Genomic DNA, 109,142 nt, shown 5'->3' on the forward strand with positions numbered 1-109,142 from the left:
AGTGAACCTCCCTTGTCCACTCAGCCTCCCGACCGGACTTTGCCTTGAAAAGCGCTTGCGCGCAGGCCTGGGCGCCACCGCCAGCCCAACTCCCTGACTCTCCTTATTCTTCAGGGTCTGGAGAGAGGTGCACCCTAGCTGACTCTAGGGAAGTTGCTTAGGGACTCACTAAGTTGCTAAGCTGGCTTTGAACTCACAATCCATGATCCTCCTGCCTCAGCCTGCCTGGAATTACAGGCGTTTTTTCACTGCCACCAGCTGACCTATGTTTCAATTGGAGGAGTAGGGACCAGAAGAAAACTGTGACTGTGCAAAGTTTGTCTTGTCTCATCTGAGGCAGGGACCACCAGAAGACACCTGTTAGCTGCAGAATGAACTAAGCCCTCCCTGGGGACAGGAGGTACTTTTGTAATGCAAACCATGCCTCATATTTCTCCTATAGTATAACTCCCAAATCTTTCTGTAGCCTTGACCTCCCTGGGAACCTCAGCCCTCCCAATTCCAGTGTCTTCTGGACATGGCCTTGAGACCTGTGCCTCAATCCCCCAGCAGGTGAAGCCCTAACTTGTTAGCTGGGCATGGGGGCTGGCCAGGTTCTGGGCTCCCTACATTTCTGGCTTAGTTGCCCTCCCTCCCCATACAGCCATTTACCAGCCTGGGTGGTGGACGTGTTCTACCACCCAGACACCTTGAAAGAGCTCTCTGGAATAAACTCTGACAGGGAACGCTGTCTGGCAAAGTTCACACACATACACTCCTGGGGTAAATACGCCTGCCAGGCAAAAACTAAGATGCCTTTAGGGAGCAAGACTCCCTCTTTCAGTCCAGTTGTGTGCAGTAGAAAAAAATGGCCATTAGATGGTGAATGGGTGGCTTGCATTTTATTTATGATTCAGTTTTCAATAGCTCTGTGTAGACTCAGTTCTCTGAGCTTTACTTATCTATAAAAAGAATGGGTTATTTTGGGGGACCACTAGGAGCCTGGCAGACTTTCAAATGCCAGGGTTCTCTGGCACCTGCAGTCGAATGTGCATCCACCAAAGACTCCCAGAGTTCTATCACTTCAGGTCAGGATACTTCCTATCGAATCACTCTCCCCGTCCCCAAGCCAGGTGGAAACAACCGCAAGGAGGAAGCAGTGGTCTGTCATTCCAACCAGCGGTTTCTTTTCAATTCATGAAAACTTGGGGGAAATCCTGCTGTGTGTATGTTTGAAAGGGGGTGGAGGACTTAGAATTGCTTTTTCTTGTGGAGTTTTTCAATGTTTCTGAACCTGGGATTTGCTGTCTTACCATGGGTTTCTGCTCTGACCCCAGTGCTGATCTCTGCCTGGTCCTGGGCCCAGTCAGTGTCTCTTCTCACACCTGTACTCCCAGGGAAACAGGTAAGAGGCCTCAGCTTTGCCTCCCCTTCACACTGGGCTGAGATGGCCCAGGGCCCTCCTCTGACTGTTCAGACCCTTATTTAGGCTGTTTGTTGCTTTGCTGATATAATTACTGACTCCAAGTAAATGCTACCTTTCCTTGTCTGGCTGAAGCTGCGTCTGGTGGGGAAGGCGTCACGTTGAAGGACTGTGTGGTCCGGAAGGGCCTTTCCCTCAGCCTGGACCACTCACTCCTTGGGGACAGAGCCATCAGCAGAGTAAAGGACAGTGTCCACTCAGTAGTAAATTGAGAGAACTGCCTTTTCAATGCTGGTTCTTTGGCTGGAATTTGAGTCTACAGGGCTGGGAAGGGGGTGTCGGTATAGCTTTGGGACCTCTGCTATAACCTGGATTCAAGGGAACACGCTGACTCACTTGGATTTCTGAAGGCCACTGCTTGTTGGTGGACCTTTGCCAAAAACAGGGTAGGGAGGTAATAGGGGCTCTTTGCTGGGTGCTGTCATTCAGAACTTAGAGAATCCTGACCCTTCAAGACAGGGCTCTTGCAGATGAGAGAGCTGGGGCTCAGGTTAGAACCTATAATCTTCCTGACAAGCAGGGCTGAAAGGATCTCATCCAGGCCCGAGGCCTGCCCCTAGTTGCTAAGAGCCGTAGCCAAGTAATATGATGCATGGCATTTTTGGTTGAAAGGTGACGCCAGCTAGCCATTGAGATGATATGATTATGTTAAGATTTACATTTATATGGATATTGGACTCCTGCTGTCCACCTCGGCCTGCTACGGGACTCCTGGAGAGTTCCCATTGGTTGGGGAAGTGCAGTAGGAGGGATTTCCAGGGGAGGAACTTCCTCTGGGAAGAGGGAGAATGCCGCATGTGTCGATTGGCGAGCTTCCCAGGAACGTACGGGGCATTGGCGGCAGTTTCAAAAAATAAAGTTTGTTCTTACTTGAGTGGCTCGTGATTTTGTGCCCAGCCAGACTGCAGCAATTGGTGGCCCGTACGGGGAATGCCTGAAGCTTGGAGGTGAGTAAAATTGCTCGGCCCTGAGGGAAGGCGAGAAAATGGGTGACCATTTCAAAAAACAATGTGTTCTTGTTTTGATTTATTTTGTTTTTGTTTCAAGCTGCCTATCCCTAGAATTTTCTCAGGCAAACTGGGAAAAATGGTTGGCTCAAGGTTTGAAGTTGTTCAGCCCTAAGAAAGAGAAAATTGATACAATTATTTTTTGTTCCGTTTTTGTTTCATTCTGTTTCGGTTTTGTTTTATGCTATCTTATTGGGTTGCGTTACTTTTATAGTAATTAGAAACTAATAAAAAACAAACCGAAAAACTGTTAAGTAAATTGTTAGAAGTCCAGACTATGGTAGAAAACATGTTAGGTCAAGCAAAAGAGAAGGTCTCTCGAGCTAGTCAGACAGAGATGAGGCAAAGAACCTCACCCCCCCACCGGCACCAAGGCCAAATTTAAGGGCCAACAGAGGTGAGGCAAAGAACCTCACCCCCCTCTGATACATAGGCCCATCCACAAGTAAGGCTATATGCTAGACCGGTAGTCAGTGACGGGTATGATCCAATTGCAGTGGTATCAACCTAAGACAGGAGGCTGACGCCTAGAGGTCAGTTTTCCGATGACGGGTAAGAACCATATGTTAAATTGGACAAACCTAACAGGCATGGTCCCTAGCCACATTGCTTGTTGCTTAATTAAACAGAAGGGGGTAGATGCTAAGAGCCACAGCCAAGTAATATGATGCATGGCACTTTTGGTTGAAAGGTGACGCCAGCTAACCATTGAGATGATATGATTATGTTAAGATTTACATTCATATGGATATTGGACTCCTGCTGTTCACCTCGGCCTGCTGCAGGACCCCTGGAGAGTTCCCATTGGTTGGGGAAGTGCGGTAGGAGGTATTTCCGGGGGAGGAACTTCCTCTTGGAAGAGGGAGAATGCCGCCTGTGTCGATCGGCAAGCTTCCCGGGAATGTATGGGGCATTGGCGGCAGTTTCAAAAAATAAAGTTTGTTCCTACTTGAGTGGCTCGTGATTTTGTGCCCAGTCAGACTGCGGCACCTAGTACTGAGGGGACTAGAGTAGGAATGCATATAAGGAAGTCCAGAAGGCCAGCTATCTAAGTGTGTCCATGTCATGAGACAAGCTTGCTAAGAGTCCTCAGGAGTCCTTCTACATCCTGTGCACGCGCGCGTGCGCGCGCGCACACAAACACACACACACACATGCAACCTTTGTAGCTAGAAAGCCAGTCTCCAGTTTAGGACTCAAACTCCTTGTGAAAAACCAGCCTCTACCTCAGAGCAAATCCTGTCCAAGAGAGGGACATCACCTTTGTCCTTGGAAAGACCCACAGAGCACTCCTAGGCACATTCCCACCCTGCTAAGTTGTTTATCTACAAATAACAGGAGAGATCTGCTGCCCCAGGTGTCCCTGACTCAGTCAGGCTAGGTGGGAATCCACAGCAGCCCCCTAGCAGCCACCAATCAGCATGAGACAGGGAAATACCTGGGATGCCAGATGACCCTCCCAGTAGTTTATGGTGTTGGGAAACCATGTAGTTCAGCAGGAACACCCCTTTGGGCTTAAACCAATCAGTTCAAACGAATCCCCCTCTTATAGTAACCAATCACCCCTACCCAACTTGTTCCCGCCAGTGAATGTGCTAATCATGTTTTAGAGTTGTTATTTGATTTTCTCGCAGTGTGTGATGATTTGCTAAGAGATGCTATGATGTATGTGGGGGTCCCTGCCTTCTCCAAAGAGTGTATAGAACTGCTGCAAACCCTGGGCTCAGGGCCTCTCAGCGTCACCAGTTGCTGTGTGTGCGCGCGTGCGGAGGACTGAGCTAGCTCGCAATAAGCACCTCTTTGCTGTTTACATCGATCTTGGTCTCTGGTGGTCTTTTGGGTGTTCCGAATTCAAGCATAACACTTGGGGATTTGCCTTAAGGAGTGGCGGTGGGGCAGACACAGTGTCTAGCTAGACTCCAGTCCCAATTCTCCACTCACCTCCTCTTCCTCCCCTTCCAACTCCAGCCCAAGCTGGGAAGTGTCTCCCCACTCAGTCTGCTCATGTCCCCCTACCCACAGCCATCCTCAGGGACCCTATGAAAAGAACAGGCCCTGGAAGCAGGTTCAGGGAGTCCAGAGGTCTGGGTGCTGAGGTGCAGCCTATGAGCAGTCGTCTGAGCCAGGCATGGTGGCCCACACCTGTCATGCCAGCTACTCAAGAGGCAAAGCAGGAGGATCCCAAGCATGAGGCCTGCCTCAAAATAGAGCAGGACTCTGTCTCAAAGAAAAAAGGCGGGGAAGGGGCTAGCAAGGATGGTGGAATGTGATGGACATCATTATCTAAAGTACATGTATGAAGATACGAACTGCTGAACATACTTTATATACAACCAGAGAAACGAAAAATTGTGCTCCATATGTGTAATAAGAATTGCAATGCATTCCGCTGTCATTTATTTTTAAAAATCAATAAAAAATAAATTAAAAAAAAGAAAAAAGGTGTAGTAGTATGGACTTGAATGGACAGGTTCTGCTGGCCCTGTAAGGAAAGGGCAGCACCAGGGAGTGGCCTTCAGAAACCCTCTTTCTTCCTGTGTCTAAAGCAGCAATGCAGCTCTGACTAAGGCCATGGCCTTGGTGCCCTCTGTCTTTGAGTTTCCCCTCCCAGTGCCCCCTTCCCGTCCTGCTGTCTCTTCTGTGCTTTAGGTCCATGCTTACTTCTCCAATGCCCACATATGTTCCAAGCAGTCACTTGTATTGGAAGGATTCTAGGCTAATGGCCCAGGTTCAAATCCTGATCTGCCACACCCAGAACATAAGGGACAGGTAGTCAGTATCCTCCTCTCCGGCTTCTTCTGAACTGCACCCAGGCAAAGCCTGCTGAAGTCTGGCTGGGCACAAATCACAAGCCACTGAAGCAGAAACAAACTTTATTTCCGAACTCCCGTGAATGCCACGCACGTGGCCTTCTCCCGGGACACACCACACACCAACCGGAAATCCCTCCTCTCGCACTTCCCCAACCAATGGGAACTCTCCAGGAATCCCCACGAGAACTCCAAAGTAGCCAATTCCAAAGTAGCAGGCCTAGGCGGACAGCAGGGGTCTAATATACAATTGAATACACAGCTTAACATAACCATTATCATCTCAATGGCTTGCTGGCGTCACCTCTCAACCACTCCGTTCTGGCAAAAATGCCATGCATCATTCTGATTTGGCTATGGCTCTCAGCAAAAGCCATGAGAGCCCACCCTTCCCCTCTCCATTACTGGGGAGACCAGGGCAGACCTTTTGAGCTGGGTGGTGATGGCTGGGGGAATGTTATTTTCAACTAAAACCTTAGACTGAAAAATGAATATCAGACCATTCTATTGCTATGTGAGTTTACTGCTGATGGATAGAGCCTGTAATCCCAGCAACTCAGGAGGCTGAGACAGGAGAATCACAAGTTCAAGGTCAGCCTGGGCAACTTAGTGAGACTCTGTCTCAAAATAAAAAACAATAAGGGCTGGGGCTATAATTCAGTGGTAGAGCACCCCTGGGTCTAATCCATGATACTGCAATCAAACAGTAATTGTACATATTTGTGGGAAACAGTGTAAAATTTCAGTAATTGTATGCAATGGGCAATGCTCAGATCACGGTAACACAGCTATCATTTCTTTGCATTGGGAATGTTCAAAGTTCTCTCTATTGGCTATTTTGAAATATTCAAGTGTTGTCACTGTAGTTATCACACTGTGCTATGGAGCATGACAAGACATTCCTGTCTGTCTGCACTGGCATAATCTTTGCTCTACTGTGATTCGAGGTAAAAGAGAGAGAGGCTCAGGACTCAGCTATGCCCCCATAATTCCATAACTGGGTGTCGGGGACACAGCTTCTCAGCCTCTAACTCAGTCCCACCCACAGAAACTGGGCAGCACATTTGCAGGTCTGAGCTGGTCCAGGAGGCTGACAGCTTGCTGCCGACCACTGCAAGCTGGCGAATGATAACCAGACCTCGGGCTGCACTCTCCAGGGAGGACATGGGGGCCAGAACACAGCTGGAGATGAGAAGCACGTGTGCCCTCACCCTGTGCCCACCAGTTCCCATGCTTGGGTTCATCTAGATGGTGACCATGCTCAGGGGATGAGGGCACATGGACCCACACCCCTCTCAGCTGCTTCCATGGAGAGTTGGAAATAAACCATTCACACACACACACACACACACACATACATGGATATATGTATATGTATATATAAACACAAGGATTTATAAAGATATATATATAAAGGATTTATTTAAAGTATAGATACATATAAATTAATGTATTTGTCCTAGAAAAGAGAGCAGGGGTCCAGACAGGTTTAGGATATCTGATTGAAAAATATTTCTGTTGTTACCAGATGAGGTGGCGCACACCTGTAATCCCAGCTATTTGAGAGGCCGAGGCAGGAGGATGGCAATTTTGAGGTCCATCTCAGCATCTTGGCAAGATCATGTCTCAAAATAAAAAATTAAAAGGCCTGGAATAGGGGCTGGGGATGTGGCTCAAGTGGTAGCGTGCTCGCCTGGCATGTGTGAGGCACTGGGTTCAATCCTCAGCCCCACATAAAATAAAGATAAAAAAAAAAAAAGGCCTGGGATGTAGAGCACCTTGGGTTCAGTCCCTACCTATTCCTGCGAGTGATGGTATTAGGCCCTGCCCTGATCAAGGGGACGGGACCCAGAAAAGTGGAGGTGTCCCCAGGAGACCCCAGATGCCACTGAGGAGAGAGAGCAGGGGAGAGGTGGGAACCACCAGCTCTGTGGGGTCCTGCCCTGTGTAACGGCCCAGATGTGACAGAAATTGGGTACAAATGTGGCTCTAGTTGCTACAGGCCATGTGCCACACAGGTTCATTTGCAAAGTGAGTTCTGTGACCTTCCATATGACTTCTGCCATGTCTTCTCCTCCAAGTGCAATAGCCCGTGGCCCTTGTGCTAAGGAAGGGGGAGGCTGAGGCAGCAGAGCTAGGCTATGCCTGGAAGAGAGACCTGACCTTGGGAGGTCAATTCTGCTGTGTATGAGGTACTGTGTGTTGTGTGTCTGGAGGCTGTTCTGCGACCTTGGGAGGTAGGCTCCCCTCTGTGCCCTGTGTGTTACAGCAGCACTCCACACAATGGCTCAGAGTGGTGCCACGTTATGGTTATGTGCACCCTCAGTTCTGAAAGTGGAGGTGACAACACTATTTTGTGGACAGCTGCTAGGTTTTTAGAGGTCAAGGCTTTAGGTAGAACATAAATTAATCTAAGTGATTATTTGATTAGTGAGGTAATGGGTTTATGGTTTTTGCTTTTGTTAGCATTTGTTGAGAGCCACAGCCTAATCCAAATGGCCCCTGGCATTTTGCCAGACATAATGGTTGAGAGGTGATGCCAGCGAGCCATTAAGATGATGATAATTAAGTTAAGCTGTGTATAATTGCTGTGACTGGATGATGCTAGATTGAAACAGGCTGTGTATTCAGTTGTATATTAGACCCCTACTGTCCGGCAATATGGCGGCTCCTGCTGCCTCGGGTGCCTGCTACTTTTGAGTTCTTGTGGAGTTCCCATTGAGTTTCGGTTGAGCTCTTGCGGGATTCCTGGAGAGTTCGTGTTGGTTGGTGAAGTGCAGGTGGAGGGAATTCCGGTTGGTGTGTGGTGTTCCTGGAAGGGCCGCGTGGGTGGCGTTCACGGGAGTTCGGAAATAAAGTTTGTTTCTGCTTGAGTGGCTCGTATTTTGTGCCCAGCCAGACTGCGGCAAGCATTTAAAGGAGTTTTTTCCCCATGGCTTCAAGTCACCAAGACACAGCCCCTTAATGTCCTAAACTCTTCTGCTGAAGGATTTGGGTTCTGTATGTCATGCTGCTTCCGAAACTTTCCTTCTTAGCAATTTACAGAAGCCCTAGAAACAGAAAAGGGTTTATAGTCACTATGGCAAGGGGTCACAGCCTCCTGATACATGGCACACAGGGGAGCCCATCTCCACAGGTACGAGGAAAGATGCCACCAACCCACACTCTATAGGACCCAGGAAGAATGTGTTTCTGGTCTGGGCACTCAGAGGGGATCTGTCTGTCCCCACCAGGAATCTCAAGCAGCCCTGATGACAGAGCTCTGTGGGTGCTCTGTGTGAGACAGAGAAACATCTCCTCAATCCCAATCTCTTTTTACTTAAAATCAAACAAGTAGCTACCAAGCTGATAGAACGAATAGTAAATGTTCCATTCTATATTTTGTTAGGAAAGTGAAAAATTAGGGCAGAGAAAGGGAGAGGGCAGACACCCGAGAAGAACAAGGCTTGAACAGAATGAGACCTGGAGGAAAAGGCCAAGCTGTCCCCAAGGGACCCACATCCAGGCACTTTGCTGATGGTCCTCCAGATCTTCCCTCTACCTGGATGCTAGCATACACAGGCCCAGGACTGCAAAGTTCCTCCAGGAAGAAGGCCCAGGGATATTGCGACATTGGTAGGTGCCATTGATTCTGTTGCAGGAACCTATCTTGAAGTTGATTTGATGATTTGTTCACTCTTTCTCTAATGAGGAAAATGTGTCAAGGCACCCTGCTAGGTGATAATGGTGATCCTATTGACCTGTTGGTGATGTGAGAGGTTAGTAAGGAGGTGGAGTGCTAGGTGATAATGGTGATCTTGGTGACATGTTGGTGATGTCAGGGGTTAGTAAGGGGGTGGAATGCTAGGTGATAATGGTGATCTTGGTGACCTGTTGGTGATATTAGTGGTTAGTAAGGAGGTGGAGTGCTAGGTGCTGAAGGTGATCCTGGGGACATGTTGGTGATATGAGGGGTTAGTAAGGGGGTAGAGTGCTAGGTGCTGATGGTGATCCTGGGGACATGTTGGTGATATGAGGGGTTAGTAAGGGGGTAGAGTGCTAGGTGATAATGGTGATCCTATTGACCTGTTGGTGATATTAGTGGTTAGTAAGGAGGTGGAGTGCTAGGTGCTGAAGGTGATCCTGGGGACATGTTGGTGATATGAGGGGTTAGTAAGGGGGTGGAGTGCAAGGTGCTGATGGTGATCCTGGGGACCTGTTGGTGATATGAGGGATTAGTAAGGGGGTGGAGTGCTAGGTGCTGATGGTGATCCTGGGGACCTGTTGGTGATGTGAGGGGTTAGTAAGGGGGTGGAGTGATAGTGCTGATGGTGATCCTGGGGACCTGTTGGTGATGTTAGTTGATCAGTAAGGTGGTGTAATGCAACTCCATAATACAGCAGTGTCACAGGTTTTCTTCAAATTACTTTTAAGCCAAATGAACAATTGAGTAATTTATAGGAAACCACTATGTGCATTAACCCTGAGGATAAGCAGGTACAAGCAAAGGTAGTCACTTAATAAATATGACAGGAAGTACATTTGATGGACTAACTCCTCCTAGAGTTACTGAGGTTCCTGTGCAGGTAAGATTTGTGACCTGGGAACCTCAATGTGTTTCAGAAGAGAGATCTCTCTGGTAGCACAGGCACACTCAGACCGCCACTGACCACCACTGACCCCAACACCCATGTTAACACAGATGACTTGCGGATGGAGGCCCTGAATAGGATGGCCACCAGGACAGTCCCCGTGGGGGCCAACTAGTGTCACAAACTCCCCCACCTGATGTGGAGAAGGAGTTGAACATGTGACTGGCCTTGAGTGCAGAAGGTGGTCCCCAGCTTCCAGGCACACATGGAAGTAGCCCTGTTTCCTTGGAGGGTGTTTTTGGCTGGAGCCTTATGTCACTGACAGCCCTGTTAGGTAACAGGCAGGCACTGGTAGGGCTTTTAAAGCTGTGTGGCATGTTCATGTTCACAACTGAAAGCACAGGAGCCAGGCATGGTGCCCCAAGCCGAAAAATCTCAGGAGAATGAGGCATGGGGGTTTCAAGTTTGAGACTTGATAGGCAAGTTAGTGAGACCCTGTCTCAAACAAAAAGGAATAAGGGCTGGGGATTAGCTCAGCAGTCAAGCGCTCCTGGGTTCAATCCCTAGTGCCCACATATAAATAAATAAAGTTTACAACACAATAGGAATGCTCATCCTTAAGGTACTTACCCCTGTGGATTGAATTGAATCAAGGTCACCAGTGTCCCCTCACCTCCAGACTAGCATGATCCCATATGCCCTTTTCCTGGTCCCAGGGTCCAGTTCCATGTGACATCTCTAAACATCACCATACACCTGTCAGATTTGAACTCATTGTCCCCCCATGTCTGCATCAACCACACTCTCATGCCCTCACTGAGTGTTTCCCTATAAGAATAGCCAAACAGTTCATATCTAAGAGTCTTACGTCTGCAGTTAAAGATGAGAATTTTCTCTTTTCTTTCTTTCTTTCTTTCTTTTTTTTTTTTTTTTTTTTTGTGTGTGTGTGTGTGTGTGGTTCTGGGGATGGAACCAGGGTCTCACATGGGCCAGGCAAGACCTCTATAACCAAGCGAGGCCCCTAGCCCAAGACTGGACTTTCTGTATACTGACCACAATTCCCATTCTTACCTATTATGAAAATGCACCTAATAAATGTTTGCGAATGAAGAAAAGAAAACAGCAGGACATTTGCAGCACAGGACTTTTTTTTTTTTTTTCTGATGTAAAGAAAGATTTAATGATGTCAGTGAACAAAGACAGTGCTTTAAAAATGTCAGAATGGTTCGCAGCTGATCATGACCAGCTGTGTGTTTGCTTGAATTCTGCCCCCAGCCAATACCCACGGGCCAAGTTAGGAACCCATTTTACACCCTCAAGGGGCTGGTGAGGAGGCAGCGGGCCTACCCTGCCTTTCCCTTTGAAGTGCTACCTGTAGCTTCTCTCTGCTCTCAGGTAGGTGGGCATCCTCTCCATCTGACAGATTTGCTGGGAAAGCGTCTGAGATAACACTTGCAAACAGCCAAGCATCATGCAATTCCCATTACTTCCTCTCTTCTCTGAGGCAAAGCTGGCTCTCTGGAGAGTGGCTCAGCTGAGCTGAAGCTGCCCCCTCCCCAGCTGCCTCAGCTGTCTTCAGGAGTTCTGCGGCTGTCCCTCCCTTGCCCTCAGCTGGTCCAGTGACTCAGAAATCTCCTTCCTTTCCCACCTTGCAACTCTCCTCTCTCAATTCTGCAGCCTTTTGTGACTAACTCCCAGGTGTCGGGTGCAGGCCCATTGGCTGAAGCAAGGGAGAAACAAAGTTGAGGGGTCGGAGTCCATCACAACTGGTGATCATTCTGCTAGGCAGGTCCATTCATGTATTCACAACTGAGGGAGCCAGACTCCAAGAGAAGCCTGTCCAGGGCCATGCATTTGGGCCCCAGGTTGCTCCTTCTCTTTGTTGAGAACAGAACCCAGGGCCTCATGCCTGCTATTCTAGCTCTGTACTCTGCCATTGAGCTCCACTCCAGGGCTGGACCCCAGCTTCTTAGCCAAGAAACAGTACCCCCAGCACTATGTGTTCATCCTGTGTTCATCAGGACACTTCAGTACAATGGAATTGGTTAGGAATGGATTAGACAGGACAAGTGTTCTGTCCATTGTTCCTTCCAGGGAGGGGGGTTCTCCCAGGGAACACTGGGGGTCACCAAGTGTTCTTTGTCAGCTGAGATCTTTTCCCTGGCCCTGCCCTTCCCAGGCACCCTGCCTGGGTCAGAGCCTCTGCTGGTCCATGGTGCCAAGGCCTGCAGCAGCTGGGGCCCCACCCTAGGCCTGACTCGGGACATTCCTCCTCTACTCTCTCATCTGGCTTCTGCTCAAAAGAACAGCTGAAGAATTGGTCCTTCCAGGGCTCCCTGACTATTTTTACGTGACCATCTGCTATGGAGACCAGGCCTGGCAGGCAGCAACAAGCCCAAGGAATGCTAGAGCAGGTGCCATGCCTGGACAGCTGTGGACGCCCAGACCTGCCTTGGACCATGGATCCGGGACCTGGAAATGGGGATGTGAGAAGGGTCCTTCTACCCAGCCCATCCTGGGGTGGTGTGGGGGCCTTGCTTCTGCTCCAGGTCGAGAACATGCTGGGGTCTGGGTGTGGGGTGCATGGAGCACACTGTGGCCAGCTTGTCTGGGAAACCAGCCTGCTGCTGACCTCACTGCCACTACAAGGAAGAGCCTTGCAAGGAAAGTCCAGGCACAGAAATCCTCAGCTTGGGTCCGGTGACAAGATGCAGTGAACCAAGCCTGGTGCAGGCAGGGCAGTGTGTCACGGGGAGGTAGGAGTCGCAGAGTGGAAGAAAGGGATGTGCTCCAACCTTTCTGGGAGAAAGAAGCACTAAGGAAAATACAATTAATTCTAGAAAATTAAAACAGACAAATTAGAACCTCGAATAATGCAGCTCCAGTATCCAGCACCCAACTATACGGAGAAGCTTTTTCTCAAGTGGATCTTAGCACTGTACCCTTTTCCTAAAAAAGAAAACAGCTGGGCATGGCTGGGCATGCCTGTAATCCTAGCTACTTCAAGGGAGAGGCAGGAGGGTTATAAATTCAAAGCCAGCTCCAGCAACTTAGAGAGACCCTGTCTCAAAATAAAAAATAAAAAGGGCTGAGGGTGTGACTCAGTGGTGGAACATCACTGGCTTCAATCCTCAGTACCAAAATAGCAACAAAGACAGAACAAAGGAACAAAGGGTGTGTTTGAGTCAGATTTATAATAAATATTTTTGTTTGCCATTTTCCAGGAAGAAATGGGAAAATAAGCTGGTCAGATATTCTGAAGATAGTATATTGAATGGCTTTTCCTTTTTTTTCTCCTTAGCATAAGAACTGAAACCTGTTTATTTCCCCAAATCGGCACCACACTCCCTTCCATGCTCCTTCCTGCTCCACTAGGGCATCGAGCTCTGGATCTCAGTGTCCAGAGGAAGAGTGGCCCTGGGGGCTGGAACCCTGGTTTGGCCCCAGAAATTTCCAGGCCTCTAGGCTTTCTTGAATGTTGATCTTAAGTGTATTGTTTTCAACCTATGATTGCATTTTATAATTTAAATTTTTTTTTTTAAATTTCAAGGAGGACTTTTTGATTTGCTTTTGAAATGGTGTTTCCCTGTGCTGTCCAGGCCTCCCACCTCAGCCTCTGAGTGGTGAGGACCGAGATGCAGATCACCAACCCAGCTTAGAGGAGTTATCTTGAATATATGTGATCCAACAGGGCTCACAAACTCTCTCTGGGTCCCCAGAATCACCCTCCCCCAAGAAGGAGGAGTTGAAAACATATTCTAAGCCTTTGTGTGCAGGTGACACAGCCCTGAAGACCTGCTCTGGAAGGGCCACCAGGCACCCCACACAGTTGCCACAGCAAAACCACTGCAGCCCCAGGGGCGAGCTGAGGGCGGTGAGCAGCAGGAGTCAGTCCTGGTCCCCCGGTCCTGACTCCTGACTTCGGCTCCTCCAGTGGGGACTCCATGAGCACCTGACACCCTGTGTCACCGCCTCTCCTCTAGAGCTATCCAGAGTGGCTGCTTTGCCTGCCTGGAGCCTGTCTAGAGCTGGTGCTTGGAGAAAGGAAAAGGGCTGCAGCCCTGGACTGCTCAGGAGCAGATGCAGAGGGCCCTGCGCCTTGGTCCTCCTCTCAGTCTCTCCGCTTCTGTTGGTTTTGGTCCACAAGTTTGTCATGTCTGTTAGGCTCTAGTGGCCAGGGCGTGGGTACTGCCTGGATCTGCCGAGTTAAGTGGCACGTGGCAGAGTGCAATAGGGTATCAGCAGGTCCTCAGAGAAGGGCACTTGTCTAACTTGAAGAAATAGAGAGGTGCTTTTCAGGGACTAGTGACTCTGGGGTGAGTTGGCTATTGCCAAACGACTCTACAGAACTCCCACCCCAAACACAGTGACCTGGACGATGTGGGCGGGCTTCTAGTTCTTGCTGCTGCTCTGCTGATGGCTGAAAGGGGACGATGTTGGGCAAGTAGTTTGGAGTCCCTCTTTAAAAATCGGGTCTATCGAGTGGTCCATGATAGAAGTCCGATTGAGAAGAAATAGGCCGGAGGGCCATTTGAGTGATGGGTGGTCTCGGTGTAGAATCTTGGTGGGACCTCCAATATGTTACCACTGTTGACCGGTGAGGAGTCCTTGCTTCCCCAAGGTTGAAGAATAACACCAGAGAAGCACGCCGAGGCAAGGTCAGAGCGGAAAGTAGAGGCAGAAAAGGACAGCAGAAAAGACTTCTCCTGGAGGAAGAAGGGGACCCAAGAGATGGAATCCGACCAGTGGCAATTTAAATAAGGCAATTGAGACCGTGACCCTCCACAGGCCTGGCTGAGGGCCCAGGGACAGCCACAGCCAGGTCTGCAGAGAATGGTTCTTGAAGTCCAGGAAAGAGGGTGTTCTTCTCCACTGCTGCCAGGCTGTGGCAGATCCCAGGGCCTGTCCTGATGGCCCTCAGGGCTGCCTCAGGGCCTGCTCAGTCTGCTTCCTTAGTGATCCAGGGTGGGCAGGACCTGGCAGCCTGTGGGTGTGTGCCCTTCGCTCCTGTGGAGAGCTCATCTTCAGCACCCACCCCCACAGTGCCGGTGGGCTGCAAGGAGATAAAAAACATGTCTCGCAAGGAGCATTCCATTGGGGGGGGGGTCTGTTCAGGGTGCTGTAGAGGAGAGCCCGTGCTCAGTCCCATGAGAGGATTCTGCACACTGGCCCATGTGGCCAAGAAGACCAAGGCTGCAGCCCCGTGGTGGTGAGAGGCCGCAGCCAGTGCGACCCCGCATTAAAGGTGCCACCTGGGGAATAGAGAGGATTTCTTCCTATTACTCAAATGAATGGAAGTTTCAGGAATCTAGACATTTGACTTTAAAAAAAAAAAAAACTAGCAAATCTGTGCTCACTCCTGCGTGTGCAGGCCGACAGTTGCAGACCACCAGGGTCCTGACCACTCAGTGTCTCTGCTGAGCACACCTTAGCCTCTGACTCTGCTGAGGTGACATCCCAGTGCCCCCACTTGCCACATTTTATTCTTTGAGGAGAGAGGTGTTTTTTTTTTTTTTTCTAAAGCAAATTACAATTTGGAGTGAATCCTGGTGAATTAGGTAAAGAAATAAGTTGAAGCAACTTGTGGACTTTTATTTTGTTTGTAGATCTTACTATAATCCTGAGACCAGTGGTGGTATGTGGCTCGAAGGACAGCCCACCTTAATGGTCTTGCCATGTCGCCTTCTGAGGGATCATGACCATGACGAGAAGTGGTATTAGTTAGCTTTCAGTCATTATGACAAAAAAACCTGAGAAAATCCACTTAAAGGGGGGAGATTTACCTTGGCTTATGGTTTTGGAGGCTTTGGTCTGTGGTTGCTTGGCCCTGTTGCTCTGGGCCTGTGGTGAGTCAGTCAGACAGTTTCCACTCCTCCCTGTCCCCCTCCACAAGCCCACCTCTGAGCTTCTTCAAGACTCTTCAAGACTCCTGCCTTTTGAGGACAGTCCAGAGCCAATCTACAGCATAGCCCAGGGCTGGCACTGCGAGGCCACCAGCCTCTGTGTGGTGTGCACAGGCTCCCTGCTGCCAGCCCAGGCTTCCTGGTGTCCTGGTTCCCGTCAGCTCCCCTGGCTGGGTGCTAAGCTGGGAAGGGCTTCTGGAGGAGGGAGTGCCTGAGTCCCCTCAGCAAAGATGGAGTGGCTTTGGAAGAGTCAGCTCCTGGTCCTGAGCCGGGGTTGGGTGCAGAGTCCCAGAACCACCCCTTGAAGACTGGGGAGCTGAGGTGCAGCTGGCAGTGGAGGTGTCTCGATGTCCATGCCTGGCACAGCATGGCTCAGACGGGTTCTCCGCCCAGCAGAACCCAGGGGTGCACACGGAGGGTACATGAAGAAATCGTCTGTAACATGGGAGCTGCAGTCTGAAGTCTGCAGGGCTGGCCAGCAGGTCGGGGACCAGGGAAGTGCTGAGGCTGCAGCTCAGGCCTGCAGCCTGTCTTCTGGTGGGACTTCTCTGTGGGGAGGTGAGTATTCTCTCTTAAGACCTTCAGCTGATTGGATGAGACCCAGCCGTACCCTGGAGAGCCACCTACTTCACTCAGAGTCCACTGACTAGGTGTTAATCACATCCAAAGGACACCTTCTCAGCAACACTGATGCTGATGTTTGATGAAATATTGAGCCGCTGGGCATGGTGGCACAGGCCTGTGATCCCAGTGGCTCTAGAGACTGAGGCAGGGGGATCATAAGTTCAAAGCCAGCCTCAGCAAATTAGTGAGGCTCTAAGCAACTCAGTGAGGTCGTGTCTCTAAATAAAATACAAAAAGGGCTGGGGATGTGGCTCAGTGGTGAAGCACCCCTGGGTTCAATCCCCAGTGGCCAAAAACACAAAACAAAACCAAAACCTGAATACTGTGCCTAGGCATGTGTGACGGGGACTCTTGATTGCTGACTCGTTGGACTGAGAGCTGCCCAGAAAGTTAGTGCTGCACACTTCTGGGGTGTCCGTAGGGTGTTTCCAGAGGCGACAGGCGTGTGGGACAGAAAACTGAGCGGGGAGACCTGCTCTGGATGTGGGTGGTACTGTCTAGTAGGCTGGGGCAGGAGAGGACAAACGTGGAAGGAAGAGGACGCAGCCAGCCTGTGCTGCTCTGTTTTATCCTGAAGAGTTAAAGTCGCTGTGCTACAGGGACTCAGCCATGCCCACATCCAGGGCAGCACAGCTCACAAAGGCCAAGCTAGGAGCCAGCCTAGGTGCCACCAGGCCCTGTGCTTCTGGGGTTTGGGGGGCTTCTCTACTTAGGCCTGGTTTATCCCTCACTGGCCAGAGGGGTGAACTCACCCTTCAGCCCCCTCCTCTTCCTGGGGCTGGGGGCAGGGCTGAGCACCCCAACCCTCTCATCAGATGGTGGGCTGAGCCCCACCCTGAGGCTGTCACGGAGCCACTTAGCGTCCCCTCTAGAACAGAAGATGCTCCTATCACCCAGGGAAACCCAAGCTGTGTCAGGAGCCTAGGCCAAAGCCAAACACCAGTGCAAAAGATTCTCCTAGAGCCACTGCACATAAGGGTCAGGAGCCCTGGGTCAGGACAGGGCAGAGATCAAATATGCATTTCTTATCATCTCAATAGCACAGGGCCTTGTGCTTGGATGTGTCCCTCTGGCAGAACAGGGAGGACCTGACTCTGACCCCGTGGGGTGAGGAGGATGTGGCAGGGACCCTCACAGACTGGCTTCCAAAGCACATGGTCAGGGGTACAAAGGGGAGTCCTGAGGGTCAGTGTCCCCCAGAGCCTCTGTACTTGAGCCCCCAGAATGCTGGCCTGAGAAGTCCCAGGGTGTGAGGCAGGGAGACCACTCAGCGCAGAGAACCTGGCAGGTAAAGCTGTGCCCTGCCAATCAGACCTGCAGCTGGACTGTCACGCACACATTACCACAGCGCAAGGACAGGCTCCACTTGGCTGCACAAGCTGGAGGGCCTTAGGAGGGAGGGACACTGAGCAGTGTCTTCCTGGTCCCAGGGTGTGTGCATGTGTGCATCTGAGGGTGGTTCCAAAGACAGAACCAGTGCAAAGAGCTGAAGGGAACTGGCAGGCAAGGAGGGCCCCACAGTGGGTGACAGAAAGGAGAGGGATGCTGCCAGTTTTCTCTCCGTGCGGTTTAGTGACACAAGATGAGCAGAGCCACATGGGAGGCCCCTGCGTTGGTACAGCCCCCACAGTGCAAGCAGATCCCAGGTGTGCTGGACCCTGTGGGAGCTCACATGGAAGACCAGTGTCCCCTGGGCCAGGCCGGACCCCTACAGCGACAGCTCTGGAGGGAAGAGAGGACAGGTCTGGCTGCATGAGGAGGAAGAACTTACAGGAAATAGAATCCCAGTTCTGGGATCTTGGGTCTGGAAAGGCCATAGGGTGTCCCTGAGGTGGCCTGGTGGGGACAGACACCTCCTGCAGGGCCAGTAAAGCACAGAACCGGGTTGACCAAGAGGGCTCCGCTGGCCAGGGGCCACACTCATACTCTACCGTTCTGTATCCAGCACTCTGGGCCCCCTGGTCTCACCCTAGTTGTACAGACCTGAGGGAGACTTGGGCAGGGACCACACTCTGCAGCGGGGCCATTTGCTCCAGAGCCTGGCTTTGACCAGGTGACAGCTTCTAGACCAGTTCACTCTGCCTCCCTGGTGTGCTCTGCTGGGGCAGAAAGCTCCTTGAATCTGTCCTGCTGATCACATGGTGGGGACATGCCTGGAGCCCCTCAGCTTCCCCTCCGGTCAGCAGCCTCTGCAGCCAGAGGAAGGCAGGCTGTGGCTCCTCAGAAGCCCCAGCAGCACAAGGGTCCCGAGATCCCCCAGCCTTCTCTCCCGCCTTCGCCCAGCCCCTGGCTTCCCCGCTGTGGGGACTCAGGGAGGAACAGGGGGGCTGACTCAGGATCAGGCACTGGAGGAAAGCTCCTTTTTTGGAAAGCAGGCAGTCACTTCTCAGGAGGGCGGAATCTTTGGGAAGTGACGCCAGCGAGAGCCGGGAGGGGCAGGGCGAGGGAGCCCTCCTCCTCAACTCCCCGTCACACGCAGGCAGGGGCTCCTGTCCCTGCTCAGGGACGTCACAGGGCCACCTAGGGAGGCTCATAGGTTTGAAAGGGGACAGCACAGGGATTGCATCTGCAACACCTGCCCTCCCACTGCCTCCAGCAGGACACAGGAAGTGGGGGCTGGGCTGCCCCTCCAGGAGGATGAGGAGGAAGCCCCCTGGACCCCCCTGTGGGTTCCTGGCTGCTTCTCTGAGGACACGGTGCAGGTGCAGGGCGGGGAGGCAGGAAGTCTGGGCAGCAGGGACGTGGGGAGGGGGCTCTTTGCTTCTTGGGTTTCAGGCACCTTTGGTGGTGTTCATTGTGCCAGAGCTGGCAGCCAGGAAAGGAAAATGGCCTTGGACTTTTCTTTATAGGAAAGTCACAGATCTCCCCCTCACAAATCTAACCTAGAGGTGCTCTGCACTGAGCTATACCCCAGCCCTTTTTAGTTTTTATTTTGAGACAAGGGTTCACTAAGTGGCCCAGGAAGCTTTGAACTTGCAATCCTTCTGCTTCTGTCTCCCAAGCACCTGGGAGTACAGGCATAGATTTGTCTCCAGGGATCTGCACCCCTTTATTTCCCCCAAGAATAGCACCCCATTTCCTTCTGCTAGGATTGCTAGGTGGGGTGAGGTGCAGCCTGGAGCTTCCTGGACGGGGGGCCCCATCGACACCCAGCTTCCACGGAGGAAGGTGCACCAGAAGATGGAGCCAACCGGAAGGAAAGAGGGACCAGGGGAGGGACAGCTGATCCCCACAAGGTCCTCGGGTGCCTGTGTCCAGCTGTGCTGCTCCCTGGCCCTGGGCAGCACGAGGCAGAGCGTTGCCTGGCCACCAAGTGTCCTGCCCTGGAACAGCGCAGCACCAGGCACCCAGGGTAGGTGTCCAGCAGTTTCGTTCGTTTCTGAGTTTCCTTTGTTTCTGGAAGTGCTGCTTAAAGGCCTCTAGTCAGAGGCTCAAGCTTTGAACCCCCTCCCACAACTGCCAGGACTCACTGAAGACCCCCTTCTAAGGAAAAAGACAAACCCCAACCCCAACATCTGACAGCTCCTAGCACCTCGTATCCAGAGACTAAGAGCAGCCCCTCTGCCGGAGGCCCTGGCCTTCACTCCCCTGGGGACCTTTAGTAACCACTCCACATGCTGAATGTCCCTGTGTGATGGGTTTACTGCAGCAGGTGAGGCCCCAGGGGTCTGCTGCACACACGTGCTCCCAGACACCCCCCTGGTCCCTTCCTGGGCCACGGGGCCCCTCCTGCCTCCTCCATCCGGGGTGTCCTGCTGCACACCCCAGACCAGGTGTGTTGAGCTTGCCCTTTCCCTGTGTCACTCCCAAGCAGCAGTGGCCAGCAGCACAGGCACATGTGGCAAATAACACAAGAGCGTCTTGGAGAGTTTGTCACTGGAAGGGCATGTTGGGGTGCAGAGGCTGGCCGGGCCCCAGCGGCGGTGTCTATCTGTTCATGAACCAGCCCCTGGTGGGTGACTTAGGAGAAGGCTGCTCTTCTGTGTCTCCCAGGACTCGGAGCATGTACGTGCCTGTGTAGATGAGGAACCGTCCCATCACCTGGGCGGTGTAGGACAGGAACCGCAGAAGACTCCTGCAACAGAGCAAGATGCAATGCGTCGGGCGTGGGGCCTCCCCTGAGGAGCTGACAGCACTGCCGGCCAGTGGCCACTTCCAGGCTCCCGGGCTGGCCCAGCAGCCGTGGAGGAGGTGGGGCCTTGCTGAACTCCCTCGGGTCAGGTGTAGGGGAAGGAGGACAAGAGGGAGTCTCAGGACACGGGATTTGTGGCCCTGCCACTGGTATCTTGAGTGGGCTGGGACCTGCCATAACTCATCTATACAGGCTGTCCCTTAGCTACTGGGAGGACAGACATGGCCTGCCCTGGCTTCTAAGGGAGGGAGGGAGGGAGGGAGGGAGGAAGGAAAGAAGGAAGGAAGGAAGGAAGGAAGGAGAAGGAAGGAAGGGGAAGGAAGGAAGGAAAGAAGGAAGGAGAGAAAGAGATAGAGAGAAAGAGAGACAGAGAAAGAGAAAGAAAGAGAAAAAGAGAGAAAGAGAAAAAAGAGAAAGAGAGAGAGAAAGAGAAAGAAAGAGAAAAAGAGAAAGAGAGAAAGAGAGGAGACAGTGATAAAGAGAAAGAGAGAAAGAGGAAGAAAGAGAGAGAAAAAGAGAAAGAAAGAGAAAGAAAAAGAAAGGGCTGCGGATGTGGCTCAAGCGGTAGCTTGCTCGCCTGGCATGCATGCGGCCCAGGTTCGATCCTCAGCACCACATACCAACAAAGATGTTGTGTCCGCCGAGAACTAAAAAATAAATATTAAAAATTCTCTCTCTTTCTCTCTCTCTCCTCTCTCACTCTCTCTTAAAAAAAAGAGAGAGAGAAGGAGAAAGAGAGAGAGAGAGAGAAAGAGAGAGAGAAAGAAGGAAAGAAAAAACATAAGTGGAGTTCCTATTCTCTGCCTGGTCCCAAACTAGAAAGGACTTTATCCAGTTTTTAAAATTCTATCACCTCACAAAATGGCAGCAGGTTGGCCATGGCTGAATCTGTCCCCTGGGAATGGGTCCCCCAAACCTGAGCCAGGAGGGCCCACCACCCCTGGGAGGTGACGCCTCTGACATGAAGGCTTTGGTGAGCTGTGGCTGCTTGTGGTGCCCTAAGAGTTATCAGAAGACAAGAATCACCACAGAGGAGAACGTGGTGGCCACGCCGGTGATCCCAGTGACTCGGGAGGCTGAGGACGAGGATGGCAAGTTCAAGGCCAGCCTCAGCAAATTTGTGAGACTGTCTCAAAATAAAAAGGGCTGGGAGTGTCACTCAATGGTAGAGTGCCCCAGTTATAAAAGGAAAAAAAAAGCAACAAGGAGATGAATTTGCCACTCAAGGTGGGGTCTGGGTGAGGCTCATTTTCTCCATCATGTTTTCCGAGTTGTAATTCTCCCACCTTAAAAATCCAAACACCCTCTTGCTCCCATCTCTCCTGGGAGCCAAGATCTCACCACTACTGAGGGACACAGCCTGGGGGTCGGCCGCTGATGGTTCACAGGGAACCTCGTGCAGGGGCCAGGGTGAGGGGAGCAGGTGGAGTCTCCAGCCCCTCTCCTGGCCCAGTGCTCAAGGCAGATCAGAGCCGTCCTGCAGCGACAGGACAGAAAGGGAACCTGGGTCCTCAGAGGGCCACAGCAGGCCTGCCCGGGGAGTGCAGAGAGCAGGGAAGGCCCAGCAGAGACTCCAACCCCCCAGACCTTCAGCCACTGCTCAGCCTCCCCCGGCTCGCCCTCCACAGGCTGCGCTGTGATGGAGGTTTCTGTTTTCTTTCTTCCTTTGTTCTTTTTCTTCTGTGGTACTGGGGTTGAGCTTAGAGGTGCTCCACCACTGAGCCACATCCCCAGCCCTTTTAATATTTTATGTTTTTTAGACAGGGCCTCACTAAGTTGCAAAGGCTGGCCTTGAACGCATGGTCCTCCTGCCTCAGCCTCCCCAGTCACTGGGATGACAGGCTTCAGCACCTGGCCAGGACTCAGTTTTCACGAGATCATAGTGTAGTTCTACAAGAGCACAGGTGGCTGCACTTGAGCCTGCGTGATCCTAAAGAACTTCTCATTTTAAAGATGATGAGGTGGAAGCTCAGAGAAGTTAAGTAACCTGTGAAAGGTCACAAAGCTGCTTACTCAGAGGTATTGTAGATGTCCCTCTTGTTCGAGGACCCACTCTGAGGCTCCCTCTGAACACACACTGTATTCAGTTTGGATGAGGGTCCCCTGAAGCCCACCTGCTAAAGGCATGATTTCCCCACGATGCTACTGAGGAACCCATGGGAGGCAGGGTGGAGGAGGTGAGGTCGCTGGAGTGCCCCTCAGGGCACCTCTCCCCGTCCTGACTCCCCAGTCACCGGGCAGTGAGCAGCCTCCTCGCAGGGGCTCCCTGAGGAGGAGCCGCCTTGTCTCAGGTGCAAAAGCAACAGGAACAGTGGCATTGTGGGTGCTCTACAAAGTTCTATAGATTTCCAGGTGCCCCTATATAGGATGATGGGGCATGTGGGTCTTTGGAGGGAGAAAAATCTGTTCTGGGTTGATTTTGTGTTTTGTGAAGCAAGTCTGGCTTGGATGTAACTGTGCTCCAAATGGACCGAGGGCAGGGGAGCACCTAGGACAGCAGAGGGACAGCAGGACAGAGCACAGAGAGGCAGGCTGGGGACAGCTGGGACAGCAGGCAGAGCACAGAGGAGCAGGCTGGGGACACCTGGGACAGCAGAGGGACAGCAGGACAGAGCACAGAGAGGCAGGCTGGGGACAGCTGGGACAGCAGGCAGAGCACAGAGGAGCAGGCTGGGGACACCTGGGACAGCAGAGGGACAGCAGGACAGAGCACAGAGGAGCAGGCAGGGGACACCTGGGACAGCAGAGGGACAGCAGGACAGAGCACAGAGGAGCAGGCAGGGGACACCTGGGATAGCAGGACAGAGCACAGAGGAGCAGGCAGGGGACACCTGGGACAGCAGAAGGACAGCAGGACAGAGCACAGAGAAGCAGGCAGGGGACACCTGGGACAGCAGAAGGACAGCAGGACAGAGCACAGAGGAGCAGGCTGGGGACACCTGGGACAGCAGAGGGACAGCAGGACAGAGCACAGAGGAGCAGGCTGGGGATACCTGGGACAGCAGAAGGACAGCAGGACAGAGCACAGAGAGGCAGGCTGGGGAGCACCTGGGACAGCAGAGGGACAGCAGGACAGAGCACAGAGGAGCAGGCCGGGGACATCTGGGACAGCAGGTCAGAGCACAGAGGAGCAGGCTGGGGAACACCTGGGACAGCAGAGGGACAACAGGACAGAGCACAGAGGAGCAGGCTGGGGACATCTGGGACAGCACAGGGACAGGAAGAAAGAGCACAGAGGAGCAGGCTAGGGACACCTGGGACAGCAGAGGGACAGCAGGACAGAGCACAGAGGAGCAGGCTGGGGACATCTGGGACAGCAGAGGGACAGGAAGAAAGAGCACAGAGGAGCAGGCTGGGGACACCTGGGACAGCAGAAGGACAGCAGGACAGAGCACAGAGGAGCAGGCTGGGGACACCTGGGACAGCAGAGGGACAGCAGGACAGAGCACAGAGGAGCAGGCTGGGGACATCTGGGACAGCAGAGGAACAGGAAGAAAGAGCACAGAGGAGCAGGCTGGGGACACCTGGGACAGCAGAGGGACAGCAGGACAGAGCACAGAGGAGCAGGCTGGGGACACCTGGGACAGCAGAGGGATAGCAGGACAGAGCACAGAGGAGCAGGCTGGGGACACCTGGGACAGCAGAAGGACAGCAGGACAGAGCACAGAGAAGCAGGCAGGGGACACCTGGGACAGCAGAGGGACAGGAAGAAAGAGCACAGAGGAGCAGGCTGGGGACACCTGGGACAGCAGAGGGACAGCAGGACAGAGCACAGAGAGGCAGGCTGGGGAGCACCTGGGACAGCAGAGGGACAGCAGGACAGAGCACAGAGGAGCAGGCTGGGGACATCTGGGACAGCAGAGGGACAGCAGGACAGAGCACAGAGGAGCAGGCTGGGGACATCTGGGACAGCAGGTCAGAGCATAGAGGAGCAGGCTGGGGAACACCTGGGACAGCAGAGGGACAACAGGACAGAGCACAGAGAAGCAGGCTGGGGACATCTGGGACAGCAGAGGGACAGCAGGACAGAGCACAGAGGAGCAGGCAGGGGACACCTGGGACAGCAGAGGGACAACAGGACGGAGCACAGAGGAGCAGGCTGGGGACATCTGGGACAGCAGAGGGATAGCAGGACAGAGCACAGAGGAGCAGGCAGGGGACACCTGGGACAGCAGAGGGACAGCAGGACAGAGCACAGAGGAGCAGGCTGGGGACACCTGGAACAGCAGAGGGACAGCAGGACAGAGCACAGAGGAGCAGGCTGGGGACACCTGGGGCAGGAGAGGGACAGCAGGACGGAGCACAGAGGAGCAGGCTGGGGACATCTGGGACAGGAGAGGGACAGCAGGCAGAGCACAGAGGGGCAGGCAAGGATGGGCCCCCAGGGAGCCCAGCATGTGCAGACTCCCGAGGTCGGCCCTGTCCTACCTCAGCATGGCTTTGAGCCCTGTGCAGCGGATGTCGTAGGACACTGAGTACATCTCGTACATGGTGGCCTTCACGTTGAGGCAGCCCAGGAAGTCCTTGGGGTTCAGCTTGTACAGGTCCAAGGTGACTCTGGCGATTCCTGACTTCTTCGGCTGCCTGCCGACTGGGCCGTACTTAGCACCCTGCAGGGCAAAGAGGGGTGTGAGGGGCCTTCCCCCCGTGACGCTCCAACTCCAGGGGTCCGGTCTGTGTTCCCTTCTGTGCTCTTCGTGGACTCTCCTGAAGGTCACTCAAACCCGTCGCCACCTGAGCTAACCAAGTCTCTCAGCAGCCCGCAGCCCGACTGCAACTGCGCTCACACGCGCGTAACCACGGACTTTCCCTTCACTCTCAGGGCAGGGCCTTGGGAGGACCTGGCTGGCCTCGACCTGGACGGCCAGACCTGCTGAACCATGTGCAGAGCTGCTGTGGCTACAGGGCTGGTGAAAACAAATCCCACTAAAAGCTTCCAGAATGTTCTTGCTGCAGTCATTCATCTTGTTCCCTTCACCCTGTCCCACACCTAAGGGATGAGATTCTGGTTGACGTCTATGTTCAAAGCACAAGAGGCCCAGCTGCCCTTTGGGGGTAGAACGAATTACTCCTCATCTGGGAGTAGTGTTATTACTATTGTTATTATGGTTATTTTTTGGTACTGTAAATTGAACCCAGGTGTGCTTAACCAACTGAGCCACATCCCCAACCCTTTTTATTTTTTGAGACCGTATCTTGCTAAGTTGCTTAGGGCCTGGCTGAGTTGCCGAGGCTAGCCTCAAACCCTCGATCCTCCTGCCTGGGCCTCCCGATTTCCTGGGTTACAGGTGTGTGCCCCTGTGCCCACTCAGTGAATACTGTTTTAAACTGGTGCTAACCTTTCCTCCTGCCACAGCTGATGGCCTCGGATTCCTTTCTGACTTCTGGAAGCTGTCATCAACTCCCCAAATGTCTTCCTCTCGTGTTGGTCTTAAGCCGAAAGGTCGACACAGAACTGACTCACACGGCCCAACTTGGGCACGTGGTTTCTAGGACCCACTGATGGTCAAGGCAGAAAGAAACAATTTGAGCCTTCCTCTTCCTTCAGGGTCCTGAGGCCCAGAGGCCAAGGAGGGGACACCTGGCAGCCACTGCTTGTTGGAGGTCCTCATCTGGTTCACCAAACCCTGACAGGCAGGTAGGAGGGGTGAGGGCATCCACCCTGCAGGCCGGAGAGGAGGCTCTGGGGGGGGGGGTGTCCTGGTGCCACCCCCAGAGGGCTCCACAGGCCCTCAGCTGCCCTTGATGGGACACGCCCACATCCCCAGGGACTGTGCCTGGGAACGCAGTGGCTTCCTGGGCCACCACTGCAGGACCTTTCCCAGCCCTGCGCAGGCACCCCATGTGTGTCTCCTTTACAAACACACACACCTTCCCATTGTCAAGGTCAGCCACCAGAGAAGCAGGGATTAAGCTGCACACTCAAGGCCTGTGGCTCTGGAGGACGGAAGCCCCTGTGAGGGAGCAGGGCCTGCTCATCCTGGAGGCTGTGGGGAGGCAGGAAGGCTGCCAGAGGCCGGGTTCCCCGCCTGTACAGCCTCCTCAGCTGAATTGAGGCAAACTGTGTATTCAGTTGTGTATATAAACCTCTGCTGTCCAGCAATAAGGCGGCTCCTGCTACCTCGGGTGCCCGCTACTTTTGAGTTCTCGCGGAGTTTCCGTTGAGTTCTAGAGAGTTCCCATAGGGTTTGGGCAATAAAGTAGTTCCTGTTTGAACCTACAAGTGGCTCGTGAGCTCCCAGTGATTTGTGCCCAGCCAGACTGCGGCACTTTAACAACAACAAAAATATATATTTTTTAAAATTTTGAGACAGGGTCTCACTGAATTGCCCAGGCTGGCCTCAAACTCGTGATCCTCCTGCCACAGCCTCCCGAGTAGCTGGGATTATCGGTGTGCACCATTGTGCCCAGCCCAAATCAATGTTTTCTAAATGACCAATGCATGGTGTTACAAAATAATCCCTGGGAGAAAGCGCTTCTCAAAGTGCAGGGAAGACGGACGGACTCAGTGCCACAGAGGAGACTCCACACTGTAACTAACCTGGCTGAAACCACCACTTGGTGAGTTCTGGTGCAGTGTCAGAGAATATCCTAGATGATATGAAAAATCTGTTAAAAACCTGCTCCCTCTTCCAACTACATATCAGTGTCAGGCCAGACTTCCATCCAAACCATACATTGCAACAAACTGAATACAAAAGTGGATTCCAGTATTTAGCTGTCTTCTATTAAGCCAGGCATTAAAGAGATTTATAAAACAAAAAGTTTCACTTCTCATTTTGTTTGGAAAATAGTCAACTTTTCATAAAAACACGTGACTAGCCAAGCTCAGTGGGACATGCCTGTAATCCCAGAAGCTAGGGAGAATGAGGCAGGAAGACTGCAAATTCAAGGCCAGCCTCAGCAATTTAACAAGACTCTAAACAACTTAATGAGAATCTGTCACAAAATAAAAAATAAAAAGAGTTGGAGATGTGGCTAAGGGGTTGAATACGCTTGAGTTCTGTTTCCAGTACCAAAAAAAAAAAAAAAAAGGCTTAAGTTAACCTATATTGGGTTATTTTTTTAATGAATTAATATATATTTTTAATTTCTTTAATTTTTACTCCTTCCTTTTAAAATTTTTTATTACCAGGGATTGAACCCAGAGGCACTTAACCACTAAGCTGCAGGTCTAGCCCTTTTTTTTTTTAAGAGAGAATTTTTAATATTTATTTTTTAGTTTTCAGCGGACACAACATCTTTGTTGGTATGTGGTGCTGAGGATCGAACCCGGGCCGCACGCATGCCAGGCGAGCGCGCTACCGCTTGAGCCACATCCCCAGCCCAGGCCTAGCCCTTTTTAATATTTTATTTAGAGACAAAGTCTCACTAAGTTGCTTGCGGGGGTGGGGGGGTGGGGGTGGGGTGTCTCACTAAATTGTCTCACTAAAGGCTGGCTTTGAACTTGCAATCCTCCTGCCTCAGCCTCCCTAGCTGCTGTGATTACTGGTGTGTGTGCCCCTGGGTTCAATTCCCAGTCCTGGGGGGGAGGGGGACAAAAAAAATCAAGTGAAAACCGCTAATTGACAGATGTCTATTTACTGTACTGACATAAGCCAACTAAAGCTATTTGGGATCCTCATTGATTTTTAAGAACACAGAGGACCCTGAGGTCAAAAGAGGTTTGAGGGTGACTTTTCCTTGGGTCTTCACTCAGAATTGTTGAGGGATATTCTAGGATGCCTACAGCTGTACTGAACACATTTTCTTTTTTTTTAATATTTATCTTTTAGTTTTCAGTGGACACAACATCTTTATTTGTATGTGGTGCTGAGGATCCAACCCGGGGCCGTACGCATGCCAGGCGAGCGCACTACTGCTTGAGCCACATCCCCAGCCCCCATTTTCAGTTTTTGTTTTGTGCCCTGGGCCTGGTGCATGCTAGGCAGGTGCTCTGAGTGACTCCTAGCCCCATGGCATGGCTGAAGACCATTTCTTTCAATAAACGTGTAACAGCTTATTTATGTGTATTTACCCAGGGATACACTGCTAGGTGTGTGTGTGTGTGTGTGCATGTGCACGCATCTCCATTCTCCTGTGATAGACAGGTGACCTGCTTCCAATGCTTACTGTCATCCACTGGTGACATGGGTGCACTTATGCATGGGTCTACTGATGTGTGGGACCAGTCTTGGGGCACACGTCTAGGGATGGAGTTCCTGTGTCCTGGACGGAGCCTCCCCTCTATGGGATCAAGTCAAATTCTTTGTAACACCGCTGGGTGGCAGTATAGGAGCACTTGCTGCCCATATCTTAAAAAACAGGGGAAAAAAATTTAACAGTCTAATACCAAAGTTGGCAGTATGACCTTACAGTGGTGCAACTGGATGGTTGGTTGTTTGCACAATTGTTTTACGTGAGTTCCTCACATTTGCTGAATCATCGTCCTCTGTTGGGTCTTGTTAACAACACCTCCACCTCCTCCTCTCTTTGTGGCCTGTTGTTTTATTTCCTTTATAGTGGCTCTAAAACAATGTGTTTCTTTCTGTTTTTTGCAGTACTGGGGACTGAACCTGGGGTGCTTAACCACTGAGCCACATCCCAGCCCTTTTTATTTTTTATTTTGAGGCAGGGTCTCTCTAAGTTGCTGAGGCTGGCCTTGAACTTATGATTCTCCTGCCTCAGCCTCCCAGGTAGCTAGAATCATAGGGATGCACCATTGTGCCTGGTCTTTTCTGATTACCTTTTATTCTTTGTTACTTTGGGTTATCTTTTAACTATTTTGGAAAGTTTTACTTTTATTTCTTTTTTGTGTGTGTGTTACTGGGGATTGAACTCAAGGAAGTTTTACCAACCACTGAGCTACATCCCTAGTTCTTTTTGAGACAGGGTCTTGCTGAGTTGTCCAATGTGGCCTCTAACTTGTGATCCTCCTCCTTCTGCCTCCCAAGTCACTGAGATTACAGATGTGCACCACTGGGTCTGGTGGAAAGTTTTATTTTATTTTTTAAATTCTGTTTTTAGTTGTAATTGGACACAATACCTTTATTTTATTTATTTGTTTTTATGTGGTGCTGAGGATTGAGCCCAGCATCTTGAACATGCTAGGCGAGCACTCTACCGTTGAGCCACAGCCCCAGCACCTGGTGGAGAGTTTTAAATACACAATGTTATCCTTTGTATGTTAGGAATGCAGCTTCGAGGACTTGATAGTTCTGACTTCATCATTTCTGCTCATTTTTTCCCTGCGGTGCTGGGGAAGGGGCCCACTGCCTAGCATGCTAGAGAAGCCTCGCCCATGTGGACGCACAGTGCCCTGTCCTGTGCTTTGTGCTTGAGTGGTGAGCGCCCCTTGCTAGGACTTCAGGAATGGAGGCTCCTTCAGCCTGGGTCAACCTTCCTTCCATTTGTTCCCGCTGGTTACCTTGGGAACCAGCACGGGGGCTCAGGAGGGTCTCGCTGCATAAAGACGATCCAGTGACTAAGCTCTGGCCATCTGGGCCTCCTCCCAGCTCTTGGCTGGAGTGGTCAGGACCAGCAGGGCCTAAACACTTAGGAGGGCAACATGAGGCCACAGATGGTCAGGAGAGACCCTCATGACGCCCGGCTTCAAGTGGCCATCCACACCTCACCTCTCTTTGGGTCAGTCCCAGTCTTTCTCTCCTGTCCTCCCAGCATCTGTTGAAACTAAAGCGCCTGGTCCCCGAGGTCAACGGACCCCCAGTGGGGAGGCCCATGGGGGGAGGGGGTGTCCTGGGGGGACCAGGTGCAGTGGTTTCTGTCTTCTCTGGACTCTGGCTCCCACAAACATGTTGGCCTCTGAGTTTTTTTGTTTTTGTTTTTTGTTTTGAGACAGGGTTTGCTCTGTTGCCCAAGCTGGCCTTGAACTCCTGGGCTCAAGTGAGCCCCCTGCTCAGCTTTCCAAGTGCTGGGACCATGGGTGCCGGTGACTATGCCCAGCTTTATTTCTCTCTCTCTCTTTTTTTTTTAATATATTTTTTAGTTGTAGGTGGACACAATAGCTTCATTTGTTTTTATGTGCTGAGGATGGAACCCAGTGCCTCAACACACAAGCAAGACAAGTGCTCTACCGCTGAGCTACAGCCCCAGCCCCTTTATTTCTCCTTTTGAAGGTCAGTGAGATGTTTTAATATTTTGAAGATGTTTTAATATATTGCTTTCTATTTTATTGTTCTTGAGATATATGATTTATGATGCTTCCAGAAATAAAAGGCTTCCTTTGTGGCTCACTTTGCCGAATCTCTCTATCCGTGCTGCTACAGTTTGGACCTTGATCGTCTCCCAAAGGCCCTTATGTTAAATATTTGGTCCTCAAGGTGGCGCTATTGAGGTGGTGGGGCCTTGGGAGAGGCCCTTAGGTCACCGAGGGTGTGCTCTTGAGGGGGACTTGAGACCTGCTCCTCTCTGCTCTCTTTGCCCTCTGGCTGGTGACGGAAGCAGATATGCCCCTCCATTTGTCCAGAGGAATGAGGCTAATAAGTCATGAACTCGGCCTCCCAGTCAAACCTCCCTTTTTAAAAAGCAATCATCATGGATACGGTGACTTTTAGTTGGCTGTGTCAGTGTGTCTTGCTTCCTGGGGACTAGGCCATCCACAGTCACCAGGTCACATCTGTTGCTTTAGAAGGGTCTGTGGCTATTCACTGGCCAAAGCCTGTTCCTTGGAATTACATTTTAAAATTAAATACCGAACCCAAGTTTCCCGGGGGCACACAGGAACCCTTCGAGGGCAGTGGATTCACTTAGCAGACAGAACCCAGCACATGAAAAGGAGTGCAAGTTAGTGCCAGGGCAGGGGCAAGCCCACTGGAGCTGTCCAGACGACAGGGTCACGGCTTACCTGCGTCCACTTCTGTCCTTTCTCCAAGATCATGAAGTGTGTGTTGTCTCCCAGGCTCTGGAAGAACTCCTCCGAGTCCACCACCGTGCCGTCCTCCTCCAGCACCAGCGTGACCAGCCCAGCCGTGATGACCAGGGCATCCAGAGTCTAGGTGGCAGCGAGGTAGAGAAACGGCATGAAGTGGACATTTCCGTTGGACCACCCAATGACATTTGTGATGTCATAGTTTTCAGAAGAGTTGGCTGATTTGAATACAGTGATTTTTCTTGAGATGGGAACACAGGGCTGGCTGTGTTCCCAGGTTGGCCCCAAACTCCTTGGCTCAGACAATCCCCCTACTTCAGCCTCCTGAGTAGCTCGCACCATAGTCACATGCCCCTGTCCACAGGCCTGGCTTAGATAAAATTGTAATGGCAAAGAGATGCATTGACTGAGGTCCATAGTCAGTCTTTGTTTTGAGAAAGAGATTAAGATTTAAATGGTACCCTCTTCCTAAGAGACACAGGATAAGCGATCACACTGAAAGTGCATGACCAATGGCCACCTGGTGATATTCGGAGGGACAGGCAGAGCATGTGTGAAGTCGTGAGAGCTGTAGCCCCAGGTGGCCCGAGGTCTAAACCTTTCTTTGGAAGCTGCTCCTTTAACATCTCACGGACATCTTAGAGGTACACTTGCTGGGAGTCTGGGATTCTTCCTTACTTGGAGCTCTAGGTCAGTGTTTTAACTAAGGACTATTCTATCCTGGCTTTTATACCTAAACCCAGACTCCCCGAGTCCCTGGATTCTCCCTAGTCAAAGAAACAAGGCCGCTTTGTCAACGCAGCAGCTGCTGAGTTTCTGTGTCCTCACCTTTCCTGGTGCAGAGACAGTAATCACCCGTCTGACGACCTGGACCTGCCCTACCCACTTAGAAACAGCTCCCCCAGACTCTCGAGGCTGAGAGGGACTGCCAAGCTGGACAGGAGGTCTTTCTCAACCTTTCTGCCTTGGCATTGTGTGGCACCATGTCCTTGGCCCCAAGCTGGTCGAGGGCACCTCTCTGGACTGGCATGAGTGGCTGTGGCGCATGATACCTTGCTGATGAGCTCCTTTAGGCTGCTGGCCATCACCCCACGCCGGCTGCTTCGGTCATGGTTGGAGACCCGGAAAGGGCGAGCTGGGTGCATGAGGGGCGTTAGCAGGACCTTCTTGGTCTGTGATCCCATAAATGTCAGGGGCCTGAAAGTGGAGACGAAAAGAAAACAATTTTGATATTGCTTTGTGTGTATGTGTGTGCGCTGGGGATTGAACCCAGTGGTACTCTACCACGGAGCTGCATCCTCAGTCCTTTGTATCTTGAGATAAGCCCTCACTAAGCTGCTCAGGCTGGCCTCCAATTTGTGATCCTCCTGCCTCAGCCTCCTGAGTAGCTGGGGATACAGACATGTACCACTACAACTGGCTTTAGTAGAGGTTTGAAGTACATATAGAAAATGCACTTGTAGTATTTGCAACTAAAAGAAAGAAATTTGGGCTGGGGCTGGGGCTCAGTAGTAGAGAGCTCGCCTAGCACAGGTGAGGCCCTGGGTTCAATCCCCAACACCACAAAATAATAATAATAATAAAAAGATATTGTGTCCAACTACAACTAAAAAATAAATGTTAAAAAAAAGAAAGAAATTCAATGGTTGCAAATTACTAAAACTTACACATACATCTCCAAGGAAGAAACAAGTCATATGTCAAATTAAAAAATTTTCATCTTTATTCCTATTTTTCCAGAATGTTGAAAGTCTATGAGGTAATGGCTTAAGAAGCATGTTAAGGCCATCAAATTAAAAAGAAAATTACATTTAACAAATATGAATGGATTTCAGAGCTAAAAAAAAAAATCCAACAAAACAATTCCTAGCAGCCACAAAGTAATTAAGCAGAGTTAGAGGATTAAGTGCACGCATGTGCAGCATGCGCGCGCGCGCGCGCACACACACACACACACACAGAGTCATGTTTGCATATTAAGACTATACCAGAAATGTTTAAGATACAGATACCAGTCACTGTAGCAATCGACCAAGTTTTTGAAGTTAACTTAGTTAAACCAAGAACAGCACAGCCACAATCATAACTTTCTTTGGAAGAACAAGAAGGAAAGATCTTCAGGCCCTGTGTCACATGACACTCTGGAGTAAGCACCACATTTTCCAAAGAATTAAAACTATGTGCCCAACACTAAGCTAGGCTAAAGCTCTTCCATGCCACACATGCAGCGTGATTCTTCTCTGTCACTGGCTTTAGGTGGCTGGGGGCTGCTGAGCTGGGATGCAGCCCAGGGTCCTGCACGTGGCCAATATGTCTGCACTGAGTCACAGCCCTGGGCTCCAGCATCAGTGTCCATCAGTGTCCCAGCTGTGCCCACCCATTTTTTTTTTGAGAGAGGAGAGGGAGGGAGAGAGAGAGAATTTTTAAAATATTTATTTTTTTAGTTTTTCGGCGGATACAACATCTTTGTACGTAGTGCTGAGAATCGAACCTGGGCCGCACGCATGCCAGGCGAGCACGCTACCGCTTGAGCCACATCCCTAGCCCTGCCCACCCACTTTGGGTGATCAAATAGTGGCTAGATATTTGGACAAACACTCTTCCGGGTACATCTGGAAAAACAAAATACAGGCTTTATTTTTAGGACAATATTGTAGATGATATAAAGTGACCACTTTGCTGCTTCCTAAACCTTACAAATTTGCCTAGATAAACTCTCTGGGCTAGATTGGCATTGCTCATGGACAAAGGCTTCTTTTTCATATTTCCTATGATGCCTAACTTAGTGCTAAGAACACACGCTTTAAATCACAGGTTGTCTGACTTGAAGCTCTGCTGATGACCTACCGAGGACTTTGTGGGTGAAAACCCAGCGTATGGTAATAAACCGACTCTCAGAAACTGCCAGGTTGAGTTCCTGCACGGAGCCCCATCAGCCCCTTCAGGAGGTTCTCCATAACAGTGTGAGTTTGTCCTTATCTCTGTGTCTTGCCAACAGATTGGCCTTCTGGAGTCAGGAGGGTAGTGTTTGTTCTGAGCGTACTCAGCCAGTGCCACAGTCCTCGTAACTACTTGCCCCCGTGTACTTGCTATGGCCAGCAACACCCTAGTGATCACCATGCCCATAGAAGGAAAGGGTCATCCCATCTCACAGATGAGAAAACTGAGGGTCAGAGTAGCTTCCAGGGCACCTGGGTAATAAGGGAGAGGGACAGACAGGACAGGGTGCCTCCTCTGTCCACAGCCAAGCTTCTTTCCTCTTTGGTGGGGGCAGGGGGGGGTAGGTCTTGTCACAGCACATCCCGAGCTCCAGCTCCCGGCCAGTCCAGGGAGCTGCTGGCAGACCTGCTCTAGGGTACACCAGTGTTTCCGCTTTGCACCCGAAACTCCCTTTCCTTCCAGGTAAAGTGGCTGTACAATGTGTCCAGAAAGCAAAGCCAACAGGAAAGTGCCCCTCAGGGCTCCTGGACCGGGGCCCTCATCAGGATGACCCATGAGCAGGTGCCCACACCGGGGCAGCAGGGCCTGGCCCTCGGCCTCTCACCTCTCACCTCGATTTGGAGGAGCTGCACGGGTGTCTGTTACGCAATGCAATGCAGGAGACACAGCTGTTGATCCAACAGGACACTTCCTCGTCTCGGGTGACCTAGGGAGCAGGCCAAGGGGATGACCCCCTCACCCTTCCCTCAGAACCTGGCTTAGTCCTCAACCTAACCACGACTCGGAGGCTCGGGCTACCAGGTAAGGAGGTCGAGGCCAGAGCAACAAACACAGAATGGAGCTCTAGGTCCAGCCCCGACTCTGCTAAAGTACTGCTGCCCACCGGGTGAAGCCCTTCCAGAGTAGGGGACCCTGGACTCCACCTGCAGGGCCCGCCTTCTCTCCCAGAGCCAAAAGTCACTGTTGCCACCCCTGGGCTTCCAGGGTCTGTCCTCAGAGGCCAGGCCTGCCTGCCAGGCCATTTCCTACCTTCCTACAGCACCTAGCCCAGATAGGGACAAAGTCAGAGACAGGCAGGCCCCACCCCCTGGTGGCCAAGGGCACACCTGTGGCCTAGTTAGCTGGGGCCCAGTATTGCCTCCTTGTGACACTCACACTCCAGGGACAGCACAGCTGAGGAACTCATGTCCCTATTGTCTTTGCCCATCTGACAAGTGCTGGCCACCACATGTGGTCCTCCCTGCCTTCCCTGCCCTGGGGATGACCATGCTGATGAAGTAAAAGGACACACAATCCTCGCTCTTCTTCCCTGTAATCCTTCCTACCCAAGAACTGGCTCACTGCTGGAGAACAGGCCCCAGGAGAACAGACAATGCCACTGAGGACATGAAAATGAAATCCCGCATTCTTGCCAAGGCTGGCGGAGTGGTTTAAGGGTCAGATTAGACGAGACCAGGACTCTACTGTGTGTGACGCACAAAGGGGTTAAATGAGCTTCACGCACACCAAACCCGCCTAACAGGCACCCACGGGCACTGACGCTATTCCAGCTAAAGATCCACCGTGCCACACCACCAGACAAACAGGCAACACACTGGCCCAGCTGCCTTCTGGCTACTGAAAATACAGGGCAGTCGATATCACTGGCCATTATTACAACGCCTAACAGAGCCGCTTATTTCCACCACAGCCCTGTGTTTTAGTTTGTCAAAATGAAAATAGAACCACCGAGACTCGAACGCAGCTCAGTGGTGGAGCATGTGCAGGGCCAGAGGCTCAATCCCAGTGCCACCAAAACCAACACCCAGGACAATGGGAATCCTGCGTCTGCCCAACACCATGAGAACAGCCACTCCCTGGTTCCTGGGAGAGCGGCTCCTGACAGTCCCAGGAACCAGGGGGGGAAACAGCTCACACAAGGGAAAATAAGTAACAGGTCATCTCAAGGGAAAAGGAAAAATAATAAGGAAACCATTTCAGGAAATAGGTTGTTTCGGGGAAATCAAGAGGGTAACAGAAGCCAGGCTTCGTGGAAAGCTCTTCAAAACCGTGTGAAGGCCCATCTCCTGGGTGAGGGGCAGAAGGAAGCCTGCATTTTCCCTGAGGGAAGCAGGGAGTCGCCAATTTATTAAAATGTGACATTCAGTGACGAGACACAGAGTGACAGAAGATGTGAGTGGACTCCAGCAAGGCAGGCCTGCCCCTGGTCTAAGCTTTTTTTCATGTGCCACGCTGTGTGCTGGCCTCCCTCTGAAGGTGCCGGGGAAGGAGGGCCCAGGTCAAGGTGTGCATAGGAGAAAAATACAGTTATCCCACAGTATCCTCATGGGTTGGTCTAGGTCCCCAGAGACCAAAATCCAAGGACACCCAAGTCCTTTGTATGAAAGGACACCATAGCTGTCCATCCTTTGATTACACCTTAAATCATCTCTAGATCACTTACCATGCCTAATACACTGTGAATTCTATGTTGATATTTGTTATCCTGCAACGTTTAAGGGATGATTACAAGGAAATCTGTGCATGTTCAGTCCAGATGCAATTTTAAATACCGTTTTTAGTTGTAGTTGGACACAATATCTTTATTTTAAGTATTTTTATGTGATGCTGAGGATCGATCCCAGGGCCTCATAAGTGTGAGACAAGCGCTCCACCACTGAGCTACAGCCCCAGCTCCCAGATGCAATTATTAAAATACTTTTTTCTGTCATTAGACCTTAGGATGTGGCACCCACTGGTGGGTGTGGAGGGCTGCCTGTATTTGGTGTCCCTTGTGATAAGGGAGCAGCCCAAGCTGGGTAAGATGTCACCCAGGATCACTTGGGATGCAATGTGGCTGGGGCAACACCACATCTCAGGGTTATGTGGAGAGGAAGGACCCACATGGGAGAACAGACCAGACAGAGCCAACAGGGCTGCAGGGGTGAGCAGGGATGCCAACCAAGGAGGGAAGCGGTGAGGGCCAGTGCACTCACATAGGGAAGACAGGGCTCAGACAGCTCCTGGGAGGTGTCTGTGTGCCCTGGGGACAGTGTCCAAGGCGCTAGTGGCAGTGGAGCAAGTGTCGGGATGGTGAGCTGCCACCAGGCTCGCCAGGCTCGGATCACGCACAGATCGGAACACGCCTGCCCAGCTCCTTCCCATGGACTCACCCTGGCTCAAGGCCATGTTCTTACCAAACTACCCCAATCCTTGGCGTCACAGGGGTATTTATGACAGGGCAATGGAGGCCTGAGCACCTTGAAATATTACTAAATAAGAATTTAGGTGCCAGCTCTCTGCTGTGAGATTTGCTTGGAGAAAACTTAATTCTTTATTAACGACACTGGGAAGACTGGGTAACGTGCTTACTGAACTAGCAGCGGCTGTATGAATTCTAGAGTTCCTTGCAGAAGGCAAGAGGTCTAACTTTCTTGTTTTTTCTTTTTGCAGTTCTGGGGGTGGAACCCAGGGCCTGTGGACACTGAAGATGTTCTAAATAGTCACAGTAGCAGCTGTTCTGAGCAAAGTATGGTATGTGTCAGCTTCATAACAAGCTCAGGATCTGGTGAAGACCTCTGTTGTCCAAAGCTTGGCTCAGAGACCTCAGCCCCTTTCCGCACAGTGAGGCCTGCAACAACTACAGCTGATCAGCAGACTAATGACAGCCAGGGACCTTGCAATTACTGAGAAGTATCTTTTTTTCTTTTTGCAGTCCTGGGGATCCAACCCAGGGCCTTCTACTTGCTAGGCCAGTGCTCTATCACTGAGCTACATCCCCAGCTCTATAAGTACCTTATTTGTAAAAAAAAAAAAAAAAAAAAAAGTGTGCATTGATTAAGTTACTTCCCTAGAAAAAGCAGTTATTTACTAATAAATGACAGTTACAGCATGCTGCACCAGGCAGTTTAAATCAAGGATCACTGGCAGGAGGCAGAAATCTAGGAAGACCATAATTAACAAATACAACCTTGGTTTTGGCTGTTTAGCCTAGGCAGAATTTTAAAGAAGGGTGGGGAAATAGAAGTTATCTGCTCTTCAACAAGTGTTACAGATTGCTTTCTTCCAGTTTAGCTTGAATCAGATAGATTCCAAAGAATTTCAAGCCTATACCTCCCCCCCCCCCAAAAAAAAAGCAAAAACAAGCCAGGTGCGGTATTGCATGCCTGTAATCCCAGAAGCTGGGGAGGCTGAGGCAGGAGGATCACCAGTTCAAAGCCAGCCTCAGCAACTGTGAGGCACCAAGCAATTCAGTGAGACCCTGTCTCTAAATAAAATACAAAGTAGCATTGGGGGGGCTGGGGATGTGGCTCAAGCGGTAGTGCGCTCGCCTGGCATGCGTGCGGCCCGGGTTTGATCCTCAGCACCACATACAAAGATGTTGTGTCCGCCCAAAACTAAAAAATAAATATTGAAATTCTCTCTCTCTCTCTCTCTCTCTCTCTCTCTCTCTCTCTCTCTCTCTCCTCTATCTTAAAAAAAAATTCTCTTTAAAAAAAAAAAAAACAACAAAGTAGCATTGGGGATGTGGCTTGGTGTTCGAGTACCCCTGAATTTAATCCCTGGTGCCAAAAAACCCTACAAAAACAGTTTATACTCACCCTATAACTCACTGAGCCACATCCCAGCCCTTTTTATTTTGAAACAGGGTTTTACTAAATTGTTGAGGCTGTCCTTGAACCCGCTATCCTCCTGCCTGAGCTTCCCAAGTCACTGGGATTACAGATGTGCACCACCTTGCCTGGCTCATTGTGTTTTGATTACCAATATGTCTTCAGCAAGCCTCACACTTGACCCCACAGAGACCTTCCACAGGTACATCCTGGATTTCCTTAAATGTTGTAATATTCAGATGCAGGTTTAACCTAATTCTTAATTCCTCCCTCCCACTCTGAGGCAAACCCGGATAGATCGGTGCACTCTGGCCACCTTGAACCCTCAGCCACCTACTCATTCCTCAGTGCTCCTGAGGAGGCTGAAGAGATGTTTGTGCTTCAAACTATTCAGTCCTTTCCTCCTAGGGATGGGACTGTAGGGTGGGCAGAGCTTGAAGAAAATCGGGAAAGATCCAAGGCCTTATCTTTGTGCTTAAAAGTGTTTTATCAAGCCACGTGCCTTGGCCCACCCTTCTAATCCCAGGGAGTGGGAGGTTGAGACCAGCCTCAACAAATTAGGGGGATCCTGTCTCAAAATTAAAAATAGAGCTCAGTGGTAGAGTGTCCCTGAGTTCAATACCCAGTAACAACAACAAAAAAGTGTCATGGTGAAGGCAGGTTCTAGGTCCCACTGTGAAGGTGAAAAGAAGTCCTGACACTGCCCAAGAAGCGGGCCAAGGAGATGGGCGAGGAAGGTCAAGCCTTCAAGCAGAAACAAAAGTAAGAAACTCCGGGAGCTAAAATACAAGGTGTCTGGGGAGGGCCACAGGTGTCAAAATCTGGCAAAGGTGAGCTGTGTGCCCAAGACCTGGGTGACCCTGATTCCACTCCCAGACCCTGGGATTCCCTACAGCTGGAAATGAAGAGCTTGCTGCACATTAAAGAATAAACTTGTTTCTTAAAAAAAAAAAAAAAAAAAGTGTTGGTGGAGATAGAAGAAGAGTCGTTCTCATCTTCCTGGAGTCCTACCGCTAGGACAAGTTGTGTGGCAGACATCGGATGCCAGCCAGAGAGGCCACCTTTCCATTTTGGCAGCTGCTTCTAACCCTGAGCATTTGTGCAGCTCCCCAGCTCCTGGATGGTCCCTGTAACCAGATCTCCCTCTTTTCCACCCTCCGTGTCTCCCTCCACACCCTGAAGATACACAATGGCATCTGTCACCAATAAAAAACCTATGTTTTAAAGCGCTCAGGGGTTTCTCCATTTTTCAAATATTTGGATGATCTTTAAAGAAACACCGCCACTGCGACGGCTAGGATTTTATCGACGATTGGATTGTTCTATCAGGACAAGAAGATAAACTCAACAGAGAAAAAGTGTTGGCTGCACCTTCAAGCCGGAGTGGGAGGAACGCCTCCCGCAAACGGGACCTCGCACACCTGGGAGAGCTCTGCCGGAGGAGGCCAGGGCCCCGACGCCCCAGGACGGTTCAGTCTCCCCGAGGAGGTCAGATCGCGCGCTGTACCTAGACCCCCCTCGCCCCAGCCCCTGAGGAGCCCTGTGCCAGCGCACCGTGGAGTTGTCGCCCGGGGCTCCTGGGACCCGGACCTCGTTTGCACCCATGGGTGCAACAACTCCCGCACTCCCCACAGTCACCTGATCCGTGGACGCCCGCGCACCTCTGGAGTCATACCTGGCACCCGCTGAGCCAGCTGGAGGAGGATACCCGGGACAGCTCGGGCCTGTGGGCATCATCGGGGCCATTGGGTCAAGGCGAGGGATAGCGGCTTCGGGGAACACAGGGAAGCAGGAGGAAAGGAGGCGCGGGAACGCGGGGCGCATGGGTGTCTGGCACTCGCCTGATCAGGGTTCCCGCGTAGTCCCGAGCGGTCTCCATGGCGAAGTCCTCACCAGTTTGGCCCGACCCGCGCCGGTCTCTTTAAGCGCTGCCGCGGCCCCGCCCCGCCCCGTCCCGAGCCACGCCCCCGAGCCACGCCTGGCCCCGGCCCTCCTGGGCCCTTGGCTTTGGGCTTTCAGCTCATCAGGTCTGCGGTGGCCTGGGAATCCTGTGCCCGGGCCCGGGTCCACGCCTCTTCTGCCCCTCTGGCTGCAGAGCCCTGTGCCCAGGACCCTTAAGCCAAATACTCCGCTGGCCTCACACTGGTCATTTGCCAGCCTTGTTGGTTTTGCACTCCGGGGGTTTGGGAGCCAGTGTCTGCCGCATCGCTTGGGCTGTGAAAAGGCAGGTATGTTGATTTTAAACCCAGGTCACGGGTGCAAGGCGCTGCGCCGGGTGGTGGGACACGTCCAGGGCTGGAGCCCCTGAGGTCGCGCTCCCGGCCAGCCAGCGAGACAGCTGTTTCCTTGTAGAGGTGAGGAAGTTGAGGCAGATCCAGGACCGCAGCCCTACAGGTTCTTGGAAGTGCCTTGGATTTCTTCCAGGCCAGTTGCCTTCACAGGTGTGCCAGGGCATTAAGGGACAGTGAGAAGGACATCCAAAATGGAGGAGTAAGGCCATCCACCTTCCTTAAGCCATATGTAAGGGAGCCTGAAAGTAGGAAGGAAAGAATAAACTGACCAGGGCCCAGAGGGATCTCTGTGCACGCCCTTCCGCGCTGTATCTGTGTCATGGTGCGCAGAAGTGTGCTTCACACCCCCAAAGAAGGTGGGGGAACCCCAGGCTCTTTCTACAAAATTGAAGCCCAGGTCTCTTGGGCACATTAACAGGTGGGGCAGTCAAAACTTAAACTTCCTGGGACAGGGACTGCTAGAACCTACTTTTTGCTGGTGGCCGTGTGACCTCAGTACCCATCTGCTTCCCTCTGTTTGGCTTTACTGAAACAATTGCTTCTCCCCCTTTAGGGTTATCCTTGTGGACCAACCTCAGTGACTTGCAGGAATGTCAAAGCCAGATCAATTTCTCTGGGACAACCCTGGCCCCAGGCTTACAGAGGGGCATTTCTGGCCTAGTGCTCTGGGCCTGGACTGGCTGGATACAGGCTGAAGAGACCCTTCGCTGTGCCTCCCACTGACACCTGCAATTTGGTGGATGGGAAAATGGGTTCAATCAATTTGACTCAACTTTTATTTTATTATTATTTTTTAATATTTATTTATTTATTTTTTAGTTTTCAGCGGACACAATATCTTTGTTTGTATATGGTGCTGAGGATCGAACCCAGGCTGCACGCATGCCAGGCGAGCATGCTACCGCTTGAGCCACATCCCTAGCCCTTGATTCGACTTTTAAAAAAGAACTTCTTGTGAAGAAATTCAAATATAGAGACATATATAAAGAACCCAACCAGGAGCACCCTCATACCCAGCCCCAGGATCCACCTACTACTAATACTTTGACGTATTTGCTTGTTGTTTATATTTTTATTTGAATCCCTTCATTTTAGATCCTTCAACTTGAATTTCTGGAAGAAAGAAAAAAAAAAAAAAAGGAAGTTCTCATAGCTAGCTCTAGTGGCACGATCACTCCTAACAAGGTTAAAACGACATCCTAGGGGGCTGGGGATATAGCTCAGTTGACAGAGTGCTCACCTTGAATGCACAAGGCCCTGGGCTCAATCCTCAGCACTGCAAATAAATAAATAAATAAAACGACATCCTAAAAACATCCATTACTCAATCTGCTGTTGAGCTCCCCAACCATCCACACTGATTGACCTGAATGCCCAGGCAGTGCCCACAGCCTGGGGTGAGGGTACATTCTACCTGGTCCAGAGCAGTGGAGGTCTAGGTCATGGAGGATGCTCGTGCACCAATGACCCAGACCTGGATGGGAGAAGAAGACCACTCTGGGTGGCAGGGAGGCTGGACCAGGCAGGGGGCATCTGTAGGTGATCCAAGTGAGAGATTCCAGGGGAACTCTGGGCACTGACAGTGGGCAGAACGTGGGGAAGACAAAAGAGAACATCCAAAGTGGACGCTGGTGTGCTCAGTTTGGTGGCTGGAGAGACAGAGATACCTTCTGGAGATGAGAAACCCAGGATGGGGGCAAGTCTGGGGTGAAAGTGGCGACTGTCGAAACTCAAGAGCCTGCCCCACGGTCAGACAGACAGGGGGTCTGATGCTCGCAGAGGGGCCAGGCCTGTGCACATCTGCTGCTCTCAAGGGGGAGTATGGGCAGGGTGAGCGCATATGGGGAGGGAGAAGATGGCAGGGAGCTCATTGTGCTCCCAAGGGCAGGAGGCTGGCCGTTCCTGCCCCACCTATGTGCCTGTGAGGGAAGGCGCCTTTTTAGCAGGTCCTCATTCCTGTCACTGACAAGGACCTTCCCCACCCATGTCATTTACATGAACTAGCCCGTTCAGTGGACTTCTCCTGAGCGTCACACCAGTTATTTCCCACCCAATCCATTCTCCGCACTTCTGCCCAGCCCTGTGCTCCAGGAGGCTGGTCCCAGGGACAGCACTAGAGGTTCCTGCCTTGGGCTCCTAGCTGATCTCACTGGTGGAAGCACCTGTAAATTTTAAGCACTTTTTAAAATGAAAAACCATTGTGTTGCAGAATAAAGCCCGCCTGGTTTAAGTGCACACATCTTCAGTGTACAACTCATAGAATTTTTATTTTTAGAAACAGATCAAGACAAAGAATATTTGCAATACTCAGGAGGCAACTCTTGTCCCTTGGCCACAGGCTGGGTGACAGCAAAAACTTGGAGTGAATTTCCACAAGATTGGGGGGCCTTGGTTGTGCTCAACTAAAATGACTCTTTCGAGCTGGGGATGTGGCTCAAGCGGTAGCGTGCTCGCCTGGCATGCATGCGGCCCGGGTTCGATCCTCAGCACCACATACAAACAAAGATGTTGTGTCCACCGAGAACTAAAAAATAAATATTAAAATTCTCTCTCTCTCTTTAAAAAAAAAAATAAAGTTCCCTCTCTCTCTCTCTCTCTCTCTCTCTCTCTCTCTCTCTCTCTCTCTAAAAAACAAACAAAAATAAAATAAAATAAAATAAAATGACTCTTTCCCATCTGCTGACTAAGGAGATTGGTATGGCAGTTAGGAAAGAGAGAGACTGGGGTCCCTGTGGTTGTGCTAGTGGTCAGAAAGGCCAGGGCTGTGGGAGTGGCAGGAGCCACTCACACAGAAGCCCGGGACTGGCAAGGACATGGTGTGGGAGGTTCCTGCAGGAGGCCAGGGCACTGTCCTACAGCCCTGATGGGAAAGAGAGGAGGCCACCCTGTCACTCTGAGTGAGTCAGTCACTTGTGAGGGACAAGCCCTTAGTCTGAGGTCAGATGCATCCTGAGGAGTGTACCCATGATGCTAATGGGAGGAATTAAAATGCCACCTGTCCCCGCCCTCCATGGCCCCACTTGAAGCTGGAGCCTCCGGTGGGGGTGGGGCGGGGCTGTTGGAGAGCCAGACTGCAGGAGCCCAGGGTGGTCAGGACGAGTGTTCTTCAATGAGGTTAAAGGCAAGAGTGCCTTGGAATTCTAAAATGGATGTTAAGAGTTTCACCATTTCTTGCCAAGTTTGCATTAAAACATTGGGCCTGGAAGTTGCTGAGTAGTGCGGCACTAACACAGCGTGCACAGGCCCTGAGTCTGTCCCCAGCACCACAGGATAAACCAGCAAAAACAAAACCAAACCTACAAACCAGCAAACCCAGGACTCCATGGTGAACCTAGGTGCCTGTGGTATTTAATAGGCCCCTCACAGGGTGGGTCACAACCTTCTGAGGTCCAGGGTCTCCCATCTTCCCAAGGCTAGAGCCACTTTACCATGGGGACTCCGTAACCCACCAACTGTCCGCCAACACTGGAGGAGGGGTAGTGGCTGCACAGAGAGCTCTGCTGTGGACACCCAGGACAGCCCCGGGGCCTCAGGCCTGCTTGTGTGGCTGCCCTGGCCAGGCGCGGGGGGGCCTGCTTCCCTCCAAGTACAGGAACAAAGGTGAGGTTCTCTTCTGCGGACTTCAGTTTGAGGTTGTTTTCTTTTTCTTTCCAAAGAATCCAGTTCTTCTGGACTGATCCCAGGCCTTTCCCAACTGGGCAGAAGGGCAGAGCAGAGCCCTGCTTCCTGCAGAGCTAAGCCAGCATGGGCCACAACATGTCTGTGGGAGCCAGCGCCACATTTCTCACAGTGTGTGCTGATCTTTTTAAAAGGTTTAATAAAATTCTGACAATGTAAATAATACGTAAATACTGCACCATGATTGGCCATTTTTATGAAAACATGGATAAATCCAAAATCTTCTTGGACTGTGGTCACTAATTCTGGCCCCTTTCCTACTTACCTCCTCAGCTGAATCTTATGTTTTTTTCCTGTGTAATTTGTGTGTGTGTGTGTGTGTGTGTAGAGACAGAGAGAGAGAGAGAGAGAGAGAGAGAGAGAGAGAGAGAGAGATACACATACATACATGTATACTACACACACACTGTGTAGTATTATAGTTTAAATGGTATGTCATGTTCTACAACTTACTTTTTTATGTGACAACATGTAGCTCTATCAGTACACTTGTACTAACTTGTCTTTTTAACCACTGCATAGTATTTCGCAGAATATAATCACATCATATTTAACCTTTCTCTTCTTGTTGAACATTGAAGATGGTTCCGCTTATTCATTAGTATAAACAGTGCTGTACTAAGTGTTCTTGTAAATGCATGGCTGTGTCACTGATCTATAACAACAAGAAATGGAATTGTTAGATTTTTAGGATGGGTATAGTCAGCATTTTATATCTGTGGTTTCTGCATCCAAGGACTCAACTAACTTTGGATCAATAATGGAAAAAAAAACTGCATCTGTACTGAACATGTAGCAACCGTTTCTTGTCATTATTCCCTAAACAACACTATAGCAACAATTTACATAGTGTTTACATGACATCAGGCATGGTAAGTAATCTAGAGTATACAGAGGTGCACGCGCGCGTGCGTGTGTGTGTGTGTGTGTGTGTTGTATGCAAATACTGCACTATTTTACAATAATGGACTTAAGCCTCTGCAGATTTTGAAGCCACTGTGTGCGTCTGCACTCCCCGGCCCTTTCTGGCAGTGGGGGACTGAACCCAGGGATGCTTTACCACTGAGCTACACTTTAGCCCTTTCTACTTAATTTTTTTTTGAGACGGGGTCTGGCTAAGTTACTGAGGCTGGTCTCCAAATTGCAATCCTCCTTCCACAGCCTCTTGAGCAGGTAGATTTACAGGTGTGCCCACCACAACCGGCCTGACCTTTTTGAAGGTTCATAAGACCCACCCCCCCACCCCCGCCCCGGGTTTGGGCTGGGTGGTGCTGCAGCCCCTCTTTCTGTGGAGCTGTGAGGCTGACTGAGTTTGGCTGAAGGAGCTACTCCAATGCCCTCCTTCTCCCGCTGTGCTGTCATCAGACTCAGAAATGGATCGGCTGCTACTTGTGACTGGGTGCCACCTTTCCTATCCTTTTATCTCCCCCTTTTCTCCAGTACTGAGGATTGAACCCAGGGCTTCCTGCTGAAAAACCAGCCTCTACCTCAGAGCAAAGCCTGTCCAAGGAAGGGGGCATGACCCTCGTCCTTGGAAAGACCCACAGAGCACTCCCAGGCACATACCCACCCTGATGTGTTGTTTATCTACAAATAACAGGAGAGATCTGCTGCACCAGGTATCCCTGACTCAGTCAGGCTAGGTGGGGACCCATAGCAACCCCCTAGCACCCACCAATCAGCATGAGACAGGGAAATACCTGGGATGCCAGATGACCCTCCCAGTAGTTTATGGTGTTGGGAAACATGTAGTTCAGCACGAATACCCCTCGTGGCTTAAACCAATCAGTTCAAACGAATCCCCCTCTGTACTAGCCAATCACCCCTACCCAACTTGTTCCCGCCAGTGACTGTGCTAATCAGGTTTTAGAGTTGTTTTATGATTTTCCCGCAGTGTGTGATGATTTGCTAAGAGATGCTTTGATGTGTGTGAAGTCCCTGCCTTCCCCAAAGAGTGTATAAAACTGCCGCAAACCCTGGGCTCAGGGCCGATCAGCGTCACCAGTTGCTGTGTGCACAGGGGACCAAGCTAGCTCACAGTAAACACCTCTTTGCTGCTTACATCGATCTGGGTCTCTGGTGGTCTTTTGAGGATCCCAGATTCGAGCACAACACTGCATGCTAGTCAAGGGCTCCACCTCTGAGCCACATCCCCAACCCTCTTAAATTTTATTTTGAGGCAGGATCTCACTGCATTGCTGAGGCTGGCTTTGAACTTGTGATGCTCCTGCCTCAGTCCCCCAAGTTGCTGGGGTTATCAGAGTGGCCACTGAACCAACTTTGTCTATTTTTTAGTAAAGGCATTAAAAAAGAAAAAAAAATCAATACTGGCGAAGGTGTAATAAAGTAGGAATTCGTATACTGAATGGCGGGAACATAAATCATCCCACTTCTTTGGAAAGTAATCTGGGGATATGTCATAAATATGAAAACTGATCATCGGGTTTTCTCTGCTAATTCCATTCCAGACACTATTCAGGCAGCTGGAGACGCCATTCAGAGGGGTTTTGTCTTCTCCATGGATTTACTAGCAAGTTTCCTACAGAATGGGAACCAAGGAGGGGCAGGTCAAGGTCACAGGGCAGAGCTGAGGCTCTGGTCCCTCCTCCCGCAGCATCAAGCCCGGGTCCCTGCCCTCTCTGCTGCCTCCCCTTGACCCCACAACATCCCCTCTTTACCCTGCCCGCTGGCTTTGGACCCTTCAGCTAGCTGCACAGCCTAGCCCTGCTGGGCGCGGTCCCGGGTCTTGGAGTCGGCCCCCACCCCAGAGGCACACACCTCTCTGGAGCACAGGGTGCTCTTTAGGTGCTGGGTGTTCTCAGGGCCAAACCCTCCCTTCTTAGGTGGGGTGGGCAAGCTCCCAGGGCAGCACCAGGCTCAGATCAAAAGGATTGTGTGGAAAAGGACGGGTTTGGGCGTCTCAGGGAGATTTATGTGAACGTACTAAATGGAGCATTTTGTTTCAAGGTATTACCATTTATAAGTTAGTAAGCATATTTATCAATGATGTGTCTGAATCCATGTCCAATTTCAAAAGAAGGAGGCTATCATAGAACAGGAATTGTGTTGGGACTGGGAATGGAGCTCAGGTCCAGCCCCCGCAGGGCCTGCAGGAGGCCCTGGTCCCATGCCAGCACCAGGGTGGAGGGAAGTGCGTTCATGAGGCGGAATCAATCACGTCCACTTTGTCTCAGGACACCCAGGACTGGCCTAGGGCCAGGCACTCCCCACCTTCACTGATAACCAAAGCCTTCTAAGCAGCAGAGTCCTAAGGATCTCCTGAAGAGCTGACACTGGCTTGAAGGAAACCACCAGTAAGGAAAGCTGGTTACAGATTGCATTCAGGAGGAGCCTCTGCATGAAATAGCTCTTTGTTGTTTACAAAATACATCCTGGGCTAGGGGTAGATCAGTGATAGGGCTCCTGCCCTGGGTCCCATCCTCAGCACGGCAAAAAAAAAAAAAAAAAAAAAAAGACAAATCCTAATTAGTGGCTTTCTCAGCCCCTCAATTTTTTTCCTATTAAATTTGCCATTTCTAACAATCATTGGGCACATGGATCCAATGAATTAGTCCATAAATATGGCCAAAAGAGGAAAAAGGGGGTGGGAGGGAAGGTTACAGCTTCTTATGTGTGACTTTGAACTTGATCATACAATGTTCTCTCTACCCATGTAAAGTGAAAGGAAAGGATTGAAGAAGTCCCTATAAAAACCTCGTCGGCACTGCTGGTAGTCTCTGAGCTGGAATTATTGGCAATACTGAGATCCTACCTTTAGCCTACAACGTATCCACATGTAATACCACACTCCCAGGGTCACAACCAGAATCTTGGCATTGCTTACAAGGAGCCTGTTCCTGGGACACTCAAGAAATTACAGACAGGGGCTGGGGATGTGGCTCAAGCAGTAGCGTGCTCGCCTGGCATGCGTGCGGCCCGGGTTCGATCCTCAGCACCACATACAAACAAAGATGTTGTGTCCTCAGAAAACTAAAAAATAAATTAAAAAAAAATTCTCTCTCTCTCTTAAAAAAAAAAAAAAAGAAAAGAAATTACAGACAGCCTTAGCCTCAGTGAATGGACTGGGAACACCAGAGACAAAAGGGAGAGGACGCTGAGTTTTTTTCCTATGACCCTTTATTCCTTTTAATTTAAACCAGCACAAAATATGAATTGGTCATTTTTGAAGAATGAGAACAGGACGCTCTTCAGCTGCTTCTGTATTAATATATGAACATTCATATGAAGAATTCTTAAAAGGAAAGCAACAGTGAGGGAGGGGTCAAGTCAGTCCTGTGTGGAAAGACGTCTTCTTGAACCAGTGGGGCTGGAAGGCCAGAGGGTCCTCTAGACAACGCAGGAGGATCGTGGTTCTCAACATCAGATGCAGAAACGCAGAGCTCCCCGACACAAACATGGGCTATCGCTACCATTTAGGGAAGATGAAGATTTCTTGAACATGGTACTAAAACCCCTATCCATAAAACGAAAGGTTAACTGGACTTCACTGAATTTAAAATGTGCTGCTAATCCATCAAATGATACTTTTTTTTTTATGAAACCCTTCATTTTTTAAAAATATTTTTTAGTTGTAGATGGACACAATCTATCTATCTATCTATTTATTTATTTAAGTTTCTTTTCTTTTTTTTTTTAATATTTATTTTTCAGTTTTCGGCGGACACAACATCTTTGTTTGTATGTGGTGCTGAGTATCAAACCCGGGCTGCACGCATGTCAGGTGAGCACGCTACCTCTTGAGCCACATCTCTTTATTTATTTTTATGTGGTGCTGAGGATTGAACCCAGAGCCTCCCACGTGAGAGGTAAGTGCTCTACCACTGAGCTATGGCCCCAGCCCTCAAATGATAATTTTAAGAAATTGAATATCCACACCATAAATTGGGGAAAACAATTGCAGAAAATATGTCTGAAAAAGGAGTGCTTAATGAACTCCTGCAAATCAACAATAGAACAATAAACAACCAAGATTTAAAAACAGAAAAGGGGTTTAAACAGTACATCCCAACAGAAAACACACAAAGGGCCAGTTAACACATAAGGGCTCAACTTTACTCTTCACTAGGGAAATGCAAATCAAAACCGCAACGAAATACAGCTTCCTACCATTGGGATGGAACCCGTCACCCACTGCTGGTGGCATGTGCAGTGGTGTAGCTGCTGCAAACAGGGTGGTGGTTGGAGGGCCTCCTCGCTGGGCTGGGATGTGGCTCTGTGAGAACACTTGTCTACCCTGATTGAGGTCTCGGATTCGATCCCCAGCACCCCACACAACATGGGTAAAGCCCACATGACCTGGCAGTTTCACTTTTAGGGACACACCTTAAAGAACTGCCCTCAGCCAGCTGCGCATCGAGAAATGGCCTCGGTGGCAGGGTCTGTGCTGTGTAAGCTCTTCCACAGTAAGAAACAAGGCAACAACAGCACACAACGCAGGAGATAACCTGCACCGACCGTAGGCACCAGATCTGTACTCACTGAGCACTGGTGAGAGGAAACCGGAAGAGGTCCAGGGGACCCCCAGCTGGAGGGTTCACCATCGATCAACACCGACACCTTGAGATGCCAGTTCTCCACTCAGTCCCAGGTGAAAGCCTACCAGGAGTCAACAGCTGTTCTAAACTTCACGTGGAAAGGCAAAGGATCTGGAAGAATTTCGAGAAAGAACCAACCTGAGGGCTTCTGACTGAAGACCTCTTAAGCCCACAGGAACGGGGTCAGCGTGGTGAAGGCTGGAGTGGGGGGCAAAGCAGGAAAGAGCAGGGACCCAGATCAGAGCCCGGGACGGAAACGGGCAGTCTTCAGCCAACGGTGCTGGAATCGTGGATCTCCGTGTGAAGATAAACTGTGCTATGTAGGGCATGATGTAACGTGGGACATGTTGCATCAGAAAAGAGGAAACTTAACTTGCTGGCTGCTACCCGATTCCCAGTCCTGGGGCCACATGTGGCTAAGAGAGCACCTGGCGATTAGCCAGAGGGCATTGCCATGGGTTGTGATGAAGAATCGGACCACGTCTAGGATAGGCTCAGAACCCTTCTGCCCTCACAGACATTACTGCCTGTAGGATGGGTGTAGATGTAAATTCTCCCTGCTGACCTTTATCCTGATTGGCTCCTGTACATTATATTAGCTGTATATGTTTTCCCATTAAAGGAGATCCTGCTTTGACTGTTCTCCCTGGCCAGCCTGATTGTCCTCGGGGAGGGAGTGCTGGGTGTGGGCGGCCAGCTGACCTTTACCTTTCTTGGCCTTGGCCTGTCCTGGTCGGGGCGCGCTCCCCCAATCTCTCCCACAGGTCAGGAGGGAAGGGGGGGGGCTGAAAACCCTGACAGTGCTACATGCAACATTTACCTAAATGGTTCACAAACCAAAACGTACAACTAAAGCTAGAGAAAGTTTTAGAAGCAAAAATAGGAGAAAAGTGGTTTTGATCTTCAATTAGGCAAGGACTTCTCAGCTATGATACTAGGTACTGTCCATAATTAAGAATGTTTTAGATGCCTAATTTAATTATTTTTTAATGTAATTATTCATGTGTTATTAATTAAATTTTAATACTTTGGTTATGTAATTTACAGTTATATAATCATAATTTTATGATTTTAATTTTAAAAATGTTTGCTCTTCAAAGGGACTGCAAAGGGAATGAAATGAAAAGTCACAAATTTGTAGAAAAATTTGCAAATCACATGTATGTTACATTGACTTCTACCCAGAGTATAAAGTGTCTCAAATCTACATGAACAGATGGTCAACTTTATTGATTAATAAATTAGAGAAATACAGATTAAAATTCTAATGAGGCCAGGCACCATGGTGCACGCCTCTAATCCCAGCGGCTTGGAAGGCTGAGGCAGGAGGATCGCCAGTTCAAAGCCAGCCTTAGCAACAGTGAGGCACTGAGCCACTCAGTGAGACCCAACTCTAAATAAAATACAAAATAGGGCTGGGGATGTGGCTCAGTGGCTGAGTGCCCCTGAGTTCAATCCCTGGTTCCCCAAAACAAAAACAAAAACAAAACCAAACTCGAATGAGATATCCAGGAGCCGAATCCGATGCAAGCATACAAGTCTATATTGCAAGCTCAAACCTGGACTCCCGATGCAGGTACAGGTACAGGTATCTCCTGCGTTGTGTGCTGTTGTTGCCTTGTTTTTTACTGTGGAAGAGCTTACACAGCACTCACCAGGAGTGAGTCCTGGTCCTTTGTTCAGTGAGATTTTATAGGTTTTTGAGGGATATTCTATGTGTCACAACATCGAACAGCAAATCATTCCATACCGCAGGAAAATCAAACAACAACTCTTAACATTGATTAGCACATTCAATGGTGGGAACAAGTTGGGTAGGGGTGATTAGTTTGTACAAAAGGGGGATTCATTTGAACTGATTGGATTAGGCCATGAGGGTTGTCCGTGCTAAACTACATGGTTTCCCAACATGTTATCAACCACCATAAACTACTTGGGGGTCATCTGGCATCCCAGGTATTTTCCCTGTCTCACGAGGGACACCTGGCGCCCGCAGACCTCTCCTGTTATTTACAGACAAACAACTCAGCAGGGTGGGTATGTGCTTAGGAGTGCTCTGTGGGTTTTTCCAAGGACAAGGGTCATGCCCCCTTCCTTAGCACAGGCCTTGAGAGTAGAAGCTGCTGATGTTATTTATTTTTTAAAATGGAGTCACATTAGTTTCTCAATACCATCTATTAGAGGTATAAAGTTAAGAAATGAAAACTAAAAAGCCCTGACAGCCCGAGTGCCCGAGGTGCAGCTGAAACTCTACAGCCTGATGCAGGGATGTGGGCTGGACTAGAGCTTGGCTGGTCCTTAGAGCCAGCCTTCAACCCCAGCCCAGCCCTTCCCAGTCTAGGCACCTAGTGCATTTGCGCATCAAACAAAGACCTACGCACACAAAAACCCATGTGTGAGTACCTACAGAGGCTGCATTCATAATGGCCCCAACTTGGAAACCACTGGGGAAGGGCCACCGATTGGTAGGTCTGTGAAATGGATGACTGCTGGCCACGTGGAGGAGCTGGTAGGTGGAGCGACGCAGAAGGCATCATGCCAAGTGGATGAAACAGACTCAAGCTACACCTGGAGAATTCCATTTCTATGATATTCTGGAAAAGGCAAAGATATAGGAACAGATCAGCGGTCACAGGGAGCTGGGGCTGGGGGAGGGTGGCCACCAAGGGGACCTGTGGCCCTGGGGCTGATGGGCTTGATGTGCCGCTCCACTGTGCTGGTGTTATGCAGCTGACTGTATCTCTCCACACTGGCAGAAATGTACATCAACAAGGGTGAACTTTTAAACGTCAATCATAGCTTCATCTTTTAATGAAAGACAGGAAGGGGCAAAAAATGGCCTGGCCACTTTGGAGATTTCTGTAGAGGTTTTTAAATACAGTTACATGCACCTTGATCCCATTACCCCAAACTTCAAACCCCATACTTATTTATCAGGAGAAATGAAACATTTGTTCACAAGAAGACTTGTGCCAGAAGGTCCTTAGCTCCCTTATTCGTAATAGCCCAAACCGAAACAGTGCTACTGCCCATCGACAGGACAGAGGAATCAACGTGGGCAAATCTATACAACAGACTGCCGCCCTACAATAAAGAGGGACAGAGGGCTGATCTGCACAGCAGGTGGCTGAACCTTAAACCTCAGCAGCCAGTCAGAGAAGCCAGGCGCAAAGCAGGTGGCCTGGTTCCCTTTATGTGACTTTGAGAACAAAGTTTTTCTCCTCTTTGGGGAGAAAAACCAGAATAGCTGCTGCCTCGGGTAGGGAGGGTCACAGACTGGAGAGGACATCAGAGGCCTCTTGGGATTAGGGAGAACACCTACATCTAGCTGAGCTTCCATGGTCAGCATCATCCCCAGTGCCTTCCCTTTCCTCTCCTCCCCTTCTCTCCTGATCTCACCTCTATTCTCAGGAGCTCTCTCCTTCCTGCCCCTTTTCCTCTCCAGCTTCCACACATGAGAGAAAGGGTAAGACCCTGACCCTCGAGTCCGGCTGATTCTGCCTAAAGTGATGCTCCCACTTCCATCCGTTTCCCCCGCTGGTGACGAGCCCCGTTCCCCACGGCTGCGTGGAACTCCCTGGCGTCATCCATGCCGAGCAGACAGGCTCCCCTTCCATGTTCCTCGCTGTACACACCACATTGGTTTATCTGTCCATCTGCCACGGACACTTGGGCAGCCTCCACCTCACAGGGCCCTGCCAGTGCAGCACTGTACTCCCTAAGAATAGCACAGCCTCTCGGCCACCTTTCCCCTCTTTATTATGATGACCTGGTAGCTGACCAGAGATCCATCAGAGGCCAGCACAGATATGAGAATGACACCCCTGCCAAGCGGGGAATCCTGGCAGTGACCCTCATCCACTGGGCTCCTCCAGAGGCTAACGCTGTGCCTGGGAGGAGGGTGGGAACGCGTGGAGCTATTTCAAGCCCAAACGCAGCAAAGGCCGCCTTCTGCCTATGCCCAGGGAGAAGACCTTCTGGCCTGTCTGGAGCTTGCACAACTCAGCCTCCCAGCCCGGTTTGGCACCTCAGATGACCTTGGGACCGCCCTGGGGGAGGTGAGGCTGGAAGCTGGCTCAGAGAGGGTGTCCACCCAGGGCCAGCCAGCAGGTGGCAGCAGATGCCACAGGCCCGGGACCAGCCAACCCACTGACCCTGTGTGAGTGCAGTGTGGTAGTGTCAACTGTTCACCGTGGTGAGGAACCGGCCGGCCAGCCGCCCCAGAGGCTGTGGGCCTTTCTCTGGCCTTCCTCCCCACCTTCGCTGGTCCACCTTCTCCCATTTTGCACTTGCGTAAGGATTCCGCCAGAGCCGGAGTGGGCGATGCCACCGGGAGCCTGTGCTGGCGAGCTTGTGCTCTCTGAGCTCCGAGAAGATGGGCTGAGGGAGGTGGTCCAGGGCTGGGGCTCTCGGGGCCTGCTGAAGCACAGGTGCCCAGGCATGCTGAGTGCCCTTGTTACCGCTGTTGCTTCCCCAATGTTGAAGTATAACACCAGAGAAGCACGCCGAGGCAAGGTTAGAGTGCAAAGTAGAAGCTTTATTAAGGGCAGCAGAAAAGACTTCTCCCCTCCCCAAAGGAAGAAGGGGACCCAAGAGTCGGAATCCATGGAAGGGGGTTGGTCTTCCCTCTTTTATAGGCTTACTTTCAGATTTCCCACATTTCTGTCCTTTGTTCTGTTGTCTGGCACTGATTAAATGTAAGTGGAAAGGCACAAAAGGTGAGGCACAGATGAGCTGGAGTAATCTGGGCAGGAAGGGCTTTTGGATTAGCATCTCTTTGTTTGCTGGGAGCTGCTTCATTAACATTTCCTTGGGATGGGCTCTGGGCCTTGGGGACTTTTTCAATTCCCCTTTTCCTGGACTCCATTCTCAATATTAGACTCGATTTACTACATTACCTACCTATCTGTAAATCTGGCTTCACCCTGACGTCCCACACCAGCTGAGGTCCTGGCAGAGAGCTAAGGAGGCCTCCAAGCTCCCCCAGGTCCTAAGACTGTGCAGGAAGCATACCCACCAGCTTTGGGGCCAGGATGACTCTTCTGTCACACCAGGGGTTAGGCTCCTCCCACTGCCTCTGAAATAAGAAAGTATAGACAGAGGCTTTGTTCTCCCACCGGTGACCTCTGAGGGTCCATGGTCCCTGAGAGAGAAACTGGCTCACTGATTCTGAAACTGCTAGGCGTGTGCTTTGCCACTGAACCACACCCCCAGCCTTTTGAAAATTTTGAAACAGGGCCTCACTAATTTGCAGATGCTGCTCTCAAACTTGTAATCCTCCCGCCTCAGCCTCCCCAGGGGCTGGGATTACAGGTGTGTGTTACTGTACCATACTGGGCTATCGACTGCCTTTGGACTATTCCATATGTATATGGGATTTGCCATCAGTCTTTTAACAACCACCTGGTTCACTTTAATTGGATATGAATTTACCTGGAGGCTGCAGTTCGCTCCCTCCTTCCCCAATAGAGATCTGCCTGGTCATCTTGAAGAGCCTCCCAGACAGCAAGATAAATGGCAGAGTCTTCAGGTGGCTCACAAAGCCACATGGGGATCTTCCAGTGTGCTGTGCTTGGCCTTGGGTCACCCAGGATGATGACCACCCTCTGGTTGCCTGCCAGCATCGGCAAATTAAAAGTAGAAGCTTTATTTTTTATTTTATTTTTTTAAGAATTTTAATATTTATTTTTAAGTTTTCGGCAGACATAACATTTTTTTTGTATGTGGTGCTGAGGATCGAACCCGGGCAGCACGCATGCCAGGCGAGCGCGCAACCGCTTGAGCCACATCCCAGCCCAAAAGTAGAAGCTTTATTAAGGACAGCAGAAAAGTGAGGTCTTGTTTCAAAATTTGAAAAAGGCTGGGGGTGTGGTTCAGTGGCAGAGCACTGTGTGTTCTGTGTGTTGACTGCATTTACTACACAGATCCCAGATGACCCCGTGTGGTCATGCAGTCTCTTCTGCCCTGGAGGCTTCCCTTCCTCCTTCTAAACATTACTCAGCCTTCAGGATCCAGCACAGACCTTTCCCCCTCCCCCACCAGCACTATGCTGCCCTGTGTCCCTGGCTCTGATAACTGGAGCCTGCTACCTTGGAGCTTATCCTCCCAAACGTCCCTAGGTTGGGCCCTTGGTCTTGGGAGTCATGATGTTGGTGATGGGACCTTTAGGGTTAGGGTTAGGCCCACTGGAGCCATGCCCTAGAGGGCACCTGGGACCTGTCCTGCTGGCATCTGTGTGGCCATGTGGTCACTTGCCCCTGTATGCACTCCTGCCATTGCCATCTGCTGGGAGGTGATGCAAATAAGGGCAGCCCTCTCCAGAGCCTGGGTCATGCTGTGTGGACTTTCAGGCTTCAAAACTATGAGGTGGGCTGAAGTTGTGGCTCAGCAGTAGAGCACTCACCTCGCTCTTGTGAGACCCTGGGTTCGATCCTCAGCACCACATAAAAATAAATAAGCAAAATAAAGATATTGTGCCCATGTATAAAAAAAAAAAACAAACCACGAGGTAAGTAAGCCTCTGTTCTTCCTAAGGAGCTTTTGTTACAGCAATGGAAAACTTAGTGACACTAGAGGCTGAGGCTGGAAGACTGAAAGTTTAAAACCAGCCTCAGCAACTTAGTGAGGCCCTAAGCAACTTAGTGAGACCCTGTCTCAAAACAAAAAAATAGAAAAAGAACTGGGATGTGGCTCAGTGGTAAAGCACCAGTGAGTTCAATCCCCAGTACCAAAAAGAAAAACAACAACCAAAGATCTACAGTAAATACAAAATAATAGCAAATGTTTACTGTGGGCATGGGACTTGGGCAGAAATGGTGCTAAGTACTTCCCATGTGAAAGGACCCTGAATACCTCCCACATGCCACCCGTGTCATAGGTTACTTGGAGTCAAAGGCACTGGGACTCAATAGTGCAGGACAAGCTATCTGTTCACTCCTGTTCGGCTCAATCAAGGCACGCATTTCCCTTGTGAAGGTGCCCCTACTCCCACACTAGGAAGGGACGTGACTCCTTGGGGGACGTGGGGAAGGCACCAAGATGAACATGACACCTGTACTTCAGTCACCCATCTTCACAGTCCCCTACATACTCCTGGCCCATGATTCCCTTGAAACAAACCCATTTCCTTTGTTAAAATGGAACCCAAGTCCTCGATCTGTTTGCTTCTTTGAGCTTACTTCTTTTCTGTGAACTTCTGTGCATGTGAATATGAATAGAAGTTTTATGCTTTTCCTCCTGTTAATTTTTAAATTTGCAGGCCCCCATTAATTGGACCAAAAAGGATGCAGGAAATTTTTCCCTTCCCTAACAACATGTATCTCATCTAGTTCTTACCCTACAAATGGCTACTATTATTATCTCTATTTTACTGATGATGAAGCTGAAACATAGATAGTGTAAGAGTCCCACCTCTGTCCCTGGCCTGCGGGGGAAATGGAAGCCGTGCTCCTGCCTCTGTGTGGGCAGACTACAGGAATTTGGCAGTGTATGCTGGGTCTGCGTGGTGAGCCCTGTTCACGTATAACACAAGTGGTCAACACAAAGACTAAAGCACAGGTGCAGAGAGGCCGGGTGGGCTCAGAGGCCCAGGGCTTGCCTAGCCCTCATGAGCCTCTGCGTTCAATCCCCAGCATCAAAAAACAAAAAGAAAGAAAGCCAGTTCATTCAGAGCTTAACCAGGCCTTTGGCAAGAGGCTGTTATTATTATTTTTTTTTCATGAAGGCTGCCATAAAGACCTTGGAAATGACATTTAATCAGTTTGGGTTAAATTTAAGATAGAATCAGATTTCTGGATCTTGACAAGTCCACCTTTGTAATCTGGAGAGCGCCTGCAGCTCTGGTTGTGGACAGCAGAGGGCGCAAGGCCTGGGCAGGAAGCGCCTCTGCCAGAGCCAGCACCTGGGACCGGAGAATGACCAGGAGTGGTGGGTTGGCCCCGGCGAGGCTGCTCCTACCAGGACCCGAAAGGTTATCCGCAGCCCAGGGCACTATGGGCAGTGTGGACAGAGCAGTCCTGAGATGGCCCAGCACTGGACCTGTGCCGTCCATGGCCTTGCAATGCCTTGAGGGATGGCCGTGACTGGCACTTGGAGGTCAGAAGGGTGGACCAGATGACCCCTAAGCCCCGCCCCCCATTCCATTATTCAGTCTGAGAAGCCTCCAGGAGACGTTGTCACAGTGCCACTGTGACTTCATGCAGACGTGTTGGCTCATTCTAGCAGGGAGGCATCTCTAGCAGGGGAAGTTCTCCCTGGTCCCCTGGCACCCACGTGGGGCACTCCCTCTCCTCACTTGAGGGTCACCAGCAGCTCCCAGCAGCAGAGGAGCTGGAGTGCTAGTGACAGGGGAAGTCCAGGTGTCCTGCAGGCTGCTCTGCAGTGACCCAGGGCTCTGAGGTGTCCAGTCTAACCATCACCTCCCGGGCCCTACTAGCAGTGCTATGTCCCCTACAGCCTTCCAAAGCCACATGCATTTCCCCCTACACCCCGTGATCCTGACCAGGGCCTGCTCATGTGCCCCTCCCTCTCCAGCTGACCTGCCCAGGACCTGGGGCAAGGGCCTGGTTTAGGACACATGTGCTGACTAGCCACAAACCTGTCTGCAGGAGGCCTGGCGGTGACACCACACACAGGCAAGCTAAGGAGCGGCTTGTACTTGAACTTCACATTCTGAGTCACACCACAGAGCCTTCCCATTCCCGAGGCCCACATCTTCTCCTTCCCACCCCTTCTCTTGATGTCCTCTTTCCCTGAACTTCAAGTTTAGATTCTTGTGGCCCCTGCAGCTCAGACAGTGGTCCTGCCTCACCTTCCTGCAGGCTCTTGATGTCCTCCCTGTGCTCCTGGCTCAGACACTGCCCTCCTGGGCCACTTGAACCACCTTTCTCCTTTCCTCCTCCGAGTCCTTGATGCGCATGCTGCCCCCCCCCCCCCCGTTTGTTTTCCACCTGTCCTGGGGCTGCTGTTGGCACAAGTGGGGACGGAGTGGTGCTGAGGGACAGGTCCAGGTGAACACCAGGACGCGGGAGGCCCCTGTGTTGGGTGAGCCCGGGCCAGGCACCCTGATACCATCTACGTGAACATCTAGGTTCTATCTTCTCAGGCTCCTTCAGGTGGCCTCCAGAGGAGGAAGGGGAAGCCCAGGCCAAGAAGGCACTGCTGAGGCAGCTGGGGCCTCCCGCAGCCTGCCGCCCTTGGGAACATCTGCTTGGTGCACTTCCTCGTCCACTCTGTACAACCCTGCACGGAGCCTGGCTTAGCCTATTTTACAGAGGCCCTGAGTCTCCACAGGTGCTCAAGGCCACCCAGCTGTGGAGTGGCACCCTGGGCACAGTCCGTGGGCCCCATGAGCCATCAAGCATTGGTTCAGGTCGCCTGGTGCTTCTAAGACTTACCCAAACTTTTAGGCCACTGATGTTTGTTTTTAAAAATTTGGTCCTTTTATACTTTCCCTCCAGGTAGAAAGCACAGTTTGATATGGCTCAGAGGAGGGGGATGGGAGGATTTCCTGAGGCTCCATCCAAAGTCTGGATGCAGGCTGCAGAGCTGACAGAGAAGAGTTAATGAGGCAAAACCCATCTGACTGAATATTCTAGTCTCCTCCAATAGTTGAGGCATCCAGAATGAGAGGTACCAGAAGGTATTCAACACTCACTGTTGAGTAACAACTATAAAAAGATGAACCGTCGTGTGTTGAGCAGCAGGTGCCGTGAATGACACAGGAATGTTCATTTCACAAGCCTCACTCTTGGGTAAATGATGAAAATACACAACGTTTCAGCTGATGAAGAACAAAAGTTATTGTCTGTCACAGGGCTTCTGCATCCCGATGGTGACTTTGGCAGGGTATGCATAAGACTTACTAGGTCCATGACCAAGGAGAGGAATCTGGAAAAGATTCTTTAATATGCTTGCCTTTTAGGGACCACCTGGTGCCTCGGTTTCCTTGAACAACTTGCCCATGATCACGCAGTTCATTAGCACAGAGCCACGACTGTGAGCCAGAACGCTGATCCTTGTCCACTGTGCTACCTGCTCTCTGCACATTCCCCTCGGATCTCTAAGCATTAATAATTTGTGCTCGGGGCAGGGGTATAGCTCAGTGGTGGAAAGCTTGCCCAGCATGCATGAAGCCTGGGTTCAGTCCCCAGCACCAGAAAAAAAGATCATGCTTAGTGATCCCCATCAAGGTTTGCAAAGCCACAAGTGTGAATGCCTAAAATATTTTATGTTCAAAATGAGATAAATTTGTTTTCTATTATATTTTGGTATTGCTTTTCAGATTTTTACTTCCAAGATGTGTAGGTGTCAATGAAGGCTCCCTTATACATCTTTTTAGTTTATATCTCACACCTTCACTACCTAAGTAGGCTGACTCAAGGTAGCATGCAAAGTGGTGGTCTATGTGCATTCAAAAACATAACCTACAGATTACAAGACTGAAAGGGCAAAATTTTTGTTTTAGTTAAAATTTTAAATTTTATTTTAATTGTTACCACCGTCAAGAGTAGGGGACAATCTCGTCCATACCGTCTGAACTGGGCCAGCGGCTGCGCCTACACCACAGGGCTCCAGAGAGCACCCAGGAGTCCCTGGAGGGCTCTGGTGGCCTTCAGCCCCCATTGCTTCACACAGGCTCAGTGTGGACCTGATCTCTGCAGGGACCCAGGGACACACCCTGCACAACCCCTAATGTACCAGAGGGTCCTGGGCATTTCTGTATAAAACACCAGTCTCCTTGCCTAAAAATAGCCCTTTCTACAGGCTCCCCATCAACTGGCAGAAATCCCCCACTCTTGTATAAATTTGGCATTTCACATCCATGTTAAGTACCCGACTTCACATGAGAGACCTGTCCCTGTGACTATGGCAGGGGACACTCAGTGCGGTGAGGTAGCATTCAGGGGAGGGGCTCACCAAAACAATTTTTTAAAATGGTCATTATTGGGGTGTAGCTGAGTGGTAGAACACTCTCCCAGCAGAGGGAAAAAAAAAAAAAAAAAAAAGCCAAGCACAGTGGTGCACGCCTGTAATCCCAGTGAGAGCCTGAGGCAGGAGAATTGCAGGTGCAAGGCCAGCCTGTGCAACTTTCTAGTGAGCCCCTGTCTCAAAATAAAATAAAAAGGGTCTGGGGTTATGGCTCAGTGGTAGAGTGCTTGCTGGCATGTGTGAGGCACTGGGTTGGATTCTCAGCACCACATATAAATAAATACATAAAGGTCCATTGGCAACAAAAAAAAAATTAAAAATAAGAAGGGCTGGGGATGTGGCTCAGTGGTCAAGTGTCCCCAGACTCAATTCCTGGTACTGAAAAAATATATATATAATTTCTTCTTCTGGAAACAATGAATCATGAAATGACATGAGTTAGAACCTGGTCTGCAAAGTGGCTCATTTATTTCTGACACCACCCAAGATGAACGTGAGAGGTCCTTCTGGGTCAGTCACTCCATCCTCTGACCCTCACCCTCTTAGGTCCCCCAACGAGAATCTATGGCTCCCTCCCCTGGCTGCAACTTTTCTTACAATACTCATGAAACTTCAAAACATGTTAAGACCAATCTCATTTGGAAAAAGCTTACATATTTTGGTCACTCCCCCCAAAACGACCTTGTGTAGAGCCTGTCATACATGACACACACGTTCAAGTCACACACACACACACACAATATTGTCAGAAGATGAGCATCGGCTGCAGACGCCATGTGAATTTCAGGCTCCTGAACTCCCTCTCTGCCTGTGGCTGCAAGGGCTCCAGAGGTACCTGGACCCACACAGTAAGGCAGGTGCTCGGGGGGCTCTTCTAGCTCTGGGAAGTGCAGGGCAGCAGTGGCATCCCACCGAGCAGGCCTGGCCCCGCACAGCTCTCATGGATGCAGGGCACTTTCCCATTCGACCACTAAGCAGAACAGGGCTGGGAAGGAGCAGGGGCACTGGTGCCCTGCATCCAAGCGGGGGACGGAGGAAACGTCCCTTAATGATATCCTAATGTTTTGGCATAAACAGAATTCAGGAAAAGAGAAGGTGAACCTCAGCACGTCAGACGGGTTCTGCACATGTAGCACTTACCCCGCCTCTGGCCAGATGTCCTGACCGCTGTACTCCATGATCTTGGTTCATCTCACCCAGTGAAACACCAAGATGGAGGGTTCTAGATGCTGGGGTAGGCTCACATTTGCAGATGGACAGTGGTGTGCAAAGCACCCTGCTCACCCTCTGAGCACCCTACAAGTGATTGCACCAGAGGCCAGGAAGTCTGGGCCAGAACGGGGCCTGTGGACCCAGAGCCAGCGCTCCTTCCTCCTGGCCTGGCCTCCAGCAGGTAGCCAGGACAGCAAGAGATTGGCCACAGGTGGAGGAGAGATACTGTACAGACTGCTCTGGCACAGACCTGGGACTGCCATCAGCTGTGCAGCCCCCAGCTCTCCCTGCCTAACCCACCCTCACCTGGGTGCCCTCACTCCCTGCTTCTTCCTGAGAAGTTTCGTTTTAAAGCTGGCCTTGCGGAATCACAGAATGATCCACACACCCGGGCTCCTCACCTGACCTCACCCATGGAACGATGTGACTGGTAGCTTGCTGTGGCCCTGCCCTGACCTGACTGGCCTTCTCCACACTGCAGTGGGGGTGACCTGTGCACAGGATGCCATAGGGAACTCCTGAAGACCTCAGGAGGACCAACCTGGGGAAGGATGTGGGTTGCACAGCAGAGAGGCTGTGGTGCCTGCTGCAGGATGAATGGCGGTTGTGGAGTAAGCACTCCGAGCATCCATTCTATGCAGTGCAGACCCACGGAACCTGGAGAGGATGGCAATGCCTCTATTTATCTGCACCACCCCACATGGCCCCAGATCCTTATGCTAGTGTTGGGCATGTGCCTGTGGAAATCAGAAGCAGCGACCACACACTCAGTGGGCACTGGGATGGTTCATCCCAACAAGACCAAGTCCTCACACATCTGGTCCTTGAATAAGGCACATACTGGGGGTTCTCCTGGCTACCCCATTCAGACCAGAAAGGGTGCACTCACTCCCTGCTTCTTCCCTGAGAAGTTTCGTTTTAAAGCTGGCCTTGCAGAATCACAGAATGATCCACACACAGGGGCACTTTTCCTAGTGCTTATCCTTCCTTACAACAGTGAATTTAACAAAATATGCCCCAAGAGGAAGGGGGAGTAAGGCGGCACAGGGGTATTTCACTCCAACAAGAACATCCTGAGGACTCCTCTCGGGACTTGGGTCTGCAGTGAGCTGCCCTTGGGTGGCTTGCCCGGGAGCATTGACTGAGGGTCCTGCGTGGCCCAAGTGTCAGGGCAGAGGCCTCGAGCCAGCTGTGTCTTGCCGAGACCACAGAGGTACAGCTGGGGAAGAGTGACAGGTGATTTTACCAGGGGCCACCCTCCTCCAAGGAGGTCTGGACCATTCTGTGTATCGGTGGCAAGGGAGGACGGTGAGGGAAAGTGAGGAGTGGGTTGAAATTTTTGGCCTTCTGACTTTCTCAATGTTTAAACTTCAGAAAAGTCTCCTGGCCTGTCAGTTCATTTGAATTATCCATATCAATAATTCCATTTCCCAGACAGTCACAGATAAGGCCCAGGAAATACATTACAATTTCTCTTCGTTAAACAGGTCAGCATTTCAGAGAGATGGTTTTCAGCTACTGGCTTCCCTGCACTCTGCCCTGGAAGGCATCTTGGAGTCTGAATACCAATACGATAAGGACGATGTTTTCCTAGTGCTTTCCAAGATGTGGACAAGCAACCCTCACCGTCCCGGTTGGACTTTAATGTGCAAGCCTTTCCCAAGAGCCTGCGTCTATGGCGTTTGGGGAAGCAGGCGGCACAGAGGGGAAGATGCGTGGAGTGCAGTGACTCTTATTTATTGCATTCTGCAGAAGCTGGGGCAGGGAGTCCTGAGAACAAGTCTGCTCCCACCAGCACTTCTGAAGATCACCTGAGGTCTGCATTCTGGGGAGGGAAGACTGGATCACCACTCGTCTCTCCTGAGATTCGGGTTTAGCCCTGACAGAAGAACATGTACCGACCTGAATAAGCTATGTGGATTAAAGCAGGAAGCCAGCCACACACCAAGTCCTGCGAGAGACGTGGATCAACACGCCAGCCACCCACTTTAGCTCCGAGTCTCCTTCCTGGGGAGAAGACGCCTGGCCTGGGGTACAGGCCCCCAGGCAGCCTCCAGGAAGGCTCTGTCCCGGGCCCTTGGGCCATGCTGCCATCTGTGCCCTCAATTCTCATCATCCCGCCCATAGTCAATAGTCTGTAAGGCTTGGGCGATGAGCATCGCCAATTCCCGGGTGCCAGCAGCGACCACTCTGCACGACATGAGGTCAAGGGGTCCACCTGGAGACGAGAAGAGAGCAGACGAGGGTCACTGGATGGGGCCAGGCAGCCTATGTGGCAACTTATCACATGCACCCCAAGGGGGACAACTCATGACTGTGCCTGAGACCTCCACAGCAGGTGACCAGGTGGTGGATCTGCCAGGAGGGAGGCGAGCCTCTGTCCCCGCTTCACCCTAGTGTGGCCAAGGCCGCACAGTGAGGAGACTGAAGCTGCCCCTGCTCAGAGGGCATGGAATGCCCAGTCCAGTCCAGTCCAGTAAGTCCACAGGATGGTTGGACCAGAATAGGGGAGCACATGGGTCACCAGAGTGTGGGGCACCAAGGCTCCCCTCGACTCAGCCAGTCTGGGCAGGGTGGAGCCTGCACTCCCCCCTGGGCTCGTGGGCAGTGAAGCCCTGAGTCTTCCAGGGTGTGTGAAGCAGGACTGACTGCCTGGCTAGAGATCCGTGTGCACAGACGGAGCCTCGGGTGCTCGAGTGGCCAAATCCAGAGTGCCGGACTCTTGTTAACGTAAAGCTGGCCTGTCTATTCTCGCCACCCGAGATCAACACTGCTTTACTTCCACACCTTTCTGGAAGCTCAGTTAAGGCCTTTCAAAGGAAAAAGGTAGAAGTCAAGTTCCAAAAGAGCCACCCTATGTGCCCAGTGATCAGAAGAAAGCCAGGTGCCCCTGCTAAGGAGCTCTGGACAGAGGCTGGGAAAGGAGGGCTGAAGCCCTGCCACATCCTCAGGACTCCTGAACATCTTGGAGCACATGTGCAGGAGCTACGTGGGTGCAGCGTGGACACGGAGGGAGCCCTGATGCACATGGAACTCATGTCTGGGGAGAAGACGGCATGGGAGTCAAGGAGCCTGGGGCAGGAGAGCAGGTCACCTCTTGACCCATCCTCCTGAAACCCTGCAGGGTGCCCATGCTGGGCACAGGTGCTGGTAACACTCCTGGCTGTGGACTGTGGCAAGTGCCTATGCTCAACTGTGGGGCTCACATCTGTCTGCCTGGCTGGGTCCTGGGGGGTCCTGGGGTCTGGCTATGTGCGGAGCCTGTAAAATCCCACAGCGCATCAGCACACAGCGGTGCTGCTACTATTAGGCCAACAGACCCTGGGCTGCGTCTGCAGGAAGGGGACCCAGTGCAGTGGGGACTTCGGGAAGCGCCCCACCACAGTGCCACCGCCTCTAATTTTTCTGCCAGGCCCCAGGATAGGAAAGCAGCAGAGGGCCACAGAGCTGACCTGAAGTGTCCATCACGATGCCACCCGCTTCTCTGATGATGACTGTGGCGGCTGCCAGGTCCCAGCAGTGCAGGCCAAACTGGTAATAGGCATCAGCAGCCCCCGAGGCCAGGTGGCAGAGTGCCAGGGTGGAGCTGCCAATCACTCGGACCCTGGGTCGGGGACAGATGCAGGGAGGTGGGCCGAGTGCTCGTGCTGAGCTCCTGCAATGGCGTGTCTACTCCTTTATCCTGTTATGCTGTGCCAGGCACACTCAGGGGACAAACATGAACCATAGGCTTCTGCTGGCCAGCTGGGGACACAGGGCCTGTAGTGACCCTGTCCAGCAGTGCTCTCTGCAATGGCGCCAGCATCCTGTGCTACCTGGACCTCAGCCTGGGCACGGACCTTGGCCAGGGGGCTCAAGCCTGAAGCTCTGATTCAGCTGACCATCATGTGCCACATGAGTCCTTCCTGTGGGACAGACTTGGGGGAGAGGAGGGCAGAGGATGCTCTTGGGCTTTAATTAACATTTATGAGAAACAAATCAGAGCAAGAGACTGTCCGGAGCCACGTCCCCTGGAAGGGCTCACCAGCTGAGGCACTGAAGCCCGTTACTTGGACCCTCCAACAGTGACGTGAAGGCACACAGGCCACACCGTCTCCTGATGCCTGGTGACCTGAGCAGCCCGGGGAGGCTCCTGAGGATGGTGTCCCTGGACCTCTGCGTAGAGGCCCTGCACATGGGTGTTCCCTCTTCAAGGCCCTGGGGAGACATTAGCATGTGCTTGGTTCTGACCACAGTGCGTTTCTGGGACTGAAATCCTACCCGTGAGCCTTGGCGTGCAGCAGTCGCTCCATGTTGCTCAGGAAGAGTCTCAGAGTAGCAGGGTCACGCTTGGGGCCGATTTCCGTCAGGACCAAGGCCTTCGAGAGATCTGCAAGAGAGACTCCCCACATGAGCAGGTTTCCCCGAAGCAACTTCAATGCCAGCTTCTCCTTCCTCCTCAGAGCTGGGCTGTCTGTGAGTGGTGATTCTCTGAGGTCTCTCCGAGCGCTGTTTTGGAAAACAGGAGGTGGGGGGGGTGGCCGCCCCGTCTAAGGCCATGTCCTCGTCCTTCCGCACTGGTTCCTGCCTTGGAGTGTGAGGGAGGCCTCTGTAATCCTCCCTTTTTGGGAGGCTCCATGTTACAGACGTGACATGGAGACCTTGGGAGAATGCAGCTCATGAAAAGCACCACCCTTCAACACACGAAAACAAACTTGAGTCCACGCTGGGAACACAACATGGGGCAGGGGTGGGGGTTCTTCATTAGATGGATCTTTCTAGAAGGCTTTAATCCAAGCCTTTCCCTAACTGCTGTGATCGCGCAGCGGGAGGTGCCCTGTGGAGGAAACACTTTGAAGGCAGCGTGGTCTTGGGGCCAAGGCTGTAGCACACAGGAGGGCGAGCTGGGCACTTATGGGCCCCAGGTGTGCAGGGGCCACACAGGCTGGTGCCTGGGGAACACTGCCAGGGAAGCCTGGCTCGTGAGCATGGGGGGCATGAAGGGGACACTGCGGGGACTCAGGTGGTTTCTTTGCTTTGCCGCACACCAACACACACCAGTCCTGTCTCGTCTGTCAAGCCATGCTGCCAGGTAGGGTGGAGCCACACCAGGTGTGCTCAGGAAGCAAGACGGGAATGGCCTCCAGGAGGCTGCTTCATTCTGTGGGTCAGGTTCTAGGGGGACACCTCTGAAGGAGCCTCCATACCCTGCCTGTCCCTTCTCTACTGGCAGAGCCACCATGTTGACCTTGAATGCTCCCTGAAATAGGCTCCACAGCAAAGCACCTGTCCTCGGGAGGCCATAGTCATACCAGCACTGTCAACCCTGCTGGCAGCTGCGCCCTGCGTGGAGGGCCACGGGGCCAGGGCTTCAGGTGTCACTGCCACCATGAGAACGGGGTCCAGGTCGCTGGCCCTGCCTACTCTCTGAGCATCACCCTCACTTGGTGACCAACCGAGATAGTGCTTTTCTGGAAGGGGAAAAAAGACTTTTGCAGAGAAGGCCCAGAGGGCCAGGCCCAGGAGATGGCAAGGGGCAGAGAAGGCCCAGTAGAGGCGCAGGGGGCAGAGAAGGCCCAGCAGAGGGCCAGGCCCAGCAGACCGCAGGGAACAGCCCCTGAATGAAGAATGAACGAAGCTCTCTCTCAAACAACAGCCCCAGGACAGACTGGGGCTGGGGTGTGGCTCAGGGGGTAGCACTGGGCTGGCATATGCTGGGGTCTACCCCAGCTCTGCAAAACAAAACAAAACAAAACAAAAATCCCACGGATACTAGTCTTTTTGTTTTTATTTGGTTAAATTACTAGTATTTGAAATATATGGGAGGAATTTTTGTGTTAAATAGGATTTTATTGGCTAGTCCAAGAATTCAATACTATGGGTAACACTATTTGGGGGGTATTATAAGTACAACATATTAGTTTAAAATGTTCTTTAAAAAGATATATTGCATTTGGAAAGCATCTATTAAGATTAAAAATTGGAAGTTGGACTCACCAAAGAGGAGGCTCAGAGAGCAAATAAGCAATGACAAGATGCTCTGCAGCAAACCTCTTAGAAGACATGTGAATTAACACAGCCACGGGTCACCAGTACGCACCCCTCAGAAGGGCCAAAACCCTAACTCTGACAACACCGAATGCAGGAACTGTCACCCACCGCTGGTGGCCATGCGGGAGGACAGGCCCTTCAGAGGCCTTGCAGCTTTTTGCAGACATCCATCCTCTAACATGTGACCCGGCAGTCGAGCTCCTTAGAATTTACAGAAAGGAACTGAAGGCTTGTTTTCACCCAGACCCTGCACACAGGTGGCCACAGCAGTGTTCCTGACGGCAGGGCTGGGAACAGCCAAGATGGCTCAGCAGGTGATGGGTCAACTCCGGACAGCCAGACCACAAAATAGTACCCAAACCTAAAAGGAAATGAGCTATCCAGTCACGAGGGAAGGAAACGTAAATGCTTATTAGTAAGTAAAATCCACGTAGTATATGATCCCAACACTACCATACCTTAGAGAGGGCGAAACTGTGGAGATAGTAAAAAAGATGAGCGGTTGTCCCAGGTTTGGGGACGGGGTGGGAGAGGAGGCCAAGGCTAAACAGGCAGAGCCTGGATGATGTCAGGGCAGCAAGCCTCCTCTGTAAAACACCACACGCTGAATACACGTCCTCAGACTTCTGTCCAAACCCATGGAGTGTGTGCCGAGAGCGAGTGGTACTGCAAACCCTGGGTTTAGGGTGCTCCTGAGAGCTAATGTAGGTTCACCGACTATGACCAACGTATCCCTCGGGCAGGGGATGCTGATGATGGATGTCATGCCTGGGAGCAGAGGCCACCAGGGAACTTGGCACCTTCTGCTCAATTCTGCTGTGAACCTAAAACTACACTAAAATAAGAGTCTATTAAAAAAAGAAAGCGGCCTGGAGAGGCAGAAGAGGGTAGGGAATCAGATAGCCTGCTTGTCACTTTGGCCAGGAAGAGGGAAGAACTGGTGCTGGAAGCCATGGAGGGAAAAGAAGTCACAGCAGCAGTGACCTGACCCCAAGCAGCCAACTTCCGCTCTCAGCTGAGGGCAAGATCCAGACAGGAGACTCAAAACCAGGGCACTTTGGGCTGTGTTCTTCTGGCCCTGGGAAGACACCAAGGAAGGAGGACACTGGGGTTTCCCCAGGAGCTGGGGCTGCAAGCCCTTTCCACAGGGGGAGAAGCACCTGGTTCCTAGGGTAGGTAGGAAGTGACACCCCAGGGCCAGGGCCTTGCCCAGCCTCCCTGCTCAGAGAGCAGGGTAGCCAGGCCAGCCTGGACAGGCAGAGGCCCCAGGCAGGACTGAGGCAGGAGGAGCAGGAACTTCCAGTAAGAGCCTGGGATGATTTCACAAGAGCAGGGCTGTGACAGCAAGGGCTCACTCACCTCTGCTACAGACAGCCCGAGGCCCAGGCTTCCCAGGAGCCTTGCCACCACGAGGCTTCTAACAGGAGGGAGTCCTGCCGGACGGGAAGGCCCTATAGGAGGCCCTGCAGCTCCAGGGGCAGGGGGCACAGAAGTCCATGCAGGCTCCTAGCAGATACCGTGAAATAAAAGGTTTCTCCTAGTTTGCTGAATTCATTTATTAGTTGTAGAAGCTTTCTGGTGGAATTTCTTGGATCTTCTAAATATAGAATTACATGGTTGGCAAATAGTGATACTTTGAGTTCTCTTCTTTTCCTACCCCTTTAATTTCTTTCTTCTAATTGTTCTGGCTAGAGTTTCAACAAGTATGTTAAACAGAAATGGTAAAAGAGGATATTCCTGTCTTGTTCCAGTTTCTACAGGGAATGCTTCCAATTTTTCTCCATTTAGAATGATGTGGGTCTGGGGCTTAACATAGATAGCTTTCACAACATTGAGGTATGATCCTACTATTCCTAGTTTTTCTAGTGCTTTGAACATGAAGAGGTGCTGTATTTTATCAAACGCTTTCTCAGCATCTATTGAGATGATCCTATGATTCTTGTCTTTAAGTCTACTGATGTGACATATTACATTTATTGATTTCCATACGTTGAACCAACCTTGCATCCCTGGGATGAACACCATTTGAGCATGGTGCACTATCTTTTTAATATGTTTTTGTATGCAGTTGGCCAGGATTTTGCTCAGAGCTTCTAACTGATTGCTCATTTTTTTTTTCTTTTTTTTGCAGTGCTGGAGATTAAACCCAGGGCCTGCCACATGCCAGGCAAATGCTCTACTATGGGCTGCCCGCTTGCCCACCCAGCTGTAAAGTCTGTTGAAAGCTCGGACTCACTCTTGCTTATTCCTGCTACACAGCATGTGGTGAGAGGAAGCCCAGAGCCACCTGCAGACATGAGGGGGAAAAGGTCACGTGTCACGATTCCCTCTCCTTGATGTCATCTTTCGACCAGTTTCTCTCGATTCCTACCATGTCTGTACTTTATCACCCTTCGTCCTATACTGGCCATATGTTAGCTCTTATTAAAACACTAACACACACACACACACACACACACACACACACAAAAAAAAACAGATTAAATTAAACTATTCTGTGATTCTGGGTGGTGGAAAAAAGGAGCTGTTGCTTAATGGGTGCAGTGTTTCCATCTAGAGTGAGAAATTCTGGAAACTTCAAGGTGAAGGACACACAACACTGTGGATGTAATTAATACCATGCATAGCAGGCTTAGAAATGACCAGAGGGCAAACTTATGTTATATACGTTTAGCCACAGCAGAAAACACAGGACCAGTCTTGAAGTAGGCCACCTCTGTATATTCTTTCAATAAACATATTTTAGAATTAAAATAGATTTTGTGACTTTTGATGGTTGAAAACCCTTGTTCTGTTGAGCACGACCAAGTTAAAGCACTGAGTATCAAGAGTACTACTGTTGTCCGAGAAGCTCCACACCTTTTGTGAACCCTGTGTTAGTCCTCTTTCCATCACTATAACAAGATACCCTGGGATCATCTACTCATAAGGAGGAAAGGTGTATCTTGGCTCAGGGCTTCAGAGTTTTCGTCCAAGGTTGCTTGGGCCTGTGCTGAGCCCGCACATCATGGCAGCAGCACATGACAGAGAAGCCCGCTCACCTCAGCAGCTGAGCACAGAGGGAGAGGAAGGGCTGAGGGTCTCGGTATCCCCTTCAGGGATGCACCCCCAGGAACCACCTCCCACCAGGCCTACCTCCAGCACACAGGCTTTGGAAACACTTCAGATCCAAGCACAGGAGGATCTGAGAGAGGCACTCGGGGACAGAGATCTGGACCTTCTCCTGGGAGACACCAGCTGGTCTTGCTGACGAGCAAGCTCCGAGCAAGCTCCGGACAACCCGTGTGCTCGAGTGTCCCTCTGCAGACATCCCAATCCTCCAGACCCCCTGCAGGCCACTAAGACCTACTCACATGGACACTCACCTCAGCTCTGACCCAAGCAGAGCGGGAGCTGGGGGCTGCAAGCTGGGCGCCGGCTTTGGTGTGGACCAGTTTTGACAGGCGATAGCCACACAGCGCTGTGGGTGTACTAAACTCCACTGGTCACTTTACAATGGTTTTTCGGTTGTTTGATGTTGGCCCAAATAAATTTTTTTAAAAAACCAAGTAATTTGGGGAGGGGGGAAGGCAAGTCTGCTTAGAATCCTGGGTGCTGTTGGTTGGATCTGCACTGTCCCCTAAAGACCATGTGCTAAGGGCGGGCTCCCTAGCCTATGGTGCCACCAGGAGGGGACAGTGTATAGGAGGTGGGACTGGTGGGAGGAAGTAAGGTCACTGGGCCGTGCCTGAGGGGGATATTGGGATTCTGGCCCCTTCCCTGCTGCTTCCTCTGCCACACACTTCAGTCATCATGCTCTGCCTCACCACATGCCCAAAGTAAGGGGGCCAAGTGAGCAAGGACTGAAAGAAACTTCTGAAGCCAGGAGATAAGACAAATATTTCCTCTTTTTAAGTTACTTATCTCAGGTATTTTATCACAGTTAAGAAAATTGACCAATACAATGGGAAAAACAGAACTGGAAACCTATGTAACTGCCCACAATGTTTAACCTCCCCAAATACCCTCTCATAAAAACAGAGCAACCAGGAGAACAAAACCCAAACTATACATATCCTCTACTAAACAAAAGAAACAGACCACCACCACCACCACCCACCCCAACCAAATCTATCCCCACAAAGTATACCCAAACCCCAATCACAAGTGGGCGGAGGCAAAACTCTCACAGCTACAGACTGTGGCCTCAGGTCTGCACGGGAGGAAGTGGAGGAAGAATCAAGTGTCCAAAGGACCCAGGGACAGGAGATCCTGGAAATCACAGCAGCCACTTCCTAGAAGCCACATGGGCCACCACGAGAGGGGCCGGGCACAGCCAGGGCCAGGGCCCTGGTGGTGGGCAAGTGTGAAGGGGATGGATCCTGTGGTCTCTCCTGACAGACTTCTCAGGGCTCCGTGGCCAGGCAGGCTCAGCCCTGAGCACACACTCACAGGAGCTCATTCCAGAGTCACTGGACGAGAGTAACAGAGTAATGGAGGAAAGGAAGAGAAGACCCAGGGAGCCCTGGGGGAGGAGGGAGCCAAGAAGACCACAGGACCAGGCCAGCCTCTCCACTGTGCGGCAGAAACAGCAGCAGAGGGAGCGCTAGAGCCAGAAACCTTGGTGCGCCCACCCCAGCCAGTCTCCCGCCCTGCCCTGCCCACGCCTGTCTGAAGCCCCGCCCCAGTCCAGTCCATCTCCAGCCCCGCCCCGCCCCAGTCCCCAAGCCTGAAGCACAGCGACAGAATCCAAGGAAAAATAAGTAACTGAAAGAATCATGGCTGAATCTCACACATGATTTTAAGTAAAGAAAGAATAAGGAGCAGAATAATATCTCTAAGTCAATAAAAGAATGAGAAAGAGTTGTCCACAAAACAGAAGTATCTGTATGTAAAATAAATACAGAATATAGGAAAAAGCCAGGCAGGGCGGCCTATGCCTGTGGTTGCAGCAACTCTGGAGGTTGAGGCACGAGGATGACAAGTTCGAGGCCAGCCTCAGCAAAAGTGAGGCATTAAGCAACTCAGTGAGACCCAATTTCTATATAAAATACAAAATAGGGTTGGGGGTGTGGCTCAGTGGTCAGGTGCCCCTGAGTTCAATCCCCAGTGCCAAACACACAAATACACACACAAACACACACACACACAAAAAAAAAAAAAAAAAAGAAAAAAGAAATAAAAAGAAAAAGACCTGATGAAGCAGCATCGCTGACTTTACCCCAACAGGCTACTGTACTGTAAAGAAAAGAGAAGCGCTGACATCCCAGCAAAAAACTGGAGGTGGAAGAAAATCAAACTGGCTTGAGATCTTGCAACAGTGGTCTGCTGGCCAACAGCAGAGACCACTCCAGACACCGGGGACAGGAAAGGGCAGACCTGGGAGCGACAAGGCCACTAGGAAACCTCGTGAGACGTGTTTGACTTGTGTTGTTTCTAACTCAGAGGGGCTACTTTGAAAGAATCTGATCCTTCTATAAAAAGCACAGTGTTCCAATGTCCAGGCTATAAAAGCAAGGTATTCAGAGGGCCCTGTGCCCTGCCCTTCACCCTGCACTCCGCTCCCAGAGCTCTACACTGAGGAAAATGAAGCAGCTCATCCTCCTCGTGTTTACCTCAAGTGTCTTTTAAATCAGCAGCTATTTTGTTTCTGTATTCTTTGGTATAATTTTTGGTTTATTACAGGTTTATATTTTTGTCCTAATAGTTCCTTGATGTTAACATTTTTTTTTCTTTTGTACATAATCCATTCTCTTTGGAGTTGAGCTTGCAGACTGTGCCTTCTCCTAGTGTTCCAGTATGTTTTTTAAATGCTGCCCTTTCCCTCTCAGTGACAGGTGGCAGCCCTGCTCCTCCTACCTGGCTTGTGCTCTGCGTGTGACACCAGGACCTGGCACCACTGGGTCCTGCACGCTCCACCGTCCTTGACCCTGTCCTTTACGTCCCAGCCTGGGTTGTTGAGGTGCTCCTGGGTTGTTGAGGTGCTCCCGTGTTGCGGCACTTCCCAGGCTCTGACCCAGGGCCCACCGAGTGTCACTCCTGAGAAGGTGGCCGAAAAACCCTGAGCTCACTCTGGATGTTTGTGTGTTAGAAATTAAAATAAGAAAATGTTGAAATATTTATTAACTTATTTTAAAAATGAAGTACATGTTACATTGTCACATGAATAATATGTTTTTTATGGAAAATAACCATAGTTTGCAAAAAAAAAAATTAGGAGAGTATCTTTGTTTCGCTTTTTTTTTTTCTGACTCTTGGTATGTCTGGCTTAATAGAAGACAAATGGATTCTCACATCTGCCTTTTACTCAGGCTATGGTGATATATGGTTGGTGTGTGAAGAAAACCTGGCCTTATACAGCTATGGAGTTGGAAAAGGAAGGGGCATTCTAATTGTCTTTTCAGATAATTGAGAATCTTCTTTTTTTGTACTGGGGAGGGAACCTGGAGGTACTCTGACATTGAGCCACATCCCCAGCCCCTTTTTAAAGATTTTGTTAACACAGGATCTAAGTTGGTGGCCTTGAACTTGCAATCCCCCTGCCTTAGCTTCCCAAATAGCTGGGATCACAGATGTGCACACAGTGGACGTCTTGGCACCTAGTTATGGTGACATCCTTTGGGCTGCCTTGTACTTGTCTTTTTGGGGTTTGGTGGTGGTGGTGTGTGGGTGGCTATGCTGCAGAAGGATCGCAGGGCCTGCAAGGGCTCTGCCACCCAGCCACACCCAGCCTTGCCTGGTACTGTAAGTGGGTCTCTGGCCCAGGAATGATCTTGCTGTAACATCACACATTGGTCATTTGGAAAATGGGTTCACTGAGATTATCAGTTCTTCCAAATGTTGACATACTTCACCATTAAATGCTAAAAATGTCACATTCATTCATTTTACCTCTCTTCTTGGAAGCCTTTAACTGTTGGGAAGGTGTCCTGCTCAAGGTGGTAGACACAAGTTTTCCCAAATTCCAATTTCACTTAAAAGCTTGAATTTTTTTTTGTGGGGTGGGTGGGTGGGGGGTTTACAATTTTGCTCAATTGGTGGATGAACTCAAGGGCTCCCAGAGGACTGCCTCAGCAATTCCCACAGGGACCTGACTGCATCCTCCTGGGAGATCCGTGGAGGACAGAGGACAAAGCAAAGTGACAAACCCAAAAATATTTCGATAACCATTCATCCACAGCAGAGCTAGCACTGTTATTCTGAAACACACATGTGTACCATAGGGGTGTGATGTTATTAATTTTATCACCCTAGTGTCCCTACGAGCTGGGGGTCAGCATGGCAGGAGAGACAGAGAGGAGTTAAGTTTAACATGTGAACCCTGTCAGGACTGTGAACAATTTTAACAATGACTCATTCCTGGCAGGGAGGGATGCTAGCATGCCTCTGCTGTTGACAGCTGGGGACCCAGGGCCCCGTGTGTGCTGGACAAGCGCTCCTCCACTCAGCCCCCTGGCTCTGCCCATGGACTGCAGAGAGCAGTCAGTGTGCTTCAGAGATCCTCTAAGGCCCTGGCGAGGGGGCGCTGGACACTCAGGGGTCAGGGAGTGCCGGGCTGTGGTGGGGCAGGGCTGGGGGTAAAGATGGGGGGCGGTTCCGAGGTGTACCTATCTCCTGTGTACACCTCTGCGACTCAGTGGGGTGGAGCTGGAAGGAGAAGCTGCTAGTAAAACGCTGGCCTGTGTCCAACCCTTGAACTCCACTGGTGCCATTTTGTTTTTAAATCTGTGAGATTGAAGACATTCCAGAAAGGTGGAGGGGAGGGCAGAAGAGCAGACAGGTGAGCGGTGTGTTGTGTGTGTGTGTGTGTGTGTGTGTGTGTGTGTGTGTGTGTGCGCGCGCGTGTGTCTGACTAATTCTACCCAGGGCGCAGCTGATGGTCTTGGGAGAGGTTCAGGTCCTTATTTGGCAGCAGCTCTTGTCTGGAATGCTATGCAAGTCCTGTGCTGGGTGGTTTTTCAGTTTTGTCTTCACGGTTACTGAGGATTAAACCCAGGGGTGCTCTACACTGAGCTAGACCCCCAGGGCTGGCCTTGTGACCCTCCTGCCTCAGCCTCCCCCAGCCGCTGGGACGACAGGCGTGCACCACCCTGCAGCACTGCTGGGTGCTTCTGTGCCTAGCTGGATTCCGTCCTCGCGGTCACCACTCCTCCCTGGGCATCTGCACCTTCAGCAGGACTGAGGTGCTAGGTCACTTCACTCGCCCCAGGCCCAGCTCAGCAGGAGCAGAGTCAGGACCTGAGGCCAGGTCTGCATGGACAAGTGTGCTGCCCAGGAGTCACTGTGTCCTGCTGGGGACACAGAGGCCAGGGCCGAAAGTGACACACTGGACTTTATAGTTCACAACTGAGCTTTGGCAGGCAAGTGATGCAGAGGTTCCTGTGTGAGCAAAGACCTCTGTGGGGACAGCAGCTGTCCCCTCTGCTGTTACCAGGTGACTGCAGGCTGAGGACAGTGGAAACCAGACCACGTGCAGCCCCGGGGCCACTCGGGGAGCCAGGGCTTGGATCTGAAAGCCCCCGGGACGTGCAGTCAGGACGGGACTAAGAGATGTGGGCGGCTCGCCAGGAAGTAGGCAAGTGTGGGCAGAGGTTAGTGCTGTAATCAGATGAAATGTAGAGCAAAGTTCACCCACACACGTTAACACGCTTCCTGGCCACCTTCCTGGCCACTGAGCTGCAGTGAGGCCCGAGCGGGTGCCACCTGTGTGCACAGCTGAAATGAATGCCAGCACTCTGGACACAGTCCAGCGAAACACTCCAGGAGGAGAGGCAGAGAAAGGTTGCAGCTGCCCGGGTCTGCCCTGGAGTCGGGGGGCACAGACTGGCCAGCTGGTCCTGTAGGGGCCCCCTCTGAGGCTGTCCCCTCCTTCTGCCCTGGGTCTATACAGGACCTGGGGGCATCTGTGGCAACCGCCAAGGCCGTCACACGGGAGAGGGACAATCCTTGCCCAGCAGGGAGCAGCCAGCAGGCAGCTGTACCCCTGCTCACACTGCCCCCATCCACAGTCACCTCTGAGGCCCCCTAGGCACACAGGTGTCAGCCAGGGAGGGAGACGGAGGAAAAGTAGAGGCGAAGGGTGTGAAGGAAGGAAGTCTGAAGAGAGGCCAGCAATGGGCACAGGGGGAGGCTGTAAGGGAGGCAGGCAGACCTCAGAAGGGGGACCACTGTGCTTTCTGACTGAGGCCAGAGTCAGCAAGTGGAAACCAGCAGTTGGGGCTGGGAGACCCAGTCTCTGAATGTCCAGCCTCTGAAACATGGAAATGAGGCATGAGCAGGAGCTGTGCTTGCTACTGTGTGTGTGTGTGTGTGTGCGTGTGTGTGAGAGAGACTATGGCTGGGACCCAGGGCCTCCTGCATGCTGCGTGACTGCTCTACCACTGAGCTATACCCCCACCACCTTTTCAAACACTGTCACAGGAATATTCAGAAGTGTGTGTGTGTGTGTGTGTGTGTGTGTGTGTGTGTGTGAGAGAGAGAGAGAGAGAGAGAGAGAGAGAGAGAGAGTCAGTCAGTCACTGGGGATTGAACCCAGAGCCTCAGGCATGCAATTTCTTTGCCATTGAATTACATCTCCAGCCCTGCTCCCTTTTTAAATTCTAAGACAAGGTCTTGCTAAATTGCTGAGGCTGGCTTTGAACTTGTGATCCTCCTGCCTCAGCCTCCCGAGCCATTGGAATTACAGGCATGTGCCACCACACAGGATCTTTTGGTCTTCCCAGAGGGGCTTTTAGGGAAGGGGATGGTAAGGGAGGGCAGAAGAAAGGGTGACATGATCAAAGCACAGTGTGTAACATACGAAAATGTCACGCTGAGAACCATCAACTTACACAACTAATATATGAATAATTGTGATAAATATAGATGCACATCCCAGCAGCTCGGGAGCTGAGGGAGGAGGATCACAAGTTCAAAGCCAGCCTCAGTAAAAGTGAGGAGCTAAGCAACTCAGTGAGACCCTGCCTCTAAATAAAATACAAAATAAGTCTATAGGGCTGGGGATGTGGCTCAGTGTTCAAGGGCCCCCGAGTTCAATCCCTGGTGCCTTCCCCAAATGAAACAAAATATATGTATATATACATGTACACACACACACACACACACACACACACACACACACACACACGTTAACCAAAGCCTTTTTCTCATCAAGCTGCTTCTCTTCCTAACCCTTTCCTCTGCGTGGCGTCATTGTGTCCCCTACAGACTGTTCTATGTGCAGTGAAGCGTCCCTGGTGTGACTGACGTGTGACTGGAGAGACCTGGAGACCTGAACTGGCTGTGAAGGGCAGACGGGCCACGCAGTTGTAGGTGGCTTAAGAGGCTGGTAGCCCTTTCTGCAGGGACCCCACTGGGGGTCCCCAAGGTTCTGCTTTAAGTAACAAGAGTGAGCCACGTCACAGTGGAGGTCTAAGGTTCTCGGCAACATGCTGACCCACACAACTCGTCCCCCTGGTGGTCACCTTCCCAGAGACCCAGTGGACCTGCTTTCCACACCACGGCTACTGTTCCACACCCAGGGAGCCACAGCAGGCCTCTGGGGACACGGCAGGACCCGAGGACCATCAGGCATGTCTGGATGCTCTACTTCCCTGGGCCCCGACCCCTCACCCAGTCCCAGAGACCGACTGGGAAGCAGCCACTGGGCTTCTTTTAGTCTTAAAGATAACAGATCTGAGCATAAGACAAACAGACTATTAAATTTCCTGGCCACACCAGCAAACCTTGAGACACAGAACAGGCTCCATTTCCAGTTCCATCAGGAACACAATGTCCCTAAGGAGGTGGAGCTCTCAACAGGAGATCTGCACCCTGTCACATGACGGTGGCTTTGGGCACTTTCCAGGAGAAGCTAGAGGCGAGTAGCATGAAGCCTACCTGTCTCCCTGGAGACCCGGAGCTGCTGGCCATTGCAGAAGGCGCCCCGGCCCCTCTGGCCCGTGTACAGCCGCTCTTCTGTGCAGTGGTAGATCACGCCGAACTCCAGCTGCAGGGTGCAGGGGCGGGAAGAAAGCACATGAGGACTTGGGAGGTCAGAGAGATCCAAGGACGAAGACAGCTCTAGAGCTCAGTCTAATGCAACGGCAAGAGGGCAGGAGAGTGACGAGGGGACAGGAGCGTGACGAGGGACAGGAGTCACCTTTCTCAAGGGAAAGGAGAAGAATAGCACCTGGAGTTCAAACCAGACCTGGATGCAAAAAGGTATCTCTTCTCTTAATAATTACACTTGAAAATATGTTACGATAGGCTGGGCGCGGGGGCGCACACCTGCAATCCCAGTGACTGAGGAGGCTGAGGCAGGAGGATCACAAGTTCAAGACCTCAGCAACTTAGCAAGGCCTTGTTTCAAAATATAAAATAAAAGGGCTAAATATGTAGCTCAGTGGTAGAGCACCCTGGGTTCAATCCTCAATGCTGCCAAAAAAAATAATTAAAAAATAATGAGTCTACATTAAAATTATCATAACCGAGCATTAATAACCAATGCTTATTGAGCAGTCTTCTTTCTCTACAAAGGCCTTTTTTGTTCTGGAGACAGTGTCTTGCTATGTTGCCCAATCTGGACTCAGCCACCCTGCCGCCTCAGCTTCCCGAGTCGCTGGGACTACGGGAGCATGCCACTGGTCTGGCTAGAAAGGCCTTTTTTCCTGGGGGGAAAACGCTACCCGTGACTCTAATCAAACACCATCAGAAACTCTCCAGGTGGATGATGCATGAAGAATCATGAACACTCCCATGGAGCCAACAGAACACAGAGGCCAGGGCAGCCACATAAAGACAAGTCACTGTCCAGAGGGACCCGTCCTTGAGTGGGCAGAACACAAATAGCAGCAGCATCCTTAAAGTGAGGACCAACAGCCTCCCAGCAAGAAATGGCACAGAGGAGAGGCCAGTGTGGCCGGAGATGGGACCCCACACACCTGTCTCCTCCCTCTGCCTGCAGTCAGCATATGGGTCAACACACACACAACCCCCCCACAAGCACACACACACACACACACACACACACACACACACACACACACAAACACACACACTCGGTCTAGAGTGAGCCACATTCACATCTCTCTGGAACATGGAAAGCTCCAGATCAGATGCCTGAGGATGGTCTTGGCTGGCACTGGGGTGATTCAATCACATGGAAGGGTCCCACCCTACAGCAAAAGGGACCAGTCAGCTAGTGCCTGCAGACAGCCTGCAGCTTCCCAGTGACCCTTCTTGCCCGGTCTCCTGCACTGGCTTTAACAGGGTAAGTCTCAAAAGGTGCTGGTGGAGACCAGCCTGTGGCAGGCCCCAAGACCCAGGGAAATGTCCTGGCATGCTCAGGAATGGAGGAGCGGTTCCCCTTCTCAGGAGCTATCACTACCAGCAGGCACCTCCTGCTGTCCACAGGGACACAGGACCAACCAGCAGACCTAGACGGGCAGAGGACCTGGTCATCCTCCTGGATATGACCTCCTTCCAGCAGCCTGCTCTCAACCTGCTGGCAACCTGGAGGCCATGAGCCCTAACCCTTGTGGTGCTGCTAGGCCTCCACATTCGCTGGTCTCAGTGATGACACTGACCAGAGAAACCCGGGAACTGTCCAATTCCCCCATTCCAATCCTCACTGATCTCCAACTTAGGTGTTCAAGGTGCGTGCAAACTTCTGTTTCTGAGCTGGGCAGCCGTGTGGACACTGAGAAGAACACCTTCTAACAGGAGATGAGGAAAATGCTTTGGTTCCCAGCCCTGTTCAGATAATTAACCACCGGAAAGGAAGGCTCCCACAGCGATGCCGCCTGAACCGGTTACCAAAGGCTGAAGTGCGACCCAGGCCTCTCCGGCAGGTCTCCTGACACTGCTTAGTTCAGAAGGTCTCTGGGAACCCTGAAAGAGCCACGCTCTCATACTAGTAGCCAGGGGAAGAGAAGGAAGAAGTAACAGAATACTGAGATCCAAAACCTTGTCCAAAAATAGGAGCTCCTCTTGGCTTGTGACTAGATCACACGCTCTGGGGGGTCAAACAGACACTCGCTTGGATCATCTGCTTCAGAATATCTCCTTCCACAAAAGGACCTGGGTGGAAGCACTCTGCTGGCCACCTGCAGCGGTGAGGGACTACAGAGACCCAAATGCACCCACCGCCATGGTCAGTGCTCGCTTCTTTCCTGAGGTTTGGACACACACACTCGGATTCACTAGTCACGACTGAGGCACACGGCAAGAGGCAGGACTGCAGAAGTGGAGACCAGGGCTGGGGCCTCGTACCTCTTGGTGGACAGCAAACCCGATGCTGACGGCCACAGTGGGGAACCTACAGAGAAAACAGAGGGTTTACGAACCGATCGGGAGCACCAGCCCCAGGTGCTGAAGCCCCAGGGCCAGGCGGCTCCCCTGCACACGGGCCCTCTCCACACTCTGGCTGGACTTAGGTTTTTAAAAACAACCTCTCACAATTTCACTAACTGCTGCCAAGAAAAACGGATTTAGCTGGCCATGTTGTCGGACAGCTGACCTTGGAGGAGATTGTCATGAAGCAGGCGAGCCAGCGGCCCTCTGAACACACAGCCACCAGGCCTTCAACAATCAGCCTCTGGTTCTCAGGGACCTAAAGGGAAGCAGAGACCTCCCAAAGGCCAGCCCCCATTCCCAGTGAGGTGCAGAGGTCCCAGGAGGTGACATCACGGGCCCTGGGTGGCAGCCTCCACGAGGAGGCCACAGGCTACTTTCTAATATCAGTAACACCCTGACTGTGTTCCCAGAAGTTCATGGTGGGTGAGCCACAGAGGTAGAGGGACATTTCTGTCACAGTGCGTCTGCAGTCTTATTTGGTGATTCTGTTGCGGCTGCTCAGATAATCTCTCCTTGAAGTTGGAGTTCCCAGAGCTTAGACATAGAAGGAGCGGGGAAAGGCCAGTACAAACTTGCAGGTACACATGAGCATGCCGCCTGACTAAAAGGCCATGCTGGCCACTACCTGGTCACTATGACTGCTCCAGCTACAGTCCTGGGGTTCTGGAATTGCCAGATCAACATGAGAGCCTCTTTTCAGCTGCCTCTCTGGCCCCAGGTCTCCCTGCAGGATGCAGAGGGAAGCCCTGGAGAGCACAGGGCCACCAGGGTCCACCCCTCACTACAGACAGGGCTTAGCCATTGCATCCCTCACAAGCACCTTGAATGACAAGTTGGACAGGACTAACGAGGCTCTGCTGGGTGCGACACCCAGGTAGGGACTCTTGCAGGGGCCACGCTTGAGTTGATATGACAGCCCAATGGCACCAGGCAGCACGACTCCATGGACAGGAAAGGGTGACCCTGTCTGGGTGACTGAGCTCTGGAGGTAACACCATCTGGAAAGCAGTCATGCTTGCCAAGGTGCTCAGAGGGACGTTACGTATAAACACTGTGACGGCAACCTGGGGTAGCACCAGTAGCCAGGCGCCCCGTGGCCTGGCTCTGCCCATGCTTCCAACAGAGCCCAACTGTGGCCCAAAGCCCAGGTGTGGCCCGTGAGCTCAGGACTGGCCCAACCTGTGGGACGGGAGTCTCTCCAGGGGCTCCAGGCACCACCCAGTGGGAGACCAGCCCTCTGCAGAAGCCACATCACGCTCCATGACATTGGGTCATTGGCCACTTGTACTGACCCTGATAAGCAGCACGGGGCCCACAACCGCCACGTCAGGGAGCTCCCAAGGTTGCACCTGTCACCTCCCCAGTCCTACAGCTCTGTTCCCTGCCCCACCTCCCCTGGGCTCCCAACCTCCCAGAATCTCCTGCTTTCTGTAACCTGAGCTCTGCTCCTGTCCTGAAAGTGACTCAAATCTCATCAGCGTGTGCCACTCTCTGCACCTCAACTTGGAAGTTGCTGGGTGGCTGTCTTCTACCCACCTGCTTTTAAGTGGCACTTCGTAAAGCCAGCCAACATTAAATAAAACTTTTATTTATTTATTTTTTAGTACTGGGAATTAAATCCAGGGCCTCAGACATGCTAGGCAAGCGCTCTAACACTGAGCTATATTCCCATTTTTATTATGAGACAGGGTCTTGCCAAGTTCCTGAGGCTGGCCTTGAATTTGAGATCCTCTGCCTTGGCCTCCTGAGGCACTGGTATTACAAGTGTATACGACTATACCTGGCAAACACTTTTTTTCCACATTTTTTATTGGTGCACTATTGTTGTGCATAAGATAGGATTTGTAGTACATATTTGTACATACACACAATATAATAATATAATCTAGCCAGCCAGTACCATTCCCAGCACTTCCCCTCCCACCTCCCTTTCCTCTACTGAGCTCCTTTTGATTCAAACACAACATTTTTTTTTTTTTTTTTTAAAGAGAGAGTGAGAGACAGAGGGGGACAGAGAGAGAGAATTTTTAACATTTATTTATTTTTTTCTTAGTTCTTGGCGGACACAACATCTTTGTTGGTATGTGGTGCTGCTGAGGATCGAACCGGGGCCGCACGCATGCTAGGCGAGCGCGCTACCGCTTGAGCCACATCCCCAGCCCCTCAAACACAACATTTTAAAAACAAGTATTCCTTACCTATATTCTGTAAGTGTCTCACAAATGGAAAAAGCTTTTTAAGTTTCTCAGGGTTTGATAATAACCTTTATGAGACTATAAACCCTCGTAGGTCTGTCCACATACCCTGACTTCAAAAGCCTGCTACTGAAGACAGGCCCTCCGAGGAAGCAGAGCCCTGAGGGGGTGCTCCCAGCCGCACTCACCTGTGCACGAAGTTGCAGGTGCCGTCGATGGGGTCGATGATCCACGTCGGGCTCGGGGTGAGCACACACTTGGCCCCAGAGGCTGTGGCTTCTTCTGCAATGAACCTGCGGTTGGGGAGCACAGCCTGAGAAAATGTGCCAAAAAGGCCAGGGGACAGGCGTCAGACTGCTTCCAGTTCTGCTAGAAGAAAGAGGGCTCCTTCGATTTCATGAGGGTTTTTCAGGGTCAAATGGAGGCAGAGCCTTTAAAAGACCGGTCAGTTGCTGACTCAGTGGGACTGAGAGCAACAGGGCTGGGGTGAGGGTCAGGGGGTGAGGCTCAGTCGCAGAGCTTGTGTTCAGGGCCCAGCGCTGCAAATCACACACCAGACACCACCAGACTGACCTCAGCAGGGGAGCCGTCAAGAGCCCAGCAGACCTGCTGACAGTGAGGACCTGGCGTCAGGCCTCCCACAGCAGACGCGCAACTGTGTTCCCTTGAGTCTAGAAAGAGCAGGCCTGTGAGGGAGATGGGAGACTGAGAGGCGCTGGCCTGCAGGGCCGGGCCCAGGCCTCCAGCTGCCGCTTTCCTTCTGGCATTGCTGTGCCTTGGGGCACAGGTGACAACCGTCCTTGCCATCCAGCTCCACAGGCCTGCACCTCCTGGTGCACCCAGACTCCTTCCCCACTCTCCCTTCCCTGGCCTCCAGAAAGCAAGTGAGGCTGGCAAGGGTGCGGTTACCAGGACACCCGTTGCCTGCTGTCGTGAGGTGCCCAGCAAGGTCCCCCTACTCCAAGTGCCCTCCAATACTCCTTCTACAGGGACATGGCCGCCTGCTCCAGCCTCCTGCTCCTGCACTCTGCAGTGGGCCAGGGTACTGAGACCTTCTGTCAATGAGGCCCCTAAGCTGTCCTCACAAGGGAAGGAACCCAACAGGAAAATCGAGACCTCAGGGTCAATGGGCACCTAAAGAAACTCAGCTTTCTCCAAATGGCACCCAGCTGCTCGGTCCAGACACCAAGAAGTCCTCACCCTTCCTGCTCCCCTCTGTCCACCCTCCCCGCGGTGACCTTCCTCCAGCAGGGGTCTGCCTCACGGCACAGCCTCTGGCACTTCCTCCCGCTGCACACGAGGCAGCCTGGCACTGGGCATGCAGGGGCATGTCCAGACTGTCCAAGTGCGCTGAGGGCGGGGCCCTGGTGCCAGGCTGCGGTCAAGGCAGCCACCAGCACACACTGGGTCTGTATGGAAATGCAGAGCCCTGCTGTTTTCTAGTAGGTTCTCAGGCCTTGTCCACCTCACCATCAGAGAAAGAGCGCTGCCCACAAAACATTTTTACAAAGAGAGAAAAGGAGTAAGAAGCTTCTCATGGACTGCTGGCATCTGGCGCTCTACCCAGCAGGCTGCTGGGCCCTGGAGGAAGTCACTTTCCCCAAGGAACCTGTGCCCTAAGGTCTGGCCACAGTGAGCTTGCAGACAAGATGCACAGGATGCCATTGTAGTGGCTGCTCCACCCAGTCCCCAGTCATTCACCAAAGGGGGCTGTTTGAATTTAAATTAAAATTAAAGGGCTGGGATGTGGCTCCTGGTAGAGCACTTACTTACCAGGTATGAAGCACCACTAAAAAAAAAAAAAAAAAATATTCCAGCAACTGTCACAGTAAGTGATGCCAACAGACCCACGTCTGCCAGGGCTGTGCTCAGCAGCAGCGCCTGAGACAAGGGCAACCTGCCTGTATTCTCACATCACTTCTGTCCACACGCACTGCAATGTTCCAGGCCCCTGCAGCTCCAGGGCTAGCGTCACCCTTTCACAGGCACCAAGTTCATGCTCTGTACACCCTACACCCTGGCCCCCTTTGTATAGAGCATCTGACAGTAACCCGTGGACACACACGTCACCTCAGATGGCTGTGTCCACCATCCCTCTGGGCCTCTGGGGAAATCCGCAGTGAGCAGGCAAGGCATGGGGACATGAACACCAAGCTAGGTAATGCAGCTGGCATGGTCTTCCCCTGGGACTCGGGCTCCATGCTTCCCGTGGGCATCACATGCCCCTCTACCTGGGAGGTGAGCCCTCCCATCCTGCCACTGCCTCTGGCCCAGGTGTGGGTGCACCCACCAGAGCCCATGGCCAGGGACTGGTATCCCCAGACAGGTCTAGATGGAACGAAGGCAGGGTGGGGCTGGTGCAGGAGCCTGCATGCCTGAGCGAAGGGAACAGGCAGGAGCAGAGCCGAGAAGGATCTCAGGCAGGGACTGTGTAGGTGGCATCCACTCTGCCACCTCCCTCAGCCAAAGACTCCTGCTGCTGCTGCTGCTGCGGGCTTTTCCTTTCCTGGAGTGGCTTATAATTATGGTTATAAAGAAAACGGTCCACACCCTAAAAACACACACAAGGAGTGAATGCTAAAGCTTAAACTGGGCACAAGGGTGACGGAGGGTGACAAAAGCAACAGAGACATGGCTCAAGAGAAGAGGGAGCAGGAAAGACTCACATACACAAGTTCCCAGGAAGTGGGAGGGTGCCGGCTACTTTTTCTTTCCGAGTTGATCTCAAGTAGGAGACTAGAGAGGAAACTGCTGGCCCCTGAAGGAGGGCGTGCGTGTCTACGTACAACAGTGTCTGCCCTGCATCGGACTGCCTGGGCAGCCCTGGCCACCCTGCACATCTCAGGACACCAGGAGGCCTGTCTGTCCTCTTGCAAGCCCATGTATAGAACCCCAGCTGGGGCCCACTGCACGCCTGCTAACCATGCTCCACTCTGCACTTGATGGAGCACTAGAGGTACCCACCTGAGCCCTGGGCTTTTCCAGGAGTCGATCATTCAGCCCTCAAGTCCCCCTCTGCCCACCTGTTGTCCACTCTACTCGTAAGCCCCCTCGCCTCCCTACTGGCCTCCCAGGAGGGGTGCAGCAGCCTGGCTTCGGCTCCTAGTGCTGATAGCAACAATGGCTGCATCCCGTCTTTGAAGGCACTAGAATACTTCCATGGCAGCCACAGCAGGTGGGGGAAGAAGTGGAATTTTGTTTACTTAACCCTGACTTTCTTCATAAAAGCAAATGTCTATGGAATGGGAAAAAACGTTCTACCACTCTCTGCAGGACTTGGGAGAGTCTGCTCTCGACAGATATGTGACATGAGACACCTTCTTATAAGCCGCCAGGACCTCCATGTAACAGAACCAATGCACGTGACTTCACTTAGGGAGCTCAGAGACCCTCTGGAAAGCCCGTCTAACAGACAGGAGAGGAGCACCAAGCGGCGTTGGAAGGCTGGTTACAATTACAGCCACAATTGCTGTAGCCCAGTTTAAATACTGGCCTGCTTTTTCCAATAGTCATAACAAAACCTTCCTGGTGATTTTGATAGCCGAGTACTTCTAAGAGTGTCTTGTTCCCTGGCTTCTCAAGAGTGTCCCTCTGTGACAGGAGGGTCAGCATGGTCTCCATCCACTGCAGAGCTAACCGATGCTCCTCAACCACATCTTCTCAAGCTGCAGCCTGGTTCTGCTCTGACCCAGGGATAACATGAGAGCCCAGGGTAGAGCATATGGGAACGACAGGAAGTGACGTCCAGCTGCTGGTGGTGGGGATCCGTCTTCTCCATGTGGAGGACTATCAGTCGTTCTGCCTGATACGTGCCTTCAGTGGACATGGCACTGTGCTGGGACTCTGCAGAGCTCAGGGTGCACGCCCCTGCAAGAGGCAAAGAAGGTGCTGGCCAGCCAGGGCAGTCTGAGCCTCCATTTTCTTCCTCCACTTGAGCCACCCACCTGGTGACTTTGGACCAGCTCTCAGGAGGGGACGACGTCACGGTTACAGCAGTGTTATTACCAGTAACAGGTCCACGTGGCTACCAGATATCTCAAAGGAGCTACACTTGCATAGCAAGCACCAGGCCCTGGGTTCAATCCCAGTCCTGAAAAAGAACAAAAAGCCCAACCAACAAAAAGTATGTCTGCAAAGCAGCCATGCTTGGCTCTCACTCCAAATCACAGACCAAAAGCAGGCTCAGGGATCCTGACGAAGCCAGGGCGAGCCTGAGATTTGCTAGTGAGGTCAATGTCACCAGTGTCTCCAGAGACCCAGCTGCTTCCTAGCACTGTGCTCTGCAGGCTTGCCTCTGCCATCACTACGGCGTGTCAAAGGGTGCCACCGCATCTCAGGGACAACCTGGGTCAGTTCCTCCTTCACAGGTGAGGAATTCAGGGCCCTGAGAAGCGCAGTGACTGGTCGGAGCTGCTGGGGCTGAGGGCACAGGCAAGTTGGAACCTTCTTGTTCTTTGAGTGTGTGTGCACTCGTCTTCCAGGTCAGGGACCCAAGATTTCGAAATTTCACAGATGAGTCAAATAAAATGATAAAACTTCCAGGAACCTCCAGGTTCTCTTTTATTTTATTAAAAACAAGAAAGTTGCAATAAATCTTCAATAATGTTTCACAAAAGACTAGAAATGAGGAAGGATCAAAGCTCAGACTGCCAGTCCTTCCTAAGAAAGGATGACAGGCAACCTTACACTACCATATTGCTTCAGGGATGTTATTTAAGTTCTTGAAGGCAGAAAAATAACAACACCTTACTTATAATATGCATTTTTCCCTCATTGCAAATATATCAACTGGCCTATGGTCTAAAACAATTCAATTCGCATTTTGTTATTTTTATTGTTGTTTTTGTTTGTACTGTGTGGGATTGAACCTGGCAGTGCTGTACCACTGAGTTACACCCTCAGCTCTTTTTATTTTTCATTTTGAGACAGGGTCTCATTAAGTTGCTCAGACTGCCTCAAACTCCAGATCCTCCTACCTCAGCCTCCTGAGTCACAGGGATTACAGGCATGTGTCACCATGCCCAGCTACTCTGGTATTTAAAAGAAAATCGTAGTTACATGGTTCAGTGGAACATGCCTGTAATCCCAGCAACTTGGGAGGCTGAGGCAGAAGGATAGCAAGTTCAAAGCCAGGCTCAACAACTCTGTGACACCGTGTCTCAAAATAAAAACAAAAGAGCTGAGGACATAGCTCAGTAGTAGAGCGCCATGTCTTAACCCCAGTTTAAAAAAAAAAAAAGGGCTGGGGATGTGGCTCAAGCATAGTAGTGCGCTGGCCTGGCATGTGTGCAGCCCGGGTTCGATCCTCAGCACCACATACAAACAAAGATGTTGTGTCCCCTGAGAACTAAAAAATAAATAAATAAATAAATAATAAAAATCTTGTGGTGCTGTGGCACACGCCTGTAATCCCAGTGACTAGGGACTCTGAGGTAGGAGGATCGAAAGTTCAAAGCCAGCGCCAGTCTGTAATTTAGCAAGGCCCTAAGCAACTCCGTGAGACCTGTCTCAAAAAATAAAAAGGAATGGGGATGTGGCAAAGAGGCTGAGTACCCATGGGTTCAATCCCTGGTACAAAAACAAAACAAAATAAACAAAAAACCTCTTAGATATGCTAAAAACCATTTTACTTAATTTGAATTTTTGAAATAAACTGAGCATCAGCACTGGCCCTCAGAGCCCAGGAAGAAGGGTGTGGCAAGGGACCTTGGGGGTGCGGCGCAGTGCTGACCACGGAGTGCACTTTGGGACCCACAGTTCCTGGACAAGCGAAGGCATCCGACTCACCCCGACCGAGGCTGGGCGAGTCTGAAGGAGACACTTCCGGGGACCCCACACGCCCTCTCTACCATCCTCCACTCAGAGGGGCTTCGGCGTCCGGGGGCCCCGCGGATGAAGACGCATGTCCACCTGCGTGTACAGCAACGCATGCTCGCGCAGACTGATGGCGGACTCCCCCGGCGGGCTCCCACGTTTCCAGGACCGCAGAGCAAACCCGCAGCACCTGCTACACCGCCTGGCACCCCGGGGACGACCTCACGAGGCCCTGCCCATGCCAGCCCTGCTGGCGACACCTCTTCCCGGACGGAGGAGCCGGCCCTTGCCGTCTCGTCTGACACACGACTGAGGCCGCAGCAACCTCCAGGGTGACAATGATACAGTCCTAGACGTAGCTGGCTGGTGGCTGCGGCACCTTCCTCTCAAAGAATACAAGCAAACTATGGGCTAAATTCTTTAGCCATCATGAGAACTGTGTCCTTACAAAGACCTGGGGGACACAGCGCCCGTGTCCCCATGTGTTTTGGTCTGGGTGAGGGGAACCCGTGTCACTATACACTGGCAATGGAACCGGGTCCTGTGTGGCTGACGTCTGCCGTGTCCCGTCCTCCTTTGGAGGCAGGGTAGGCACAGCTGCCAGGGATGTCCCTGCTCCCGGACTCTCTGGGTCAGGCTTGGCCATGCCTCTGGAAACAGGGGTAGCTTAGTGGAGGCGCCAGGCACCTCCCGAGCAGAAGCATGTGCGCTTAAGAGTAGCACCTTCTGTCTTTGATCTGTGGACACGAGGTTACCGCGCGATGAGCAGGAAAACAGGTGGGCTCACTCCCCTGCTCCGCAAGGCCCAGGACAGACTGCGGCCAGGGGTTTCATGTCCACTGGGCAGTGACAGTCAGCAGCACCTCCGGATGGGCCTGGCTGTGTATGCCGAGTGTGTCCCCCGAGGAAAACGCTCACCTGTGGGAAGGAAACCGCTTTCGCAACTCAGAAATAATCAAATTTTCCACGAGGTGATCCGTCTCTGTCACAAGATCCACGGCTGATGTTTTTGTTGAGACTCGTTTCTCCTCCGTCAAGGCTTTCCTGATGATCTGAAATGAGAATGTAACAGCAGGTGGCACCTCATACCCAGAGCTCACGTCCCTTCCCCCACCACTGCCTCTCTGGCCAGCTCTGTGCTGCCAGGTGGCTTATCCCAGACCCCTCGGGGGTCAGCATCCCCAGGCTCCTGGGGCCACCAGCCAGGACTCCTCTCACAAGACAGACTTGCCTCTCCATGTCTCTCCTACCTGTGAAACAAGGTTTCCTTGGAGGAAAGGAAAAACATGGTTTCCAAAAAAGGAAAGTTAGCTCAGACCTGTCCAAAATAAGAGGGTGGAGCACACCTGTGGCCCTGAGAATCCTGTGCACTCTACCCTGAGACCTGAATGAAACCTTCCCTGTCCAGCTCACTTGATGAAGCGAACAGGATGCCACATGTTCCCGAGTCCACACCACCCGTGTGCACACTGAGGAGCAGGGGCCTGCAGCTATGGGGGCAGAGCCGCCTCTCAGCTATCCTGCACTAGTCCAGGTCCCCACTTCACAGAGACATGCAGAGGGATGGGAGGCTCAGGCGCAGGATCCAGCCACCAACACATCCTGTCTAAATACAGGGGTGAGTACTGGGGGGCAGCAGAATCTCCCAAAGGCTCCTGGGACCCACAGGAGACCTGAACAGGAAGCCCCAGAGGCAGTGACTCCATCCCCAGCCCCTGCAGGAAGGTCAGCTCTAGCTGGGACTAAATCACAACCTTGCTTCCGGCCAGACCTTTCTTCTCCACTTCTGTCTGTCCACAACTGCATGTTGCCCTCATCATGAGCAAGGCAGGACACCTAATGAGGAGATCTCTGCTTACCAGCTGCCACTCAAAAATCCTTTATTTCTTTCAAAAGCAGCACCAAGTGTCCAGCCTCAAGCACCTGGCCCACTCCGTGCCACCTGCACACACCTCCTGAGTCCTTCTGGGGTCAGGCCATGTATGAATGACTGCACTGGAGCAGAGGCCTTAGAGAGGAGCAGGCAGGCAAATGGGACCTTGAAGGGCCCCAGGGCCACAGCACCCAGCAGGCCCTCCTAGTGCTGGCTGGTCCCATACTGAGCCTTGACAGGTACAAATCTTGGTTGCTAAACAGATGCACAGAATGGATTTGGAACGTGATGGGAAATACAAGAGGCTCACAGTCCACATTCCAAGGACCACTTACGCCCCGCAGCTCCACCCTCTGACACCTGGCAATTGCAACATCCTGCTCAGCACCCGGTCCTTCTCACTCCAATTTGCACACGGCAGTCTCTTTCCAAAAGCATCGCCACAATCCTTTGATGATAAAGTTCACACTCTCATAGCCTCTGCGGGTCTCCAGGAACCCGGAATTCTGGGCTGGTCCACAGGGGTTGGCACACAGCTGGCATCCTGTATGGTGATGCGATTCAGTGTGGGAGGGGCCTGCTTCTGCAGGAGTGTGTGTGTGTGTGTGTGCATGTGTGTAGTCAGAAAGGCCCCTAACCAGAGGATGTGGTCTGAGTGGATTTGGCACCAGAGCTTCTGGGATCTTGTTGAAATGGGCTGGGGTCTAAGATCCACATTTCTTTTTTTGAGGTACTAGGGTTGAATCCGGGGGAGCTCTACTACTGAGCTACCTGTCCAGCGCTTTACTATTTTTGAGACAGGCTCTTCTTGCTAAGTTGCTAAGGCTGGCCTTGAACTTGTGATCCTCCTGCCTCAGGCTCCCAAGTTGTGGGGATCTGGAGTGAGCACCACGGTCCCTGGCTGGAGAGCAACATTTCTGACAGACTCTGCTGGACACCAGTGTTGGGAGCACACTTGGGTGCAGTGGATGGAGCAGCCCTCACCCAGGGAGGAGGGTACCCAGGAGCTGGGATGGTCACTTGGCAGGCAGGCGTCGGGCAATTCACCTGGACTGTGTGTCCTTTCAGGAAGCGGTCACAAAGCCACAGGCACGTATTCCATGGCCATCAGCAGCTGCCCTACGGAAGCTGGCCTGAGGGTTCAGACAGATGGATCTCTCCGCCGTAGAGAGCTGTGCCAGCCTCCCTCCTGATGCCTACATCCTACCTATCCTATAATACGCAACTGTTATTTTTTGCAACCAAGAGTTGAGGAACAATGCCCACCTAGCTCCGTGTGGGATGGGCAGCACTATGAGAGGCAGAGAGAGCAGGGCCACTGTAAGGACGTCAGAGGAGGGACTGCGGGCATCGTTGGGCACCACGGCCCCCACCCATGCCAGGTCTGCTCCCTTCTGGCCCTTCATCTCATCCCACTCCCACAGGGCACCAGGGATTCTGTCTGTGCTGGCCTTCTGTCTCCACCTGCCCCAGCTGCAGTCATCCTATGAGTGGGGGGGCTGACTGTGCTTCTCTCCCTGCACTGGAAGCTTCCACCAGCAGAAATGTCTCTGCTGTGGGCTCTTCCCCTTGCAGCCAGAGCTGCGCCTGGTGTGGAGGGGGTGCACAGAAGTCAATGGGTGAAGGAATGAAAGACGTCAGACAGTAGGAGTGAACTGGGCCACGCATGTCCCTGCACCACACCATGTCTACGTGGACACTGACAACCTTCATCTGTCTGCTCCCTGTGGTTGACTTTCTTGTTGTCTGGATGAGAGACTCTGAAGTAGCTAGGTGCAGAGGTACACGCCGACATCCCAGCAATTCTGGAGGCTGAGTAAGGAGGATCCAAAGTTCAAGCAACTTAGTGAGACCCTGTCTCAAAACAAAATAAAAAGGACTGGAAACGTGGCTCAGTGGTAGAGCACCCCTGGGTTCCATCCCGGCACCACGACACACACACAGAAAGTCCCGACAGGCCTAAAGCCACATCTTCTGGCTTCGCCAGGGAGCCCTGCCTCTGGAGCCAGCCAGAAACTGCTGCAGGCCCTCATGCCAGCTCCCACCATGATGCGCTCCCACACCTCAGCACCCACGCTGCCCTGACGCGTCCCTGCTGGACAGGGGAAGTCAGCCCTCGCAGGCAGACAGCTTTCGACTTGGCCTTGTGGCAGAGAGAACTGACCCCAGATTACCCAGGCCCCCCTTTTCCCTTTTGGGAACAGAAGCCCCGTGTTGTAGCCAGGTGTGGAGTTGCCTGGGGGTCTACACTGCCCTGTGCTGCTGGGTGTGGCTAGGGGCTCAATGCTGCCCAAGAGCAGATGGACAGTGGCCATACCTGCAAGCTGAGTCCCACCCTCAGAGGACATTGCAGTCAGTTCCTATGTCCCCTGCTTCCCCCCCCCCCCCGCCAGTCTGTGATGTGTGGCGCTGACAGGGCAGCCATGGCCACTGCAGGAAGGTGCCACCACCTCAGAACCAGGAGAGGGGCCCAGGAAGCACAGCCACCTGCACCCTGCCTCCTACTCACTGGACGAACGTCTGTTGCTGATGCCTATGAGCCTGGCAGGCGGAGGATCAGCCTCCAACCCGGCCCCATGACCTGCCGCCGCACCTCGCATCCATGCTCCTGCCCTGTGGCATCTTTTGCCCTAGAGTCTCCTTTCAGGGCCATGGTCAGCGCCAGCCTTTCCAGGCCTACTGCCCTCCTTTCCAACTTAGTTGAAGCGTCCCCCCCAACAAGCCATCTCCTGCCAACCTGGCTCGCCCAGAGGAAGACCTCGGCACTGCACGAGCCAGCCCAGGGGCTGCCAGAGCACGGTCACCTAGGAATCCCTGGGGTCTACTCATTTGGGTGCACGGCCCACAGGTGGGCGTGCAGTCGTGCAGGACAGATATGGAGGGTCTCCGTGAGTGTCCGCTGAATGAGCAGACAGGGATTTTCTGATGGCCACACTAGTGGCCTCAACGCTGCAGACTTCGGAGACGCCATATTCCTTTACTGTTTCTGGCGATGCTGGGGACGGACCAGAGCCTTGCAAGGGCCAGGCCAGCACCCCCTGCCATGCCCCCTGACAAACCAGGAAGACCCTTCAACAGGGGCATCTGCAGAGCCATCGCTAACCCCAAGATTCCAAACCACACTCGGCTCCTGCGTGACAACGAGGTAGGTGCTCAGGGTGAGTGGGCGGCTTGGGGACAGCTGCTGAAACCCAGGAGTGCCCACCAGAGGGACAGGGCCTAGCCACAGGCCTGCGAAGGCAGGAGACATGAGACTTGAGGAGCAACGTTCTGTCGTGGCTTTTCAGAACTTAGTTGCTCATTTCTGCTCTGTTAGAACATCCCGCTGTGTGTGCGCTTCAGGAAGGCCGCGGCAGGCAGCACCTCTGCCCCATCACCTCCCCGTGGCTCAGCAAGACCCTGTCTCCAAATAAAAAATAAAAAAGGGCTGGGGCGTGGCTCAGAGGTAGAGCGCTTGCCCAGCGTGTGCGAGGTCCTGGGTTCAATCCTGGTCCTGCCACACAAACCGCCTTCGACTGGCATGTAGACCACACCAGGCCAGTTCTGAAAGAACACGGATCTGACAAATCGTGACACCTCAGACAAAACCCCAAACCTAACAGGATGCTGAAAGACCGGTTTGCTTCCTAAGCTTTCCTACACTGAGAAAGGAGAGAATGGTGCTTCCGTGGAGAGCTGCACTTCACACACCCAGGGCCCTGCCCTTCAGCGGGGTGGAGGGGGGGAAGGGGCGGGACAATGGTGACCCCTGGGGAGTGACTACACCTCTCTCAGCCGTGGAGGTTAAGACCTTCTTGTTCTGGGGCGATGGGCAGTGTGGGCTGTGGGTCCACTGGTGCCCTCAGCCACTCGCTAATGCAGTGTGCACTTGGCAGGCCTGGTTCGAGTCTCCTCCCAAACAGCACTCGGTAAACGTTTAGCTCATAAAACACGGGCCTTCCATCGCTGAAGACTGAATTCCAGGCCCAGAAGAGAGGCCCACCTTGGCTGGAGCACCAGACACCCAGGGCCAACATGTCCAGCCAGAGGTCCTGCTCCTGCCCGCACACCATCATGGTCCTGTGCTCCTGGTCCTGGGCAATCTTCACACTGTCACTACAGAGCAGCTTGTGCAGCCTAGAACGTTGCCCTGGGGTCTAGGTTCCTTCCTCTCCAGCATGTGGAACAGCTCAGCCAAAGGATACCTCCAGGTGGGAGACACCGTATCTCCAGGGGGGCACTGTACCTCCGCTTTGTCAGTCTGGAAAGTCGCTGCTTCCTCAGGCGTGGCCCTTGTGATGTGCCCTGAAAACATGTGAGTGTGGTGTGATGATTCACTTGATGTGCCAACCTGACTGGGCTACAGGGTGCCCAGATACCTGGTCAGACACTACTATTCCCAGGGCTTCTGCAAAGGTATTTTCAGATGAGATCAGCATTCTAATGGGCAGAATAAAGCAGGTTCCCATGGGTGGGTCGAACCCAATCAATTAAAGGCCCAAAGAGACCAGACTTCCCTAGACTAAGCAGGAATTCTGCAGTGTTAAAGGACCTCCACCTCCTGGGTCAAGGCCAGGGTCACTCCTCACCCAGTCCAGCCATACATAGCAGGCCCTCTGGCCAGTCCTCCTCTGCAGCTTCCTCCTACCTCCACCGCACTGTCCCTTATCCACTTGATCACACCACCACAGGGAGAAAAGCCCTAGGACCAGGCCTGGGCCTGCCCTGGGCAGCTGTGCTCCCCAGAGGGCCAGGCTCATCCTGACTGTGCCGTGTCCCAGGCCCCATCCTGAGAGTTCACACGTACCAACTCATTTAATCCCCGCTACTTCACGGAGAAGAAGTCTCACGATCAAGATGAGGAAACAGGCTGGGGTACAGCTCAACAGCAGAGCACTTGCTTACACGTGTAGGGCCTGGGATCCACCCCAGCCCCACGAGAGGGGGCAGAAACTGAGGCAGACTCATCAGCAGGTTGCCTAGGGCCACACAGCAAGAGTGAAACAGTCCTCCTGCCAAGACAGAAACTCGGAGCTCTTTCTTCCAAGGCCCCTTCAGATCACAGCTCGTCCCAAGGCCACTGACCCACAACCCATCTCTGAGTTCCAGACCTCGGTCGGTCTCAACCCTCAACCTCGGGTTTCCCTGTGACCCCAGGTTCTCCTGCCCAGGGCCGAGCCTCCTTGTTCCACCCTGGGCTTCAGACAGGCGTGCGACTCCTGGAAGGGCATTTTGTCCCCATCCTGTCTTCCTATGCCCCTGCCGGACCCCTCCTCCCCTCTGCTCTCCTGAGCCCACTGCCAGCTCTCCAGCCGACTGGCCTTTGACAGGGTACAACTCAGGAAGCTGTCCCCACCTCCCAGGCCCTGGCGTGACCCCTACCCTCATGTTCCTCTTTGCTGCTGTGACTGGCCTCCACCTCTGGGCCACCTGTGGTGGCCCCAGCAGGCTGGGAGGGAGCTGGGACAGTGACAGGAGGATCCTGAGACTGGCTTAGTCTCAAGGTCAAGCTCAAGCTCACGACGCCTTTACCAGCTGAATCCTTCCCTCGCTTTCCGGAGGAAAGAAGCTGCAAACCAGGCCAGCCTGAGGTTCGGACCCAACACGAGGCCTCAGACAGGACAGGGCCAACTCCTATCCTCTTCCCCCTCCGGTCCGAGGACCTCTAGGCCACCACCCAGCCCTCTATCCTAGGACTGGGGAGCGGGGCCTGGAGCTCACCACGACCCTCCCCTGGCTACTACTGCCTCTCCCCACCCCTGAGGCACAGTCTCCACTAGGCAGACCTTCAGCTGGGTTACCAAGTGCCCCTCTCAGACCCACGGAGGCCAGGACAACTGGCATGCCCAAGGGGCAGAAGGCCGCAGGTGCGATGACCTTGGGAAGGAAGGCACTCCTTGCCATTTTCCTCGGAAAGCTTTTGTTAGCAAAATGGGCATAAAAATGTCACTTTTCTCACAACGTTATCTAAGGAAAACAACAGGTGTCCTCTAGGGCCAGGTTAGGACCGTGGGCTGGACACTGGAAGACTAGCTGCTTCACCAGGGTGCTCTCTTTGCTCATGTTTCCAATGGTGGGGAAAGTTTTAGAACATTCATGCAGACACTGACCCACCCTGTAGAGCCAAGCAGGAACTGGGACATGGGGACAGGTGACACAGGGACTGGGGATGGACAAGGGAGCCCAAGATCACAACCTGCCTCCCCACTTCCTCCAGCAACAGGTGAGTCAGTGCTGGCCGGGCAGTGGGGGTCTCTTCAGAGAAGGGCACCACCCAAGACGACCCACACCTGGTCTTCGGGAATCTCCCTGACCATGCTATGGTGGAGCTCATGGGTGGACAAGCCTGCTCTCTTCACCACAGGGACAAACTCAGCCCTAAATGCCACCCACCAGTGACTTCCATGCTACATCTCTCAGCCTCTCTCTGGCTCTGGGCACACTCAGCCTCCCCACTTGGAAACCACCAGCAGCTCCTACCTCCCATTCCCAGAGCTAAACCCTGACCTTCACCTCCCACATGAAGGTGAAGGTCATCTTGGGGACATGGCAACCCGTTCGACCAGAGATTTTCAAGGGACCAAAGTTTGTTTTGGGAGTACTTGGGTTTGAACCTAGGGGCTTTACCACTGAGCCCCATCCCCAGCCATTTTTATTTTGAGACAGGGTCTTATTCAGTTGCTGAATGTCTCACTAAGTTGCTGAGGCTGGCCTTGAATTTACAATCCTCCTGTCTCAGTCTCCTGAGTCAGCCTCCTAAGCCATTGGGATCACAGGTATGTGCCATTGTGCCCAGTTTGATGTGAACCTTTGAAGTCATCCTGGATGCTTCTTGTTGTCTTCCCCCTACATCCAATCCAATAGCAAACTGTCACCTCAGCCCCCAAAACTAGGTCTCTCTGGGCCACATGGCACTCAACCCCAAACTGCATACCACACTTGGAGCAAAGGCTAAGTCCAGAGTTGCTGGACAAACACTGTTGGGTGAATAACTATATTTCTAATCACTGTTTTTGCACCCCATTCTAAAAACAAACAACATCACAGAGGTCGATAAACATGTAAAAGCATTTAAAACCACAATACCCAGCTGGTGCAGGCTTCCCAGCACGCTGGAGGCCCTGGGTTCCATCCAGCACCACAACACTAAATAACTAGATGAATAAACTGCAGTAAAACACCAGCTCACGTCCATCGCATGGCTAAGGAGGAGAAGGGCCACAGTGTGGAGGATAAAGAGCCTGGGCGCCCGACCCACCGGGCAAGGAGCGTGACCTGGACACTCCTCTCAAGAACCACTTGGCAAAATCTCCATTCCGGGTCATGAAACAGAAATTCCAATCCCCAACGAAATGCATTCATACATAATCAAAAGACACAGGCAAGGACATTCACGTTAGTCATCTCAGCTCCAACCTGGACATCACCCAGAGATTCCTCGAGAGCCAAGCACGAAGGGCCACGCACCCACACAGCAGTGCTCCCCAGAGTCTGGCCCACACTAGCCCCAGAGCCAGCTGCAAACCCTAGGAATGCCGATGCCCAGCCCCTCCAGGCCCTCTGAGTCAGACCCCTCAGGTGGCTCAAGCCCGAGGGCCAGGGCAGTTTGCACATTCATGGTCCCCATTAGAGCACTAAGGCATTCCTCACAGAGCTGGAAAAAAAAAAAAATCAGTTCACATGGAAACACAAAGACCTGGAATAGCAAAGTCACCCTGAGCAGAAGGTGTAGCCTGGAGGCATCACAATACCTGGTTTCAAAACATACAGCCAGGCCCACCTCAAATTCCAGCAACTCAAAGGCTGAGGCAGGAGGATTGCAGAGTTGGAAACCAGCCTGAGCAATTTAGCAAGACCCTGCAGCAAAAAAAAAAAAAAAAGAAGAAGAAAGAAAGAAAGGGCTGGGAATGTAGCTTGGTGGTGGAGTGCTTGCCTAACAAGCCTGGGGCCCTGGGTTCCTTCTCTAGTTCCACAAAACAACAGCAACAAACACCACAGGACAAAACAGCAGGGCACTGACACACAACAGATGCACAGACCAAAGGAACCAGCGGGGACCCAGGAAGGAGTCCACAGGTCTCCAGCCCACTGACCCTCCACAGGGGCCAGCCTAAGTGGCAAGCGGTGCTGGGAAAAGCGAGGTCCACACTACTGAAACCAGAGGCCTCTCTCCCACAGCACAAGTCATCAAAGACCTTAAGGTGAGACCCGGAGTTGAAAATGAGACAAAAACAGAGGAACCTCTTCACACCGGCACAGGCAATGAGCTCCTTCCTGGACAGGACTCCAACAGCTCAAGAAACAAAACAGGAACTGACCAGTGGGGTTGTGTCAAAGGAAGGTTCCTGCACAGCCACAGACCTTTGCAGCTATTCATCTACAGATGATTAACATCCAGAGGAACAGCAGCTGGGTGTGATGACACACACCTGTCATCCTGGTGCCTCAGGAGGCCGAGGCAGGAGGAGTGCAAGTTCAAGGCCAACCTGGGCAACTTGGTGAGGCGGTGTCACAAAATAAAATATAAAAGGGGCTGGGAGTATAGCAAGTGGCCAATAAATATATAAAAAAATTCTCAACATGTGTAGCCATCAGAGAAATGCAAATTAAAATTTTATTTTATCTCACTTCAGGTACAATGGCTATCATTAAAAAAAAATGCCAACTAGGAACACTTATATAGTGTTAATAGAGTGTAAAATTAGTACAGTATGGAAGTTCCACAAAAAAACTAAAAATATCACATGATCCAGTTATCCCACTCCTGGGTTTATATTGGCAGGAAAAGAAGTCAAAATACAAGAGACACCTGTGCCCGTATTTACGGGAACCTGTATCCACTATTCACAACAGCCAAGATGTGGAATTGCCTAGGTGCTGCCCCCAGAGGGATGGGTAAAGAAAACATGGTAAATAGACACAATCAAGTATTTGTCCAGCCACGAAGAAGAATGGAAGCCTATCATTTGCAGGAAACTGGACAGAACTGGAAACAAGTCGGTGCAGAAAGACAAGTGTCTCACGTTTTCTCTTTTGTGCAGAACCAAAAAATACAGGTGACCTGCAAGTTGGACTACTGAGACAAGGCAGGGGTGGGGGAAAGGGAGGGTGTGAGAGGGTAGGGTGATGGTCATGACCAAGGCATGATCAATGCTCCTTGCAAAGGTCACCTTGAAACTCATTAATTCGAATAGTTCATGGATATTAACTTAAAAAACTCTGCTGGGGGGCGGGGGCATAGCTCAGTGGTGGGGCCCGTGCTAGCTCATGCAAGGCCCCAGGTTGCATCCCCAGCACCACCACATATAAAAATTCTGTCGGGAAGATGGACAGTTGACCATACATTTCTACGTAGAGAAAACCAAGCAAATGAAAAAACACACGCACTTTCTTTTAACTTTAAGGAATACAAAAGTTGCGTAAGAAAGAAAGGAATGCTATACACTGCAATACCCTGCTCCCCCAGGAATCACACTCACAGCGAGGGCCACCCCAGTGGAGGTAGCCGCGGGACACAAGAAAGCAGGGCCAGGAGCTCACTGGGCACTCACCTGGAGTTCCACTCTGCCCCACAAAAGAGGAGGAAAGAAACCAGCAGCTGAGGAGGACAAAGGCAGGAAAATCTCAAGTTCAAAGCCACCTCAGCAACTCAGCAAGGCCCTAAGCAACTCAGCAAGACACTGTCTCTAAACACAAAAAAGGCTGGGGTCCTGGCCCAGTGGTGAAGCACCCCAGGTTCAATCCCCAGCACCAAAAAAGAAAGAAAAAAAAGAAAATGTCAGTGGGCTTGGCCAAGCCCCTCCAGGTATCAGGACAATGGCCTTGGGAAATGCAACCTGCTAAGGGGTGAGGCCACCAGGGAAGTCGGGAATCCCACACCATGGGTATTGTTCTCCTGCTGTGCTCTGCCTTTTCCAAGTGCCAATGCTCATCTCTGAATGCTCACCTCGGACGGATGGGCACAGATCAGCTGCTCTGACAGCTGCACCAACCTCGCCTCTTTCCACAGTGACCTCCCACCTACCCTGGCAGGGGCAGCTTTGGCCAGGCACGCTTGCTGTGGTTGGTAGGGTCTGTCTGTGGGGTGTACAGCCACACCTGTACTTCCCGTTAGCCATCCTCTACAGGAGTGGTGTCCAAAACGCCTGTCCTATCTTCCACTGGACTGACCTGGCTCTTCTGGGGTCCTGCCTGGTGCTGTCAGCACCACCAGGCAGGACCCCAGAAGAGCACGCGAGCCCATGTGTGGCCACTGGCGATGGAGTGTGGAGACTGCAGGGGAAATGAGGCTTCCACTGCAAGACCCAGGCGCAAGTCTGTGGAAGAGTCTTCCATGTCTTACACTAGCATATAAAATGTTAACACAGAAAAGAAAATTGGCAGAAAGTTCTCAATTTGATGACAACCTTAAACACATATTTGTTTACCAGTAATGACTTTTGCAGACTATTGGTAATAAATTTCCATCAGCCATGCTACAGGAAAGGCTGAGTTTACCTTTCTACTCCCTCCATAGAAAATACAGTAAGGACAGCCAGGAGCCATGGTACACATCTAGAATCCGAACAACCCTGGAAGCTGAGACAGGAGGATCACAAGTTGGAGGCCAACCTTGAAAACTTAGTCTCAAAGGAAAAAGGGCTAGGGACATAGCTCAGGAGGAGAGTGTCCCTTGGCTCAATCCTCAGTAGAAAAGAAGGAAGGAAGGAAATACAAGGGCTGGGGTGTAACTCAGTAGTACAGTGCTTGCCTAGCATGCTCTAAGTACTGGGTTCCATCCTCAACACCACAAAAGAAAATGGAAAAGAAATCATAGTCATTCAAAGATGCAAAGAATATGAAGCCAAAAAGAAGATGAAAAACATAGAATAACGAGAAGCAGCAAACAAATTGTTCTTTTTTTATGTTTTGACACATTGGCAGAATTTGTTAATCTTAAAATGCATAGTTGTGACTGCTGATTTTTTGTTTGTTTGGTTGTTATTGTTTTGGGGTACTGGGGATTGAACTCAGGGGCACTTTACCACTGAGCCACATTCCTGGTCCTTTTTATTTTTTAATTTGAAACAGGGTCTCACTAAGTTGCTGCCACTGGCCTCAAATTTGTGATCTTCCTACCTCAGCTTCCCGAGTGTTTGGGATGCTAAGCATGGGCCACCACTTGTGACTGTTCATATTCTAAATAAATGACTTTTGTATCTAAATTGGAATTTGTAAATTAGTATTTTCTTAAAGAGGGCCCCCTAAGTTGCCTAAGCTTCAAGCCTAAAGAAACCTGACACCACCACCCCCAGGAGAATTAAAAAAACATAAAGTACATTGCATGTGATAAAGACTCAAGTTAGTGACTGTTGCTTTTTGAACCAGCAGTGGGGTGGGTGGAGGCTGTGGCCAACCAGCCAGGAAGAGGTTCCTGCAAAGGCATAAAGGCTGGGACTGGAGGGGCAGGGTGGCTCCCAGAGCTGCTGAAGGAAAGGGAGGTGGAAAACCAGGGAGGAGGGCAGGGAAGCTGAGAGAACAGGGGCAGGGGATGGGGTAGAGAGAGGTCTGGCAGATTCCCAGGGTGCCTTGGCTGGAACCAGCCTCCACTGACCAGAAGCAACAAAGCCCACCTCTTGGGAGGTTGTCTCTCTGCTCCCCTACCTTTTGGCATCAGACTCTTGGCCTCAGAAGAAGCCCCTAACAGGACAGCAGGGTGCTGGGTACAGGTGAGAGGGTGGGCAGTGGGGCCTGCTCTCCTTCCTCCCTGGGCGGTCTGTTGGAAGGCTGTGTCTCCAGCCAGCACCCAGATCACTACAGGAGTGTGAGTTAAAGACCCTCGTTCTCTGCACCGGTTATGATGACCTTGTGTGGCCATGTCTGGCCCTGTCAGACTATTCTCTCACCCGCTGCCAGCCAGGCGGGCAGCATCAGCATAATGCCCACAAGGAGGCCCAGAGTTCAGGGTTTCCTGACCAGACTCCTAATGGCAGCATCTTTATCCCCCATCCTTGTTTTTTTAAAGCTTCTTTGTTGTGTTGGCATGCTGTAAAAACATAAATGACCTTTTAAATAAGTTAAAATTCACAAGACCGTGAAGAACTGGCCTGTGATACTGCAAGCTCTATAGAAACATTTGTAATTTTTTTTTTTTAATTAAGACTTCTGTTCTTCAAAATCTAAATTTGAAACCTGTAACAACTCACCAGCTCACACTACAGTGACTGAATCCTAAACTGTCATCCCCTCAAAGCCCCAAGGAAGCCAAGTTTTATAATAAAATCCTAAAGTTCCTAACTATTCTGAGGATGCTGGAACTGGAAGCAAAGTGAGGCTGGGGGAAGGAGGGCGGGCCAGCTCTGGCTTGCAGACACAAGTGGATCTGCTTTCCAAGAAGAATGTTTGCCCTGAAGCTCTGGCTTTACCGCCTGTGCAGCTGGGACTGGGGTCCCCCCTTCTCCTGTAGGATGGTTAGCAAAGTGAAACGCTTTTTAACTCCAGCATCTTTAGAGCATTTTCGGACTTTTAGAACGAAAAGAAAAATGCCTTTTCTTTGGAAGGCCAATCTGCCCACACCCCTCCTCCGAGCCCAAGCACAGACCTTAACAAGCTGAACTTGGGATAAGGCTTTTTCCTACTCAAATTAGGCCCAGCGGGAGGCCCCCTTATCCCTGCCACACTGCCTGCGCTCCCTACTACGTGCGGCTGCACTGCAGGAACCGGGAACCACGCAGGAAACGAATACGAAAATGCACAGGAGAAAGGAGAGAAGCTCCGCTCCTGTTTTAAATCCTCGTGGCTGGGTTTCTTCAGTCCTATGGCTTCGTTTTCATCCTTTCGGCAGCCTAACAAGTTCCTCCTGAAGGCTGAGTCTGGGCCAATCATTGCGTGAAACCACTTTCAGTTTGTGGGAGCAAGTTTGGACCCGGATGCCTGGAGAAAGACAACCCAGCACCAGCCCCGCCAGCTCTGCCAGCGCCTGGGGCTTAAAGCTGGGGTAACCTCGACCTGGCCACTGGATCAATTCAAAGGTCCTTAAAACAGCAGCTGCGGTCTTGTAGCCTTGGCAAAGTGACTCTCCCGAACGCCAAGGTCAAGCACGCTGCAGCTACCATCCAACTGGCAAAGGAGAGGGGACGCCCCCGCCCCACGCACCCGCTAGGTCCTCACTGCCACGGGCTGCTGGGTGGAGAAGGGGCAGGGAAGGAGGTGTCCCCGGAGCAAACACAAAGAACTCGCTCCCCCCATCACGACCCAGCACTTCGTCCGGCGCGGCGCGCACAGCTGCGCACAGGACCCCAGCGCACGTCTCGCTCCGGGAGCCGGGCCCTCGCCCGCGGGACTTCTGCGGGACGCCCAGAGCTCCGAGTGGGGGTGACGCTGCCGCGCGCCCTCCTGGTCCGCCTGCCCGCGGCCACCGCGCTCACCTGTCCCGCCTGCAGCGCCAGCTGCACGGCCGCCTCGAAGCACTCTTCCCAGGGGCCCCCAGCGAGCGCCGCCTCGTCCTCGCCGCCCGGCTTCATCACGGCCTCGCCGGGTCCCGCCACCTCCGGCCGTCCTCCAGGTTCCAAGACGGACCCCGGCTCCCGCCGCCCGGACGCCAGGCTCCGCACGCCCTCCTCTCGTTCCCGCCAACTCGCGCCCTGTCCACAGCACGCCGCACCGCCGCGCCCGAAGGAAGGGAAGCGTGGGGGGCCGTGGCCCGGGTAGCCGCGCCTCGAGGCCCGCCCCCGGCCCGCCCCACTGGGCGTGCCCCGAACGCCCCTGGGCGTCGACCCCGCCCTCCCCACCCCCGCACGCAGCCCGGCGCCCCCGCCACTAAGGCCCCGCCCCGCGCCGTCCCGCAGGGCCCAGCGCCCCGGCGGGCGCTGGCCGGGCAGAGGGTTGGGGACCTGGGGCTGGGTCCTGGCGGGCTGCTGCCAGGTGAGCCCAGGGACCAGGCCACGGCTCTGCCCACCACCGTCCATCCCGGGGCGCCTCTGCGCGCAGCGGCGATCCGGCCCGCACCTTCCAACCGGTCGCTATTTGTCCGCAGAGGTCGCTGGACGTCCGCCTGCTCGGGTCCCATGTGGGCAGCAGGCAGGCGGGTTGGATGCACAGGAGCTGCCATTCAGGCTGCAGCCCAACCCACGTGACAGTCATCGGAGTGCGGGAACTGCTCAAAATCAAAACTGGAACTTGAGCCTGGACTGTGACTGTGGCCAGCCTGTCCGTAGTGAGGAATGACCCTTGAAACCGCAAGGCTTCCACCTCTGGCACCATGAAAAAGTGAATTCCAGGCATTTCCTGAGAGGAACGGCGGTGTCCAAGAGTTTAATGCGGAGCAGCTCAGCCCAGCCCTTTTACAAAAGCTGCTGACTCGGTGGAAGCATTCTGGCTTGGCCCTTCCCAGAGCCTGGGGAGACATGAGTTTGTGTAGAAACCCTGAAGGGACGGTTGTTCACTCAGTTAACCTAAGGATGGGTGGGAGTGGGCATTTGTGGAGAAACTTTAGGTGTACCGTTCTGGGACAAAAATGCCAAACAGCAGGAGGAAGTAGGAAGGAAGACTTAGGGACAGATTTAGGGCTTACCTCAGGAAGCCTGCTCATCTTATGGTTCAGAAGAGGAGGCCAAGGATCGCCCTGGCCAGTTTAGGACAGGCAGAGGGGTGCTCTACTCCATCCTTCTTATGCTGAGTGATTCGTTTTAAAACGAAATAAGCTCAGTGGTTGATCTTCATGGCAGGTTTTGTGTGTGTGTTGCTGTGCTGGGGACTGAACCCAGGGATGCTCTACCACAGAGCTATATCCCCAGTCCTTTTCGTGTTTTATTTTTTATTTTATTTATTTATTTTGGTTCTGGGGATTGAAACCAGGGATGCTTTACCACCGAGCTACATTCCCATCCTTTTTAATTTTTTATTGAGACAGGGTCTGGATAAGTTGCTTAGGGCCTTGCTAAATTGCTGAGGCTGGCTTTGAACTTGCCTCAGCTTCCCGAGTCACTGGGATTACAGCCACGTGCCAGGGTGCCAGGCTACAAGTTTTCATTAGAGATCATAGTCAGGAAGTGTTGAAATTTCTCTTTGGCCTCTTCTCAGCTCCCCTTTCTGAATCTCTCTCCTTCCTCTCTGAACTGTGACCCAACCAGGAAGCTTCTTTATATCTTTTGATAAACTTTTATTATGGATCTCAGCATATCTAAACATCTACATTAAAAGACTTGATAACTTCCTTGTCTAACTGACAAATATCTTAAGGCACAATAGTGTGACTTTTTAAAGATGTGAAGCTTGGAGCAGCCAGACTTGCCTGAATTGAGGTACTTTATTCCTTGCTGTGTGCAAGTTACAAATGCCCTAGAAGCCCCTTTTCTTTTCTTTTTTAAAGAGAGAGAGAGAGAATTTTAATATTTATTTTATTTTATATTTTTAGTTTTCGGCGGACACAACATCTTTGTTTGTATGTGGTACTGAGGATCAAACTAGGCCGCACACACGCCAGGCGAGCGTGCTACCGCTAGAGCCACATCCTCAGCCCAGCCACATCCCCAGCCCTCGAAGCCCCTTTTCTCAACTATAAAGTGGTCTCTGTAGCTATTATATGAGGGAATATACATGTGTTTGGCACTCAGCAACAGGGAAGCCTGAGGAAGAAGGATCCCAAGTTCAAGGCCAGCTTGAGCAACTTAGCAAGGCCCTACCTCAAAATAGAAAGTTAAAAGGGGGACTGGGGCTGTGACTCAGTGGTAGAGCACTTGCCTAACACATGTGAGGCACTGGGTTCAATCTTCAACACCATAAAAAACTAATAAAAAATATTACTATAATAAATACAACAGTAATAAAAATAAACAAAGACATAAAAAGATCTTTATTAAAAAAAAGGGGGGGGGAGGGATGTAGCTCAGTGGTAGAGCCTCTGGGTTCAATCCCCAGTACCAAAAAACAAAAAAGGCTGGTCACTCAAGCACCAATGTGACTGACCTCCAAAATCAGCATGTTGCTTGTCACATAATAGGTACTTAATAAATCTGTTAGTCATCGAATACAGCATCATCTTTTTCTAACAGATAATGCAAATCTCTCCTGCCTTAATGAGGATCCTTAATGAGGATGCCTTAGATGTCGTCTGCATGTTGCATCTTGCAGGACAAACCTCAGGGTCCTGAGCTCTGCTGACACTTCCCACCCACAGCCTGGTGGGTGCTCTGGTCCTCAGGGGATCACATGCACAGTGTATGGGCCCGGTGACAGAGGGAGGGTGGGGGGCATTAAGATGGACTGCATGTCCTTATTGTCCTAGGAGCCCCTCCCCTGGTGTCTTCTCTGGAACACAACAAAGGCTAAATAAGCAAAATCTCAGAGTTTTCTTCTATCCGTTTCTCCAGCTTCCCCAGTTGTTCTGAAATCTGATCTTATTCTCCAGAGCTGACTTGGACACTGAATAAATTTTTGGTTTATTTCATCTCATCTGAGTCCCTAGAAGCAGTCCCAGGAAAATTCTGTCCAGTGTTAACTTTACTGTAGAAGATTGATATTATGGGCTGAACTGTGCCCCTCCCACAAAATCCACACTCTGAAATTCTGACCCCAGAATGAACAGTGAAGTAACCTGGTGGAGAACTTTTTAACAGCTCTATGGGCACAGAGCTTTGCAAGCACTGCTGGAGTCATGCGATGCCTTTTGTGCATGTGCAGGGTCCAGTAGCAGTCCATAAAACAAACCAGAATAAGATTAGGTTTCAGAGCAACTCGGGGAAGCTAGAGAATCGGGTATAAGGAGAAGATGGAGGTAGAACCTTTAAAGAGGTAGTTAAGTTAAATTGGGGTTGTTAAGATGACTGATGTCCTTATAAAAAGAGGGAATTTGCACACACAGAAAGTCACCGGGAGCCTGACAGGATGGTACATACCTATTAAGCCAGTGACTCAGGAGGCTGAGGCTGGAGGATCACAAGTTCAAAGCCAGCATCAGCAATTTAGTGAGTCCTTAAGCAATGTAAGACCCTGTCTCAAAAAAATAAAAAGGGTTAGGGATGTGGCTCAGCAATAAATCAGCCCTGAGTTAAATCCGCAGTATCCAAAAAGAAGAAGAAAAGAAAGACAGACACTGGGAGTGGTCATGAACCAGGAAAGATCATTTGAAGACAATCATCTGCAAGCCAAGGAGATAGACCCTAGGAAAAACCAGACCTGCCCACACCCGATGGAAACCTTGCAGGCTGTGGGTCTTTGTTACAAAATCCCAAGCTACATGTTCCAATGGGAACCCAGGGGATTTACCTTATGCACCCCGATACTACAGACCACAAGGAGCTCCTTTCAGCCCAGACCGCGCAGGGGAGTTGGGAGTACAGAGCTCACAGGGCCAGAGCCAACCCTGCTGCCACCCCTGGCCCAGCA

General features: G+C 51.8%; 2 protein-coding genes and 1 long non-coding RNA gene across 7 annotated transcripts; 1 reads left to right on the top strand and 2 right to left on the bottom strand.

Moving 5' to 3' along the window:
* Positions 1-19,999: 19,999 nt before the first annotated feature.
* Cidea (cell death inducing DFFA like effector a) lies at positions 20,000-50,776 on the bottom strand. 4 transcript variants are annotated; one of them, XM_078030429.1, is made up of 5 exons: positions 50,571-50,776; positions 32,429-32,573; positions 31,353-31,499; positions 24,938-25,119; positions 20,000-20,452 (listed from the first exon to the last, which is right to left on the bottom strand). In XM_078030429.1, the coding sequence occupies exons 1-5, from the start codon at positions 50,759-50,761 to the stop codon at positions 20,305-20,307; spliced, it is 813 nt and encodes a 270-aa protein (XP_077886555.1). In that variant the 5' UTR covers positions 50,762-50,776; the 3' UTR covers positions 20,000-20,304. The 4 variants fall into 4 exon arrangements, with proteins under 4 accessions (XP_077886555.1, XP_077886556.1, XP_077886558.1 ...); XM_078030430.1 differs by lacking the exon at positions 50,571-50,776 and adding an exon at positions 40,584-40,742; XM_078030432.1 differs by lacking the exon at positions 50,571-50,776 and adding an exon at positions 34,928-35,354.
* On the top strand, positions 40,886-42,515 carry LOC144369961 (uncharacterized). Its single transcript, XR_013429826.1, has 2 exons — positions 40,886-41,136; positions 41,753-42,515. It is a non-coding gene; the product is annotated as an uncharacterized LOC144369961 (long non-coding RNA).
* An 11,031-nt stretch (positions 50,777-61,807) lies between the features above and the next one.
* Positions 61,808-105,914, bottom strand: Impa2 (inositol monophosphatase 2). Of its 2 annotated transcripts, none has more exons than XM_040270605.2 (8): positions 105,765-105,914; positions 90,845-90,978; positions 84,301-84,405; positions 81,834-81,879; positions 79,461-79,569; positions 66,834-66,942; positions 66,026-66,177; positions 61,808-64,791 (listed from the first exon to the last, which is right to left on the bottom strand). In XM_040270605.2, exons 1-8 carry the CDS (start codon positions 105,897-105,899, stop codon positions 64,676-64,678), a joined length of 906 nt encoding a protein of 301 aa, XP_040126539.1. In that variant the 5' UTR covers positions 105,900-105,914; the 3' UTR covers positions 61,808-64,675. The 2 variants fall into 2 exon arrangements, with proteins under 2 accessions (XP_040126539.1, XP_005334920.1); XM_005334863.5 differs by lacking the exon at positions 105,765-105,914 and adding an exon at positions 105,185-105,490 and having other exon boundaries at positions 64,295-64,791.
* Positions 105,915-109,142: the final 3,228 nt, after the last annotated feature.

Source organism: Ictidomys tridecemlineatus, chromosome 13 (assembly GCF_052094955.1).
Source record: "Ictidomys tridecemlineatus isolate mIctTri1 chromosome 13, mIctTri1.hap1, whole genome shotgun sequence".
Taxonomy (NCBI): Eukaryota; Metazoa; Chordata; class Mammalia; order Rodentia; family Sciuridae; genus Ictidomys; species Ictidomys tridecemlineatus.

What these genes read in the sequence shown, in the direction of transcription:
- Cidea (XM_078030429.1), bottom strand. Translation starts at nt 50,761, where the DNA reads ATGCCCTACATAGCACAGTTTATCTTCACACGGAGATCCACGATTCCA. An exon ending in TAAAGGAGCTCATCAGCAAG is followed by an intron (nt 31,500 to 32,428) that starts GTATCATGCGCC and finishes GCTGCCACCTAG; the next exon opens with ACTCTGGATGCCCTGGTCAT. An exon ending in AAGGACAGAAGTGGACGCAG is followed by an intron (nt 25,120 to 31,352) that starts GTAAGCCGTGAC and finishes TTTGCCCTGCAG; the next exon opens with GGTGCTAAGTACGGCCCAGT.
- Impa2 (XM_040270605.2), bottom strand. Translation starts at nt 105,899, where the DNA reads ATGACTGTCACGTGGGTTGGGCTGCAGCCTGAATGGCAGCTCCTGTGC. An exon ending in CCGGGTCTCCAGGGAGACAG is followed by an intron (nt 66,943 to 79,460) that starts GTAGGCTTCATG and finishes TCTCTCTTGCAG; the next exon opens with ATCTCTCGAAGGCCTTGGTC. An exon ending in CTGCACGCCAAGGCTCACGG is followed by an intron (nt 66,178 to 66,833) that starts GTAGGATTTCAG and finishes TCCCCGACCCAG; the next exon opens with GGTCCGAGTGATTGGCAGCT.